This window comes from Tinamus guttatus, unplaced genomic scaffold (assembly GCF_059628265.1).
Source record: "Tinamus guttatus ecotype Peru unplaced genomic scaffold, ASM5962826v1 Tinamus_guttatus_pri_ptg000142l, whole genome shotgun sequence".
NCBI lineage: Eukaryota > Metazoa > Chordata > Aves > Tinamiformes > Tinamidae > Tinamus > Tinamus guttatus.
Genome location: NW_028288676.1, coordinates 723,150 through 867,328, shown reverse-complemented (window position 1 = coordinate 867,328; position 144,179 = coordinate 723,150). Strand labels below are relative to the sequence as shown.

Below are 144,179 nucleotides of genomic sequence, written 5' to 3'. Positions count from 1 at the left end.
TATGGAAAGGTGTATCTGTGGGTACACTTGTGAAAGATTTACGGCTAGCTGTCTGACAGATTATGCAGCAGCTCAACTGTGGGAAAGACAGCATTACTTGAATCTCTGCCCACAAAGCAAACTCAGCCCACACAGACGACACTCACAGCAACCAGTGCACATCTTTATAGAAAGGAAGTGGGTTTCTTCCCCCCCACCCACCGCTTCTCTCCTGTGTGCTTAAGAGATAAGCAGTGGAGTAGTTAGCGGTACCATTTCAAGATTATCTCGGGGCTGCTGAGTGAACATGTCCTCGATGAAATGTGAGTCAACGCGCGCTCCTGGTGAGAGCCGCGGTGTTGGGTGTGTGCAGAGCAAAGCACGCAGCCCTGCGCGCGCAGCCCGTTGGCGTGCCCAGCACCGACAGCTGACCTAGTTTAATGAGCCATGCGCATATTATTTATCTTTCAGTTTGTTTTCCTGTGTACTTCTGCGGCTGCCAATGAAAATACCTTTTGCAGAGGCCAAGCTGAATTAGGCATTGACTAAACTGCTGCTTCTGCGCTCCAAGAAAGCTGAACTCCAGCTCCGAGGGAGCGAGTGAGCTGGCAAGCTGCATCCTGCACATGTCTCCTCACACACCTCTGGCACTGAGCAAGCAACGGCCAGCATGGCCATGATGAGCATCGGCTCACAGACTGAAGCGTCGCTCCCCAAGCCCTGGTGTGCGTGGCATGAGGAGGTTGCAGACCACTTATAAGCTCTCCACAGAAAGCTGGCGAGCCTTGCAATGCTGGCTCTGTTTCACTGCTTCCAACTGCTGCCACAGATGTCCAAACTTTATTACGGAGATGAGCTTGGACGCCTGCAAAAACAGCTGGAAACAGGGAGCCAGAGCCAGCCTAATTGGCTCCAGTACAGGCTGCTGCTATGTCAAAAGAGGAAGCAAGAGGAAAGAGAGAGAGGCGTCTTCAGAGAATGCAGCCATCACTAAAACAGTTAAAATGATTAAGTGTTTTCCTAGTTGCGCTTTTCCACTTCAACAACTACGCTAGGTGCGCCACAAGAATAGCACTAGACTGTGTCTGTGAGTTCTCTGAGCAATCAGAAGCAGAGAGGCCCAAAGGCACTTTGCAAATATGGTCTGTTCTTATGAAAAAATGAGACATTTCAGGTTAAAAGTTGCATCAGACGTTAACATGCCAAGTAGGAGAAATGCCCTACCAAGTTTCAGGCACAGCCAGAACATAATCAACAAGTTTATTTAGGAATATATTGTGTCATCCAGTATATTTTAAATGCATAACTTTATTTATAATTTTTCCAAGGAGATCCTAAAAAAAAATAAAACCAGAGACTATTTTGTTTACCATTATAGTAATAAGACAATATAAGTAAACAGGACAGTAATAATTATAAGTAATAAAATGCAAGTGTTTATAAAAAAGGGTGGGGTGTTCTATAGTTCTCTCACTTCTGTAATACATATCCTTCTCTGAAGTAAACAACTGTGTAAAATTATTTTACAATATCTTTAAGTTTTGGTCAATTTATCAATATTGGAGTTGTGCAAGTCTGCACACTGATTAAGAAAAAAAAATAATAAAAGGAAAAAAAAAGTCTCATGTATCACTGCCATCATAATAGGACACTTAAAGCCCTGGAAACATACTAGAATGTATCTTCTGCAGTGACTAAAATACATGGCATAGTATTAGAAGCATATTGTATCAACTGTGCTAGAAGTATAACACAATTTCATAATATGAAAAATGTGCATAATTTAAAACCCATCACTTCCACATCACGGCTCATGATTTTACTAGTCTTCTGAGCAAGTATCTCCAAAATGATTTCTAATGACCCAAAGTAGAGGAATTACAGTCTCATTTTTGGTTAGTCTTGACATAATAATTTTTGTAGCTATGAAAGTTTAAATTCCATGTCTACTGTCTGTAAAACATTTCACAGCCTCTGTCAGGTAACTCCCAAAACTGCCACCAGCTGAAGATTATAATTTCCTAGTAACATAAAAAGTAGTGTCCAATATTTCTTTGTCTTTGCCACTAATAATAGTACCCACTTGTTACTCAGAATGCAAATTACCAGATGTTTGAGATCAAAATTGTCAGAAAACTGAAATTTTTTGAAAAGAAAACTAATGAAGCAACACAGACATCTAGAAGAACATGACTTGACTATACTGCTCTCATCAGTTCCTTCTTGTATAAGGCAATTCTTTATCAAAAATAAAAGGGGGAGACAAAAGCAAAAGCAGATATAGACTACCAATCTATAAATTAAGAAGAAATAATAATTAAATAACTAGTATTTTCCAAGATGGGTAATAAATCAAGTGCAGATCATTATGCAGCTGTACAACTTGTAACTTGCTTGACTGGATCATTCTCATTTTTCTCTAAAGAAGCAGGAGATGAGTCCATCTCATCTCTGAGAGTTACTCTTAGTACCATGGGAAGTAAAATATGGAGTAAGCAGGATAAGGTCAACACATTAACATTTACATGAATTCAGATCCCGTATAAGTTTAATCCTCTTCAGTGACGGGCAAACCATCAGAAGGGTGGAAATTAGACTTCAACATTAATTCAAAATGCCTGGTTTAACCTTTAGAAATAATTCAATTTTCTCCTTTTTTTTTTCCCTATCCTTTTTCCCCTGTTCCTGTATACCAAGAAGACACTTTTCTATTTCTCTAAAATTATCTATGTCTTTTTCAAGCTTTCAATTAAAATTGAGAAACTATCCATGTACACTTTGTATGATTGAAGTGCAAATGTGGAATTAAACACCTTTCACACTATACCTGCCTCTTTCCTGTAGGTCTAACTGAGTTAAGGGGGAAGACTGAGTCAAGTTTAGTTAGCTTCTCCCTACACCAAAATACTTCTGCACAAATGTTAGCAACTGCTACCTGGAAGTTCCAGGGGAACTTTTTGGCAGTAAATCCCCTGACAACTGATAAATGGCACCTAAGATACAAAGAAGGGTGCTCACCCAACACTTCAGAAAGAGGAGTGAAGACTTCATGTTCCAGTGGAGGAGTGCACAGCAGGTGGATAAGCAGGAGACTCCAAATCTTAAGTAAATTTGACTTGAAAATAATTAATAGCAGCTAGAAGATTAAAACTTTACCCAGTATTTTAATTTATGTAGCTCTAGTAAACTATCATAGAATCATAGAATGCTTAAGGTTGGAAGGGACCTCTAGAGGTCATCTAGTCCAACCACCCTGCACATGCAGCGTCACCTAGAGCACGTGGCACAGGACTGTGTCCAAGCGGGTTTGGAAGATCTCCAGAGAAGGAGACTCCACAACCTCTATGGGCAGCCTGTTCCAGTGCTCTATCATCACCCTCACTGTTAAGAATCTGGTGCAATAACCAGCTCTTCTCAACGAAAACCTTCACATTACCCCTGGGCAGGAGAGTTGCAACTTGCAGTGCTTACAAAACCTCAGATCTGGACAGGATCTGTTTACGAGGTCTGCCTGTCCTAGATCAGTAGGACCAGGAGGGGATAAGCCATTGTCTTGGCCTCAGACAATGACGAAAAGCATAAGATATACAACCCTTAATGACTACGCACACTCAGGCCCAGACGCAAGCAGGTAGGAACCAGCTTGCACTGCCAAACAGGTCACAAATGTGGAATATTTGCCAGTAATATGATATTCCTATGATATCATACCAGGAGAGGTACATTTTGTTTTCTAGAAAGCCTTTGCACTTGCTTTCACAGAAGAGTTAAACCAGCATAGCTGGAGCCCTCCTACCCACATGCAGTGCTGATCCACATATGAAACAAAATAAACTTAAATGTTGGATGGTAAGAGTCAGAAGTACCGAGTGTTAAAGATTATACTCAGGTCTTCCTCAGCCTCACTCCAATATAGCAGTCACTTATCTGTGCAGGCAGTCAAGCACTACTTTCAGTTAAACCAGGATGGAGACAGAGCATTACATTCCGTGGAGAGCTGCTATTTCAGTGCTTCATAGAGTTGCCATACAAACTATGTGGAGCAACTCTAACATCCGCAGAGACTGATATGAGGATCATAATGTGCCCAAACTTGGAAAGCAGGGAATTGGAAAGCTCACTTTGCACCATTTTGGGAAAAACAGAACAGTTTGACTAAAGGGAGACACCAACCATTGCAACCTTTTCATAAACATAAAATACCTTAATTATCTCCAAAACAGCATGACTTTTATTAAAGACAGTGTCTGCTGATTACTCTAGGCAATGCACTGCATTTGCATGTGGAGGCAAAAAATAAGGATAGCTTATAGGATAGGACAAGTTGTGGATGCATTACTGAATGCAGATTCATGCAGAATTGTGGGCATGCTCCCTGGATACACTAAACACTTTACGTGAGAACTTTGGAGAACAGTTTTTCCCTCTCGGGAAAGTGGAAATATCTGGACAGAGAGGCCCCAGTGGTCACAAATGACAGTGAACTCCAAATTAGCATCTGGAAGAACAACAGCCATCAGTTACTTTATATTTCCACCCACCTGACTTCCCCTTCATGAGGATGTGCTGTGAAGCAGGACAATACTAAAGAAGTCACCCTTCTACCTGAGAACAAGTTATAAAAAAAAAAGATTGCACATTGCAGTTCTTGAAAAATAGAGAAGACTATCTGTTTATTCCACCTCTCATTTCTGGGAAAAAAAAGAAAAAAGAAAAAAGAAAAAGAAAACCAGAAAAATCTGAATCAGAGCAATCTTTCTTATTTTTTTTTACTTCTATCAGCACTATGGTCAAAGAAATTCCATTCTATTTCTTGTCTGTCATTGGCTTTCTTTATTTAAAATACAAACCATTAGAATACTCAGTTGCCAAATTGCTGCATTTTTAAACATTCTAAACAGAGCATTAGTTCATAGCACGAATGTTTTGAAATCTGATCAACAAGCCGTTTCTCAATACATTAAGCAAAGCAAGCAAAATTAGGCTGTTTTATGTCAGGTACTTAGCACAAATCCCTTAATAATGTGTTTGAGTGCAGAAACCATTAATAAATGCATAATTCCCTAAGACAGGCTTGATTAATTAAGTCATATGTGTATCCTTCTAATTAAAAAAAGAACATTAGGCAGATGAGAAGAATTTCTGAGTACAGAATTCAAAGGCAGTTTTGCTTTTATTTGAACAAGGAAAGAAAAGCTGCTCGTTACTGTAGCTGCCAAATAGCAGCTAGAGTGCTGACACAAAGCTCTCAAACTCTGACTTATTAAAAACAATTCAGTATTTATTTGCCAGTTTGCAGTCCAATTTTTAATCAGGTAGCTGCTTGATTAATCCAGGCAGTTCAGATTAGGAGGGCAGCTGGCGGTAATATATACATAAGCAGATGATAAGTTGCTTGCATTTCTTCTCAAGCAAGTGGTCTAAAACCAAAGCCTTGTTGGTTTTGAACTCTCAAGACAGAAATATTTTTTGAAAAAACAACATACATAGTTGGATAATCCACTCCAAACTCTTCCCAAACATTTCCCCTACAGTTGTGCAGACTGCAGCTTTTGATATTATACCATAATTTGCAGCAACACCAAAATAATAGCTGTTTTTACATGCATACACTCTTCTGTTTAAACAATTAACTTTTAGAGTTTCTTTCCTAAAGTAAATATACAAAAATGGACAGAAAAAAAAAGTTCTGAGACATAACAGGAACATAACTAAGCATAAATCTACTTAACTAACAGACATTCTTAAGTGATAATAATATTGCCAAAGATATTTTAGTGGATAAATGGGGCAGCACAGTTTGGAATTACAGTGCTTGTCAACGGGCCCCATATGTCAGTCATGAGTCTCAGAAACAGAAACATGCTTAGGCCAAGTGGGTAACAAAAGTTAGTGGTCCGCAGGCAGGCAAGCCTGGTGCCCATCAACAACAGTGGTAACTAAGCTGTGGGGTAAGTCCTAGCTAAGAAAAAGACTCTGCTGGGCTTTGACGAGATGATCGTCAGAGATCCCTTACAACCTAAGCTATCCTGTGGTGTGTGCACCCTTAAGGCACTGACCTGTTTACAGGAACAGCATGTCCTATGGCTGTTCTTTAATTTGGATGAGAAACTACCAAAGCATGCGAAAGTAAGAATGAAAACAATAGACAATAATGAGTCAGCAGCAGCAACTGATAGACTTGATAGATGTGAGAAAACATACTGCGTCGATGCGGATAGGGAGAGGAGAAGCATAGCATTGATTTGACTAGAACAGACTTGACTAAGATTTATTAGTATCCCAAGAAACATCATTTGGTCTTAGAATGGCTGACAAAAAGATAGCCTGAAATTGCTGATCTAAAAGTCAGGAACTGGATCAAGCCCCAGAATTTTTTGTCTGTTTGTTTGGTTTGCTTTTCCCCAAATCAGATGATATTTTGAAGGAATTTATATTTTAATTCTTCAGCAGCTATATCCTAGACCATCAAACCCTGCAACTCTGCTCTGTAACAGAAAATCCATCTCAACATAAAACCTGCTAGAAAAGTGCCAGGTATTATGATCAGATTTGCAGGCCTTATAAACCAGTCCAAGAAAATATGACAAGAGTGAAAGAAGGCACAGCACGACTGCTAGTCTTCACTGGGTCTTCAGCTAGAAGAGAGTTAGTTGCAAGTGAAGATCAAATTGGCTGTAAGTGCAGGTATGAAGAAGGCTATTCATTATTCTCATCTCAACTAGGACAAAATGTCTTGTTGCAGAGGATAAGAAGAGAAAAAGAGCAACTTTAGGGAAGTCAGGAACATGAAAACAAATTAAGCAGCAAACACCTGTACTAGACAAGCAAGAGCTGCATTCAGCTCATGATATGTTGTTAGTTATTTCAGTTCCAGCTTCTAAATTTGGCTTACAAGCCCTCCTGGAGACACACACAAGGAGACAAAAAAAATCTTATTTATTGTTCCTCTTGGTGTTTATTGGAGCACACAATACTTTCCAGGACAATTCACACACCCTCACATAGCAAATTCCCAGACAACACAACTGTCATCAGTGGTGTCCTTGATTCAGATGAAAGGCTGACAGATCCACATAAAGAGACACACTATGTATTTTTATCCATTCAGACCTGCAACACTTCAACCAATCTTTTTCTTTTTTTTTTTTTTTCTTTTGCAATAACGTATATAGTGGTATTTTCCAGACTTTCCTCTTTTTTAATTAGTACAAAGCTACCATTCCTCAAAAATTCAGCCTGAAGCCTGAAGCCAATGAAATGTTGAGCATGGGGAAAAAAATCTTATGCATTACAGGCTTGAGAAATATGGAAAATCTACTGTGGCAAGATGCCAGAAGGGACCAAAAATAAACCATGATTATGACTTAAAGTGATAAACAAAACGAATACTATAAGTTATGCAAATAAGGATTTAATAGCAAAACCTAAAAAGGCTCCAGTATGGCCCCAGTAGGAGATAAGAAAGAGAGACAAGGTCTCCATATACTTGAGGGCCCTGTATAGGAGGGCTCCTATTTGGAGCATGGAAGAAAGACACATCCATCTTATGAATTAGCCAGCTTTTCAGAAATTGCTTTCCACCAGAACTTTCAGAGGATTGATATCAATGCCATACCATCTTCTTGCTTTTAGGAAACCTGGCCTTTTTCTGCCAGGTTATGAGTGTAGGGGAAAACATCACATCTGTTCTGTCCAGCTACATCCTGTGCTGTCCTGCCACTCCTGCCCCAGCTCTGCTGCCCTCTATCCAGCCACCAGCAGACACACTAGGTTTAGTATCCTTTGAGGGAGAAGCATCCTTTGAGGGTTTAGTATATCCTTGAGGGAGAAAACACTCTCCCTCAATCCCCACTCACCAAAATCCTTTCTACTATCTATCCACAATCTTTCCAAAAGCTTACATGTTTTGTTTTGTTTTGATAGTCTTTTTTTTTTTTTTTGAGAATGAAAAAATCAGTTTTGCCATGTATCATATGGATGAAGATGAAGAACTATAATTCTCTGGAATGGGACTATTGAACCAGTGAGACTATTCTTGATTTTAATGTTTTCAGAATAAGTTACAGTGATATATAAGAGAAAATTAGAATCAGGCCTTGCTCTGCAAATAAGTATTGCAAAATCTCTAGTAGGTAGATTTTGTCAATTCAGGCAGTTACCTCTGAACAGTTGTTTTCTGTTAGTGTATGTCCTTGGCTCTTAGCCACCAGTACCCTGGAGTGCACATTTATTCCCTGAAGAGCAGCATTATATCACAGCTCATCTCTCTGGGATTCAATTCAGATCGACATCTAGATCTGTAGAGTTTAATCTTAAGGTTAAATGTCATATGACACTTGATAAAAATACATTACAATTCATTGATATATATCAAGAAGTTTTTCTCTCATTCAAAATCTTCTCTCCACTGTTTATCTCTCTCTGTTTTGCACCAAAAAGCGAAGAAATTGGGACAATTTGAGAATACACATTACAAGAAACCACCGCTGTTCCTTTTTTTATCTTCTCTCTCTGCCTGGCAGAAAGTCACTCACAGACCAAATGTAAACTCCAGGAGACTAAGACTTTTGCTGTTTCTCCCTTTTCCTAAGCCTATAGTAACAACAGCATTTAGACTATGCTGTTGTAGACTGTATTTGAAGTACCGACATACTTCAAAACAAGGGAAGAGGAGTATATCTGGCAGTTTTAAACTTCAGTCTTAAAATAAAAACTTCTCCATTTCTGACAGGCCCTCCAGTAGAAAAAAACACAACAATGATTACATTTTCTTTCCTCGTGTACAACCCCAGCATTATTAAATGCTTGTAAGATCACGCACCGCCGCGACTAAGGCAGAACGGACACAGTCAATTTAGACCAAAGCCTAGAACTGGGGAAAACACCAAAAATCTGGAACCCCCTCATGGCCAAGGCCTGGAGGCAGAGCCAGGATACAAGCTGAAGTCAAAGACAGGAATGGAGCAAGCTGCCAGCGGGTGGGAACCAGCGCCGGGATACAATCCAAGGGTCAGGAGCCAAGCCAGGAGGCAAGCCAGAGGTCAGCAGCAGCTGCCAGGGGCTTGGAGCCACAAGAGCCTTCAAACGTTGTGCAGCTGAGGAGCAAAGGCAGACGCTGCCTCAACGCCCAGCAGCTAATTACACACGACACGTGCGTGATCCATCACACTGCTGAAGGATAAATCAGCAGAGCTCCCTCACCCAGGCATTTCTAACACTCACCGCTAGTGCTGGGTCCAGGTCCAAACCCATTTGCCCCAGCCCAATGAAACTGCAAACGAGTACTTCACAGCTAAGTGCTCATACGGTAACATGAGGAAAGTGCTACAAGTAGCATCACTTTTTTTGTTTTTTTTTTCCTCCTATAGGTCTGAATCAGTTTGCTGACATGGTTCATTGCATTTAAAGTGTGCCTGTGGCTTTGCTTCCTTCTGTCTTTGGCAAGGAGAACTGTAGCATCCACTGCTACAGCTATATATCAGGAAATGGGATGGCTAGATGACCAACACAGAGACCAAGCAGAAAAAAGTTATAAGCTCAAAACTACTTTGGGAGTTAGTTTCATCAACAAACTTGTGTCTGTGAAAGCAGATATTCCAGCACAGCTATTTGGAAAGCTGGGCCTTTTATCAATAATTTGACTGTCATACTTACTACAACAAAATTTAGCGGAAAAGCCAATGTGTAAATACATCTTTGTGGACAGTGACAGCCAAACAGCCATCATAACAGCATAATTAACTTGCTCTCTTCTAGAAAGTCTATGAACTAAGAACTACAAATGTCAGAAATCAGGGCCGAAGAACAGAACATGTTATCTTATCACAATCTCTGGTTAGCCAACAGAAAGAAAAACTATTAATTGCATCCAAGCTATAGACGTTACAAGAGTGCTTATCTAACAAGTAGGTTAATAAACTCAAGCAGTGGAGGAATGACCCAAAAGAGATAATTAGAGTCCATTGCACTAATGTGTCCAAAGCTCATTCAACTATAATTAAAAGCGCAGATAAAAGAGAGCTATCTAATTTGCTCTGCTACCTGGCGTTTTCCAGAATTTCACCGTCCCTGTATCAGCTTTGAAACAGATTTTAGTAAGATGCATTGTTTTTTAATAATGGTCTTGAGCTTTCATTTCCTGGCATTGTCAAACTGCAGGCTGCTCAGCAAGAAACAAGTTTTACACTATCAGTCGTCACAGTCATTGAGAGCCAGTGTCTACACACAGTTCCACATTTGCTGTTTGCAGCTACTGACCCAGGTCAGGTGCATGTTTGCATATGAAGAGATAGGTGATCTTTCCACTCCTTTGTCTTTGGAAAGAGCCTGTCAGTGTGCACAAGGCTGAATTAAGTCTGAGTTAGAGTTTATAGTAGCTTCTAATCTACAAACATATATGCATACAGGTGTGAAAAAGGTAGAGGACTCAGAGGAGAGGAAAGGACTCCTTGGGTAAGAAGGTGGAATGGTTCAGCTGTTTAACAGGACTCATAATCAAGACGAGTATAACAAATCAACACGAATCTTTGTGTGGCACTTTATGCGGTCCTGCTTTGTCTTGTACAATGTATGTTAGGCATGACATTTGATTTCATCAAAATGATACAGAAACTCATCTACAGATTTTCTTTTAGAGTGGGTTAGTTGTAAGTGTGCAGGGGTGCACATACTCGTGTTTGTGTTTGATATTTGGGAGAGAAAAGGGAAATGGATAAGAGGTGTCAAAAATAAAGAGGAAAGATATCTTACCTAATTTTGCTTTTAAAGATCCACACTATTAAAACCTAAATGAATTTCCTTTCCAGACAGAATAAATTTATGGCATTAACATCTTTCTTTGCCAGAATCTCTAGAGGTACATGTATTTCCAGCTAAATTCCAAAGACTGAACATTATTTTTTAAGTAAAAAGCATTTTGAGAAAGCATCAGCCGTTCTGCCATTTTACAAAAGGATTTTGAGCCCAGCTATTTTCCTCTTGCACAGGAAAAGTGGAACATGAGTCAGTGATGCCAATGGACTGTGTACTGGAGTTACAGCCTAAGAGAAAGCATAACCAAAGCACAGGCTCACAGAACCACAACATACATCTCTGGGTTGGACTAGGGATCTTCCACCACCAGCACAGTGAGATCAAAGAAGAGCAGACTTTAATACCCTAGTGACTGCCCAGCATCGTCTTGAGTTTTTAAGTTTACCACAATGTCAGAGATGATAGGATGAGAAAAAAAAATAATACATATACATGGCTTCCAATTGTTTTAAAATACACTAGGAGTTGAAAGTGATAGCTTATCCAAACCTCTCAAGTAATGGCTATTTCTGTAGCCAGTAAAAGAAACCAATAGTCAGGCTTCAGGAAGGCTAAGGCCTTAGGCTTTTATGTGACAGTCCTTACTAAGGACAGCACAGGCTGTAAGATAAACTTTTCTCAGTGAAAGAGGCTGTGAAAAGACAGCAGAGAGACCTCCAGAAAAAGGAAAAGAATGGAAGGCAAGGGAAGGGAAAAGAAAAAATATAAAAAAGTAATATACTTTAAAATATCTAGAAATGGTTTACTTAGACCACCTCTGAAGTCTGGAAGAATAAAAATAGCTTTCAATCTGTTATTTAGCTTGAGGTCTAAAAATACTTTGTGACAAGTTTTTGACATATGTCCTACAAGTAGAAGCTAACTTCTCTACTGAAGAAGAATCTGACTGCCATTAAAGCTGGATTGGTTGTTAACAACGCAGGTGTCCCCCTAATTTCACAGCTGCCTGGAGGGTTCATCAGGTAACTCCTCACTTAAACATCAGCAAGTGCTTGGAGGCAAAACCATCTGGGATGAAAAGGACTCTCCCAGTCAAGTAATTCCTTGCTTGTAAATCCTACTAATTTATGACCCTATGTTAATGCCTAAAGCTCTTTGAAGAACTATTACATAAATCTTTTTTAACTGCATTATCATCTCTCGCACACAAACCATAATTTATTCTGAGGACTTCAAAGGTCATCAGTTATCCTGGCTGCAGCTCCAGACTGACACAGCAATCTATTAGAAACAGAGACACTTTTCCCAACAAAGTTTTTCACTTTAAATTACCAGATGACTGAAACTATTAAGTGCTCAATCTCAGACAAATACACATCACATTTTTAGCATCTTTTAACGCTTCTGTTTGGCTTCTGCACTGTATTAAGACATCAACAATAGTCCTCATGGCCTGTGTTTTTCAAGGATTAAACAATAATGGCGTTATGATATGTTAATGTGTATTTTGACCTTGCAAAGTCATTCCAAACAAACACGGAGAACAGAACACACACCAGGACTGAGCTGCTTCTGCTTTGTAAATATATTTAGAAGAAAGGCAGACTTTTCCAAGTATTTTATGCAAGTTTTCTTTGGTGTTCAATAGAGATCTGCTGGCTTTACAGCCTGTTTACATCCTCAGTTTGAATAGCCTCTCTGTATCAAAAGCATAAAACTTTCCTAAAAATATTTTGAATGTTTCTCATGGAAAGTTCAAAAAAAATTCTCCAGAGGAACTAGAAAAGTACACAACTGAAAGAGAAAACAAATAAAAAAGGCTTGAAAGCAACTCAAGCAAAGAGGGATTTACCAAATGAAAAAGGTGGCTCTAATGGCTGAACTCTCGTTATCAGTAATCTAACAAATAACATCTCTTGTGCTTTAAATATTTAATGTAAAATCCATGGATTTATATAGCTTACAAAATGCCACAGGCTTATTATCTTTACAGATTGCATGACAGAAATATTCATATCATTTGATTCCAGTGTCTAAGACAACAGGAATTCCTCCAGGTGCTAATGGCAGATAACTTGTGTGCTGCTTCAATAATCTGCTAATTATATAATCCCTCAGGTAAAACAATGCCATTAATCTGATTAAATCATTTATATTTTTGGAAAGCAAAATCTTATTAGGTCCTTAGCATTTGACATAGTATATTATGCAGCCAAGCTAGAAAAGGATAGGAATGTCTCCTATCCTAACTTGTTGTGCCATTTATACACCCCAGGTCATTCCTTTCCATGCATAGGATGTCCATGAAGAACACTGTAATACTCCATATATTGACAGTTAGTTGTGAAGCATTTATTCCATATCTCATCTTCATAGGAAGCAATTTATCCGCAAACTTGTGGATGGATTCAGTCTCACCCACAGTGGTCTAACCTATAGTTCACCTGTGAACTATATGTCCCAGTGTAAGATCACAATCAGAGTCACTGCTAAATTAAAGTGACGGTTGTCTTCGATTAAACACAGCAGGAAAAACACAAACGCACTGTACATTTGCAAAAAGCACAGTCAGATCCCAGTCAGCACCTATGGTTTCCAAATGGGAGCGAGCACATAAGAATGAGAACTGGTGTCCACTTCAACTTGTAACTTAGAAGTGGCACCAAAACCATGCGCTAACTTAAGATATCAAAATTAGATTTTTTGCTAAATATTTGTATCCCAGAAGATATTTTCTGAGACAAGCACCCACCTTCTTCTTACCATAGGTAAGATATTATGTGTTTATAAATTTTAGCTAAAGATTCCACTATCATCTCTGTACACTCTTGCAGAGAGTACCTCACATAAGTGCTGCTATACAGCTCCATTTGCTGCTTACCTTCCTGAATTTGAACTATAGCTACTGCGATTTTATAAACATAAAGATGTTCCTCTAGTAAAGAAACACAGTCAGCACTGCAGTTGTAGCTATTTAAATATTAAGGCATTTAAAGAACTCTTAAGAATATGATTTCATATTGCACCTGTTCTGCCTGATCATAGGTAGAATAATTTACCACATAATATTGAGCTGACTCAGTAAGCCATGGCTCTGTAACCCGTGCAAACATTTATTTATGGACAAATTTAATGCAATGGGAATTCCTGCCTGCTTAGGGTTAGGAGCAAGTTTAAGTATCAGTTACACCCTTTCAAGCAAAGGATTGAGTATCTTGCTTTTATAAATCAACTAGCATTATCACTTACATTTTCCCATTCATAAAAATTAAAACATTCAAGTAGAAAACGAACAGAATAGAAAATGCTAAGATTGCCAGTGTCCCATTGTATACAAAGAAAATATAGTATAACAATCCCTTCCTTCTCTAAAAACCTGTATCTTTTACATCATAGATCTTGCAATGAAATTCAGTTTTGATAGCAGAAGTAACTCATACAGTACCTATGATATCAAATCAGCCAATCCAAATATTACAAAAACATGCCCATACTTTACTGCTGATTTTATTTAAAAAAAGAAAAGCCACATAGCTTTATTCTTTCACTTCATTTATCAAAGCCTTTTCCCAGTGCTGTAATAGGTATCTATCAAACGCAAAGGATATCTGGAAAGAAATTAGAAGCAGCACTTTCAAATATTCAGCTGATTCTTATAACAAGCAATAATTTGGGTTTGTGAGCAATCTTACTTTCTGGGAACAACAAGAAAGAATGTAATAACAGACTTACTTCTGTCCTACACAAATTTGGTCATATAAAATGTACGATTTTCATTACAGTGAAAGCAAGAAAAAATGATCTTTTTCATGCTCCAGTAACAGCTTCTCTAGTGAGTCACAGCAAAAAGTAGCCTTGCACAGAACACAGTATATCTCTCTCACAGGCCAAACTCCCTGCTTGCTGATCTGGCACAGTATCACTGAAATTAATTAACCAACAATCATTTGTACCATAAGAAAGTTTGGCACTCTCTCCATCAACAGGCTTCTGATGCGCTTCTTGGGAACAGATTTTCCTAAGGAAGCTCAGTGTGGATGGCACAGATCTGAAGAGCAGCATATACCTGCTAATATCACGATGTCAGTAGACTTCCACAAAGCCTCTTAAGTGAGAAAAATCTCTGTTCTCTCAGAGACACTGACTTGAAGCATTGCCAGAGGAGATTTGTAGGCCATCTTGGAGTTGTGAAAGTGATGATGCTTCCATCTGCCTTAAATCAGAGAGGTACCAAGCAAGCTTCCACAATCAAAATTCATTGGTCAGTTGGACAATATGCTCTGGGTTAGACATCTGAGCCCAGAATTGTTACATTCAGCTGCCCAGTCTTCTAAAATTGTGCTAGAGAAACTAACAACCCAGCACTTTTTCTTATCAAAGTGTTTTTCTTTCTTTCTAATGGCATTGCTTTTCTGTACTTACAAAAATTGGCCTTGTGTTGGCCTCACAAGCCATGAGCACAAGCACGACAACGTGGCCTCACCTGCAGAGTGCAGAAAACAGAAGATCAGAGGGAAGAATGCTGATAGAGCTCAGACCAGACTGCCAAACTGAATAATTTAGTGTGATTTATAGTCCAAAAATTCCTGGCAATCCTAGCCCCACCAAAAAAAAATATATTCAGGAGTTTCGACATCTCATGCTTATGAAAATCCTGTGTGCAGAACAACAGATGCACAGAAGCCAGCAGACATTTCCTGGGATCACCCTCACTGTTGCTCAGGCAAGGGAGGCCTGATGTTTTTTTGCATGTACAGTAAGCATCTACTAATTACCCAAGTTTAGAGAAGAGGGAAAAAAAACAAAACAAAACAAAAACTTACCTCAAGATTTAAAGAACTCTTATTTTCTGCCTAATCTCTATATATGTGTATAGATACACAACACAAGGCATTATCCAGCACAGACAATCTCTTTGCAAAGTCCACTATAAGTGAAAGAAAGTCAAACACTGTAAGTGAATAGAGAAAGGCCATTATTAGGTGCTAAATAAGTACTAAAGGATCGTGGCCCTTTTTTTGCTTCCTTTCTTTTTCTTTTTTAGCAGACTCTTGATTTCTTTTTCTATGTCCACTAACCAACAAATCTCAGAACCATGAATTTTACTCACCTGTAAAATGCTACATCACACATCAAAAAAACACAAAACTCACAAGCATAAAATGCACTACTGATTATTATACTTATCAGGTTCAATGAGAACAGAAACAAAAAGCAAAGAAACAGCTTTTAATGCTGCCGTCGTATTCATAATGCTCAGCAGCCAAATAGTTAATTCCTGCATATGCTCAGGGTACATTATGCTCTGCACAAGGATACAAGGGATAGGAAGTAACTTAAAACTATAGTGTCATCATGTCTTACATATCTTATGTGCTACAGCTCTCTTCCACTCTTTTGCAGGTGAGATAATGAATTCTAGTTGTTGCAAAAGGATGGGAACGTGAAAATGTTATTCCTTTCAAAACGCTTTTACACCTTCAATTTCAAAATTATACAAAGAAAGGTTCCTATATATATCCACCCGAAACAAAAACCAGAAAACAAACAAAAAAATCAGAAATTTAGTCATAGAAGTTGTTAAAAATATAATTCCTAAATATTTTTTTGAGTGCAAGCACACCCCTTCGATGCCTCAAGTCAAATTGCACAGGCAGACAAAATATTCCTTGAACTGCTCGCAAGTAGAAAGATTTGGAGAACAGAGAGAGCAGAGGGCAAGAAGGAACTAAGAGAACACAAGACAGAACAGTAAAGGGCAGATTAACAGTTGTAAATTGCCAGAATTTTCTTGGCACCAACAGGACTAAGACAGTTGACATACATGAGAGCTGCCCTAAAATGAGAGAGAGACTGAACAGAACAACATTATCATTTCATAAAGCTTAGTCTAAATCGAATCTTAGCTGAAATTAACTGAAATTTAGGTGTTTAGGTGTATTAAGAGATCTTACCTCTCCAAGATCTCCAAGATGGGAGTGAATTAGGGAGGGAATTTCTGTTCATAATCTGGTAAAAACATCTGTCAAGCCAGAAACACCCCTCTGCAATTTGCACTACCTTTACTGGCAACAGTCGCTACAGATACAGTCTGTCAAGAGGTTGGCTTGAGTTTTTTTCTACATGGCTGCTTACTTGAATCTTGTTTTGCATTTACTATTATTTTTGGCATATGAAATAATCCTCTGTGTGTGCAAATAGAGAATATATATAACTGTACATTCAAAAACATAACTGTGATCTTATGCATCAGCAACAGGCATGTAGTGCTTGTCTCGCTCATTCAAAATTAAATAACCCCAGGTAAAAAATAATTCACATATCAGTCACTGAAAAAAAAAATTAAAAATCCAGTTCTCAAAATTGGAATATGCTCAGGCAGCTCTGTTGCCTCTAGCAAGATGACACCTGATATTCTTTATAGGATTTAACAGCAAATATCTGCAAGCATGATTGAACTCATTAGATATCTGACTGTGTTCTTTTCTCCTATATCATTCTTTGGTCTGATTTTCCACCCAGAAAACATTGATATTAGTATCACTCATGCTCACTCTTGTTTTTTTAATCCACAAGGTATATTTTCCTTCAGTCTACTTGATTGTTTCTTCAGATTAAATTGGTATGAGATGTAGTAGGACAAACACTGGTAAGCCCTACTAAAGAAAGTTGTCATCTCAGATAGCCATGGCCCATTCCCTTAAAAGATTATAAATTCAAAGACCCTTTATAATAAAACCATCATATCACACAGATACAGGAGCATAAACTAATATAAATTGGAAAAGATTCTACCTAAGTATAAACTGCTATTATACACACTTGTATATGGTAATAAAGGTAAGGACTCTCACCTCAGTTCAACATCCGTCTGTGCAACCTCAAAGCAGTTTCCTTGTGATAGCTTATAAATCATGACAGCATTGCTAGCAATCGACCTTGTACAGGAAAATTTTGAAACTTTTATAACCACTATAATAAAAAGCATCGCCCTGCATTACACTTCCCTTCAGTTTACATACTTACCTATTTCACCTTCAGAATCAAAGTGCATTATTTAATAGAGAGCAGAAGAGCAGACTCTACTTCAGGTTCTTGCTGAACCTGAACCTAAACTTGCACACCAACACCGACACACCAACAAATAAACATACCATTCCAAAAACATACAGAGCTATAAAGGTGTGCGGGCAAATGTAGTCCTTATGTTTTTATTGCTTGGTTTAGTTATTGCACGCAAGCTGAACAGAGCCTTTAGCAAGCTTGGGGAAAAGGGAGAAATGAGTCTGCCCATTCTCACAGAGAAGGAAAACAGTTCTGAAGCAACAGGAATGTGCTTGTCTCTTCTTTTTATATTTTCTGTCTCTAATTTTCATGGTGGGATGACCAACTATTTACAACTAGTTTCTTTCTCCTTAGCTGTCTATAAACATCCTTTCAGTGTCTTCTTGATACTTCAGATTATTCTGCAATACTCCTTTGTCCTCAGCTTCTACCAGATGATTTCAGTATATATGTGGCACACTGTAGAAATTCTGAACTCCCTATACCACTTCCAAGCCTAAACAACCCAGCCCACTGGACTATTTTCTAGTGTTCCAACTGAGTCAAAATCATAACTAAGGATGGTAAGTAAAGCTGAGACGAACGCTGAGGTCTAATTCGCTAATATTAAAGCTCCCCAAGGGTGCACTATCAGCATTTAAAATATGTGTAATTAATTCTAATTCTAATCCTGTTCAGAATTTGCATATCATGAACCGGCCTAATTTCCTTTGGAAAAATATAACTTGCCAAAATGCCTGTTGGTCACTATATGTATAACACTCCTCGTGTTTACTGAAAGGCCTTTTTTCACGAGTAGATAGGTTCTGAAGCTGTTTGGAATTGTTACTGAACTTGTTTACCAAATTGTAAAGCTCCACACAGAAGACAGAGTTGAAGAATTTTCTAATTAATTTTCTGATTAACCAGAAAATTTCATAATTGAAATAATATCTAAAAATTCTCTTGAAAGTTTGCTAAAACTGATATTCACCCAAAGCCTGCTTTCGAGCCCAAGCCTGAAGAACTCACTTCTCTAGCACAGTCACAGTATGAAGGAGGTCTTAGACTTGGGGCTTTAGGTCTTCAAGCCCTTTGGCCTTCTCGCAACTACTGAGCAAGAAACAAAACCATCCATGTTGCAGATTTCCCACTTGATCTGCCAAGCCTACGGTGACCGTCGGCATCCTCATAGTTCGACAACGGACAAAAGCACTGAGTAAAACAGAGAGAATCCCCAAAACTCAAAGACTGTGGAGGAGCTGAAGGCTTGTAAGCATGGTGGCCAAGAGGACAACTTAGAGTTTGGGCTCAGCCACTCAATTTCATTCCGAAAATTTCTAAGAAAAATCTTTATTTATTTTCTAAAGTCTTTATATATTTTTTTTCTTACATAGCAAATTTTGATATTTATACTTCTCATTTGGGAAAGTCAGGATTTCTGACTTGCTGATCAGCTGCATCTTGTCCCCCATTAAAGGAGTTAAATTGTTATCATGAGAAAAGAAGCACTTTTTCTGCAAATACCACCTGTGCAGACTGCTTTTGCCTTTTATTCTCTCATGGGTCCATTCAGTGTTTTTAAAATAAGAGGTAAACTGAGCGGGCTAGGGGTTACCCTGGAGATTTTTATGCCTTCAAAAGGCTACAGGACTGGTAAAGCAGCTCAATACCTGAACAGGCTTCAGATATGCATGTGGTTTGGGACATGTTTACCTCCCACTCAATCCAAGTGTGAGGGAACAGGCAGATTTTCTGCAACTGAGCCAGGTTTACCACTTGCACAATGAGACCAATGGGGACCTTCAAGCAGCTCAGGTCTAAGCAAAAGGAAACATTTAGCTGATCATGCTGATTCCCTGCAACAACTCTGGGAAAAGTTGGCATCCCTCGTTCATGCCTTCCACCACATTATAGGGAGCATTTTAGGTAGCAAGCACCTCACTCCTCAATATGTAGTGGCACGGGCTCAGAGACACTCAGTCTCATGCTTTTCTCACAGTTTATTTTCCCAAACAAGTTCCTTATTCTACTCTGCTGCCACCATCCATTGCACATCTTAGAGGAGATATGAGAGAGCTGCCAGCTGGCACTGAGCTGACCCATGACCAGTTGTGGCCACATGGGGAGATGAGGAGATCCAAGGCTAGCTGGATTTAGTCATAGGATAATTCTGGTGTTTATGACCACATGTCTGTGACAGGCATTACTCAGAGATGCAGGCCGTGCCAGGAGGAAAGAGATCAAGTTTATAACAAAGCCCAAAACAATAAAAATAAATCCAAGTTTGGGGAGGGAGATGTACACATTTCATTCTCACCTAGACATGACTCATCAGGACTTTCCTTGCTGTGCAGCCCAAGAAGTCACTCCAGCACGTCCCTATCTATCTTCTGCAGTCCTCTCCAAGCTTTTTCCTCTGTCTTATGAAGCCATGGCAAGCAAGGACTTCACAGCTATGTTACTCCTGATGCATCCAGCTGGAAATATCACAAATAAGAAAGTATTTTCAAGGACTGCCATTGTGCGGCTGCTAAATAACTTTTTGTCTGCTAATCAGATCAGTTTTCACTCCACACTGTACTTCCTGACTACTTACTTGCAAACATGGCTTCGTTTTGTCACAACCCTGACGCAATGAGGAAGTATTACCACCATTTACAGAGGTGCAGACAGATCAAGCCATTTGCTCAAGGTCAGAGTCAGCAGTGGAGTCCACAGCTGAAGTCATAAAACCTGAAATCCTACAACTTGAAAAAACACAGAGTCACATGCCGTCTCTCTGATAACTCTGATGGTACATGGGAGAGCTTCCAGGATGGTCATCTTACACCTCTTCTCTCTGACCTTAATAGAGGTTTCCCAGGCTTGTAAATATCAGAACAAGCAGAGGGAGTATTATAAAACAAGTCTATCCTTAAGGCTAAGAAAAACCTGCAGACTAACTACACACTAAGACCTCAGGGGATTATACAAACAAGTACTGCACTGTATACATTGAAGCTGAAGGAAAATAGTTTGTCTACAAAGGAAGAATACTTCAGAAGTATAGCAATGACCAAAGAACTACTGATGAATTTCTTTAAAATAAAAAGGAGGCAAAAGTCTAAGCTCAGGAAAAGGTCAAACCAAAAGGTCAAAAATTATAAAAAAGAAAAAATGCACAAGATTCCCAAACACAAAATATACAAAGATGGGCAAAAATGGAGATAATTAGATGCAAAACCTAAAATAACTAAGCCGATGACCTTTTTAATGGAAAATTTATTCTAACGGGAGATTGAAAGTATAAGTTTCTTTTGTGAGTTTTTCTTTTTTAATTATTTGGTAGTCCAAAGGCTTGACTTTAATTTTTCACTCAAGCAAAATTTGAGTGTCTAGCAATTTACACCTACATTTTAAAATTCTCAACTGCAATTTCACTTTTGATTCTTGCATTTCCCTTCAGACTTTTTTAGTCCACAAAAGCTTCTTCCTGGCAGTAGAGGCTGGAAAAGCCAGGTGTCATCCCAAGAGAGCTGAGATGCTTAAACTAGACCCAGAATCTGGAAAGCAATCATAATCTGTGCAGTATAGTTAGGGCCTTGGTTTCTAAGGCATATGTACAGCAGTGTAGCCAGTGTTTTAAAATGCTTCAAGAATAAGTATGCAGAACACACTGCATCAAAAATAAGAACTGGAATATTCACTAGTGACACGTTGGTCCTTTGATATCTCTACATTTACTGCAAAGTAAACCTTTCCGTAACAGTATTCAGTTGCTATGGAAATACTTAATATGGAAATATGGAAATACTTAAATGCTACTGTGAAAAATATTTTACATTCATTAGCATAGGTTACAGCCTAATAGGACATTTAAACATTAATTATAACACATGCTGCCAAAAGTCTAAGCTCAGACCATTTCTTGCTGATTTGCCCGAAGTTTCTCTTACCTCCTGGACATTTTTATCTACAAAGTTATCGTGGAGTTTAAATGAACCTGAAATTTCAAAGAAACTTAGGGAAGCAAACATGTATGATTGGATCAGCAGCCACTGAGGACATACTTTGTTCATAAAGCCACATCCTCTTACACATGAGAATATTAAGTTCAGGAGACAAGACTGTACTTATCTGTATGGAAGAGGTAGATGATTTCTCTTGTTGCAACAAACAGCAATCAGGGCCTCTATTATTTTGGCATATCCAGTGATGAGTAGATTTTGTTTGGAATTTATCTTGAAGGTGCTCTCAACAAGTGCATGACTCAGTTTTTAAACAGTGTCTGTCACACCTACAGCTGCTTTGACCAGTGGCCTCCCTGCCCTCTTAACCTAATTCCAACCAAGGGGCTAAGAAAGGGCATTGCTGCCCCTTGCATCTCATGAAGACACAGTCTTTGCTGGACTCTGTGATCCCACACACCATCCCAACACAATGCAGCACATAAATAAAGCAGTGGTGTCATGCAGGTATGATAGTTCTCTGTTTTATAATGTAATGCCATTAATTATTGAGGTGCTCAAAACAGACTGGTTATTGCAGGACTTGACTTGTTTGGTTGCTGTTAGCAGTAATGCTAAACATGATAGACACTACTCGATGGCTTCTGAGGCTGTGGTTATACTTGTTATATATACATAGTTTAATATATATGTATATATATACATACTTGTTACATACATATACATACTTGTTAACTTATATTGGTTATACTGCTTAGTATACTGCAGAGTGAGCATGGGGACCAAGGACTGATCAGTGGCAACAACTAATGTAATTTTTCTTTGCAAGTCTGGCAAAGAACCATAGAAGAACTTACTTAGGTTGGAAAGGACCTGTGATGGTCTCCCGCTGATGAAAGGAGGGCTAACTTCAAAGCACCTGGGTGCACCATGGTCAGGGAGAAGAATTTTGACACCACATGAGAAGTGGCATTTTCCAAGCTGGGCACATCATTGCCTGTTGTCCTTCAGGAGAAGTCTGGCTCAATCTTCTCTAATACCTCCAGGGATTGCACCATGGATACCTAGGTACCAACCTGTGAGCCAGAGTTGGTTCAGCCGTGACATAAAAGTTGCACTTCAGCAAAGAAGCAGAACATATTAGTCTGAGATCTGCAAAGCTTGGGTCCCAGTACACCAAAACCCAAGCCCAACATTGGTCTCATATTGAGGCTGTGGCCCTGTAGTGAGTGCAAGAGCGGAGCTACAGTCCCAAGGGGGCTCTAGGATTAGATTTTAGCTTGGAAAGGCCTTACCCCTTCAGTGGTGAGAAGTGTCTGCAACCCTGCATGCCCATCTGAGCAACCCTCCAGCCCAAGGGAACAAAGTCACCAAAGGAGCCCAGGAGCTTGGGCAACCGGTAACAGCTCCATTGCAGCAGGCATTGCCACTTACGCTGTACACAAAGTAGAAATGACATGACCACAGCTTAAATGAGATAAATGTATTATGATTTATTGATCATCATTAGCAAAACCAAACTGAAAAGAAACATTCCACTGCAAAGTAGAGACACCTCTTTAACAGAGAGCACGCAGAACACTGCCATATCTTGCAGCACGGCCAAGACGCTGCTCCCCCGTGGTGAGACGTTAGGTTTTTTCACTTCCCTTGGGGTGTTCTTTATTTCCTTCAAAAACCATGAGCTGTCTGCAGTTCTGCTAAACACTTGCACACACCTTCCTTCCCCCCTCTTTTAAAAACAATCATTTGTCTTTTAGTCTTGAATCTTTAATGTAACATTTTCATTCTTCAGGTAAAAGCAGCCTGAGATGCTGCAAGTGTAGACCTCAGCTGTCCTCAGGAAATTCAAAGTGCCTAAGCTAAGCTGTTCTCAGTTTCAATAACGTGGGTGTTTGGAATTAACACTTGTCACATTTATCTTATGTTAGAGTATTACAAACGTATCACTGAAACCATGACAATCTAACAAGCTGCCAACATAGATTAGTCCTACCTACCTTTCACACAGCATTTTAGCTGCATATCTCAAAGCACGTTACAGAGGGCCATAAGAAAACTCACATTTAGCAAGCAGGGACAACAGTGCCCGGTGTCACAGGCAGCAAGCCTGCTTGGGAGGGCAGCTCCCAGCCACCAAATGCAGACGGTCACATCCTTCCTCAGCAACAGAGGGTTCCCTGCAGGAACCCATTTCCACAGATTGGCCTTCTCCTTTTGATTTTTTTCTGTTGATTTTTCTCTGGGTCTTCTTTCCAGCTTAAGCACACTATTACCATATTTTGAGTCCCAAATCAAACCCAATCTTGCTGTTGAAACTGGTGGAAATCTTCCCAGGTTATACCTGAAAAAGCCAGGTATGACTCTAATCCACGATGCGCTCCATATGAAAATGACAGTAACCATTTCAGATCACAGAATGATTCCTTAGAAGTCAATTGCCACCAGACTGGCTTTTAGCCAGTCATTCTAGTCTGATGTTCTGCAGTATATTTTCTTTCACTAGAGCATATCAAAGCTTCTTCAGCAATCATCTACAACTGATGAAAGAAAGGTTAAGCAGATCAAAAAAAAATCTTTTTTAAAGCAGATTTAAAGATCCTTTGGACAGAAGACTATGAATGAGGTTTATGCCAGTGTAGAGATGAGATGGCAAAGTGAGCAGAACCATTCAGTTTTAAGGGTTTATTTCAGAACTTCCTGGTCAGAAAGCTAGTGGCTTGAACAAGCAAAATTCTGCATCAAGGTTTTCTTGTAAGGGTTTTTGTTAGCAGACCTAGAGATTCAAAACAGAAATTGTTTCCCACCTATACATATCCTAATTATAACAAGGGCTATATATATAGCATGTATATAGAACTATCATCAACAGCTTTGAAATCCTACGTACCTGGTATGCTTGAAGAATAGCCTAAGAGCATCCCTGAGAGGATGACAGAACTATCTGGCATCTCCACACTCAGCACTGCTTCTTTGGTCCCAGCAACATTTAAATATTTGCTCAGGCTGAAGAAGGGATCTATGCAATAGCCTGTGTTGCCTGTTCCTCATGAAACTTTTCAATATTCACTTGGTTTAAAACTAGCCGGAGTGGGAATCAAAAATCTAACCTAGGTGCCTAGTCTAAAGCACTCAACAATAATATAAAACACATTACAATCTGCTTTTGAATGGACTTTTGTAGCTTCATGTCAATGACAGGGTTTAAAACAGAAATTGCACTTCCTTTTCAAAACTACTCAGTATCTTGGGGCAAAATGGCAAAATGAAAAGGGAGGAGAGAGACTTTTAAGGGAGAAATGAAAATACAAATATTTCACCAGGGCATTACAGGGGCTCTAGTTTGAAGAGCTCAAACTCATGTTCTCCTTTGCAGATCAGATATCCTAGTTAGACCACATTCTCCTGTGCTGCATCACTTGCCGCTCACAGCAAGTGAAGCCCAGGCCAGACCTGTGAGCTGTTCGAAGCACAGGGGCCTGAGAGCCCAAAAGGCTGCAGCGTTTGAGACCAAAAAGAAATATATTTTGCATTACAGAATTAAATTTCATATGGAGAAAAAAACACTCACCGTTTTTCAAAGATGAAGATTTTTTAGCTAACCCTAGTTACAACCGGACTCCTTTTTATTGGTAGAGAACTAGTAGCTACTCAAATGAATTTCTTCATTTAATCACTGCAACAATTAACAAATTATCTAGTTTGATATTGATGTGGAGGTAAAATACACTTCTGGAGGAATTAATTTGCAAATTAGCAGGTTGATAACTGTCTTGTACTACAATTTTAAGTTTGCCAACCTGACATATAATGCACATAAAGACAGAGAAAGAATTACGAATTTTGGCTTCTACCTCATAATTTTTTCCCCTTGAGATTTGTATGTAACACAACAAATGCATGGAAGAATTGGGAGTATTCAGTAAATTACACTTTAACTTCACAGCCAGGGTACCTAGAATTTCATGTTAAGTACTAGCTATCAAAGAAGAAGTGAAGATGACTATCCATATGTGTATATGTATTTGCCACTAGGTAGATTTACAGTATGCAATTCATATTTTTCAAACAATTGAGAAATTGACAGTAATACTACAGTTTCTGGCTAAGAAAGGAATTCATTATTGTCCATGGGAAAAGTAAAAAGGAAGAATGTGATATACAAAGAATTTAAAGGCATATGAGATAGTACCTTAAAAACATGCCAGACTGAACTTTGTCAAAAGAAAAGAGAATGGGAAAAACTCAATAAAAATAACCCCAAAGACTGTGTATGGTTATTTATATCAGCAAACAGAAGCACAGTCCTCTTATTCCCTGAGCTAATATTTGGAAAACACTGCATTCTAGAAGCAATTTCTGAAGTCCTCCATGTCTTCTTAGGAGAGAGAGAGAGAGGGAAAGTAAAATCCAGCCAGCATCATAAACTGTATAAAAATATAGGAACTAAAATTACCAAAAAGGATATTAATCACTATAGTGAATAGATGTTTATATAACATACACAGATTTTTTTTTCTTTAGTGGTAAAAAAAAAAAAGCTCAAAATTCACAGGGTCAAATTGCTCTCCAAGTTACAAGCTCCATTCTCCTTTCCATGCAACAAAATCTTCTCTGTGGAGATCATGCTGCTCAAACTTTTGTCCCTAGTGTTTCTTCTTCCTATTCTCAGGATAGCTATCCTTCTTTTCACACACCTTTTTACTTTTCAGTTTCTCCAAATCCTACTAGAGAAGGCCAAGAAGCAGTCGTTTTCACTCAGCTAAGTTACACAAACTCACACAAATTGAAGCATTTTTTTCATGGAAAAACGGCAAAATTTTCTTCTTTTCAGAAGAAAACAAACAAAAGCAATTCTCGGATGCAATTAGGTGCTCTTTGGCTACCAAAAATAGCTTTTTTTTTCCCTTTCTGTGCTTTCTTTAATAAAATAAAGCACATACTTTTCACAAAAGTATAAGCTTTCAGATGAAAAATTTAATCCTACCAATCTCAAAAACTCTCAGTGAATAAGAGACAGTCCATACTTCAGTCCTGCAAGATCTCCAAAATCTTCTAGATGTTGGGAGTGCCACCTTCCGGGCTTGCATTCAGATCTCAAGACATATAACCCTTCAGACCTTATTTGCAATAGACTGTATTGTTCATCCACCTCAGTACGTGAAGGTGTACTTGAAAGTGTACTTTGATTTTGATGACCAAATGAGAAATAGGCTTTTCTATTTAATGAACAGCTATGCAAGGTAAAGATAAGTTCTTTGAGCTGACTCCAACTCAACTGCAGATATAACTCCCCCCAAAAAACAAAAAAAACCCAAAACAAACAAACAAAACAAACAAAAAAAAAAACAAAAAGAAAACCCACATATCAGAACTAGTTATTTAACATTTTTAAATGCTGCAGCTAGTAATGCTTTCCACTAGGAACAAGCAAATTTTAATATATTCTAGCATATGTTTTTCAAATACAGCTAAAATAGCATCCACAATCACTCTTAGCATCCGTATTCCCAAATTATTATATATTTATTTGACAGTAACAATCTTTGCCTTTTGCATTCTGTTATCTTCCATGAGGCACACGATTGCAATTAGCAACAGCTTGTGAAAGCATAGTCATACCCATAACCTCTGAAAAACAAAACTAACTAGCACTGATGAGATTCAGCTTGCCTTCCAGAGGCTGGAAGCTGTGCAGATGCCTTTCACTGCAGCTAGGAAAAGTATTTCCCCTCCTTGCTTGCACTGAGTAACCTGGAGATATAATTTATGATGGATTCACAAACAAAATGGTCAATGGTTCAGTACAAACCAAACATAAGCAGACACATTTCTAAACCCGTCCGTCATGCTGCTTACACAATCTGTTGATCCATTGAACAAATATATGTTGAAAGATTAGACGGGAGTTGACTGCCATTCAGGAAGATAAATGTAGACTAGACTCATTTTCTGCCTGACTTAACACTTAAGGATTTGTATCAAAGGGGAGGGGGAGGGAATTCCAACCACCTAGATCTTTGGAATGAGATTATCCTGCCAAGGACCGCACACAAAGGTTCCTACCAGCCCTCTTTCACATATTGAACCATCTGTTTTCTGAATAAAATCACTAGGCAAGTGAACTGGTACTCAAGGAGCACTAATTCTGGCTATTCAGATTTTTTTTTGTCTTGGCAGAAGAGGAAAAAGGCAGCAGGATGAAGTTGTATGTGGTCCAGGTCTAAGTGAAAAGCGCTAGCTGTGCTGTCACAGTCTTTGTTATGCTGCCATTTCAAAAAAGAGTTGCAAGCTAACAAGCTAGCCAGAAGGAAAACCGAAGACCATTAAGTGGAGGGAAAGCATTTACGCTGCCCAGGGCCATCCCTTGGTGTATAATGGCCCTGGCCTTTACTCAGCTGCTCTTTGCCAACACTCCTCTGGTTAGAGGAGGTGACAGGTTTCCTAGAAAAGTCCCTACATTACCAGAAAACATCTTTCACCAAAAACGATACTGCCTTTCAGAACTCGTGTCCAGTAAGACTTTGAATAAAATGTGGTTTGCTGGGATTAGAAGAAGCAACCAGTGGGAAAACAGCTTTTTTTTTTTTTTTTTTTTTTTTTTAATGCCTCTGTCATGAGATCTGGCAAGCCCTGCCATCCCCAGCAAAGAGTCACTAAAAATTTAGGATGCAAGCTGACAAGCGATCAGACAGATTTAAACCATCTCAGGTCTTCATCATCATGGAGACTTTACATTTCTGAAAAACAAAAACACTTCTAATAAATTTAGAACGTTTCTCATCAGGTCTATTTATAGGCTCCTGAGGTCCAGTCCTGAATATCTGAGGCATGCAGGAAATACAGTCCTGGGGAGGCTCTGAATAGACAGGAGGCACAGACATACTGTCAGATTTCTAGAAACATGGCAGTTTGAGGTAAAATGTAAGTAAAATCCAGGGCTTACTGTAGTCAGTGGCTACATTTCCACAGGTTGTTTACAGGCAGAAATATCTCCTTCAGGTGTCCAGTGTCTGAATCTCACATGCTTCTGGGAGTACATTTCTTATAATGACTCCAGCAACAGAAGCATCTCTCTCTTGCTCCTAGCTTATTTTTTAAGCTAGCTGCCAAGAAATAAAATCATTGTTTACTGGCAGAGAGAACTTACTTAGCATCTCAAATCCTTCCATTCCTTGAGCATATGAAACACACTTGAAAAGGTACTGGGACAAACGACAGTTTTGTAAACATCTTGATTATATCCTCTAACTCTCATGCATTTCTCACATAGGAAAAGCTTTTCAGAAGCAGGCTAAATAGGGATATTGTTACTTGTGCTGACTACTTGTGCAACCTTCCAGTCTCTTCCTTGTTTTGCACCAGCAACACTCTCTTTGAGCAGCTCTTGCACGCATGTTCCTAGCTGGGCATTTCGATGCAACACAAACATGTATGCATCACTTGCAAGCACCAGTGTCCTTTTCCTTGTGCTTCCCTACTACTGCTACTCCTGTAGAGTTTGTTTTCTTATAAATAAGCTCTCAAAATACTAAAGCATGCCTAACCTGTCCCACCTCTCCCTATGTTGTTTAGTTTATCCTTTCTAAAGCAGACCAAACAGTCTCTGAAGTAGGATGTCTTTTTATTTGCTTATTTCCACAAGTTCCACTCCACTAATGGAGTGCTGATCCCTCTTCCAGGACTGCCCTAATGGTAGATGGTAACACCTTAGAAAAACAAACAGACCCCATTGTACCAGTTACAGCAACACAGCATTAATGCTGCTACAGCTAATTACATCTCACTGTCTGATATGCAAACCTAGTCTCTGCGTATCTGAACCTACATTCACTGCAGAGCTACAAGTGTTTCCTGAAACAGAGAGGTTTTGGCTTAAAATCACCGCACGCATACGGTAACAAACACAACTGTACTCCTCTTCTAATACATTTGATATTACTGCAGTTCTGCTATCCCACTCGTAATCTGTTCCTCCTTTGATCTTTGGCTCTCTATTGTGGTCCCATGTACATGACAGATGGTTTATGTGGTCCTGGATACTAACGTGCTTTATTTTCCAGCTGTATTCCAACCACCACACAATGTGGCTCCAACAACAGAAATACACCCAGCTTTGGCCTATTACTGGGCTGTGAACAATCTTGAGATGATGCTCTGCTGCATGACTATTGTGATGCATATGGGGCACCGCAACTTTGCACCTGGCATATTGAGGGGCATTCAGTGTGAAAAAATAGCAGACAGTGGCCCATGAAAAGGAGTCTGAACTAGATTGACAGATACCTTCAACAAGGACGTGTTATACAGCTGCTGCATTTGCTGTGTTTTACGGAGGGAAGTGGTTTGGCAGCTTTTGTCAGAATTCAATCCATGCAAAGCAAGTGAATAGCAACTTTATCCAAGGATTTCTGCTTTATATATATATAGACACTGTTTTGTCAAAGACCTAGGACTCCAATCAGACAGTTTATAGGACATACTCAATTCAAATGCCATGCCCCTCTCTAGAATTACTTGCTCATAACTAAACAAAGATCAAGATAAACAATTAAACAATCTATTTCTTTCAGTTCCTTGTCATGCTGCATTTGACAACCTCAGCTGGCTTATTCATTCCACTACCTCTCCTGTGACACTATTTACTGTAAGCAACTGCCTAGAACTGCTCCTAAAAGAAATGCAGGAAAGGTGGTAGGTTGATGATGAAAACTGCACATTGGAGCACTGCAAATGGAGAGAGCTCAGCATCATCTTTCACCTGACAGAAAACTGAAACCAGTTTTATTTAAAAACTGGCAAAAGATAATACCCACCAGTATGTTTCCTGCTGTGTTCTTTCCCCAGGTTTAAATTCGACACTGTCACTTTATAGATTAGTCAGCGGGCATCCTATAGTTGTCTCAGCATATGCTTTTTCTGTTTGGTTTCTCAGTAACTTCTCTATCAGAAAGGATCAGTAAATTACACTTAGTACTCCTGCACGAAGTAAAGTACTGATGGTTTTCTGTTCGGTTGGTTTTCACTTAAAGGGAATCTTCAACATTGCTAGTGGTTGGTATTAGAGTTTAGGGACCTAATTTTATTAAAATCATTTTTTTACAAAAGCATATTATTAAAATTCCCAAAGTTGCTTCAGCTTTAGCCTGTTTTAGTTAAATAACTACATAAGACCACCTATCCTAAGTTTTAGGTCCTCATGTCAAATCCTTAAAATGAATTAATGAAAAAAAAAATCCCACAAAATTCAGAATAATGAAAGGGAGACTGGACAAAGCAGTCTTGAACCACACTCATACAACATGAGGATGTACTTGAGACAGTACATCCTCAGACCAGTGTTTCTAATTCAGTAGGAGACACATCCACAATATGGAGGAGGCAGGTGCCCTAGCTGAACACATTACAACTTCAATTTCATGTTGTTCAAATGTTCAGATCACTCCCAGACAAAAGCAGCACATTGCCTCTCTCTAGACAGTATAAGCCAAAAATTCACAGAGCTGTACACAGTTTGAAATAAAAAAAAAAAGGCAAAAGAAGAGGAAAAAGAAGTAGAAGAAGAAAAAGAATTGTTAAACAATTTAAACCCCTCAGAGAAAATGAGCAGGCACTCAAGACTAGTTTGGCAGTCTCAGGCTTTTTAACCTAGCTTCTAAAATTATACTAAAAAAGAAAGCTTCAATATGGTTCTAATGAATTCACTGGAGACAGTTTGCATTTTAAAGAAAACATAAACTTGACCATCTGGATTAAGTTAGAGCAGATTGCTGGGTATTTTTCTTCCGTCAGTCCCACGTATGTGTCTAGCAACATCATATTTGGCACAGCAGTAACCTGTGATAGGCTCCACGGCTCTTTTGAAAGCCTGTGGGTACCTGCTCCAGACCTGGGAAGTCAAATGGTAATCATAATGATAAATGACACTCAAAGAAAGCCTCACTTTGTATTTTCTTCTGCTTAAGATAGTCACTACTATTAATCTTTCTCTTCGTGATGCCACAACATATGTTCAGAAAGTAGCCTCTTCAGAGAGCCAGGTCAGTATATCAGACCTGCTAGTGTCTGGAAAAGAATAATAAAAAAAGCAAGACTCAAGTACCTGCCTATAGAAGCAATGTTATTCATGAGCTCCTAGGAAAGCAGAATAAGTGTAGCACCTCAGGTAAAGACCGTAGCAACTTATTTGAATTCCTCACAGCTTATCCCTTTTCCTCAAGACATAAACACACTCTTTCTTTCAGCCCTACTCAGCTGAGAGGTAGAACATAAAAGATGCAATTTTTTAATCAGAACTAAAAGCAAAAGCACAAAGAAACCAACAAATGAAAATACACAGGAAAGCAGAAATGCTGAGGGGTAAACACAAGATCCCTCAGCTACAGAAGCAGCTCTGGTCTTTTTTTCAGCAAAAAGTACCTGATCCCCATTAAACTCAACAAAATTTTGTGTGACTAACAGCCATTCCAGATCAGGCTGAATTGTCTAGAAATCATTTAATTTTTCCTCCTGGAATTAGCAGCTGGATTGCCAGCTGCCAGAAGCAGAAATTTTGCAGACAGATACTTACACTGTACTACGTAAGGACTTTGAAGCTCCAAACACACTTAAATGCAACTTCTTCAGGGATAACGAGAAGTCTTGCTTTAAATATAGGAAGTTAAAGGTTTTTTTTTTTTTTTTTTTCCTCCCCCCACCTCCTCCCTGGAAAGGAATCCCACAGTGTTTTAAAATACCTGACTCAGCAGAGGGCAAGCAGCAGCACGAAGAATGTATTTGTTATGTCTTGAGAATGCAGCACAGGTCACCCCTGTTTTGTGTTTGCATTGCAGTGACCCTTTAAGCTTCTGGAGTAATTTGTTCAGCTGTGTCTACAAGCCACATTATGTGCTGCATTTCATCTGGTGGGCCATGTTTCATCTTGCTGGCAATATACACACAGGGTTTTGTGTACGTGGCCATTACAGTGCAAAAACAGGGCTTCTGCCTCACAGGAACATTGCCTCACGGTAAGTAATAAATATAATTTGTGCAACTCAATACCCTGGTGGAATACACAGGGTATCCTTGGACGGTAACAAGGCAAGACTTTTAAAGCAAGTGGAGCTGCAAGTGGCTGAATCTGCAGTGGGAAGACAGAAGGTCTCTTGGCATCTTCTTGGCCCATCGCACCATGTCTGGATACACGCTCACCTCAGACGATGCCAGTGAAGAGCTAGAACCCTCCTAGTTTTTCCCCACTAAGTCTTCCCGGTAGAAGATGGTCATGTGAGAACAGTTCTCCCTTTAGATCCATGTTTTGCATCACTGCCGCTAGGCAGGCTCATTCCAGCTCACAGAACCTTCACGTAGCTGGTCAGGGTAACCACGGGGCAGTCAGGACACCTCAGGCACAGCAGGAGCCCATCACAGCTCTCTAGGGCTTTTGCAGTTCACCTCAGAACAGGTCCTTGCCCACACAGGCAGCGCTGGGTGCGATGCTTGCAGAGGGGGAGAAGCCGTCACAGCTACTGCCTGTGAGAGGTGATTTATGCAGCAGAGCTTTAGCAGTTCTCAAAGATGGAAACCACAGCAGTATTTTTAAGGTATAAATTTCTTCTTCATATAGTGTGTAGGGAAAAACATGACAGGATTTTACAGCCCACTCAGGATTGAGTCATACTCATGGAGGAGTTAAAATTGCCATTTACTTTTTCCCTGTGGAAGATCGTCTTTTCCAGCTCCTCTCACACAGGCTGGTTATCACCTTCATTGATGTTTTTGCTTTCCCACCTAGTTTCCCCGCCTCCTCCTCACCCTATTTCTCTCCTGACACTCATGGGGTTAGGTGATATACCTTGCCATCATTCGTGAATGCAAATTGCCATTTGTCTCACCCTATTAGATAAGAAACCCATAGTAAAAATTGAACCAGAATTATGAGTGGAAGAATGAAGTGGAGGAAGAGGACAGTTTTTCCTCTCAAAGGGAAGACAGCCCTAGGGTGGAAGGTCTACAAACCATTGCCTCCTCTCAAAACATTACTACCCTGTACCAGGACTGTGCTCTGCTATGAGCATTGCACAGCCAAAGGACAAGGGGCAACGATTCTCATCGTGACTGGATATAACAAATAAATAAATCATAATGAGAAAGATTAAGCAGATATTAGTGCAGGCTGGTGTACGGGTAAAACCAAAGAGATGGTAGACGTCCACATGTGCCTTTGCTAAAGTAGATGGATCAGGTACCCCAGGAGAAAGGCTTTCTTACAGTTCATTATTTTTTTCCAATAGATTTCCCTGTGGATGCCTGAATTGGCAGTTACAAGATGACTTCTCTCCACCCCGGCAGGAAATCAAGCACATATTGATCGTGCAATGTGATATTGATCGCACTGCTATCAAAAATAACAAAACTGCTCCTTCTTCCAGTACAACAAGATGTCAGCCACCGCAGCTTCCTGAGCTCCCAAAGCCCAGCAGGCTGGGATTTAATACCACCTTTAACTGGTTTCATTTAAAGAGGTCAATTTTGACTTATTTATTCATACTGAATAGTATGAATAGCAGCCCAACCCACTTATCACACTGTGTGTGGTTTCTTAGGACTGGATAAGAGAGGGATGAGTATTGTGCTTATGTGCTATCCCAAAACAAACAAAAATCAAAGAGAAAAAAAAACAGCAGAAGAGTTACAGATGTTAAGCAGCCTTTCAAATACAGCCCACATCTGACTAGAGACAGGGCACATCTTTAAAAAGAAAACTCTTCCTTTAAAAAGCTGGAAACTGCAACAGCAAATAAATCAGTGAAAGTAACATCAAATTAAAACTCCTTTTCTAGAAGGAGAAACTTGATTGCTATGGGATACTCAGACAATTGCTCAGAGCCAAAGCTGTTCTTATTGTTTAATTTCTGTTTTCTTTCATTTTGCTTTTGTAACATGAGTTTCTTCACACTGGCGTAGCAGAAAGCTACCTCCCAAGGAGCTGGAGAGACAGCCAAATAACTGGCAACGTTTTACTTTTGATTGAATGTGTTGCTTGAGGCATATTTTCAGGCTTTGGATGAAAGCATGGGAAATTGCTATGATAAGCCTCAGACTTTAAAGTTGTAGTGTAGTGGGGAAGACACTTGCTACAACACATATTGTGGAACATTTCAAAGCAACGCAGCAGAACACTGGTCCACTCCTTACAGAAGATGGTTCTCTCACTATATATGAGATTAATAGAACGCACACAAATATAAAACCCACTTTTAGGAACTTCTATAGTGACAGCCCTAGAAAAGCAAACTTTTCCAATGAGCAATACCTTCAATTTTCCATACTATTTGTAAGTCTGGAGCACACAGGGAGCAAAGAAATTGCAGTAGAACTGCCTCCATTTTTCTTGGACAAAATTGTCATAAAACATTCACCAGTTTCCAACACTGACCTTTATTAGTTCCAAAACATAAGCTATTAATGCCAGGAACTAACATCCTCATTCAGCTCTGATCAGAACAGCAATAGATCCAAAATACTGCAGTTCTCTCCCACTGAGCAAAGGGTTTCTGATGTTATACCTCCTCATGCTGGAAAAGACAAGGGCTTCCTCTAGGCAAACTCTTCAAACATTTCCTGCCCTGTATGAGACTTCATCTATGTTACAAAGTCTCCAGAATGACTGATCAAGAGTTAATCATCAACACATTTGAACTGGGAATTTTCATCTTTTTCTATTTTTTTTTCTCTAATTTTCATGTTTTCTCAAACACGAAGAGAGAACTCAGGCAGCTGCCTTCCTCAGAAAGGAGGAGGACATATAGCCAATACAGCCTATATAACCACATAGCCTTTGTAAAAGCTATTTTCAGTAGAACAAACTGGCTCACAACTTCATTTTATAGGTCTTTGCCAAAAGTGCATTGCCCTTTAAGCACTATGGTTAACCGTCGCCTGGGTGGATAAGACAATTTCTCAGGAACTTAGCAAACATTTGCTTAGACATTTGCTCTTCTATTGCCTTTTTTTCCCAGAGGGTACTGAGAAAAATTCAGAACTGTCCACAGTGTCTCTTGCTGGCATTGGTTAGATTACGTCAAAATGATGTTTCACCCCGTTATCTCCAGCTGAGGAGAAAGGCTGGACTTCCCCTTCCGACGCGGCATCCTCCCTGCGTGGGGCCGCGAGGGCGCCGACCCCGCCGAGAGGAGCCCATCCCGGACGGATGGGGACAACGAGGCTCCTTGCCGCCCGGCAATGCCGCCGGCCCCCGCTGCGCCGAGGGCAGAGGGCCCTCGACAAGCAAAAAGCCACTTCTTTATGAGGTATTTCGTGGAGAAATAAGCTGCCCTTCTCTCTGAAACTCTACTGGATTTTTATCCTGTAATGGTTTTGAGGAGCAAACAACAGGGACCGAGTTGGTGTATTTCCGTCTGGAGCATCATATATGGCAGCGACCAAGAAAGGGTGCTTTGGCAAGCTGAGAAATACTCATGTTAATGACGTCATAAAATTAAAAAAAAAAAAAAAAGGCAATGGATGCTGTTAATGTGAACGTGGAAAGAATCCTGGATTGGTTCAATGAATGAGAGCGAACCTAATCCTTGATATAACGAGCACTCAGAGTTAAAATATAATGTTGGGCTAGGAAAAAAAATGAGGCCAGTTAAATGTTGATATTCAACAGGATACTGCAAGTAAATTAGAACCATTAATATTGGAAACTTGAACAAGGTTTGGCATAAAAAAGCTGCATTTTCCTATTATGGTAAGCTGCAAAAGATGGCACCGTTTAAAAAAAAATTGAATCCGTCTGATTAAAGAATTTGGCTTTTGTTTCTCCGATTTCATCATTGGCTGTATTTGAGCAATATGGAAAAAAAAATAACCCGACCAAACACAGACTGACCAGAACTTCGATTTACAATGAACTTGCTCTGAACTAATTACAAAAACACAAAGTCCAGCTGAGTGTCAGGCCCTTCCCCAGAGATGTATAAGCTGTTAGAGCATGAGAGATGCCACTTAGGGCCTGCAAAACTTTTCCACTCATTAAGTGCTGGCTGAGGACTGGTTTGTCTGAGCTGTTTTTTCCCCACCAGCCCTCTCTCAAATCATCCAACTATCCAGAGAAACAATCGGCGTTCTCCAAATCCTTCACAGTCTGGTCTGCGTTTTTGCTCTTTCCATAACAGAGCAAAAGCCTACAACGACAAATTTGTGACAAGAAGCTGTGCTTTTCACACAAGAATGACTTCTTACCTCCTCATCCTGCACAGAAAAACGGGCTCAGCCTCATTAAAGCAGGGTAACAGCATTCATAAACCCATAAGGCAGGGGAAATAATAGATTTCTTTCTGGACACTGTGTCGCAGAACTTTGTTTGTTACAAGCAAAAGCAACCTCAATATTAGCCAGGGCAGACTTGTAGAGCCTCATCCGAATCTCCTCTGCTCTTTCCAATATAGGCACTGTAGTATACAAAAAAACACCCTCACATTTGTTCCTGAATGGCAAGGTATATTTTGCGAATGCAACTGATTTACAATACCTTAGAAGGTAAACAACTGTTTTAAGTTTAGGATAAAGGCTCAAACAACATAGCTCTTTTATTCCTCTATTTTTGCTTTAAAAGCCCAACTCCAAGCTCATAACTGCTATAAAAGGTGCTCAAATTAATTAATAAAGGCAATGCCTGAGCAACTAGCATCTCCACCAACACACATGTGCACGCATGATGACAAGAATGAGAAGGGGCTGAGCAAGCTCTGTAATGTGCTGCTCCCTCCATCCCCCTCCGCTGTGCATTGCACACAAGCTGCACCTGTGCTTCCCTATCCTGTGCCCCAACTCACTGCTGCCTTTCCCAAAACAGTTGTGTGACTCCTTGCAACCCATTTCAGCCCAACTTATGTCAGTGGACACTAACGCAACAGGGAACCAATGTATTGATTTCGCTCAGTCCCCAGGCAGCAACCAGCCACCAAGCCATTGCAGCTGACCTTGAAAAGAGCAGCACTTTGGATTGCGCCACGGCTTTGCCCCCCGGCCGCCCTGCAGCCCGTTCACTGCTCCCGATCGATACGCCTGGCTCACCCGCGCGGCCGCCTCAGCGGGCTTCGAACCGCCCACGCGCAGGGCCCTGCTCGAAGAGAACGCCGGCGTCAACAATTTGTGTTGCATGTGGCCTTCCCTGGGGGTCACAGAGAAGTCGACGCCTTTACTGGAAGGCCTTATAAAACTGACCTGAAGCATAATACTAAAAAGCTCGCAGAAATGATATGGGATGTAAACTCGTTACATGTCATGCTGTAAGGAACACATGGGAATTTATTTAAAGCAGAGTGGTGAGTTTCTTGGCCCAACAGAAAGCAGCAGAGTTAGCGCTTGTCCTGTGACTTCCACGCTCAGCAGTTATGGTATAAATCAGCTCCATCTCATTACCCTGCCCCAGAATCAGATACAAACCAATGGCATAAAACCGACTAGCCAAAGTAGCTCCTACTTTGACAAAAGCTAGGCCAAGCAGAGGCCGCTTTAATCCTCTCTGAGAGGCTCCTAAAGTCTCTTTCAGTTTTGTCATTAAACTTTTGAATTACGAGGGCATCAACATCATTTAAATACATGTTGGCTTACGCCCATCTTTACAGTGAAATTTTTAAATAAACCTGTAATCTCTCTTCTCCCAGCTTCCAAGAGGAAGGGTATGGGGCAGCAAAAACCTATCACTAATATTTAAGCGTCGTGGAGCAGGCTGACTACAAGCATAGCCAGGATAATAATTTGTACCCTCCTTCTACCACACATAATACAGTCTTTATTCAGCAAAGTCGTTTTACTCCAAGCCAAAGGTCAGCTTTTGCTGTATTAATAGCTGCTCTGGGAGGGTCAGTGTTGTGCTATCCTACATTTTTTCCAGGGCCTGGAGATGCAATTTCCTACAATCTGCAGGCAATTTCCCACCAATTTTCTTGGGGAGCTAATAGTCTGTGACAGGAGATGGAGCTAGCAAGCAGCAGGGGGCTTCAGAAAAGACAAATTGCATCTCTGCCACCTAACTGGGCAATCTAGAAAGACAGAGTTTATAGCTTTGTAGTGTTATTGGGCCCCATGCTAACAGCAAATCATTCAAGCTGCTATCTGAATTTCATATTCTTTCCCTCCTGAATTTGTTATCACCACATATCACTTTGTACCACTTTTTCTGGGAACCACAGTTAAAAATGGATCACGTATGATTACTGGTTTAACTGTCTTTTAAATAGGTAAGTTTTGCTAAATGTTATTCACACTCAGAGAAATAAACAATCTCATTCTTAAGCACTCAGATTTTTTTTTTTGTATGCATGTGTGATTATTTTAATACCTGTCACAATACAAAGCAGATGCCTTCAGAAAGCGGTTGATTGTTAGCTAAATTCAAATGCATCACTCAGGGCAAACAGAAGGAACACATTTAAAAAAAAGAAAAAAACCTCCAAAGTGTGTATACCTGCAGTGCTAAAAAAAGCCACTGAACATTCACAGCATAAAATTAAAGCATGAAAAAGCCAAATATTGCTGACAAGGTTTCTCTACCTGAGCACTGCTTGAAACATAAGAAGCAAAACCAAGCAGTCTGTAATTGGTTCAAAACCATCCATACACCCAAACCATGTAACCTGCAGATTAAAAGGATTTAGGGAGTCTAGCAAAGATCTAAGAATGTATCACCATATCTACTTTAATAGAAGTGAGACTGATTTGAAGCTTCTACTATAAACTAGGATAAAAAAAATAATGATTTTTTAAAAAATGATTCAAAGGCACACACGATTGGCAACTATTGCAATAGTTAAGCATTGTATTTCCCATTTCTATTACAGCAAATTCAGGGAATAAGTACTGTAAACACATTTTATTACAGTGCCCTCTGTATCTGGATTTTTTTTCCTCCAGAATATAAAAGAATGAACTTCTGAAGGCAGGGAGATTATTAGAACAGCCAACAATATTCATGAAATTATGATAATTAGCAGAATTGCAAGGTTAATATTTCTCCCCTCCCTTCCCCCAATAAAAATAAATTAGGTAGAGTAAAAAAAAAATCCATCTAAATTAATGCTGTCCATTGGGAAAGGAAATTAGTTTGTGCAGAGTACTGAGATGTATAAAATTTTGCCATAATTCAACCCTAAGGATTTTTTTAATTACTTAAGTAATGAAAAAATGTAAAATTACAGTGAACAAAGTATTGAAATATTCTAACATGCATTTTGAAACTCTCAAATTTAAGCCACTTGCCATTAATATCCCCATTTCATATTTGTATTTTTTAATAAGCTGCAGCTCCATAAAACGGAGTAGAGAACAGGTCAGTGACTTGCACTCTGTAAAGAAGAGTGTCTAGATAAACCAATCACAAATGTTAATCAGAACTGTGCAAAACCCAGAAAAATGCAAGAGACTACCAGCATGTAAGAATCTCAGTTTAACAAATAAAAATTAATGATTTCTTGATACAAGTCTATAAAACTTTCAAAGTACACATCCAAAAACTTGATTATATCCTAGAGCAGCAAATATTCACTCAACTGCTGTCAGAAATACACATCTCATAGTTAACAATCAGAAAGACAGGAAAAGGCAGAAACAATATGTACGTACAATGCATTTAAAACATTCCCAGAGGACCAATACATATTCAGGGAGAGACACAGGAGAACACAACAGTGAACTAGTCGTGGTATGAACAGCAAACCTGTTGCTTGTGGCCACGAAAGCTGGATTATTGAGCTGAAATCTCTGTAGCACACATGGCATGCCAGGCAAATACCAAACTCACATTCAGGTCATTAACATATTTAGCAGCAGTGTTTGGCTGATTCATCAACCCTCAAAAATATTTTGAATTTGTACAGCAATCAGATGGTACGAATCAGATGATATGAAATCTAATTAACAAAATATTTAGATACAACTGCAAAAAAAAATGACAATAGCTGGATTATTCTTAAGAATAGAGAGAAGCTTGGTTATTCTCCAAAATATCCTGCTACAGCAAACCACGAAGTAGGAGTTATTAGCTTATCATAATTGCAGCCAATTTTTAAAGTAATGGAGTAATCCACTGTGGATTGTTGCAAGGAAGTGGAACGAAGAGTGTGAAATGAACATATGGATTTTATTTTAAACAAATTAGGCTCACTACCAGGGAAGTAACAAGTGATTTCTTAGTTTTCCAATGCTACAGGCTAACTTCCATTTATGACCTTTTCATTCTGCTTGTTAACTTTTCTAAACCGCCATTAGAATCAGTCCTTGAAGGAAGACCAGTGTTGATCATTTATAAGCTATCATCTCCACTCTCTGTACTAATGTCAGAGTACACAAAAGAAATAAGGATAACAATATATTTGATTACTTAATCTCCAGGCTTTGTTTATCTTTTTTTCTTACTCATAGTTGGCAGAAACCATAGCTAGAAAAGAGCTTTGCAAGATATCATACCTCTGTGCTGTGAGCATAACGAAGGCAAAACTTGCCAAGCCCTGTTCAATAGCAACTGCCTATGGTTTGCACTATCTCTCTTATGAGTCAACATCACCTTACTGTGGGCAAAACTGCATGTGAAATGTTAAGAGAGGAATGATCTCAAGCTGACACTTTACCTCAGGAGCCACCACAGAGTTCTTCTGTGGTGAGTCAGCTACACTGATCAGCCGTTCCACAAATAACATGAGTAGCAATGATGCTATCTTATCATTGGGTGCTTGCTTCAGTAAGGAAAATTGGTCATAGACTGTTTTATATGATCTATGCAGGTAGCCACTAAAAGACACAATTAGATTTTTCTGTAAGCTGCCTATCACCAACAGCCTTGTTTGCTACAAAATCTTTACTGATGCAGGAGCCAGAAAAGACACAGCCTGATTTTTAGCTTCCAGGAGGGAGCTGGGATTAATGAGAATAGGTGGTGAGACAGAGAGTAGGGGTATGTGTGTGTGCATGTGTGTGGTGGTTGTGGGCTAACAAAAAGTGCTCAGATTTGAAAAAGAAGTCACAAAAAAAAACAACATAGGTACCGCAACATCAACTTTTGCTGTTCTCTTCCTAGAGAAGAGCACTTTAGCTCCAAGGAAACACAAATTCTTCCAGCTCTGTGAAGCTGGAATATATTTTGCAGAAGCAATAGATTCTTTTTGTTTCAAAAAAAGCATATAGCATCCTTAAGAACATTCTGTCCTCTGAAAACAAAGCACTCTGCTTATTCCTGCTTCCCTTTGTGTTTAGTAGTGATTCTACTATGTTCTAGAGAATAAATGTATTTTTAAGTGAGAGTTCTCTGCACAGTTCATCAGAAATTCTGAGTGAACTCAGAAAGGTCAGTAAACTAGATCCACAACGCAGATTTTAAAGTACGCTACATGTGTGGTTTCCTTGGCAAAATTCACTTTGCCACAGTAAACACTTATGCTTCTTTGGGACATCTGGAAGCATGTTGCTCAAAATGGGATTATCAATTGCTGGAAAGCTGAGCTCACACTACAAAAAAAAAAAAAAAAGGTAATGGGAAATGCTGAGAACTGGCTGTGATTGATCACTTTCCTCTTGGAAAGTAGATTACTACTTATGAACACTAGGGAGAAACCCACTTTCAATTCTAATTCACAGTTCAAGTGTCCTTGATTACTGTTCAGAAACATCTGGACAACCTCATATGGGACAGAGTAATGGGTGAAAGTGCATACTGGAGTTTCCTAAATTACAGATTATACTAACACCAAAAAGGTATGTCACCACTCTCGCCTCCCTCCTCTTCGTACCCTCTGCCATGCACACTTGCTTCCATTCCGGTGTTCATCAGATGCTCCACAGAGCTGCTTCAGCGCTCTGGTTCTGCAAAAATGTACCACCCTGATGTTTATAGTATGAAAAAATATATATTTTAACAGGCCCTGGACTTGATAAGTCCTTTTTGAACTTCTCCTTCCCTTTGAAAAGGAAAGCTTTTGAAATGTGAAAAGGGTTTAGAAGAATCAATTCAGATGAAAACGTTCTCCTGATAAGGACTAGAGACTGGTGGCTTGGTGTGGGGAAATACCTTTGTTTTGAACTATAATCTAAAAGATGCGGTGTGGCACTCCAGCAAATGCATTGTGGGGAATAATATGATTTTATGCACAATTGATCTATAAAAGGTTATGCCTAGTACACATAAACAAAATATATATAATACAACTGGGAACAGTTTTTCTTCAGTTGACTTGTTATTACCACAAATCTCTTCCTCATCAGTTATTGTTTGTACTGACATCCAAAGTCTTTTACAAAGACTCCCTGCCTATGGTGTCAGAGTTTGGCAGAGTGACATCCAAATGATTCTGAATACAGAAGTTGGACTGCCCGTAAATGGGTCTTTTAGGATTACAATTAAACTGTCAGAAAATAATTATTAGCTACCTTCTAGCTAGTGCTTCATCCTTTTCTTTCCATGTACTTTTTACAGTGCCCTTTCTGCTATTGTGAGTCTGATTTGGAGTGTTGCTTCATTCAGCATGCACTTTTTTCCTTCCACTACTTTACAGAGGGCTAGTAAAAAGTTTAAAAAAGTTCAAGGCATTCAAGTTTTAAATATTGTAGAAAAGATGTAGAGACAGTCTTGCCAAGATTTCACCAAATGAAACACACCATTTCTTCATTAAAAAAAAAAATGTTGGTGTAGTAAAAAGCAGAACATGTAAAACCAGAAATAGAGAGGGCTGTTACATGTTGAGTCTCTACGTTTTCAAAACGAAGGCTTAATGCAGAACCCTAAGTTTGAAGGAGGCCGGGACAGTAATTTTTTGATTCCAACTAAAGCATAAGTATGATTAAATTTATTCACAGGCATAAAGAATGTCCAGTTCCATAGCTGCTCAGACTCACTGCACAGTCTAAAAGCTAATGCGTTCTCCATCCTATAAAATATGATGGATATAAGAGGGAAAGACAGAGATACTTCATAATTTTTCTTGACCTGATCATACTGAACCTCTTGAATAGTAAGAATTTAGTCTTAGTTATTAATAACTACCAAAGTGCAGTTTACTGTGGAATTATTATATACACATATCCTTTTTCCAAAGTTATATTATATAAGTATGTGACTTTTTTAAAAAAAAATCCTTCAAAATCAGATAAGAAAGCCAAAATAAAAGCTAACGTGGGTGCAGTTTGGAACAAATCCAGATGTTCCGAGCCACATCAAATGCTTTCCTTGGACTTTGCTACTGTTGCTAACCAAAGTCACTGATCATCGGTAATACAGTCAGGTGTCTGGAATATTCTTCAATATGAAAACAGGGACAGTCTAAAAATGAGGAAATCTAGTGTATACATTTTTAAAACTTTCATTCAAAATGGCATACCACTTTACAGTATTTCAGTGTAACAAATATGATTATTTCTTCTGAAAAGCCAGATGGTTCTGCTTTTTGTTTCAGTACTTGAGGAAGAGGCATGCCCACATACCATGGTGGTAGGTCATTTTCATACAGATGCACATTCAGGATGCAGCAACAAAGATACATACGAACAGACACTAAATGTAGAATCTACGAAACTAGATCATCTGGAACGGTTAACATTCCACATTCCAAATGTAAAGTTATGTATACTTATAGGCTACTACAATTCTACCTAGAGTGCTATAAGATGGTTTCTGTAGAATAAATACTCATGTAAAGTGAAAAAATAAAGTCATTCAGGCAGAAAAAACAGAGAGAAAATTTGTCCCTAACTGGAAAATTGCCATAGCAAGTCAGTGAATCTGTTGGTCACATTGGCTTCTACATGGTTACATGTCTTTGAAAGGTCAAGGATGTAGCTCACTGTCAAAAACTAAGGGAAATGAGAGCGCAGTTCTTTACAGATAATCTTAACCTGTCTGCCAGTTTGTGTAATCTGAACTCTTTGTTCAAAGATTTCTTTCCACGCAGCTGTACTCTCCACTGTCAACAAAAATGCTAGTTCAGTTGCAGAATCTAGGAAATGTATGGTCTCCACTAGGATAATAGCTAGACTTGTCTAGTACACTGTGGTAGAACCCATTAATTGGAAAAACAAAAAAACAACATAACTAGAATAAATGCACATATTCTATCCCCATCCACTCCTCTTAAATACATCAAAAAATGATTTGCAGGCTTCTAGTTTTGCTAACTGGCTGCTTGGTTTAGTTTCTCAGTGATGTCCCACACTGGTGCCATAGAAAAAGGGACACAACACTGCCTGTCTACATGGAGACACTCAGTACAATTAAATTAATAAATTTGAAGAGTGGATTAGTTTAAAAAAAAAAAAAAGAAACCTTTGTCTATATTCTCACAAGAAATTAAGAATCAAGTTTAATAAGTTTAATGCAGTTTAGGTTAATTCACTTCTGAATGAATTCTGAATGAAAGCAGTCACACAAGTACTTAACATTAAATGATCCTCTGTAAAACGCACACTGCTAGTGATTTAGCCAAATTTACTTGAGACAAGTGTGTAGACAAGGCATTAGAAAGGAAACGGTCTTTAACTACTGATTAGATTCTCTAAAACATGAAGGACACAAGTTATCTAGCCTTGTTTAATCATAGGAATCTTCTCTTAATTAATAAAACCTCTGATGTACTTAGTTGAAATGCAGTCCTGCATGAATTCTGCTCAGTGTGTGTGTGTGTGTGTGTGTGTGCAATTACCTCTTCTTTTGAGAGATGAGCAAATGAATTATGATCAAGCACATATATTACTATATCTACCAATGAAAATATATAATGGACAGAGTAAACTTATAAACTGCACAATTTTATGAAATGTTCATTTTTTGTATGTACACTAAAATTAGTACAAAATTGCTTCTTAAGTTTTCTGCAGCACAAGACAATACCTACTGGATTTTATACTCTAATATACCAATTGACTACTTTGAAGTACAGTAAGGAAGTCTAAGAAGAGCTATAAAGAATAAGACACCATTTTCAAACTATACATAGTGTTTGCTTTTGCTTATAAAAAGGTAATTTTTTATCCCCAAAGGTTTTTAAATAGATCACTTAATAAGCAGGGAGTGGCAGGGGAAGGAAAGACTGGTTGTTGATACTAAAGCCTTTACCGTAATAAACTAAATATATTTACAATTTATACAAATGTTTGACCTTCAACAAAATACAAAAACATATCACAAGATGCAAAACCAGGAAACAAGTTAATTCGCGACACCACTGCTCTACATAAGACAGAATGCAAATTGAACTGCAAGGAACAGAATGTAATCCCACAAATTCAGGCAATGAGAAGGATTTGCATGAGGTCACAAAGAAAAAGAAAAATAAAAGGCTCCATCATTCTTCAGCAGATTCATTTTTTAAAAACTATGTCAAAAATCTAGGCTACATCTGTCCTGCTCGCCTTTGTGTTGTTTGGTCCACGTAGCCAAGATTTAGTTGCTGGATGTTGCCTTCTATTTTTGAATAATCGGAGTAGTTTCATGGCAAGGTCTGTATCCCCAATTTTTCGCTCCTTTTTACAAGGCAAAACCTTTCTACTTCTACAATTAAGAGCAATTTTGGCCCAGTTCAACTTTTAAAAGTTATATCCCCATTAAATTTTTCAGTAGATAACTTCATAGACTGTAGCTTTTTTGTCTCCAGAGCCAGTGACTATGTATTTATCATCCACAGAGATGTCACAGCTAAGTACTGATGAAGATTCTTTGGACTAGAAGAAAAATAGAAATAAATGACATCATTAAAAAAAAGTTTGTTAACCTCATCTCTGCATCCCATTTTAGGTAACCACACAGATGAAGGGACAAGGCCACTTTTTGTACTCTCAATCTAGATTTTTCTTAAAAAGCATTATCATCCTTACCTGGAAGATACTAGCTCCATAAGGAGTTCTCCACGCATTAAGGAGGTTATCTTTCCCAGTACTCACAAACCATTTACCTATAATATAAAACATATGAAAACATATGAAGTGGACACCTGGCAGATTTGGGGTTTTCAACACACTGTGTTAGTGGCTAATCACCACTATACAAAGCACTCGCCACTAATCAGCACAGTGTTCTTGCTTACAGTCAGGGTGGGTACCTGATGCTGCTGCTGTCTGTTACAAACTAAAGTACCCCCATACTCACTACATGAAAATAGCTTTTTGCATAGCACTCAACCCTCCCAGCAGCCTTAAAATAATCAGATGGTCGTTTGTAGATAAGCATTTGTATTCATAAAGCAGACAGATATTTATTTGTAAATGAAGAAGCATTTATTAAATAAGTTTTGACCATTAAATAATTTATAATGACATAATAATTAACTAGGGAAGCACGAATTAAAGGATTGATTTCCCAGCTTACTTTTGGGGTAACTTACCACAGTAAGCAAACTTGAGGGACAATACACAGCTCTCGTGAAGGTGCAGTTGATACTTGTCTGGTTTATTTACATGCAGCACTTCTACATTACTGCTCTCCATTCCCACAGCTAGCCATTCACCAGTAGGACAATAACCAAGGGAAAATATCTGTGAAAATCAAACAGTGTTAAATTATTTTTCTTACAATAGTTAAATGAATTGGCAGAGGCAAAGAGGGAAGAACTAAATAAAATTTACGTAGTTCAATAGCAAGACTGCTGTACAGAATTCAAGTGATTAAATAACCTCTGTTTTTACTTATTAACTTCTGAAAAGCTAGGGAAAGAGAGCAATGTCACTCAAGCTATCATATCGTTCCAGAAAATAAATACATGAAAGCTCAAAAATATTGTGTTACGCACAGCCAAAACAAACAGAAGGGACAGTTTCCCAGTTGTACTGTGCTCAGTTCTCAACTAGCATCTTAAACAAATATATTTTTTTCTTTTTCCTTCAAGTTGTAGCAAAATGCAGTTACCTGTGATGTGAAGTCATGCTGTTGTAGCTGTCTCCCCTCTCTCAAGTCCCAGGATCTGACAGTGTTGTCCAAACCTCCCGTCCAGAGCTTGGTACCGTCATTAGAAATGTCAATACAGCTGGCTCCATCTGTGTGGCCCTGGAATTGCCTGATAAAACAAACCAGATTGAATAATGATTTCCTGCCAGAGCTCAAGGTAAACACTGTTGTAGTGTTAGTTTTGGGCTTTCTCTGTGTCATCTCTTCTGTGACTGCTGATGGGGAAAAATCAGCCCCTCCCTCTGACTGGGTATGAAATACAACAGTATTACAAAAACATGTTCCAGGTGCTAGAAGTGAATTGCATCACACCTAGCCAGACAAACTCAAACACTTCCTATCAGATCTAAAAAAGAAGCATACCTTCTATACTTGAAAGTACTGGTAAACAACTCTAAAATAAAAGAAGTGCTGAGGGAAAAAATAAATCCTCCAATTTTAAAAAAGTGTTTCTGGATTTTTCTTTAGCTATGAGTTAAGATGATTAAATAACTAGCAGGAGAAGGGATTCGTGTATTTAAGAGCAAGCACTATTGGATAAGGAAAGTTTCATTCTCTTTGGCAGGAGATGAACAAAATAGCTAAACAGTGCCTTTTGTTTTAAAACCTTCTCATTAGGAATTCCTCGCTTTCAGAAATGAAAAGGTTAACTCAAACTTTCCTTCATCCTTTGTCAGAAGACTTTTCATGCACATGAATATGAATCTCACTACATATATTTAGGCTAGTTATTGATATACAGGAGATCCAACTGAAACACAGCAGACAAAGCAGTCTATATATTTGAAGCTTTCTAATAAAAACACAGCCTTTCCCAATTCAGATCTTCCTTTCTCATATTATTCTAAATAATCACAACTTTGGTAAGCATAAATCAAAATATATCTTTCAGGTATATTGCATCTTTTAGAATTAGTTGCTGTGAGGCACTTCACACATAGCCCAATCTTTCTTCCTCATTCATAATACTATCACTGAATATTGCCCAGCCAGACATTTCAATCTTATTTTAAGATATTTGTTAATCAAAGGTTTAACCAAAGAGATTTCAAAAGTAATCTTAATGCTAGACATCGATCACACTCTCTGCGACCCATTTTGTAACATTTAAAGACTGAATTCTCTGAAAATGAAAAAGCAAATATGTTTCCCATGAATAATGAAATATCAGTCCCTTATGCTTTCCTAAAGAATTGGAAGAATCTGCGCTCTCAGTTACTTTTTGCGGGTTATTATTTATCATCACTAAACAAGTACTGAAAACTTTCTTACTGAAGAAGGTTTAAGACGAGACAAAAGAAGAAATGGCATTTTCCTACCAATTTCTACAATGATTTCAACAGATTACAGAACAGCCCTTTATGTTCTGGAAAATGGACTAGACTGAAGCTACTAAATCTAGCTGCTACCCAATTCAGGTTCAAACTGCATTCTTTGCATAAGAAATACTATTTACTTTGCTGTCATGAACCATTATACAGGGAAATAAATATTTATCTAGCCGTCCAAAGAGTAACTTTTATTAAAGTATTGTGTAAACAAGTAATGACTCACCTGACCAATGTCTGATTGTGCAGATCCCACACTGCTATGTTCCCATCACTGCAGCAGGAAAAGCACACCTTGGAGTCAGGGCTGATAGCCAGAGCATAGCAGGCAGGGGCTGAAGATGTCAGTTCTGCTTTTATACGAGGAGTTGGTGCTGCCAGGTCCCATATGGACAATGTGCTGGCTTCCCCACCAACTATGAGGGTGCATCCATCAGGCAGCAATTTACAAGAGCGGATGTAGTTATCTCTGTTCTGTACAACACAAATCAACACTTAACACATGCCTGCTGGTACTGACCACTCATATAACTCTGACTTCATCCAAATTTTAAATAGTAGACTACTTTTCCAGTACTAAAATACAGAAAAGAAACTAGCAGACCCTAAAGGGTTTCAAGCGACTGTCTCATCACCAACCAGAGACTGTAGCTGCAGAAATTATGCTACGGATTTATATTGCCACAGCCTGCTCTGTTTTGAACCTGATGAAAGGCAATGCCTCCTTGTTGTTACAGAAGACAGAGCCAAAGTAAACCTACATTTGTGCATGTATGCACTTCGTCAGCCAGAATCACCTACACCACAGGGGTATTTTCAAAAAAGCAAAAGAACTCTCAATTTGGTATTTAAGAAACCACTTACGAAAAAACTGCAAGTCTCATGCTTTTGAGGTTTTGGAGCTTTTCTTTAAACACCATTTTACATTCAGAATTGAGTAAAAATATTGGGTTTTTTTTTGATTTTGCTTTTTGTCTTAACAAGGAATTTTACTGAACCTTTATTGTTGAGCATGTTGAGCATTGTATTCATGTTAATATTTTCACATTTATGATACAATCGCTGAAATAGAAGTACTATAGGGATTTGAAGGTGGAAAAAAATTCAGCCTTCACTCATTACACACTTGACTCCATAAGTGTACTGGATGTCAATTTCTTTATATGAGCTGCCAAATTAATATGGGAGAGTTCTTCAGAAGATAGAAGAATAAGATCTGTAACTCAAAACAAAAAAATACTGTAAAAGTTCAAAACTTGTTTTACATTTTCTTATTACGCTGAAGGAACAATAACCTGTGGTAGAAATGCTGCTGAGTAACTGACAGCCACAAAGCTTCATGGCTTAAATGAAAGCAGCTAAGACTATTGCATCCAGACAAATGCATGTTCCACAAAAACAGAATACATATTCAGCCATACTTTTACTACTAGACAGCTGACCCAGGCACAACAGCAAAGAAAGAGCAAAGACTTAGAAAACACATTTATTTTGATTAATATTTTAACTAATATTATTTCATTCAAAATAGATATTGCTGGGCTTTTATGATATTAATTCTTCTCAGTTAATATTTCACATATTGGGTTCATTCCAAATACTAGTTCTAGTTCCAGAAGAAACCTTTATTAAGGATCAGTGAATTCTCAGCTGACTAGCCTACTACTCCATTCTGTTTGGTAACCAACAGAGGTGAAAACAAACAAAATGCCTAATATTCACAAGAGCAATGAAAATGTTGGACTCAAATATCTTGAAGGTCTTTTCCAACCATAATGATTCTATGAGATTCTATGATTCTAAAACTTGAAGTGATCTTGATACTCGACATATTATTTCCTTATATAATTGCTATCTCCTTAAAAAGGCACTTCTCACGAGTTAAAAACCTTGAAGTGTTTTGTGCAGTTCTGTATTAGCTTGGCTATATTCCTTTTAAACTTATGCAGTAGGAAAAACATGAACATGACTAAAGAGGCAAAAAGATATCCCCTACACACACAACACATGTACCCACACATCCCACATACCCACAAACATACACACAGGAACATTGTTTGCTCAGAAGTCCTAACTAACATATAATTTGACCTTTAATGACAATATTTATCCCTAAACAAATCAGGATTCTTCCACTGTAACACCACCTGTTTAGTAAAAAGAAAATGATGGATAAAGCAGGAAACAGAACCGCCTGCTATTTCCTTGAATAAAATCCAGACAAGGACAGCTATTTCCTTATTGATCTCCAAGGAGAAGTTACCCTTGTGAATAAGTTCCTATTCACTTACCAGGCAGTCCAGCTGAGAGACAGGGCTCTTGTTGCCAGGCTGGCTGATATCCCAGACTTTGACGCACCCCTTCCCACCCGTGTACACGTGTCTCGTGGGGTTGCTGATAGTAACTGCACACACGACTTCCCCGTGGTTCAGAGTGTTGATCTGACGGGCATGGCGAGGGATTCCTGGACCGATGAGGGCATCAGGAGGGAAGGGTACAGGCTGCATCTGACCATCTGCGGTAACGTGAAAGGAGTATGCTCTTTTGTGGGGAAGAAAATAAGAGAGAGGAAAAGAAAAGAAATATCAAGCAGTTAGGCTGCTAAAATGCATAACAACAACATAGTATTTTGCAATTGCTTTCTTTACCAATCTTTTTTTCCACATAAAAATCAAAGCTACAGCATGAAGTAGTGCAGGCTCAACCCTAAACAGCCACTGCATTTGCGGACTTCTTCCATGGGACTTGCATCTATTGGCTACCAGTAGAACTAACTCCTGTGCACAGAAAAAATTAAACTTGCGCTCAACCTGTTTCTGCACCTTGCCTTTATTATCAGCATTAGCTATGCTCACATGTATCTCCTTTGAGTTGGGAACTAGCACTTCAAACAGAAAACATAAACAGGTAGAATGTGTGCACACACCCACCCCTTTCATTAGAAGACTGATACCATCTTCTCTTAACTATGGTTTCCTGAATAAGGATTTTGGAAAAACTGAAAGACTCAGTTTCCCAAGTATTTTTAGCACTTGTGTAACAACTTATTCTGTACAACTTATTCTGTACTCATGCTGTGATCACAAGTATATGGAAACTAAGGGTTAAGAAGATGAATGCCAGCACTAAATAAAATAACAATATAAACTGAGCTCTCCTCAAGGACTATGGCACAAATAGCAACTAATGAAGGTTTCAAGTTTAGGGATTTTAAATAATGAAAATATACTCCAAAAACCCTGTTGTTTCTTACAACAGCAAGATTTGCTTATTACTTTTTAGTGCATACCTGGTTCATATTTTTAAGCAATGCTGTTACTTTTGCAGCATTGTTCAAAAGCAAAAAGTAAATAAAACGGGCAAGATGTGAACTCTTTTGCCGCTAAGCTACGCTTTGATTTTCTAATACTTTGGACTTTAATTTTCTAATATATTCTTCTGTTCAGAATTATTTTTTTCCCCAAGTGCACCTTCCCTAGCAATCTTAAGTTGTTGTTACTCAAGTCAAAATCTAGCAATGCATCAGTCTCCCCTAGACCCAACAGGAGATGGTTCAACTTCACTCTTTCTGAATATTTTCGAAGTATTTTATTGCACATTCACAGATATTGCACATTTTGGAAGAACAGAATGAGCACGGATCCCCAGTCTGTAGCAGACATCACAATGTACACCTGGGGTGCTTTCCAGCTGAATGTACCCAGAAGCAGAGCTGAACAGAAGATGTTCCTTAAAGTCCTTAAAAGGACTTAGAAGAAAGCAGAGAGGGCTTACTCTACTCTTTTTTCATATGAAAGAAAAAAGAGACAGTTGCTCCACGCAGTATCACTGTTCTGTCAGTAGAGAAGGAGAAAAGGCTGAGGATGAAAAGTCACTGCTATTAACGACAGAGAAGAAAAGAAGAGTGCTTGCACACGCAATTCCTGAACATCATTTCTGTTTCATGGTGGGACATGTGAACTGAAAACATGCTCAGAGAGCATTCAGAATGGAGGATGAGTAAGAGTAAAGGATGACAAATAAAAGGAAAAGGAAATGCAAGATAAGAAAGGAAGCACAAAATTCACTCCCTCGTGATCTTTGCAGCATATCAAATGTATTTCTTCCCATGGGATCCTTTCCTTTCTTTAGGATACAGAATTACTGTAATGATAAAAGCTACACTAGAAATCTGTATCATTCTCATGAAGAAGGGTAGAAATAAAACTGTCTCAAAGCAGTTATTCATTAAATAGATGAGACAAAGGATGGGAGAGGAGGCAGAAGAAGAGTGGCAATGAGATTGCTCAAGGCTGAATAGCTCTGGTCCAGGTACAGAATCCAACTACAAAGGCACTGCACGCAAGAAGCTGGAAACCATCAGCCCATCCAGACTTCAGATCAAAGCCAGCTGCAGAATATTTGCTAGCAATAGCAGTATACAGAACCACACAACTTTGAAGTCTCACCATGTCTTTAATTACTGGCAGATGAAAAAAAATTAAGCAAGGATTAAGCAATTTTTCCCATCATAATAGATAATTCACCTGCACACTTTTTTTTTTAAATAACGTATTATAAAAGGTTATACCTTAAAGGTGCTTTCAATTCACAATATTTTAAGAAATCTTAATATATTCAAGAGTTAATATTAAATAGTTTGAAAAACTTCTCTGTGTATACATGAGTAGCTTCTCAGTTCTTAGCTGGAATGGGAGGAAGAAAATGAAGTATTTTTCAAGTACTTCATGATATGTAAAATTATGAGAACTTTTCTGCTCTGTAGCACCAGTAATTCAACCCAATGTATTTTAAGCATGTATATGCTTGTTAGGTATGCGCTATTCAACGTGTGATTATATATAATTACTCCTGTTTGCTTGAAGGTAAGTGGCATGGTAGGCTAACACAAACCCTGTTAACATGTGCCACTTTCACCTTTTTCTTTGAAAAATCTTGTATTACTTGCCACTGCTTAGATAGCTTCCATCTTCAGAAGAATGCAGTACTTGCGGCAGCAGTGCAAACAATTATTTGTAGCTCCATCACTCTCTGTCACTCTAGGCTACCCCCTCCATCAGATCACCACACCAGACTGTCTGGCCCTCAGCTTCTGAAGAGAACAATATTTCCAGAATCATACTAAAGTATATTAAGGTGCATATGTATGACTGAGAAATGATTCAATTTTTAATGCACTAAAGACATTCATAGGCTCAACACTTTCACACCAATGCATGTATTTTTTTTTGGTTGTCCGATCTAAAGGGGCCAATATTTAGTTAAATTTAATATGTTCTTGAGTACTCTGGAGCCTAACTTGAAGATTTCTCATCAGTCACCCCTTGACCTCACAGCCTTCCTCCTCCTCAAACTGCTATGCACATTTTAATTTCTTAACACCACAAAACTATATCATATTTTTGTCCTTTTAAGAGGATCTTATAGGACTGACAGTTTATGCCAAAAAATGTTTTTTTGTCCACAGTACTCTGTCAGTAGCAGATGACCATAATTCTCTACCTTTGGTTAAATGGTTTCTAATATATTAACATAGTCCCTCCTCATGTTGGGGGAGGGACTATGTTAACATAGTAGAAACCATTAACAAACACAGCAAACAGAGAGTCCTTATGCAATGTCATTTGAAGCTCATGTGAAAGGCACTAAATATATATTACCCAGTGATTATATTAACACTTGTAACAAACTGTATATATTGAGAATATTTAAATAATGCCTAAGAACTGCACCTTAAGAACAAACAAAGGATAAGAAAGTTCAGACCAGAACAGAATAAGTACAAGACAAATTTACATGTCTCTTATTTTGGGGGATGCTGAGAAATATATTCTCTGTATATTGTCTCCTCTACATCCCCTCCGAATAAAGGCAGGCTTTATGATCCATTCTTCTTTTGCTCTATTGCATCCCAACTTATTTTTCTTCTTCTGTATCACAGAAGCACCGAAAAGTGGCAAAGTTTCTACAACAACGTAGTAGGTTGTAAAACTAGAAACATTTTGTAAGACTAGAAAGCAACTCCATTTACTAGCTTAAATCTGGTAATATGATTCTTCAACTCTCAAATTCAAACGCATGACATCTGAGGCAAAAGTAAGACATCTGAGAAAAGTTCAGAATAGCTTTCTCCTCTTTAAGGAGAAACAAAACAGTCTTCCACATGAATTTATTCCTCAAGAATACAGTAAATTGACCAACCTACCTACCTTTTAGCTTCCCTGAGTGCAATATATTGCATAGTGATGCAATATATGCAGTTCTTAAAGCACCATGTGATCAAAACAAACAAACAAAAAATTCCAGCTTCCACATCATCCCTTCAATTCAAACAAAATTCCTATGTTAGCACAGAAATATCCAAACTGTAAAACATAAAAGCAGACGGTTCCTTCTGTTGATGACTACATTTTACTTTCAGGTCAGTTTATTTTTGGTTAGAGTTATCACAACAAACATTGCATATCCTTGAATATTCGAATATGCAGTTTTACTGTATAGAGCAGAATGTCAACAGTTAGTGAACAAAGTATTTATACAGGACTAACAAATCTATGTAACTTCATAAACGGCATACGATCATGCTATCCAGGGACAGGGGAAGGGGAAAAATATGTTACTCTGAACTGAACTGGAATACGTGAACTGAATGGGAATTTTAGCTGGTGGTTTGTATCATAGAGAAATCCACAAGAACATTACTCTAGCATAAGATATTAATTAAAACACACTTTATGCATATTCATGCAGACATATATAGAGTCCCTGTCCACCGAAGCTACTCCTGAACAATAGATGAGAGGAAAGGGTAAGACCACACAGCATCTTCAAAAGAGAGCTGTCCATGACCCGAAATATGAACCCAAGCATGCCAACCAAGACTGTTAAAGAATTAGTGATAATCAAGAAGAGATTTATCAAACAGCAACAGGCATTAACAGCAACTGAAGACAGAAAACTAGATTGTGTGTACACAAAGCTATCAAAGTAATATCGAAATCCTGAATAGCCTCAAGGAAAATCCTTACAAAAATGCCAAGGTTAGCTCATTTGTACAAACAAGAACTGGTTTAGCTTTTTAAATTGCTGCATGATTGCTCAACTCCCTCTGTACTACTAAGGACTAACAAGGTTAGGGTCCCAAGAGAGAAAAGTTGTCAGAATCACATTTAGAAACTTAACATTAGTTAAGTTCCAAACAAAGAAAGTGACAGACAAGCTTTTCAGACAAAATTCCCATGATAAGAAGCAATACATAAGCAAAAACAGGTCCAACAGACTACTCGTTTTTCTAACAATCTACTCATTTACAAAGATCTTGGAATATAGAGGGATTAAAGAAAACTGTGTGCTATCAGAAACGCCATTTCTTTGGAAACGGGGAACCTTAAGGTCTTAGAAGCAATTCTGAGTGAAAAAACATAACAACTTGCAGCAATCAGAAGGCACATACTGCCAGCATTCAATAGTTTAATCACAGAATCACACAGAATCACAGCATGGTTAAGACCTCTACAGATCATCTAGTCCAACCCCCCTGCTCCAGCAGGGACACCTAGGGCATGTGGCACAGGGGTGGCATTGAGGCAGGTTTTGAAGATATCTAGATTAAACTTTTTTTTTTTTCCCAAAAAAATAATCCCCAAAACGTCCGTTTCTTTCTTGCAGGTGTCTTCAAGTTCTTTCACAACAGGTACTGCCTAAGAAAAGATGCTGTCACTGCCAGCCTTCCAAAAAACTGAGAAAATCTTGGAGTGGTCTCAGGGCCAGGAGCAGCTCAACCTCTACCAAAAACTTCTCTTTATACTACCACAAGACTCAAACCAAAACTCCAAATCTCAGTAACAACAAATTCAATGTAGCAAATTAACTGGTGTTTAGGATAATAATATTTTGGAAGTAAAACAAGAATTCCCCTTTAGTGTGCCTGACCTTAACAGATGTAAATTGCATGGCTAATAAAGGAGACTTTCTTTATGTGAGTAAGAGACACTTTCAAAGATGCTGCAAGTAGTATACATCATCCAGGAAACTGCAGTCAAACAGAACTAAAATAAAGGCACTTCCAAAATTGCCAACAGGAAGGTAAGAGATCAGCATCTGGCATTTTAGGTTTATCTCATAGCTAAGCCATGCAAGGAAGTGGTTTCATAAAGAAAAGACTGAGTGAATCCAAGTAACATGACTATGAATTACTTAAGATATCAAATCAAGTAAAGAGTAGGGAAACACCAAAGTAAATGATCTAAAAAGCAGTATGAATACAGACTACTTAAACAAAACAGACAAAATTAGATATGAAATATCAGAATACAAAATATAACCATAGGAATTCACTGCTATTGTGCCTTCAATAGCTCAACAGCTAAAGCTCCTCCTCCTTCCTCAGGAGTTCTGACTGAACAAAAATAGGTTTTGCTTTTAAAATATCTTATTGCTGGTATTACTAATGAAATAAAAAATATTGAAGGTTTGTGAATACACTGCTTTAAAAGTAAAAAAAAAATTACAGGCAAGGGATATTTTCATCTCCAGAAATATTTTAAATAAGCATTCCAAATCAAGAAGGTGCTTGACCCTTAATAGAGAGAACCTGTATTCAGGACAATGCAGGTTCCTTGGTGTACTAAATTTACACATATCACCATCTGATACCTACCACCAAGTCACAGACCCTTCACTTCAGTAACCCCATCAACATAGTACCAGCTTTTAAGTAAATTTAGATTTAACAGGTTTCCCACACTGCTAACAGAGCGCTAAGTCTGTTCTCAGAATCATGGTGGATAACAGTGAGAACACATTTAGGATGGCTTTTCCAATGTGAGAAGCCTGCTGCTTCCTCCTTAGTACCATGCAAAAAGAGTAGGAGAAAAGCACATGCTCTACTGTCTGTAATCTGATGTACACTTTCCAGTATGTTGGAATGATTGACATCATCACTAGGCATCAATGGGAGGTCAAAAAACAGATAGGCTGAAATTTGTGTTGCATTTAACTTTCACGACAATAAGTGTTTCTTACAAATTTACACAGTATCCTAAAAATAAGTTTCTGAATTTTTCTCAAACTGCAAAAGGAAAAGTGAAATCAAAGCCTCACACAGGTTAGGTATAAAAGACAGCATATATCAGGAAAACCCAACCTGGGAGCACAAAATAAAGTAGAGTTCAAAATCAGAGGAATATCTGTATTCCTGCTACTTCCCGTTGAAAGAAAAGTCTGGATGTCAAGCATGAAGGGACAAAGATGTATGTTCTCCTATAATTCTCTCTGCCTTTCCCATCCTATGGAAACGTTCTGTTTAGACTTGTGTAATCAGTTATCCATAAGAGACTGTGTGTTTATATACATATATACATACATACACACACATGTATATATATACCTCTCTCCCTATATATATATATGCATCTCTGTGACTTTGCTATGTATGGGTATACTTGGTCTCAGTCTATCATAGCCAAATTATGGAAGACCTCAACATATGCTACTTTCGTGCAAGTATTTTATTTTAACATCAGTAAGCCTTAGTATCACAAAATTTATTTGAGCACCCTTTCAGCAACAGTTAAAGATTTTCAGTAAAAAGAAACTACTGTAAAAGTCATCTTACATCTATGCACCAGCCACTGCACAACTGTTTCCTTATCCTTTTCCTTTCCAGATGCATAATTCCACAATGTTTTTAAGTGCTTATTCTGTTATGTAGGGTGTGCATCAGCTGCCAAACTAACTGCTTCAGATACCACTGTGATCAGCAGTTTCAGACTCTCACGCCTGTTAAAACAGCTGCCAGACAAGGAGTCTGTGAATTTGCATTGCACGTTTATGCTCACTATAGTATTAATTTTAGTTTCGATCTCTTCTTACTCTTTTTTTCCACTGTCTACTAGCTTACAATTCCCTTAGCCTCTTCTAGAAAGGAAGAAGTTTAAAAGAATACCCACTCTCAAAGGTGTACATACACCATCAACATCTTTTCTCTAGAAATGAGCAAACACACCTGTTTCAGAAGACAATAGCTATCACTTGAGAATTTACATGCTACATTCCTTATCAGAAGTCTAAGGCAATCTCTTGGGAATGACTAAGACACTACTCCCTTTGGAATTCTTGTTCACTGACACAAGATAACTTTATACTCTCTAAATGTGGCAGACATTAACCAAAGTGTTACTTACGGTTTTCCCCCAGGAATCCCTGCTAGATTTGGAGGGATTCCAGGTACTCTCATGTGAGGAGGTGGATCAAACCCAACCTGACAATGAAAAATCAATTAATCTCACACTTGCAATTTCTCAATTAAAAATTTCTTTTTCCATACACCCCAAATGCTATACATTTAAACAAAAAAAAATAATTAATGGCAGAATTAAAGGGAAAAGGGAGCAGTGGGACAATTAAAAACAAAAGATTACTTCTGATAAAAGTATTCATATCCAAGTAGAAAAACAGTGACCTGTACCAAGTACATAAAGCACACCATAAAGAAAGCATGATACAAAGATCTTTGAGCTCACAATGAGTTTAGCCCTCCCTCTGGAAGTCATGTAGTGCTGGCATGTGGCCAAATCAATGCTCTTTAGCTTGCAACAACCAGCGCCTGTGCATGTAGACACAGCACAGCACTCAAAAGCAGCTTCAAGCCCCAGCCAGAATCTCTGTTTTCATATGGCACCGCACTGTGCGGGCACATCAGCTAACAGATCTCTCACTGAGCTACACTGCAGATACACACCAATGCATCTACAGCTTAAACATACTACATAGACTCTCTTCGCATGCCACAGTTCCATTAAACTTGTATCCTGAATAAATGTGTACGTCAAATAATCGAAACAGGGATTCTGGACTAAATATACTTATTTTTTTTTACTTCTGATAGAGTATACTTGAATTACATTTCTTCTGGCTTTACAAGAAGAATTTAGAATGTCCACTTTTTCAAATAAAAAAGTATGTTTTCCAGGTTGAAAAAAAGCAGCTTTACCCTGAAATAATGAGAAGATGACAGTTTCTTGCAAATTTCCAAGTAAGTCTGTGCATACATAAATCTGCCTTCAAGGTCATATATTTTCAGAATAAGGCCCTAAGGCTATTCTGCTCAATAGCAGCAATGATACCATGTTCCATGGTATTTATTACACCCACAATAGCAACAGGACTATTCTTAACACACCTTATCACAGAACTTCAAGACATGTACAGACTAACTTCTCAGACTGATTTCAATTAAAAGAAAAAAAAAAACAACAAAAAATGCAGAAGTAGATAAAAAGACTTCTATGTGCTTCAAGATTAATTGAGGACATCTGTACAGCACACAAATATGATTCAGTAAAAGAGATGTCCTGAGCACCAATGAAGTGCTTTGTAGCTTCCAACACTACCTTTTCATTTAAAGCATAAACAAACAGTTTGGCATTTACTAATGATTCAAAGGCACTGATGAAGGTTAAGGAAAAAAGGAGGCACACATCAGTACACTGAGTTTTTCTGTCTTCAAGGTACAAGTTTGTTTCTCCAGGCATGCAGCAAAGTAAAAGGCACAGTGAGGCAGTGAAGCCTTCGGTGTTGTTATAACTTGGGAATCTGACAATGTTAAATGACGCATACAGCTCTTTTCACTGAACCACAACCCACAGGACTGAGATTGCAAACAATGTATGGCCTACCATAGGAGATCTTCCATAAGCAACCACAGCAGCTGCAGCTGCAGCAGCACTCATCTGGGGGGACATATTGTGCAGGCTGGCATAGGCTGCCCCTGGACTGGTTAGCTCTCCATTCATGCCAGCATGAGGTACCATTCCAAACGGAGCAGGGTAGGGTCCGGGAACTGCCAAAGGTGTCCGCAAACCTGCAGCTGCAGAAGAATTAAGTGATTGTATTTTAATTTCCCTGCACACAGAGAGGAAAGTGGTCTTTTTCTCTACAGTACCTGACCTTCCCCTCCCTTCCTCTACACCCACTGCCAAGAAACACTGCCTATTTCACCACAACCACCTCTTATTACTCAGTGTAAATAAGACCTACTGAAGTCTGAACTTGCTGATTACCTCTAACAATCTCTACTATCATTGTCTATTTCCATCTCTGTAATATTTCCTTGTTTACATTAATCGCTCCTTTGCCAAATTAAGCAGTAAAGCTGACAGACATGGTTTACACAGCTCATGTCTGAAGCAACTGTGCCGTACCAGCCTGAACAGCAAAAGTAAACTTCATTCTGCATTTATCAAGATTTACACTGCAGCAAATATTAGTAGTCCCAGACAAATACTGTAGTAGATTGCATTCAGAATAAGCACCAGAAAATTCTGAGAAGTCTTCCTCAGTATTGCATGCAGTCTCCGGATTATTTGTAAAAAAGACAGAGACAAAGTAAACAAAAGAAGAACATAAGCCTAGAAGATATTTGAACTCTTGATAATCCAAACAGCTGCTTCTCATCAAGGCTTCTCTTAATATCAAGAATAAAGCAACACATTTACTTAACATCCACATAGGACTCCATATGTAAAAAAAGATAAATGCTGGAGCCATAAACACAAGAGGTAAGCCATTACCAGCTTGGTTGACCAGAGGGTCCATTGCTGGAGGCTTGCCGAGGCCTGGACGAAGTCCTGGAGTTGCACTAGTGCCCGGGGTTGGCACATCACTTCTAGGAGTTGGTGTGCTGGATTTCAGAACAGGCGTGCTGGCTTTTTCATGCTGGTATCATTAAACAAATTAAATGAGTATTATTTTTAATCCAGGCCATATTACACAATTTATCACAACAGCAGCTGGGATGCTGGGCACCTACTACCTACTCCCTCAGCCAATTTTCATAAATCCACGCAATGTTGACAGCATTAACTTGCGAGAGAGAAATGCTGACCTTTTCAATTACTGCCAAAATTAAAATAAGCAAAGAGATGTAGAAAGTTATTTTTCCTTCTGCCACTGGCAATAAAAAATGCATTAACTATTTTTTCTTCAGGGCAATACTGTATGAAGCATCAATTTACTTCATTCTGCAAAAATTATTGTCTTAATTATTGGACACAAAAAAATGTACTATAAAACCAAAGAAGAATCACAACTGATGATATTAAAAAAAAAAAAAAAGAAATTTGAAGGATTACACAGAATCTAATCAAATTATTAATGACACCTCAGTGGAAAAAAATATAAAGACAGTTTTTAAGAGTTTATTAACAGTTTATTTAGCAGAATGTAAGAGTAGTCTGAAAAACTTCTTAGTGGCTTTGTGCAGATCTACATAGGAATTAGAGCATACACTATTGCTCTAAAAGAAAGCAATACTTAAGCAATGTTGTGTGTTATGTAATAACTTTAAAGTTTGTTTGATATAAATGTAAGAAACATAAGAAATCAGCATGAAGCTAAAGTTATTGCTGAGGTGGAAGATTGAACATACTGTAAAGACTGGGAACAATAATCAATTTCAGCTTCCAGAACTTAAAATCATAGGCTTTCTGCCAAAAATATTTCAGGACAAGGAAGAATTAGACTTGCAAAAATAACATTTCTCAATACTCACCAAACTCATTTCTTTGGATTTCAAAGAAGTGGAACTTCCTGAAGAGGCTGTAGATGCTGGACTGCTAGAGGCATCCTTCTTCATGAGGCGGTTTTTATCTATACCATTTTCGCGTGGCGAATGAGCAGGACTTGCCCGTGGAGAGGATGGATCCTAAACAGCAGGAAAGGAATAATGGCATAAAAGCATGTTATAGCTTGGTACACAAAGAGCACTAAGGAGCTAGGGGAAGGAGGGAGGAGAATGTAGAAGAATTCAGAGAGTAAGTTCAAATGAAGAGACTTTTTGTTGTATCTATGACTAAAAACCTTTTGTTAGTTTAGTATAGACATATAAATTTGTCCAGTGAGCAATCTGGATTTATTTTACATTACATGTAACTGTAAATTGTTTACATGCATAGGGCTTGCTATCTAGTTAAACATAAGTACAATCTAAACAAAGCATGTATGACAAGAAGAGCGAGACAGAACAAGAGTAATAGTAGTAAGTTCACACTGCTTCTGTATGTCCTCCATGTACTGCTAGTGCACAATAAAATTTTCAGTGAAAATCTTCTTTAGGTGATACACAATTTTATCATCTCTACCTTCAGAGAAAGTGGTATAGGCATGTGCTTTATAGGCCATAAGATCTATCTGCTACTTCTTACTAAATACCACTTGGAATTGCATCACTGCTTGCATCTTCAGGAAAAAAAAAAAAAAAACTCTCAGGTAATTATCTTATAATCTTCCTGAGACGCTCTTTGCTTTTACTTTATCCCGAAATAGCCTACCAAGAAAGCTACAAAGCCATCAAAGCTCTGCTGGTTCTCTATGCTCTTTCTGCTCATGAGAATATTAGCAGCGACGCAGGGAAGGCCCTACAAGAGAGGAGCAAGTCTATCAGTTGATTATGGAGCAGTACCATAATAACCGGGACTTTCGAGATCATTCCTGAATTTCTAGTTGGATATCCATTTTTCTACTTGTCTGAAATCATTTGGGCATTTGGAACTTCTGGATGCACTTCCTCTCTGTCAGCCTCTGGACATGTCTTTTTTTTAAACAGCATAAGAATCTGTTCTGGCATGCTCAGGCTTTTTAAATTTTTCAGCTGTCTTGAGATAAAAGATAAAGGGGCAGGTGAATCCTTTCACCCTGATGTCACTGCCAAACTTCTATTCTAGAAAGAGAGAGAGAAAAAAAAAAAACTTTTCTAAGTGCCTCTGATTTGGGGAAAAAAAACGCAAATAAAAATTTGGGAGAGTTGAGCTGACTTCACTCTAAATAGATAAACGTTTGTAGCCAAACTTGTCTTTAAAGCAAGAAATTAAAGTATTTGCAATTTTTAAGCCACTAGAAGTGTTATTAATACTACTAATGCTAATATGGTCATCAAATATTATCTTTGCTTTTCATTTAAAGACAGCATTTTAAAAACCTCATCCCTCCACCTGCATTTCGCCAAAACTTCCTCCGCTATAGAACAACTGTGTGTTAGAACATAACTGCTAAGAGAACAGATATGGATAAAGCAGCACCAGAAAAAGCAGAGAGGGCAACCAAATAAAGGAAGGAGGCAACTGTGGTATTAACAAGAAAGTTGTAAATATTTTATTATATCCACACAAAGTGTTTCTTTCATTTAACTGAATGCACTTGAAATGAAACATTAAGACTAAAAAATGAAAAAAGTTACCTCATTGGATACATCTACAACCAAGTTATCGTCACTCTTGTCCCCATCACTGTCCTATTAAAAATAAATTAATAAATAAATTGTTCAGTTCATTGCATACCTTAAGAGCATAGAGGAAAAAAAAAAAAAAACCCTAAGCATCTACTCTGACACTTTGCCTTTTGTTTAAGAAGAAAGAGTCTTTCTTTACTTATTAGCATTAGGGAAAACAAGATATAAAAGAGGAATACAACAACTCCCTAGCTTTAACAATAAAACCTAAATGAGGCAGGACTAGTTTAGTGCCAGTCTTGCCCTCAGTCAGAGATGGTCTGAAAACCCTCCTCATCATCATTATAATAAGCATTACCACCACTATTAAAAAAGAAACTAACTCTATTCATTTGCTATTTAATCGTAGGAGAACTACAGCCTAATGCATGTAACCAAAATCCACACTTGTCTCAGAAAATTCCATCAATTTGACATTTTGTTTTTGAATCCGCTCCTCCAAAGTGATAGGACAATTTTTCTCCGTCTCCGAAAAGTAAAGCTTTGAAAACAGGAAGTTTTGGGGAAAAGTCCAAAAATGACAACAGACTTCAGCATTACTGCCTAGCAAAACCAAAACAGTTTGACATTCTCAAATTGAAATGTTTTACTATGGCTCGTCATACTGAATTTTGACTCAATTTCATTCTAAACACTCTTTATGTGGGCTGCCCTAGTGCCTCCTGGAAGCTGCTATTCAAGCGCCTTTCTGTACCCTGTCTCAAAAGTGTGCTGGAATCTCCACTGGACATATCCACATGATATCCACTGTGGTGCAGTGATTTCAACCACCATAGTGATTCAACTAGAGGAGACACTTGACAGAAAGATCAAGACTAAACTTAAGCTTTCCCACGGGAAGATTAGACATTTCCAAGAACCGTATTTTTAGTTAAAAAGTTTCTAGAAAAAAAAGTCAGACACACAAGAGAGTGCTCAAATTGTCTTGAATTAAATCTGCAACGCTTTCTAAGTTTCTGGACTATCACACTTAACTCTGGAAAGTTAAAGCAGGAAAGCAGGAAAGAAAAGCATCCGTTCTTTCCTTTCAATTCCAGGAAACAACTGCTAAACCACAAGTGAAAGTGGTTTTACCTCTTCCCTTTTGTTTTAGCACTAGTGTTTTTAAGAAGTACTGCAAGCACAAAAGGGCCTAAAGAGTGCCACTGGAGGCAGAAGCAGAATGGTAGCTCTGTTTGGTCACTTGGGAAACTGCTCATCCAAAGGGTGCAACAGAAGAAGGAACAGGAAAACTCCAGTTCAGGTATTTGCCACCACCTGAAGAGTATGAAGGAAACATGTCGAGAACAGGTGTAACTGAGCATGTGGGAGACCCTCCTTAGCCCATTAGGGGTGTGTTTGGGGGGCATTCATTCATTCACCAGAAAAATTGCCTTGATGAGTCCAAAAATAATTACCATGTAATTATTAAATGCACTCAGCTAATTTTTAAGTGTTGTCCACTATCCAAAGCACATTAAAATTTGACTACATATGTAAAACGTGGGTTAAAAAAATTACAACAAAAATTATTTCTACATCGCAATATCCTTTCCCTTCATTTCCAATAGAAATGAAAAAAAAAAAGCAAGATTAAAGTTTTTATATAGTCTGGGCCTGCTTAACCTTTAACTATTTAAGATGAAAAACAACCTTAGAAACTTAGAATTTCAAGGCCTCAAAGCTGAAGAGGTAGCATAGGGAAGAGTTTGCCAGAAGCTTCTGAAATCAGAACCAGGTTCTTGGGAAATGGTGGAAAGAAGACTCAAAGCTGCAACAGTAATACAGCACTACAATGTGCATAAAGGAGACAGCAACCCAATCCGTTGTCAGTGGCTGTACTGCTCAAGTGCTATTGACAGCAGGCCTTCTCCCCCATGGATATTGTGGGTTCAAATGGAAGAAAAATTCTCTTCCAGATATTGATGAAATATAGTAGCATCTCATTTTCTCAGGGGTTTCAGTTTCCAGCAAGTAATTAGTGATTAAAGTTATCTACAGCAGGCATGTCAAATCACACTATGTCAAAGAATAACTTCATTTTTAAAATATAAGTTCTACTTCTCAGTACTTTTAAAATTTATATTAGTTTATGCTAAGGTCTGTTGAAATCCACCTGCAAAGTTCACGTGGACCACTGTACTAGTGAAGTGTCCCTTTGAAACTGAGAAATAAGCAGTATTCATCAAAACGCAGAACTCAAAACTGAATTTTTTCCTTTAGCTTGATTTCTACTGAATTTGACACATCAACAGAAAAAAAAAAACTTAAAGAAGTTGGTACAGCCCTCAAAACATATGGAATTTGAAATAATAATTATTAATCAACATGGTAATAGTTAATATCAGAAATCTACTTGTTTCTCCCTCTTCTCCCCGCCCCAATCAATGGGAAACTCCCACTTCCAACAAAACCAGCAGCACTGTAGCAGCTTTACAGCAACCCAGAAAGGATCTTTTGCTGAAACTTTGAAATGGATCCTTAGAACACTCACGAATCAAAACCAGGTACTCCTGGGTTCTTCTGTCTCTCTATTGAGCATAACTTGGCCTGAAGAGCCTGAACTATTGAGTCACTGCTGTTTCCACAGAATGAATAATGGTTTCTCTGGCACATATATTCATATACTATTGCCTTTTTATTCACAGCTCTTTCACTCTTCATACACACTCTTTATCCACAAACAAATTAATCATTTCTTTGACATAGATTTGCTTACATAGTGGCTGGAATCCTTATCATCCACCTTTCTCTTTTTGATGTCATTGGCATATTCAGGCCCATTTCTGCGTTTATCTGTGTTCCGCAGGCTGTCTGGGACCAACAGAGAATTACTCTGTAAAGACAAAAATATCTCAAGGTCAATCAAAAAAAAAAAAAACTTTCAAGATTCCTTTGTATATGTCTAAAACCATAGATTGGGTGCAATAAATGCTTTAGAAATGTGATACCTACATAGCCTTTCATTCTATTTAAAATAAATCAAAGTACTCCAGGCAAATGTATATAGCTCCATGCATTCTAAAGGGCAAGCTTGGCTTTTCGTTGCTCAACTTACCAAAAGTTGATTTCACTTGTCAGTCACCAGTTATTTATGCATTGCTTAAGAGAAATAGACTTGATGTCTATTCATGAGCAGATAAGAATGATTTTTTTTTTTTTGGTATTACAGAGACACCATAAACAAACACGGCTTTACTATGTCTATACCTCCAGTAATGGAGGGAAAGATAGCAGTAAGACCTTTAGCTCTTAAATAAGAAGTAAATACTAAGCAAGATTATCCCAGACTCATTTGTTAGCTGTGGTAAACTCAATTGGATGGCTTCAGCAAATTTGCTGCAAACAAAGATCAAGTATCTTTACTGCTAACATAGCCCTCACCACTAGTGCGAAACTGAGGTTAAAATATTTAATCAGATTTGGTTGGAAAAACAGAGGCCAATAGGACACACAAAAGACAAGAGCAAAGACTAATCTTTTCCCCAAAAAACATGGGTTACCTTCATTCAGATATGCAAAGTACAAACTATTGACCCAAAAAGAAAGGCATTTTAGATATTTTTCAGTCACATGACAATTTGACATGCCTGCATTCCCACCTCTATTCCAGCTAAAGCATTAAAACATGTTACAATGAGTTCTTTTAAGTGCAGGATTAGCATATGCAAGAGGGCAATTTGTTCAGTGATGTGTTAATGCTGTGAACAATGCTGAAAGAGTTGAGGAGAAAAAGAATCCTTTTACAAAGACCTGATAAACCTGGTTTCTAAAAGCCAAGCACAAGCTTACATAAATAAATATATGTTCATATAAATACCAAGTAAATATATATTTACATGTACACACATGTATCTCACAAGAAGAAAGCCTAATACCAACATACACACTATCATACACATGTAAGGCACAAAGGAAACATCTGTGCCTACCCAAGAGCCAGAGAGGTATTTACTTTTGACATATGATGAACATATATAAATAGCCTGGGAGCTAAGCACTGAATAGTTCCCCCCTTTAAAACCTGAAAACACCACCATGGTAGTTTTGAAGCATTCAAGTATTAGTGTTCAGTCCCAAGGAAAAGGAAAACAAAATGGGGTATATAAAGCTATCTGAATCTGCTTTCTCCTATTTCAGAAGCTGCACTTTAAAGCTAACTCTTAAGTTCTTTTATTCATGACTATTCAAGCTACACAAATGCCAAGAGGCTTAAAAAACGCATGCAGGAGGATCTAATGAAATTCAGTATAAAAAAACTCAAAATAATGTCTTTACTGTGATGTTTTGTAGCTAAAGGGTGGGCTTGTTGGATCACTGAGCTAATTGCATCAATAAATACAATCTGAATTTAACCCCTCATCTCCTCCCAAATGTACAAACCCAGGGATTCAGTGTCCTGGATGCTTACACCAATCTCAAAGAAAAAATCTCAGTACTTAGTATTAAAATCCTGTCCTGTAGAACCTGGTAAAAAAGCATGCTGTCAAATTAAACTTGACCACAGACATGAATATTGCAAATGCCTTTTATAAAGAGAAAGTCATAAAAAAAGCTTCCTTTAACAAAAATCATATGGAGACTATTTCACTGCTAAAGTATTTAGAATAAAACAAATTCAAATAATTGAATGACAATAACGAAATGGTGGCAAAGGAGCAGCATCTGAGCAGAAGTTAGTAACTATACTTTTAAAGTCATTACATAAAAGCTATAGGTAGCAGCTTGAAAACTTTGGCATAAAGTACATGTAGTTAATAAGAACTGTTTTGCTGTTTGTTTGTTTGTTAAAGTTATGTTCCTTTCATGCAAATACCTTAGACAAGAGTAAACATGTCTACCTAGACAATGCCAACAGCATCCTGGATATTTGTTAGCTACAACTGAAATATTGAGGAAGATAGCTAAGCACACAGAACTCAGATCTTATTTATATAAAAATGCAACAGGTAAGCATTCACACACTATCGGTTCCTGCAATACTGATTTATTAGATCTAAAATCAGCAGTTACATTTAGAAAAAGCAAGAATATGAAATACCCTTTGGGATGTTCTAAGGACTGACTGACCAACAACACCCAGCAGCTGCAGCACGCCGAACACTTTCTACATATTCTACTATCTTCCAAAGGCCAAGTAAAGACTCTCAGGTTTGATTTTTTCCTTAAAAGCTTGAGGGTTAACCTGTTATATAAATATCATAAGCCCAACAAAAATTGCTGACAAGTCTATTCTGCAACATTTCCCCTTGTGGACATATTTACGCTGGAATAACGCTTTTTCTCTAACTTATCAGATCTACATACGGCACTGTTCTTTGGAATCACAGTATACATGCTAGAAGCTGTTTTTCAACAATTTACTTCACAATAGCTGTATTGTTCTGTATCTGCTCCATAAACATTGTTATTTGGGCAAAATAGATCATTAAACTAGATAATTAAACAGGCATTTGTTTTGTTTTGTTTAAAGACTTTTGCTTGTTTAAAGGAAGCTTTAAAAGCTATGACCAAGATCAGACAAACTACAGTTTTGATTAAAAATAACTTACTCCTGGAAATTACTATTGTTATTGAAATAATCAACTGTTTAAGATTCTATACAACACTACGAAGCTATACATTCTTGTAAGCAGTGCTTCTAGTATATCCAATACTTTCAGTTGGACTCGGCATCTTTGATACCGATTTGTCTGAAAGATGCACAACAATGTACATATATACATAAAGTCCATTTCCTCAAGAGAAACTTCATAACTGTTTTTTTTTCTTCTTGTTTTGTGTTGTTTTCCACTGACTAGACTTGCAATTGAGGATAATCCTTGCTCTTATATTCAGCACCTAATTTATTAGGGATTACGAATGTCTGTAGAACACTCAGATCACAACAAACAATTAAAATCCATTTTAAGTATATGTTTTATTCTTCCTCCAATGATTTAAAAGTTATTCACATGAATCCCCACCTTCAGGTAAGCCTTTAAGGAAGAAAAAAGCTTAGTGTACTTGATTCCTGTCAGTGTTACCGGACTGCAAACAAGCTATATATACCACAGGTAAATCAGGAGCAAAAAGTGACTTTGCTGACAACACAATTCAAACACTGAAACCACTAACAGCAAATGGGAAAGGAAAATTTTGTCATGGATACACAGAGGAAAAGCAGGTTCTCTAATGTGCATTATTTAAATGCACTTCTTTGGTTGCCGTGCTGATTTCCCTGAAGAACTATTTCCAAACCACAAATTTGCGTGTCAGAACTAGATGCTGGGAAGCCACAACACCCCATTTAGTACCAATTACAATACAGCACAGATAACTCACTAGCATGTACAGCACTTACAACTAACTTTATGCTGACCACTACAGCATAAATAACAGAATTTACATCACATCTCTGATAAACTCCACCTGATCCCAATTAAGACTTCTCTAATGCTGGATTCCCCTTAGCCCTACTTACCTCAAACACATAGCCTTACAGTTGCTCTGTCCTTTGTCACTCACTGACTTCTTGTACATCTATACCAACTGCAACCACCAGTCACTACAGCCAGGTACAACAGCTGACTCAACTTGCACTTGTCTGCATCATCAAGTGGGTTATTACAGTCACTCAATTACCACATGGGAGCTGAGCTACTACTGTACTATCTACCAATATCCATATGTACACAGAAATAAATGTAAGCCTTTGCTGAGTAGAAAAAGCAGAATCCTATCTACCATGAACAACCAAAACAGCAGATCCCAGCTGTCCTGCTGGGAATCAGAACTCTCCATGATATAAAGAGTGTATAAGTAGAAGGAAGCCATAAAAAGTTTGTACTCGGGGGGAAGATTATTCGATTCCAGAATCAATAGTCTTCTCTGCTGAATATGCTTTTTGTAAAATGAAACTCCACACATGACAGTAAAACAATTCACCTATAAAGTGAATTGCTTTTGTTTTAAATGACTAGTGATGTAAAATTAACTTCTCCTCCTTTTTAGTCATCTCCTGTAAGTTATTTAACTTTGTAATTATGTAACTTATGTTAGTTAGTTAACTATGTAACTTTAGTTATTTTTAGACTAGTATCTTTATTTTATGCATATGAAAAATCTAGAAGCTTAAATGGATTTCAGTCACCTTCCATCTTGATTCAATACTTCAAAGATGTCAATAGGAAACAAGTAAGACTTATTCTGAATTCAGTACTTCCCAGATAATGTTTGTCAAAATGGGGGTCAGAAATTATCCATAAACACTTAAACTGGACCACGTCAATCCCCTCACCTTGTTCTTTAACTTTTGTCACCAGTCCTCAACTCATGCTGCTTTATATTAGTTACAAGGTAAACTGCAACATAGCATGCTTAATTCCTCTCATTGCTTGCATACAAGTCTATAAGTCTATAAAATTATACTTTTTTCCAACTTTTTGCATCTTCCTTGCAGCCATTTAAAAGAGTTAAAATATAAGACTTATAAAAATGGCTTTTACATGATACCAACAAAAAAATGATTTCAATTGTCCATGCCACCGGCCCCCAAGATTGTAAGGAAAGAATGGGATGGAGACCTAAAGACTCAGAATATTTTTCTGCTGCCAAGGAAAGAGCATCTGCTTTGCAAAACAAAAGCAGCATTTACACAAAACAATCCAGGCAGAAACAGACCTCTTTCAAATTTTATGAGTACTTCCTAAGTCTTTAAAAACACAAGCTCAGTGTTTTTCAGGAGGAGGAACAGCAACCCTAAACACAAATCCCAAACACACAAAAAGGTTACAATTCACTGTCTACAAATTTTTACTAATACAATAGAGCACTTGACAACATTTGCATTTCTATGCTGTCCAGGCAGGACACTAGAAGGGTGGGAGGAGGAGTGATAAATGAATACCTGAGATGAGTCTGACAGATGTTGCTACCATGCTCTGTGTAAAGCATAGAAAGAAAGCACTGATGTCTCCTAAAACTTTATTAAAGTTCACTTGCAAAACTCCCTTGCTTTGCTGAACTTTATTAGCTATAGTCAAATTATGTCACAATAGTAGGAATGATGGCATTCCCACAATAACATGGCTAAATTTTGGATGGTTAGTTACACCTGCCAAAAACCACCTGCCATTAACCACACTTCTATGCTTTCATTTTGACCACACAATTTTAGCATTTAATGTGTAGAACATACTACTGTTAACTGAAATATCATGCAAATATTTCATAAGCGTGCATTTATGAATATTTTCGGTTTCAGCAAGTAAAATGAAAGGTGAAGATGAAATAAAGAAAAACCTAGTCTTTGACATTTAAATACAGCAAAAGTAGGCAAAATGGACACTCATCATGCATTCCAAAGCAATAATGAAATCCCTTAAGTATCTTTATATTCCACTTTATATTCAGTTATGAATATCGAAGTTTCACTGCAGTATTTAGAAATATATATATAAAGACTCTTGACTGTTTAGTTACCTGAAGAGCCTTGAAAAAGACCAAAAACAGTTCTCTTTTTAAAAGAAGCCAAAACATACATTTGATGAAATTTTCTAGTTAAATATAAGTAGTCCAAGTGTGGGATAGGAAACAATAAAACAACCAATCCAGATACGAAAATCATCATACACATACAATGCAAGCCTTTCTCAGCTCCTGAAAAAATAAGTAGGTGAGAATTGTGCCTTTGATCAACACCACTCCAGGACAAATGTACTTGTAACTCTGAGGCTTCACAGAAACACAACTTTAAATTGCTTCCACAAGTATACTGACAATTAATAATACTCCTACATTAAGCAAGCTGAAATAAATGCTTCTTGCTTTGCAATCTGGAAACAAAGACTGCCTCAAAAAGATATTCAGAAAGATTCCAAACAGGTAATTCTCAAGTCTACTACCAAAATAGCCAACACTTACAAGCATTAAAGCTTGTAAACTTATCAATTAATATCTGCTCGTATTTCTTCTCTTTTCTAATTGAGGATAAGAACTACATGAGAGATCAAACTGACATATTGCATCAACAAGCAGAATAAATTTTTGCATATGGCCAGCAGGTTAAAATGATAATAGTACTCAAAACACAACAGAGTATATATACATACAAACGTAACAAATTAGTTCTTTGGCTGATTTCTGGAAAAAAATGCTCTCAGACCAATTGTATTACAACTTCTATCTAAAGTATTTCTAGAATAGTTACAACAAGTGTACAAATTAAACAGCAAAGACATTTGTATGAATTAAACAGATTCTGGCAACAAAAATCTATTCACAGCCATAACATACAAATTTAAAATCTCTCACCAACATTTCTCCACAACTTTAAAAAAATCTATTCACAGCCATAACACACAAATTTAAAATCTCTCACCAACATTTCTCCACAACTTTAAAAAAAATCTATTCACAGCCATAACACACAAATTTAAAATTTCTCACCAACATTTCTCTGCAACTTTAACATGTGAAAATCCTAATGGAAACATCTCCAACTACAAATTATACAAACTTTGCATTGGGGTCACAAAGTTCTGTTAGATTTGTAGTCTCTTTTAAAAGCAACGAAGTCTAATTAAAATTCAAGCAAACCCTAAACCAATCTGCTCAAACAAATCTATCACATTCATACAATTCTCCACCCAGAAAATGTTAATATTCTACATGAGCTAAGAAATATCTTAAGAGAAAACGCATATGCTTATTATCACAAAAATGTAACTAAACAAAAACAAAACAGAAGGACAAACAGAGCAAATTATGCTTATAACAAAATGTAGAAGTAGAAATATTAGCAGGAGTATTGGTACTTACTGTGCCTGGCTCTCTCTCTGCTCCCGTAGTAACCAAGAAATGCACAGACATGCCCGTTCAGACACAGAGGCAAGAACAGAAATAAAAAAGGGGGGAAAAAAATTAGAACACAAGCCGCGAACAGTTTTAAAATGGCTTTTATTTATATAAGTCATTGCACATTCCTAATACAGTGATTTCCTGAAAATTACAGTATTTTGTAAACATGATTTACAGTTTAACCATACACAAAGCCTACGTTTATTTCATGACAGAATAAATTATTTTCTTTTCAAAAATTAGTCAAGTGCAATTTTGCCCAATATTTAATTATCTACTAGAATTTAAGCCTATGAAACTAAAGTAACAGATGCAGTTATCTAAACTTTTTGTCCGAACACATTCACTTCAAAAATTTAACTTTTCATTCCCGCTACCTTCCCACCCACCCTTTTAACAACATTACTTTCTCTGAAAAAGTCACCCAGTTCAACATTTTTCCACAATATGGTGCAGGCCACTAAGTATTTACCAGGATGTCAAAATGCCCTGCAAACTATAGAGCATAAGACACTTAGCAATCCCCAATTTCAAATACTGAAAACTTCCAAGCTGAATTTTGTTTCAGTGGTATATATGCAGACATTTTAATGTTTGCCAACAGTTTGTTCTCATTCTATATAACTCGATTTCTTATAGATGTGCACAATTTGCAGCAATGCGCAAATCTGACAATGTCCTAATCAGGCCTGCCATGCCTCTCACCTCTGTGGTGTTCTGCATCGTGATGCTTCTTGTCATCTTTTATTGCCAAGTGAGACTGCCCACCCAAAGCACTAGAAAGGGCAAGAAGACCAGCACTGCTTCCAAGCGGAGGGATTCCAGGAGGCTGAAGACCTGATGGATGCGGTGTTAGAGGCACTGGAGGTCCATGGCCATGGGAGAGATGTTGAGCCTGCAACTGCTGCTGCTGTTCCCAGTGGCACCATCATCCCCAGGACAACAATGCACATAGTTTGGGAAGGAAAAAGGAGAAAGAATTTGGTTAGTTTTTGAAAATCAACACGTTCTTTTTTCTTAAGCTCTACCTTTTTTGTTTGTTTGTAGATCTAGCTCCTTCCCTCTTTGTCCCACCACATTATATATCCTACACTGTACTACATTGTAGAAATACTGCTTGCGGAAGTCTGTGCCCATGTCCCACCAACCATAAAAAGAGCAGCTTGATACTCATTCCGCAGCCTGAAAAAAAAAAAAAAAAAGTTTTACTACAGTAAATTGTTTAATTTTGGGCAGCCATATACTGTCACAACTTTACTGGTAGCAAACAGCAGCAGCAAAATTCTTAAGAGGGAAGAAAAAAAAAGTTTGATAAGACTGGTAATTATTAGTAAGACGGATAGCTTTGTTCCATATCCCACCATTTGGAAACAGCAGGTTTGCTTTTATTTTGAATAAAAAAGAACATCTAAAAGACACTGTTCCATTTCATATTTAATTGGTGTAGTTAGATGCAGATTTTATTCTAGCTAAACTTTTGGAAAAAGAGTGTTTACAAAACGGGTTTGGGAACCAACTTTGGGCTTAAAATACAGATATTCCAGATAGTGTCAATAAGCTCATGGAACTCCCCACGAGGAATGGCACTAATGAAGTAAAACATCTCATGTTCCAAAGGCAGTTTGCAAGAACAATTCCATCATGAGTGGGCATAAAACACAATAACAAAACCAGCAAACTAACTTTCAAAAATTTTGGAAATAGAGTTTTTTTTATAATAGAGTGACTTTTCCAAAGCATATATTTTAGGTATTTTCTAACTAAAGCTGTTATGATCTTGTTTTCTTTTTATTAGTATTTTCCACATTCTAATTTGTTCAGTATGCTCAGCTCAGCACAGATGTCTTAGATTCTTTAGAAGGTGGGGCTCCAAAATGATGTTTAGCTTGGATATAGACCTCCTTCAAGTTGCTACAGGAAAATAGACACTGCTGTCACATACTCAGGCTGCTGGGCATGGGAACACAAGACAGAGCATGCCTCTTTCCCTCAGCCATGTTCTGCCATCCATCTCTGAAGGTGGCCACCATGAGAAAATATCAAAGCAAGACAAGCAAACATCTGAACAGTATGTTCTCAGCTGGACACCAGAGGAAAAGGAAGGAAGCTAAGACTTTGAGCAAAGCACCGTTAGGAAATGTCCAAGGCACAGATCAGAAGAAAAAAAAGCTTCCCTTGAACAGTTAAGAAAACAAAATTGTATCAGATCTTAAATTGAAATACCTACTACAGTCACTGTATAAGAAAAAATGAACTGTTGCAGCCACGTCCAGATGGATACAAATAACTGCTTTACAAACAGCTCTTTGCAAAGGTATCCTCTAATTTAACCTACCACATTTCCTCTATTAAGAGGTAATGTGGAGGTCTACTTATGTTCTGAAAATGTCCAAGCAAGAGGGAAGAAACTTACACAGAATACATCCAAAGAAGCCAACAATCTGGCCTTACTGAAGGACATGGCAAGAGCAGGCAAATTTAATCCTGAACTACTGATAGTTGCTCAATGCCTACAAAAAAGCTCACAATATTTCACAAATTATTCCAAAATACTCAAAATAATCCAAAACAATTTTTCATCTTCTGTAGACTAAAAATCTCTCTAAAACAACACCAGCAAAATACTATCCACAATATTAATGACTGATTTTTATTACTTAGATAACTATGGTACTCTTTCACTTACACTTCTTATACTTTTCATTTCTTTTCTCATCCCAAAACATGCTTTGAATTGTTTATAAATTCCTCTACTTTTCCAATGTTCACAACTGTAAAGCAGCCATCTTTTATTTATTTTTCCTAAAGGAATCTTTGGCAAATCTCAATTTGCCAAAGGCTCTCCAGACAGTTTTAAACAGTTAAAGAGTTCACCAAAGCTTTGGCTTCTCAAACCAAGTTTTAGCAATTCCTTTTCAAATGTAGCATAAAAAAGAACACTAGTCTTCAATTCAAGATATGTGTTCATCACTATTGATGCCAACTCTTAACAGAAACTTATATATCATTTAAAAGCAATGTAAGCAGGTTTTTATTATTTTAAGTACTTGATTTACACAAAGCCTATCATTTTGAAGAAAGTATTAAGAGGATGTCTCTCCTCCTAACAGACTTTATCAAGACTCCAGTGACATGACTTCTTGGATGGTTCTTCCAGACAGGTGGCATCCTACCATTCCACTCTTCTTTGACTTGGCCAAAGTCACTGAGGTCTGTCATTGGTACTTGAGCCGCCAGACCGCGTGCGTCAGCAGTACTGTGACTGCACTGTGACCATAGTCTTGGTCTTGTCCCCATTTGCAGTGCCACATTGCATTACCCAGCTGTGACAAGCAAATAGCTAAGAAGAAAAAAGTGATGACTTCGTCTCCAGATTGCCATCTTGGAAGGAAACCTGCTCTTTCCTTCACAGAGTGTTTAGATTAGCTTGCTTGGGTGGGCATAGGAAGGCCAAACAATCAAACAAAATTAAAATGGTTTAGTTCTTGCTCTCATCACTCCATAAAGCCCGTGAAGATTACTTTTTCATGTCTCTCTTGCCTACTTTAATTGGCAATTGTCATAGCCAACATGATTTCAAGAAGTGTAGTCTTTATAAATCAAACTGTTGCAGACGTTACCTACAGTTACCTTGGTTTTGCCTTGTAGCCTACACACATTTAATATATTTCAAATGTCTCAGAAAAGAGGCAAACAGGTTCTGAAATTGAAAGCACAAGACAAAAAGGCCAGATTCTTCATCTTTGAAAGTACTGAATGTGAATACTAGGAAGAAAGGCCTGCAATGCTCAGCTTAAAATGCAGAGAAAAAAACAACAGCCATAAGAGAAAATGCATTGTTCTACACAATAAGAAACATCTTGGAATCTTAACAAAATGGTGCTGAAAAAAAAGAGGGAAAAAAAAACCCTATCCTGAAAGATGCCTTAGATCCTGGAAAGATAAATTAAACTGACTTAAGAGTGAAAACCTGATCATGGTCTTACATGCCAATAAGAATATGTTGTGGTTTACCATTTATAATCTAAGGCTTGCTGCTCTTTAACACTTACTGATTTGTTGCGTGTATGTTTATAAAAGGCTGCAAGTTCTTCCAACACAAAGACAACCCTTCCCAGGAAATTCTCTTATTCTCTTTTAACTTACATCATTAGAATTGTTTTAAGCATATTTCATTCTCCTTTTAGAAAGGAGAAAAGTAGTATGTGCTACACACAAAGGGATAAGACTGAGAAGACAGATAACAGCAGCGCTTACCAGATCTATTTAGTAACTAGACATTTGCCATATTAGATCCTAGAAACAATTATGTTATGCATATAATCACTTCCCTGTCACTTCAAAGACACTAATGCCTGCTCTGTCACCTTTTAAGAGCTCAGCAGCAGTGAGATATAAAACTGAAGAAGTTAGCAGCAGTATCACGGTCCACTAAGCATGTTCATTAGCACTTAATTAAAAACTAGACACCTGCCACGAGAAATGTGTTCAGAAAAGGATGAGTAACAGGTCTGTCTTACCACCAATTATTATCATTACTTGCAGAGCAAGGGCTGTGTCCAGTTTTGGAGGTAAGTGTGAAGGTGGAGAAGAGTGCAATGATGCATACATAAGAAACTGCACTGAAATAATGAACCATAGAATTGGTTTTAAAAGCATCTCTAATTCACCCACTGTTTTATTACAAAAACACAGATTCTTCACTTTTGCAAGGGGAGAAAGAGAGGCAAACCCAGTTAATTGTCTGTGCACAGTTTTTATTGCCTGTTTTTTCCCAGCATTTTTATAACCAAGCTGCAAAGGCTGCATGTGGAAAACACAAAACTCTTAGCAACTTTAGAGGGAGAACAGTTCATTTTCAAATATCCTAGGGAAGTTCTAGCTAGATAAAAAGAACTAGGACTCAAAATTTGGACCTTGTTTTTCATCTATCACAGATTTCCTAAAGCAGAATGAGTAAACCTTTGATATAGGCTTCCTATTTATAAGCAGTGACATTTGTCTTCTTTTTGTTCCTTGTCTATTCAGTGCAAATTCTTCAGTCCAATTCTCCTTCCAGCCACTTTTAAGCAGCTCTGCTGGGATTATTAATACTTATGGACTAGTTAAATTCTAGTTCTGAAGAAACATGACTCTGTGACAAGCATGCAAACAGAAAAAAAAAAGACAAAGAAAAAAAACCCCACACATTTACTACTGTGATCACCCTTCCCAAGGTGACATCCTCAGGTTTTTGTTTGCTCGCTTAAAAGAGTTAAAGAAAGTGAGAATTACAGCCAAACATTTATAGCCAATAACATCCTTACACACTTGAGCAACCTTGATATTTCCAAACACCTGAACACCAGTAATCAGCATCACCTCTACATCTCCAGCTTCAAGACACGGTAACTACCTGAGCATTCACAGTCAGCTGACTAAACAACGGCCTCTACCCTTACTGTTTAGAGACTCTTAAAACCACTATTGCAATTTTATCCTTCTCCAAAAGGAAACAACCCAACATCATGCTTCTTCCAGATTCCTCCCACTTGAAAAACAAAAAAAAAAACACCTGAACTCATAATACACATTAGCAATACTCAAGTCGAGCAGAAGTAAACTCAGAGTAAACTAGCAGCTTATTCCCACTACAGTTTGCAGCATGTACTTTTATAAAGACTGTTTTGTCCACAAGTAAAATTTCAGAGGATGTCAGGCAACCTCCCTTAGGAACGTACCTATTTCTCCTTACACACACGAAGACATGCTTGTATCCTCACATATGCAGGTCACACTACCCACTTTTCTGCTTTGGTAGTGGAAGCAGTGTTCCTCTCCATTTCTGTTAGGCGTCCCTTTCTTTTTTCTCCCCTCTTGACATATTCACTTCAGACTTACTAATTGCAAAGTATGTCATCAGTCACTGCAAGACATTTCCTTCTGACCTATCTGAAGCAGTATTCTTCAGTACCATATCAACTATTTGCAAAACTAAGTGGTATTGCTTACTCTTTTCTCCTTGTTTATAAATACGTTTTAGAAAAATGAAAGCCAGGTACTACTTTTTTTTTTTTTTCTAATTAATTCATTTGAAACATCTGTGTTTATTTTCATTCACTAGGTTTCCTTACTTCTTTTAAAGGCTCAAATTTTTTTCTGACAGATAAGAAGCTATATTCTACAGTTTGTAAATAAGTTTGTAAACAAACTTGAAAGTGCCCACCGCTGCATCTTTCGCTAGTGCGCAGAGAATGGAGTCTTTGTACAAGTTATTTGCAAACTATCCGTTATGTGAACAAGCCACAGTGCCTTGGGTGCAGGATGAGAGTATCTCTTCAGAACAAAGAAATAGTGTCTTCAGCAAATTTCTTCCTTTTACAAATTAAACAAAAAAGTTACCTATTAAGGAGAGATTTAACTCTACAGAAAGACAGTGTAAGCAAAAGCTATCTAAAGCCTACAAGTTTCATACACATAAAATGTATGTGCAATAATTATTTAAAGACCTAACTATCTCAAGGGAAAAATTCTCTTCCTTTTTCATGCTTTATTATAGACAGATGCACAAAGTTCAAGTGTCTTTGGATTTCGACATTTATTTTGCACTCTCACAGTAATCGAACTTCTTACTGGGGAGATGATGGATGTCAGAAAACAGATATCAAATTCAGCAGGAAGATACAAAAAAAGTTATTTTAAGTTTGTGGATTTTTGGTTGTTATTGTTTTCTACTACTAGGAGAATTTGCTTTAATCTGATATTAACAAACCAATTTCTAAGCTGAAGACCCTTCAAAAATTTTCAGTTCCTGCCTCCACTTGTTCAAACAAATCAAATCACACCAATAATCTCAGCTGCACCTTTTTTTTTTTTTTTTTTCCCCCGCTAAGGGGGAAAGTGTTGTTTACAGATTGCTACAAAATTTAACTGTAAAACTGATGATATACTAAGATAAGTAAGGTATCTTATACAACGATAAGTAAGCAAAGTAACTTGCTATGCATCAAAAGCTCTGTTCTCAGAAAGGAAATTCTCTTACAAAGGAAACCAATTTCCTTTCTAAGATAGGTGAAATGAGGCTGAGGCTTTATTTCAGTTCTGCCAACACAGAGCAGTGAAATAAGACACATTAGCAAACTAAGTCCCCTTCTATCACTTTTATCTATGAAACCGAGGATAAAAGACACTCAGCATGCCTCAGCTACTCCAAAAGGTCATGAAGCATATGGTTCCAAATTATAGCCATTTTTGTTTTCCTCTCTTCAAATCCTTTTCCACCTCTTCATATGACTCCTTCTCCTCACTGACTTTTTTCTCTCGTTTTCAAACTTCACTCTCAGCTATCCACATTCCTGCAGCAGAGTCTACCAGACATCCCATCTCTGTTCTTCATAAAACTGAGAACAAGAAAAGCAATACCAATTTCAACTGACTCATGAAGATTTTAAAGAGCACCCTTATGCACTGGCAGCCTAACCATACTTTTATTCTGATGTACACCTGTTTCACTAAATCCGGACAGCTCTGGAGTTCATAGAATCATAGAATGCTTAAGGTTGGAAGGGACCTCTAGAGGTTATCCAGTCCAACCCCCCTGCACACGCAGGGTCACCTGCGTGAGACAGGATCACTGATATATATATATTCTGCACTATCTATATATCTATATATCCTCTGCACTGGTATATATCACCCTGCTGATAAATGCAAGAGAGTTCCCTTCTTGCATTGCAGATCACAGCATATTTTTCATCTCACTGAAGAGATGTTATCATAAACATTAGAAACATAAATGTCCCCAAACACTTGCTCTATATACTAAAGTTGATTCTTTTTAATAGAGGGAAAACAAAACCCTTTTGCACCCTGACACTAATATGAATCTGCAAAATTAACTCCCATGAATTAATGTTATGTTGAATTTATGTACGTTATGTTAGTTTATATCGAGTTTACTCCAGGGGAAAAAGCACTCCACAATAAATAAATAAATAAATAAAGAGTCATTAGATTTTAACTGGGGGCCAATAAACTACTAGGGTACATGGATTGCTTTCAAGGAACTGCAGAAAATAAGTGAGTGTGCAGTTGTCAATAAGGCTGTTACAATCTGCAACTAGCGAGCAAAAAATCTTAAACTCACTTTTCCATAACTGAAAGAGTTCCAGCAAGCTCTTTAAAATTTTTATGCAAGATGTATGAATACTAAATATATTATTAGTGTGAATTTTCTGATATGCTCTGTATTTCATGAGTAACCCGGACATTTACTTACAAAGAAAATAAAATGTTTCATCATGAAAAAGACTTGGGTTGTTGTGAATTCAATTTATGGGGGCAGCTGCAGCCTACCTACAAATATACACAGTACACTTGTAGAGTCATCAGATTCAATTTTCAAATTTTAATAATAAAGTTAGCTTAACACCTGTGTAACTGACAAATCTGCCTTCAGTGTCCCTCAATATAATGCAATAAGCAAAAGATTTTCAAAGGGTAGTTTATTAACCTATTAACCAGTGCTTAATTCCTCCAACACAATTATTAACCACAGGGCATAAGAGATAAAAATATTTTTGCCTTTTTTTTTTTTAGGTCTAAGATGAACAATTACTTTATTTTTTGCTTTGCCTTTCTGTCTCACTTTAGAACAGTGAGGTTTCTCTGCCTCTCCTTTAGCCATTCTGGAGGACAAGCCCAGGCATCAGAATTAGAAAGATAAAGAGATATTACACTGCAGGGCTCTTCAGAAAGATCACTATTGTTAACAGTAATGACAGATGTGGGGGATCCCACCAAAACGAATTTGTTACCACACCCAGTAAATAAGCACATTAGTTGTTTTTTTTCCGCTAAAATGATCAGTAATTAACTATTTAATAAAGTTTAGTGATAACTGTTAAATGGCAAGATTTTTAACATCTCATTGACATAGAGGGAATAATTATATAGCATTGCCAGCATGACTGGCACTGTTGCAAGAGCAGATCTACACCAGAAGTCTAGCTGCGCTATGGAGCCTCAGCAGTTCCTTCCATGCCAGCAGAGCCCTGCAGCGAGGATGTGGGATATTGCCAGCAGATGGAATTCTTCCAGTTCAGCGACATCTTCTTCTCCCCAAGGTGCATTAGCACTCCACGGGTGTAGCTGCAGCCACACAAGGGCCTCTGCCAACAGGAGAGGGCTTTTCTTCCCTCCTCCGTGCTTTCAGGCATGGTAAGTCAGCCTAAAACTTGATAACTTACAGCAAACACAGATCCACTAAATGACGGCTAGTGCTTATATCTGCAGCTAAGCTGGCAGCATTGCTCAGCCACACCGTTTAAGCTAGCTCCATAAACAGAAGAAACCCTCTTGCTATCATAATTACATTTTTTATACATATGTGCCTGCATGCATACTCTTCAGCTAACAGCTGTTCTTCTAGAAGTGTTCAGCACAGACCTGACAGTTCCCATCTCAAGAAGTATTTTAAAATAATCATAAAATGGAAACAAATAATGAAACAGCAAGATCTAGCTGTGTGCTGCTTCTTGTATTAGTAAGTGTGCTTTTTTTCTCCTCTTGAGACAAATTTCAAAGAATTACAAAATAAACAGGGCAAGAGTGAAGCCAACACTGGAGGAAACAAACACTGTGATGTTGCAGTAACTAGAAAAGCCTTCACAATGGACAGATGACACAGAGCTGGAGGGAGTGGAGGATAGAATCAGAATGAAAATGGAAAGAATGATCACTGTGCAGGAAAACATGTCTTTACCAAAGGACTTCCCCAGACTAAAGGTGAGCCAGAAATTCAAAACCACAACCTAAAAAACACACAGGAAGATCTTCTCTATATCTTGGTTCAGACTAGACAAAGGCTCATTTTCTGAAAGCAGTTTTACTGTTCTGACCATAGCCAGGGGAGAAATCACTTGGAGAACAAAGCTTTTATTATTATTATTATTATTATTATTTTATACACATATTGCTTGATCCAAAGATTCAGATGAAAGTCTTAAATCTCTAGAATGAATCTGTTAGCACACATTGCTTGTGGCTGGCAGAATTTGCAAACACACATTAAGCTTTTCTGGGACAACCATAAATTCCTTCTATTATTTACCTTCTAATCCAAAATCTACATATTGCCTTTTTTGTTGTTGTTATTGTTACCATGCTGCTACCATCCAAGACATGCTTCAAGAGAATGTTCCTGATGCCACAGCAGCCAGAAATAACCAGTTCAAGCATGCATCAGCCCCACTTTGAAAATGAGGTATTACTCTTCTGTGTGGGATTTCTGAGGCTACATTCTGGGATTTATTTTTATTAACAACTTCAGATATGAAGACTTATGAAGAAGCATTTCTTTCCCTCAGATTCCTTTATACCCCAGAAATTCAAATCTTGTTGCATATAAAGATATCAATGATAAGATAGAAGACCTTTTTGGTAAATTAAACTCTAAAATTTAATCCAAATGCAGTAATTTAACTGATGACTATCACCATTTATATTAAATCCTTTTGTCCAAGTTGCTACTAGAAATGCATTTTAGAGCTTCCAAAAGAAGGAAAAAATGACATGTATGAGAAAACTATTACCTTCATTTTTCATTTATTGTTTCCAGGCACACACTGGCTTTTTGAAAAGTCCCTGTAAGTTCTGCAGGGACTGCCTCCTCCCAGGTATCTATCATTTCTAAACATGCATTACAGCAATCTATTTTTGCCGATTTTTTTTTCCTGCTATCTCGATGCTACCACATATGATCATGCTTGATGTAAAGAGCTAGCCAGCACCTTTAAAAATAGTACTGTTCATTTCCAGGAGTTAAGTACCTACAGGACAGTGGCCTCAGTAACTCAGGACAGTGACCTTAATTCAGCATTCGGCAAAGACTCTGGGGGGCAGAGGAGAGGAGGACAGGGGCAGAAAGACCAGGAACCCTGAGTAGTCGGTGCAAGTTCTTTCTCAGTCTAATGAGGCACAGTAAGCTGCTGTACAAACCGGCTCTTTGCCTTGCCTTTTATGATTTCTTAAAGCTATCTTCCAGGACTCATGCTCAGTTTTGAGCTCTACATGACCACAATTCTGGCCCCTGCTGCCCCACAATTATCTCCTTTTCCTTCCTTCCTTCCAAGTTGCTCATCTTCCTATGTACATAGTCTCACTTCTGACTTAGAGCTTGAAAAGTAGCTCTGAGAGAGACACCCACCTAAAAAATCTTGCAGACCTTTTTGGATAAGATTTGGATACGGCTTGTTTTATTCAACCACATAGCAAAATTTGCAAATTAAGGGGAGTCTGACCTGTACCTCCAGCTCAGACATTTAGACACGGCCACCATTCCCTCTACTGCTGCTCCAACATCCTCTATTTCTCTGTCTTTACAAGAGGAGGAGGAAAAGATATATATATATACATACACAAATAGTGAGTGTGTATAGCTAGGTTTCATTGCCTGTTCATTCCTTAAAAAAAGACTGACCATTCTTTGGGAACTAGCGTTTTGGGAATACCAATTGTCATGATCTCTATTCACTTGTATTAAAAATTGCTTACAAGTCTTAAAGCTAATGGCAACTAACATGACAGTACTTGCTTGTAATTAAGGGAAGGAAGGAAGCAGCCAGGAAATCCTCTCACATAACATAGTTCCTACCGTAAGAATTTAACACTTGAGCTTACCAAGTCGGTATGCTAAAAGTGAGGACAGCATCTTGTGTTTATTCAATTTCATTTATTTGGAAGAACTAAGTCAGTTTTCCTCCTTTCCCCCACATATTCTTTGCTTGGCACATAATGCAGATCATGGATGAGGAGGATCTCAAGTAATGCTACAGCTGCTTAGCTCTTCTCCAGCACTAAATTCTGCATTCATTTCTGTTCTAGTCTGTATTTCTATTTTATAATGAAGCATACCGCCTAGTTATTTATAGGCTTTCCAAGGATTAACTACATACTCATAAGAATAAACCCTCAAGAGGTTAACCTCATCCTCTTAAGCTTCACACACTACAATCCCAAAGATAGCTGGCAACCGCCGTCAAGGAGAGAAAAAAAATTAGTAATCCCACATTTTGCTAATCCTTTAGCCAATCACCACATGCAACACTGGAGGGCCCTCTCAGAGGGCTACAGCTCAATCTGTCTCAGAAGCACTGTCCATGCAAAACAGGGCATTTCACAGAACCATTAACAACTCACCTCAAAAGGCAAAATAAGACATACTTCAGCACTCAGCAATGCACCACTAAAAATATGGTGCTAGAAAGATTCCAGCTTGCTGCTCATGTTTTTCTTTCAGATAGCTGTTTGCTCTATACATGGAATTGCCTAGTAGTTTATTAAATTCAAAGTAAAGATGCTTTATAAAAAATGAATAGCTGACATCTGCATAGACCAGTAACAAGGGTCTTTCCTAGCATGACCTCTGAGTACCTTTGATTTTCAAGCTGTTCAATCCCACCTCAAACAAAAGCAAAAACAAAGACCACACATACAAATATACTCCTCTTGCCTCAAAATACTCCTTCAAGTTAGAACATGATGATTTACTTAATCCTCTCATATCAGGATATGTATTCTTCCTCAAGCCCAAATGTAGACACTGCCTCCAGCTGCAACCTTGAGAAGTGCCAAGGAGTTAACAGATACATGTATCTTTTACTGTCAAAGGTTTTTGCTTTGTTTCTTAATTTAAGTGTTTAATAAATCTTGTACTTCATTCAAATTTAATATACATATGAATGATATCTACGCCCCTCCTCCCCCAAGAAAGCATGTTGTTTAGCCACACTGCTACCCAAGAGGTGAAAGGTTAAAGCCCTCAGAAACATGCAGGAATAATACAGAACAGAGGTACAACTGTCAGTAGCTGATCCTCATTCATGGTTCCTTCCTTTCATACAAGAAGTTCTAACTAACACAAAGGATTAGCACTATTTACAAGCTCATTGAGCCTAATCATACTACTCCTTTTTTTTTAATTAAAAAAAAAACAGACAAACTACTGAATATGTTAATTCATCATTTATGTGTAATATACACTAACTTCAAAATTCAGCCTGTCTGGATGGCAGGTATAAATTTCTAAATTCCTCAGTTCCATAAAACCCAAAATCTGCAGGTCCCTATCCTCAGCCTCACATTTAGCAGACTAACTTTTTCAGATAAAAATAGAAAATATTTTTGAATTCTCTTTATTTTATACTTGTATTATTTCTAAAAACTGTGCCCACCGATTCAAGGCTTTGTTTTCTTCCAGATTTCATATATGGTCCAGTAGCAACAAGAATTGCTGTTTTGCTCTAACTCAGTCAAGCCAACTGGGAAACTTTTGACTCATGAAGATTTAAAAAACAGTGGCCCTTAAAGATCAATGAAGAAGGAAGAGAGTCAGCTCTCAAAAAGTAACACCCAAAAATGCAGGTTTTATGTAGTAAAGCAAAAGCATCTGAATGAACCCAGTCTAGAAAGAGAGTTATTGAAGTTTCTTATCCTAAAATTTACTGTACATAGATAGTCCCTGGTTCCACACTACTAAAAAATAATTTGATTTCATCTTCCACTATTACAGTTTGCTCCAATCTGCTTGCATTCTGCAAGGAAGTTTCATGATCTTTCATGCTCATAATAGATTTCTAACCCTCTAAATTGCTATTTTTTTTTCTTATCTAGAAAGACACTGAACTTTAAGAGCACGGCCTTTCTATTGTTCTTTAAACTAAGTTGGGTCCCTGAACAATACTGGCAGCTGCTATCAAACTGGGCCGTGCTTGCTTTCAGTGCAGCTGCTCCTTGTATGAACAGACAGGCTTCTGATGTCTCCTCCCCTCTGGGGAGAGAGCTCAACACACTGCATGCTCAGTGAAGGGGAGCAAAGGTCCACTGAATCGTCAACCCGATTTTATGCTACTCAGATTTTTCAGGATGAACACAATCCCTTTCAAACAAAATTAAGGATATGTCAGAGCATGAAACTTATTGTGCGGCACAAGATATTTATTGATCATGTAAAGACTGTAAAAGATCATTGTAACATACATCTAATTTTGATATTATGCATATGCATGCATCTACATGGCCAAAGATCATTTGGGCCCACTGTGCTCACTTTCTCATTTTGGATTTGTATTGTATTGTTCAGAAGTCTTTATAAAGACACATTGAAGTATTTCATCTGAAGAACATTGGACAATTTGAAATTGAGAGGGGAAAAAAAAAAAAAAAAAAAAAATCTATTCCTGCTTCCAAAGGGCTTTCCCACAAAACAAGCTGTAATGTGGTACTTGTAGATCTTATTGCTTTTCAGAGATTATGTTATATTGATTAAGAGATTAATGATTTACACACAGGACAACACTACCATTACAACTTTGACAAACCAAATTTTGTTAATCCTAAAGAGATTTTAAAATGTATTTTAAAACATTTTTCTTTTTACTGCAAAAAATATTCACTAAGAACTGAGGTTTTCCATTTCAGAGTACCCCTAAGGAAATAATTCATTAAAAAAAAAAATCTCTAATCTTTGCCAACCAAATGTATGTCCTGTATGAATACCTGATTTGATCTCTGAAATAATGTAATTCATTACAAGAGCAAAGTGTAGAGGAGATTGTGACAGATACAGATGTAATTGTGTGGGTTTTTCAAGTGTGATTAGCAAATCAACTAAACAGTCAGAAATTTATATGAAGAAAAAAAAACAGCTCAGATTTGAAGGGGGTATGTTTATGCAAAGCTAATCTGTCAAGTGTAATAAAGCAGCTTGAATAAAATTTAAGCTGAAAATCCACTGAAGCTCCTCATTTCAGGGAGGAAAAAAGCTATTAAAAGGAAATGAAGGTCACTCTCCCAGTTTATTTCACCTAATTGACTGCCAATAGCTTACCACAGGCAAACCAACTGCAGATCTGCAATTGAGAAACTGATGAAAGGAGAGTTTTCAAGCTGAGGCTCATTCTTTTAATCCTCCCTTGCTCTTATTTTTTTTCCCATCTCCAGTTGGGATGTAATTTTAAGCACAGATGGATTAACTGGTTCCATTGTCTGTAGACGTCATTGGACTATGGCACTGTTAATCCGTACAGCAGCATGTCTAATTATCATTACAAAGTGTCTGAGGGAACTATAAAGACCAGCAGGGCATCTTCTCACAAGCAATTAACATAAATTGATAAATGAGTAATTTGAATCCGCTCAAAGCGCTCACATATGAATAAAATCAGAAAGGGTGCCTTCTTATTTCAGCTACTTCTTTCACTTAGTCTGGAAGGGCAGAAAACATGAGAAATATTCTAGACTTAGTGGCAGGGGGAAATGAACTCATGCAGTGGAAGGAATGTATAGTTCACAAAGTTCATTAATACATAACAAATGACTTGTGATTGACAACCAGTCACAAGAAAGTAGTATTAACTTATTTCAGTATATTTAGAAGCACAAACTTGGTGAAAGGCTGCTAGAACATTGTGACAGACAATTAATACTACTTCAAAGTAAGTGAAGTCTCCTTTCATTAGCTTGCTGTTTTAAAATTCTTGAAAGATTCACAAGAAATGGGGAAAAAGAATCTACAGTTGTACAGCCTCCAAGAACTCAGGTGTCACAAAAAGCAAGAGGCAAAGATAACTAGATCAACTGACATACAATAGGTACAAATAAACAAGTAATTGTCCTAACCATTATCTTTCTTGTTGGGAAAGTTTTGTTATGCATTGTGTTACTTAACAAAATAATGTTTTCACATAGGTAACTGCTGTTAACTTAATCCTTGCTAAAAATCTGTGCAAATCAAGCCAAACATGTTTGAGCAGTATTAGGCATCAAAACAGTGTTAGATATCAAAACATTTATCTTATTTTAAAAACAGCAAATCAGAAAGGTATGAAAGCAGGTTATACACACTGTAGGAGGTAGACCTGGAAGGCCACGTACCCCGATGATGGCATTCAGCTCAGCCATGGTCACTTGTTTGGCACGTTCTACAGCTTGGGCCACTTGCTGCTGATGCTATTAAAATAAGAAGGGTGGTGGAGGACAAATTTTTGTTAGAGCATTTACTGCATCAAATTGTACTAGAGCAAAAACAGGATCACAAGCATCAGTTAAACGTGTTTCCCTGTAGAAATCCAGTCTATTTATTATAAGGCACATGCTAGACAAGTAGGAAGCAACAGTGCCCTATTTCTCACCTGCTCATCAAAAGCAAGTGAGAACCCTGAAGGCAGTCAGTTATGTCACCTCTCTTCCCATGCCATTTCAGTATTAACTTTCTGGGAAATGAATAGATTGACTTGACAGAACAATAATGTCAACTACAAAGTAGTGTCAGTTTTAACATTTATATACTCTGTGCCTACACAGCAAAACCTACTTGAGGACTACTCCTACTAAGAGGACTAAGTGTTTCACCAATCTCACAAAGAGTTAGATATGTTCTTTGCAAACTGTGGAATTTGAAAATGCACATCCAAAATAACAGGCTTCAAAATATAACAGCAGCTGCCTGCAATATGCTAAAATCATAGTAATTCAGGCAAGATTTGTTATGCAGGTTTGGAACCTTAAACAACAGTTTTACATCTGAGGTCAGGTACTGGTGTAAAAGGCAAGAATTGCGTAGACAAGACCAGCATTCTTATTTCACTAGACTTATATTTGATAACTGAATACCAGGCAAGCAATTAACACAACTGGAAGTGAAATAATTATGTTATATTGATAACATTTTACAGATTCTCCCTCTCCTCAGAGCTACTGTCACTAGTTTGAACTCAGATTTGTTAGACCAAATTAGCAGTGGGGTTGCACACTTCAACTGTAACAGATGTTCCTTACATTTGTGCATTGTGATAAAATTAACATCTTAAAACTAGCTAATTTGCAAACAGAAAAGCAACATAATTGCACTTTAACAGCTGAACAGTTTTACTTACTTCCTGAGACAAAAATGGGATGACTTGTGCACAAATTGTATTTAATCTCTTGGCGATTTCTGTCTATAGAAAAAAAAAAAAAAAACATTTTGATTAAAACTGTGTTTTAGGCTTGCTCACATATATCAACTTGTCTGCAGGATCATATTAACTTCACACACTGGGAACAATAAGAAAAATCTATGCCTTCATACTACTGCAAATACAAATATTTGGTATACAAGCTTAGCTCAGAACACAAATTTAGTTAGCTACTTTAGACATCAGCCATGCCTCAAGTATGTAATCCTTATACACATTTAAGCACAAATCTGCTCCTTTTACATACCTTGTTAACAAGTAGAGCATTTTTTAAAATCCATTACATACAAGGTGAAACTTTTAAAAAGATAGATTTACTATGATTCAAATTATCAACCAGCATAATGTGAAGGCAGTGGGCACAGAGAAAGTGCCTTTCACAATCTATTTTGCAATTGTAAATTTGTATCTAACTTTAAAGTTTAGAAAACAATTAAAAATTAAAATAATTAAAATAAATGTATTATCAAAAAGAGACAAACAGCACACATAATAGAAGTTTGAAACAAGATGCAATGTGAAAGATTCCTGGAAGATACATTTAAAGAAACACAGAGACTAAAGAGATGATTAAAAAAGAGAAGAATCAGAAGGCGAAATTAGTTTTACAGAAGGAAAAACAGAATTGAGGCAGTATCGAGACATAGTAGATATAGACTTCCAAGGCATCCATACTGAGAATTAAAATAATTCAGAGAGAAAAAGAATGGAACCTGATTAGAAAATATTATAGTCAATACTACCAAACTAGTAAAGCCATGAGTAACAAAAGAACAATAAGCCTAGAAACTACTAGAGTGATAATCCTTCACTGAAAGTGATACAGAGCAAGCAGCATGAAATGCTCAAGGCCCACTTGTCATCAAGTTAATCCATCTACTGCTCCTAGTTCTCCATTCTCAAAACAGACTTAAGAACAGGACTTCTGGTGTGGCACAGAGTTGTCAGTAGCTGGCCTTATTTTTTACATTTATAGCTTTTCATACCTACATGTAGGCCTGCTATTAAAAATTACCATAATTAACCCTCAGGTCTTAAAGAATACTTAAAAAAACATACTAAACTTCTTTTTTTTAAAAAAAAAAAAAAAAAAAGTTATCTTTTTAATTATCAAACATTGTAACACTCACACACACACTGTACACACAAACAATATTAGTATCTAGACTGAACCTAACCCATACCCTGGGTACCCTGGACAGTTCTTGCCAGCCTCTCTCATATAACTAAGTCAGCTGAAGTTATTTATTTTAAAGACACAGGAAATAAGCTATCACATTTGAGAATTGCGAGGCTTATCCTGAAACAATATTCCACAAAAATTAACTTCCTCAAAAGAAGTCAGATGAAAACATTATTAATTCATGTAAGCTTTTCTCCAAACCTTCCCCTCATCCCACATTCCTTACTAACATTTTTTTTGTACGCATTGAACTTTAAGTGTCAATCAAGCAACAATTAAGAAGCAAATGTCACATTTGTCTTTTGTATCTCAGCAGGCAAGTGATTTGCAGTCTAAATAGAGTAGATGAGGTTTAACACTCCCTTTCCTACCTCAGGAATAAGAGACTTGCAACACACCATCTCTCTTTGATGCAGGCTGATGCGCTCCACATTATTAAAATCAAGTATTTGACAAATATCCACACCACAATCTTACAGAGACAAGTATCTTGCACTCAGGCCTGGGATTAATTTTTCCCAGGATAAAAAGGCCCCATCTCTAAAGGCAACAAAGAGACAGCTGCTTTTCAGCAACATTTCTTTGGAGATCTTCCAAGCCCGCCTGGATGCGACCCCGTGCCACATGCTCTAAGAGTCCCTTCTTGAGGGGGTTGGACTGGATACTCTCTAGAGGTCCCTTCCAACCTCAACCATTCCATGATTCTGTGATTTCTTCCCTGCATCCCTACAACAGGGACAGAGGGTAACCATCTTAGTGTAAACATCTGTCATCTCACACAAACAGTTCGGTTGGACCACAAGCATACATCGACAAACTTCAACTTGGGTTTCCAGTGAAAAGTTGTTTCAGTTTCTATAGCTTAAAGGAAAAAAAATAAAATAAAATAAAATAACTCCCTATATTCAGTAATCCTGATGGAAGTAACCTGCCCATATCTGTGGAAGAATTTATCTTGAACAGTCTTTAAAATATGCAACTAGTCTACATTTCTGCGTTTTTCCAAACAGACCCAAATATTTGCAGTAACAGAGTAAAACAAAAAAGCGTAAAATTCCTTACTAATGATCAGTCCCACTATATGGGCAATAGATTTTTAATTATTATTTCTTTTCTATAAAAACTTTATTTAAAAGGGCAAAAAATTAGGAGGAAGGAAAAAAAAATGAAGTTCTTCCCTTCTTTTCAAAATATGCAGGACAAGTAGCATTGGTCTTTTCCTAGTTCTTTATTCTAGCACTAACAGAAAACTGATTTATACAAAAAAAAAAAAAAAAAAAAAAAGAGAGAGAGAGAGAGATGCTCTTGAAACAGGTACAAAATCTGTAATATGCATCTAAAGAGTTGCATTTGCCATTGGTATTCATTCCAATATTCAGCAGAGATCCCCTCTGCACACTGAAAAGCTGAATGCTTAACTGGGTACCAGAGAATATAATCAACTATCCCCCAGTCAATCTATATTCAAAGCAATCTTGTCTGTAGAAAAAATACCTGAACTTAGATCAGAACTGGAAAGAGGTGATATGCACTGCTTATCAGATACAAACAACATCCCTACTCCTCATGTCTGTTTCCAAATACATTTGTATGTATATATATATATTTTTATATATATATATATTTTATATTTTATTTTATATATTTTTTTAAGATTCCTTGCTGCTGTTACAAGTGCCTACTGATAGGCATTCACACTGAAAGGAAGAAAAGTGAAACTTTTCTGGACCTCAAAACAAAGCACATTTTATCTAAAATTTTCCATCAGATATTGTAAGAAGTTGTTTTCAATATTTAGACTAAGCAATTATTACGATGACTTTAATCTAGCTCTTCAAAAGACAATGAATTTGTACCTTGCAAGGTACAATAACTTTGGAACAAGTGAAAAATTACACCTTAGGGCAATCCTCCACATAATCCATTTATGGAATAATTTATTTCCCACTCACAAACAGTGCTACCAATACTCAAATCTCAGGTTTTCAAAGCACATTACACACAATAACACTGTATTTAAACAAACCCTAATACTCATTTCACTGAAATATTCTAGCACAGTTACAACTGAGAAGAGTTAAATCTGTCTTTTATGACCTAAAAAATATGACATACTAGATCTACAATGTTCTTCTATACCCAAACATTGTCAGGATTTTGAAGACCAGACGTTTAGTCAGAATTACATGGAATGCTTTATTCCCTAACCCTTCCCCACTTCTTAAAGTTTTCTAAACGTTTCACTCCACATATACAATGGTATACAAAGCTGAAAGTATTGCTGTTAATAAGTGTAGATTTCAGAATTAATGACAGTCTCTGCCATGCAAATGTTAGGTTTTTTTTATTTGTGAGTTTGGAAAGAAATGTTCTTCAACCACATACAGATGTTGAACATTTTAAATTGACAGAGAGGATTAGTGTTACTGAAACATTACTCAGTCTCTATCAATTTAAAAAAAAAATGCAGGACAACTCCCCTAAAAGTGAGTGAGTTTCATTCTTGAAAGCAAAATCTTTTCTAAAAGTGCCCAGGAGAGCTTGGTTAATCCGGATTTACACCGTCTATTACTGATTATGTTTAAAATAACATACATTATTCAGATTTAGATCTTACGTGTTTGGTAGCCAATAAATAAAAATTATTAGTTACTTCCAGACATCCTCCTATTTAACATAACTATTATCTAACTGCTGATCTTAAGGCATGTAGGGCAATCAGAAGAATGAGTAAACAAAGAATTCTGCAGAAAGCTGCTTGAGCAGAGACAAACATGACTAATTGCCCATACTCTCCAGCTCCCTGGTAAAAGGGAGTGTAGTCTGCCTCTCTCATGAAAGCTCTTGTAGCTCTATGGAACATCTCAAGTGCCCTTAATTGTTTGTGCTCTTAATGCAGAGCCTCTTGAATATATTCATTTTTAATAGAGGACTTGAGCATGGGGCCTATCAAAGAATGACAAAACTACTTAATTCGTTGGTGTGGAAGAAGTGTTTGTGGAAGAATTGTTTGAAAGCAGGAACTGAGAGGAAAACTAGGGCCTAACACAGCTCTGGCATTACAGAGGCCTGCTTGGGGTGCTACACAGTTGCCACTTCCAGGATGGTTGGTATGCACGGACTCTGCTCCTCCACGGTTCCCTGGGCAACGCAATCTGCCCTCCTCGCAGCTGCAAAAGGGAGTAACGGAGGATGGAGCGGGGTGAAGGCTCCGCGGCCAAACTCTGTTGCACTCCCTGTGCTGGGCTGCTGATAAGCCGCACAGTGGCTGTCTAATGGGAGATATACGATAACATGTCCGGTGCTGAGCCAGCAAAGGTGGCAAATGATGAACTTTGCTTGAACTTTGCTCATTATAATGTGAAAACCATACTTCCATCCCAAAAGTTACCCGCCTCCGAGGTACGACCACCCCTCACTGAGCATGCGCTCTAGATTTTCGGTGGACTGTACCTTTAAATGAAAGCGAGAAACTTTTTCACCAATCAATAACAATATTAAGTATGACTCTAGTCACTCAAGCTCCACCTGAATGTAAAGAAAAGTATAAAAGGTGAACTAAGGATGAAAGTCTGGAGGGAAGAAACCATCGTAACTCCTGGCTCAGTCGACAGGCTGATCCCCCTTCCCTCCCCTCACGCTGGGATGCCGCCTGAGGAGACTCGAGACTGAGAGCCCTCTCCCATCTTCTGGGGTGAGTGATGATTGCACATTTGTACATCAGAGCTAGCTAAAAATCCCACACTCTAGTAGAGAATTTCCTGTACTGACATCCGAAACCTGCTTTGTAAATGTTGCATTTGAATAAATCATACTGTTTGTGAACTCGACTACTTGTTTGGGGGGAGGCGATCGGACCTACAGTTGACAGACTGTTCGTGAATCCGATACTGCCAGAGTCGAGCTTATAGTTGGTGACACTATTTGGGAACTCGATTCGCTCTTAGGAAGGCGATCGGACCTACGGTCCACGGACTGTTCGTGAATCCGATACTGCCAGGATCGAGCTTATAGTGGATCACACTATTTGGGAACTCGATTCGCTCCTAGGAAGGCGATCGGACCTACGGTCCACGGACTGTTCGTGAATCCGATACTGCCAGGGTCGAGCTTATAGTGGATCACACTATTTGGGAACTCGATTCGCTCCTAGGAAGGCGATCGGACCTACAGTCCACAGACTGTTTGTGAATCCGATACTTTTTTTTGATATCTCCTTCCCCCCCCCACCACCACTACCACTGCGGCTTTCAAACTGCAACATTTTCAACACAAAATTGGCGTAGTCGGCAGGATGTCGATAAAGGAATTCCTACGGAGACAGAAATGTGGTCCCTCAGAAGGTGGGGAAGATTGGGCCAGAGATAATTGGTCAGATCCTGAAAAGGTTTTGCAAAGAATGGAGGAATGCCATGCTAAGTTTAAGGACGGCAGAGGCAAGGGTGTTATTTGTGCTATTCTGGGCGGTTGCTTAATTCAGGCGCAGAAGGACTATAAAATATTTCAGAAATTGAAATTAGATTATCAAAGTAAGAATTCAGAAATTCAACATTTGCAGTATGAATTAGAGAAGGAAAAGAGACGTACCCAGTTACTGGAGCAGCGAATTGAAACAATGCTGATGCAGGCACCCCGACCCCCTAATATGCGGCAAATCAGAAAGTTAATTACTAACACTGAGCCTGAGGACTGGGACGGGGACATATGGGGAGATCCAGATAAAGAGATACAAGAAGAATCCTCAGAATTAGTGGCTGTTCGGCCGCTGATAAAGACCGAAACATCTGAAGGTCCCCGAGGTCGGAATCCCCGCACCACAGTTCGGACTACTCCTTATTCAGGTTCAGAATTAGGAGAACTGCAGACTAAATTTTCAAGAAAGCCTGGGGAAACCGAAACTGAATACTTGTGGAGAGTTTCCCTTTCAGGTGGCGACAGAATATTGTTAGACAGAGAAGAATCTTTAGGCTTCTGGGGACCAGGAGTGTTTCTAGATGAGGGGTTCCCAGATGATAATCGATCTATTACTGCTCGAGTTGCTTACTGGGCAGGGGGAATAGACCCCAGAGAAAGAGGCGAGCCACTAATAATCAAAGTTAGGGGACTGTCTGACTTATCAGAGGCGATGCAGAAAGCTGCTTGTATTCAGGCAATGTATGACCGAGGACGCTTTGATGTTCCGTTAATGGCTCCGGTAGACCCAGTCCACCTAAGGCCCCTTATTAAGGGTCTGCCTGACACAGCAAAGATATATATGCAAAATTTAAAGGAAAGGGTCATTCGGGCCCAACAGCATAATGATCAGAACCTTCACGCCCCCCCAGCACACGTTCCTACTTGGGCAGAGCTGTTACATGACATGGTGAGTTATGGACGAGAGATGGCATGGTCAGACCTTGAGCCTCTATCAGAACGATCAGGGAGAGGTAGGAAGGTATTTCACACGAGAAAATTGGAGGGTCGACCATACCCAAAACATGAACTGGAACCCTTTCAGGGTCTGCCGGCATCAGTAAATCAAATTAACAGCCCTCTGCGTAACGATTTATGGCGACAAGCATTAGCTTTAGGAGTGCCCCGCGCTATGCTGCAGGGGCAATCCACTAGCTGCATCAGAAAATTGGTTGAAATCCTGGAACGCAGAGCAACTGAATCTCCTCCTCCAAGCAGACAAGACAAGAACTCCCCCTCTGCCCCCGCCTCTGACAGAACAAACAATCCCTTTGCTCCTCTAAGTGAAGAGTTTAGGAGATCAAAAAACTAAGCAATGCGGATTGGGATTCGGGCCACCCAACCCGCATGATACATATTTTTCAATGGTCCAAAAACAAAGAACCCTATATATCAATTCCTGTTGGTCCAAAAAAACTTAGTCTAGAATTTTTGATTGATACTGGAGCACAAATTAGTGTTCTGAACAAGTTGCAAGCAGAATCATTAGGAATTAAACCCTCTCAAAAATATATTGTAATTAGTGGAGTAACAGGTGCTAAAGAAAAATGCCCACTTGCTAGGACACAATTATGGTTGCCTGGGGAAAAGAGGATGACAGCTGTGGATGTGGTACTAAGTTCACACCCTGGGAACATTCTAGGATACGATGTGCTTAGAGGAAAGCGATGGTATCTGCCTAATGGTAGTGTTTGGAATTTTGGAGGAAAGGAGCAGGAAAGCATAACGGTAGGAGTGCTGGAAGTAACCCATGCCCTGCCCCCATCTCATGTGACCAATGTTCCCCAGTACCCTTTGCCTGCAGCTGCAAAGAAGGGAATAACTGAAGTAATTGTGGACTTAGAAAAGCGAGGCATAATTGGCCGAACACATTCTCCGTATAACTCCCCGGTGTGGCCTGTCAAGAAGCCAGATGGCAAGTGGAGAATGACAATTGATTATCGAAAACTTAATCATAACACCGGCCCACTAACAGCGGCAGTCCCTAGCATAGCTGAGATTGTCATGGCTATACGATCAGCTGCACACCCCTGGATGGCCACCCTAGATATCAAAGATATGTTCTTTATGGTACCCTTAGAAGATAAAGATAAGCCACAGTTTGCATTTACATGGGATGGTGTACAATACACCTTTAATCGATTGCCACAGGGATATAAACACTCACCCACTATTGCACATAATGCGCTCGCAAAGCTTCTAGCCACAGTAAAGAAACCCCCTGAAATATGCATTTATCAATATATAGATGATATACTAATAGGTGGAAACAACAAAGAATGTGTACGAGAAACTGCTCAAACTGTTTGGCAACTATTAACAGACCATGACATGGAGGTACCACCATCCAAATGTCAAGGTCCAGCACAAGAAGTTAAATTCCTGGGGGCTTTGTGGGTATCAGGAGCTGTAGCTGTGCCCAACGATACATTAACAGAGATCGAAAAGGGACGCCTACCCCAAAACAAGAAGGAACTACAACAACTAATGGGAACACTAGGATATTGGAGGAAACATGTTCCTGGGTTCTCTGTAATTGCCCGTCCTCTGTATGATTTGCTGAGAAAGAACAAACCGTGGGATTGGACTCCGATCCATGCAGAAGCTATTAAAACCCTAAAGGATGAATTAGTTATCAATCAAAGGTTAGGCCCCCTAAATCCAGTGGACCCTTTTCGGGCTGAATGGGGTTTCTCTGAACATGCCTCCTATTGCGGCATCTTTCAAAAAGGAGCTTCAGGTCCTTCACGACCCCTGCTTTTCTCGTCTACCTCCTTTAAAGAGACTGAGCAGCGTTATTCTGAGTGGGAAAAGGGACTTCTCTCCTTAGTTCGTGCAGTGAAAGAGGCAGAAAAACTACGAACCTCACAGGATATCATCGTTCAGGGGCCTTTTCCATTGTTAAGTCCTATTCTTAAAGGCGCCCCCCCTCCTGAAGGTGTTGCACAGAAGGGAACGATCCGCAAATGGTATGCTTATCTAGAAGGAATAAGCCACTTGCTAGCACTAAAAGAAGGACCAACTAAGACCTCCAAATTACAACAGCCAGTAAGCTCAGACATTACAACATTATGTCTTCCTTATAAGCCTTCACCTATTAAGGTAGCTCCAGAATTCACTGTATCCTCTAAAAAGGATGGAGTGTGGTTTACTGATGCCTCTGCCCGAAGAACAAGCACGGGGTGGAATTATAAGGCAGCAGCCCTGGAAATAAGCTCAGGACAGTCAGTAACTGAGGAGGGTGACGGTAGCGCCCAAGTCGGGGAACTCCGAGCCCTGCTATTGGCTGTGGAAAATGGAGCTGAGGTAATTTATACTGATTCCTATGCCACATTTAAGGGAGCAACAGAATGGATATGTCAATGGGAAGCAAATAATTGGGAGGTAAATCGTGTACCAGTGTGGAGGACAAGTGACTGGCAGAGACTTTTGGAAGTAAGCAGACACCGACCTTTAGAAATAGGATGGGTAAAGGCACATGCAAAAACTAGTGCACCCGCAACTAAGTGGAATGAGGAAGTCGATAGGTTAGCGCAAGTGCAAACAGTAGCTGCTGAAGGAGATGAGTGGCAAAGGCTAATCGAATGGTTGCATGTAAAAAGGGGACATTCGGGGAAAAATGATCTATATCACGAATGTGTGGCACGGGGATGGCCTGTGTCAGTAGCATTAGTTAGTGAAATCATATCAGCTTGCCCTCAATGCCAACTCCGACTGAAAATGAATCATCCTAATCAAGCTCCCCCTCAGCACATTCAAAGAAACAAAGTCTTATGGAGCACCTGGCAAATCGATTATGTAGGACCATTACGACCTGCTCGTGGTCGAAAATATATCCTGCTAGGTGTGGAAGTAGTATCCAGACTAACCATGGCTACGGCAGTAAGTGCAGCCACTGGTGAGAATACTGTGAAAACCCTGCAGGACTGGTTTAGTAGCCTCCCAGCACCAGAGTGCATACAAAGTGATAATGGCAGTCACTTCACTGCTACTGTAGTGCAAGATTGGGCAAAACAAGAAGGAATAAAATGGGTGTTTCACACTCCCTATTATCCCCAAGCTAATGGTATAGTGGAAAGAGTCAATGGCATGATTAAGAAACATGCAAAAGTGTCACAGCCTAACTGGGATCTGCGGCTATCCCAAGCAGTCTACACAGTAAATAACAGATGGGGAACTTATGGAAGCCCCAAAATACAAGCTTTCTGTCCCACAGGACCACCTGCTCCCACCTTATCAGAGCCCTCAGAGTCACAAAAGCATACACCTATTCAAATGCAGGTGGGACAGCCCGTGATGGCAAAATTGCCCTCTATTGGGGTTGTTCCTTTAATTTTGGCTAAACCTCGAGGCAGAACCGGATGGCACTGGACTTGATGCTGTTACGCCAAAATGGACTTTGTGGCTACCTAAACCTCTCCAGTACCGACTGCTGCATTTATATCCCTAATGTTACACAGGACCTTGATATCCAATTAGAGAAGATACGACAGGTGGCGAAAGACACCCATGAACTCCGGGAATCAATGAACACTACCTGGCTGGCGAAGGTGTTTAGTTGGTTTGGCTTTGGTGTCACTCGTTGGATCCAAAGTTTGATAGAATATGTGGTGATGTTCATTGTGATGATAATTATCCTAAGTATAGCAATATCCTGTGTAAAATCTACTATAATGAAAGCTATTAACATAAAGATGATTCAGTTCACCGCTTATACCCCTTTACAGGTGGATGACCCTATTGATGTCCCAAGTACTAAGACTCTAATTTGAGACTAAATTTCAATATACAATGGTAACTGGAGTCACGGGGTGGATACAAAGTTTGTTATAAGCATTACTTACTATTGTAACTGCAATATTTTCTGTATATATATATATTCCTGTAGAACTAGACTCCCTGCCTTTCCTGTAACTTCCCACGTCTAATGTACCAATGTGCAATCACTCGCTTAACTGCATCAAGTTTAGGGCATGTAATATTAACACCTAAACAACTTCATGTGAAGCTTGAGTGACTATAGTCACGGGGTGGATAGTGTGGAAGAAGTGTTTGTGGAAGAATTGTTTGAAAGCAGGAACTGAGAGGAAAACTAGGGCCTAACACAGCTCTGGCATTACAGAGGCCTGCTTGGGGTGCTACACAGTTGCCACTTCCAGGATGGTTGGTATGCACGGACTCTGCTCCTCCACGGTTCCCTGGGCAACGCAATCTGCCCTCCTCGCAGCTGCAAAAGGGAGTAACGGAGGATGGAGCGGGGTGAAGGCTCCGCGGCCAAACTCTGTTGCACTCCCTGTGCTGGGCTGCTGATAAGCCGCACAGTGGCTGTCTAATGGGAGATATACGATAACATGTCCGGTGCTGAGCCAGCAAAGGTGGCAAATGATGAACTTTGCTTGAACTTTGCTCATTATAATGTGAAAACCATACTTCCATCCCAAAAGTTACCCGCCTCCGAGGTACGACCACCCCTCACTGAGCATGCGCTCTAGATTTTCGGTGGACTGTACCTTTAAATGAAAGCGAGAAACTTTTTCACCAATCAATAACAATATTAAGTATGACTCTAGTCACTCAAGCTCCACCTGAATGTAAAGAAAAGTATAAAAGGTGAACTAAGGATGAAAGTCTGGAGGGAAGAAACCATCGTAACTCCTGGCTCAGTCGACAGGCTGATCCCCCTTCCCTCCCCTCACGCTGGGATGCCGCCTGAGGAGACTCGAGACTGAGAGCCCTCTCCCATCTTCTGGGGTGAGTGATGATTGCACATTTGTACATCAGAGCTAGCTAAAAATCCCACACTCTAGTAGAGAATTTCCTGTACTGACATCCGAAACCTGCTTTGTAAATGTTGCATTTGAATAAATCATACTGTTTGTGAACTCGACTACTTGTTTGGGGGGAGGCGATCGGACCTACAGTTGACAGACTGTTCGTGAATCCGATACTGCCAGAGTCGAGCTTATAGTTGGTGACACTATTTGGGAACTCGATTCGCTCTTAGGAAGGCGATCGGACCTACGGTCCACGGACTGTTCGTGAATCCGATACTGCCAGGATCGAGCTTATAGTGGATCACACTATTTGGGAACTCGATTCGCTCCTAGGAAGGCGATCGGACCTACGGTCCACGGACTGTTCGTGAATCCGATACTGCCAGGGTCGAGCTTATAGTGGATCACACTATTTGGGAACTCGATTCGCTCCTAGGAAGGCGATCGGACCTACAGTCCACAGACTGTTTGTGAATCCGATACTTTTTTTTGATATCTCCTTCCCCCCCCCACCACCACTACCACTGCGGCTTTCAAACTGCAACATTTTCAACACAAGAATCCCAGACTCTAAGAGGAAGTAACGAATTATTTGATCAAAATACACACAAAGAAACTGAGAGAACAGATTATCAGATGAAATTACCTGATGGCTTGGACAAAAACCTAACCAAGTCAAAATCTGAATGGCTACTGGTTAAAAAGGTAGTTATGTCAGACTTCATATTCGCAAAATTTGTGTTCACAAAACTTTGAGGCCTCTGAGATTTTAGAGATGTAACCATCATTCAGGGAAGTTTAATAGGGCATGAAATCTGCAGAAAAGCAATCTCTTTTTTGAACACCACATTACCTTTTTTATGACCCAAAAAGTGCACTAATGGACAGAAAGAAAAAAAAAAGTTTTTCAAAATGTCCTCAGAAAACAGCCACTATGTTACCATCTGAATAAGAGCAACTCCACAACTGTAGGGCTTTTCATTGCATTCATTACAAGATAAATAAAAATTAGGAGAGAGAATTTCAGTGCCATACGCAATTGCTGCAGACCTGCCCTGTTTGTATGTAAAACAGTACATAATTCGGCCACACTTGATCAGAGTAGCAGCCTAACAAGGCTAATGCCCTGTCTTTAGAAATTGCCTATGCCTTACGCTTTAAAAATGGTGAAGGAAGAAACTAATTTGCCTGGACAATTTGGCAGCATGGAGCAAAGAAAAAGAATAGGGACAATGCCTTCCATACCTTACAGCCATCAGCTTGCAAGTTTCAGCATTAAATCTCTCTATTACTATTTAGCACGTCAGGTTGGAAACATAAACATTAGTTATAAAACCATTTAGCTCACAGTAGCTACATTCCTTTATTTTTCATAAAGTTTTGGGTGCATTAAGTCAGAGCACTCTGGACATCAATTTAAGCTTGCACCAACAAGGAAAAAGTTTTGCTTGTGTGTGTGTTTTGTTTGGTTGGTTGGTTGGTTTTTTTTTTTTCCAAATATATGTTACAATTGTAAGCTTTTCAGGACAACTTGTTTCAGTACAACTCCGAGGGCTTTTTTCTTTTTTTTTCTTTCTTTTTTTTTTTTTAAGGTTACAAAGACTTGTGGTTGCAATATAATAAGGTGCTCAAATTTCAAGTAAGTTTCTCGTTTTATCCAGCAAAATGCCGTGGACATGATGCAGTCCTCAAAAGGAAAAAGCATCATAAGTGGCAATGAGCCTGTTATCTTCACAGTATAAAAATCTCTGTCTTCGAAAACAGCTTAAAGGTCTCTCTTAGTTTATTAAACATAAAATCACACCTCTTATTCATCACATAAGAATACGTTTTCAAGTTCAGGACGCTACTTCAGTAGATTCTCCTGGTGTTATGTCTTTGGCATGGTCTAACAAAATCTCAGTGTTTCAGTTATTATGATTTTGGAAGGATTTCAAGACATAAAAAGCAACAGAAGAGCCATACTGACTTTCCTAACTGAGTCTTTTATAGTTAAAGTCTAATTTAAACCAGCTCTAACAACCTTCATATAAATTACTATTTAATGTAAAACACGTGTACTCAAATAAAGATCCAAGCTATATGGCCTTTGAAAATATCAAGACAAAAATAAGAAGGGAACAAAAAAAAAAGTGAATATTTATCTGTATCAAGATTAAAAGGAGCTTGAGGATGTCCCAAGTACAGAGCAGTGACTGCAAATGCCAGGGCGCCATGTGTGGGTCCTATGCTTTTGGGTATTTTTGTGAAAACCCCCGGGGCTGTGTTCAAGGGCAAAGGCAGGAAAATTCTAGCAGTGCTGGTATTCCACAAAACAAAGGTTGCACGTGCACTACACGTCCAAGTAGTTCCTTTCTGCAAAAGAAAACAGGCTACAAAAAACTTTTTTTTTTTTTGTTGCAATACAGCTTTCCTTATCATTCTTTCATCAGTATCTCAGAGCTTATTTCCTCTTTTGGTTTAGGCACTGAAGGAGGTAGCACAAACCCTGCACTCCCACAGCGAGGCAAGTGGGCTCCACCACCCTGCCAAAGGCACTAGGTGCTCTGCGCAGCTCTTACTGCAGGTTTCAGCTTTGTGGGTACGTTTCCTGTTTTTACTTCTCATCCAATGATCTTCTGATTTGTTTTATTGCCCCTTTTCTGTTTTGCAGCACCCCTGCTCTCTGGTAGGTTAATGTTATACAAAATAAAAAGTTCAAACTCATAAAAGAGGAAATTTATTTATAGGAGTTCCTTTTAGAAAATGTCTCTTAGGGGGTTCATAAATCATCAGACAGTTTACAAGGCATTTAAAAATGCAGAACAGATAAATGCACATGTAGTATAATGAAGTTTTCCCTTAAGACTAAGCTAGGTAAATAGCAGGTAAATGTGCACACACCATTTTAAATGGCAGCAGAACCAACTGTACATTTGCTTCAAACTAGTACTGAAGTTAGTAGCTGTAACAAACTTATACTTCGGCCTTACTCTGCCAAATGGGCTGATCTGATAATCAGATTAAGCAGCTTTCTGTTTTATTTTCAAGTTTATTTATTTATTTGTAGGGAATATTAATTATTAACTCAGACACATTTAAATTTAAGAGGAGCTTTGGCTTGCCAATTTCTCGTACTCCCCTAGCATTCCATTTGAAATATAAACCAAATCTTAGAGATATTCAAATCTCCAAAGAGATTATATTCTTTCCCTAAATTTAATTTTATTTTAACACAAACCTCATTATGATGTGCTGGCATTTTAAGTCTGCCTTCTAAGACAATTCATTTCAAATGTTTTATATCTAATTGTATCATTGCTAAATTTGACTCCTGAAGCCATATTCACTTTGTGCATCACGCTTTGCTGCTCAGGAGCTGGACCAAAGATGAACTTGGCTTCTAACTCTGGACTTCTTGCCGCATTCTTATTCAGGTACAAAACAAGCAGTGCTGATCACGTGCTGATGAAGATAACAAGGAAGATAAGGTTCAGCGCTGAAGCCTCAAGACACCCTCAAACTTTGAGAGGGGATTCAAGAGCCCAGCAAATCTGAACCACTGCATCATATGATATTGCAATTGCCATGAATTGCAATTGCTATTGCTCACTAATCGTACAGCAATTTTGATGGCAGCTTTCTTTCAGAGAGGCAACACAGGTGACCAATCTTCCCTTAAGATTGTCTTCCTTTAAGAGGCCATAAAGGAACCTCCAGTTGGCCAAGTAAAAGACTGCACATCCTGAATTATTGCTCATGTGGACAATGTTGGCTAGATTTAGCAGATGGAAATGAGAGCACCACTTTGTAAACTGAAAGTGAACTTATATCTTTTGATTTACACACACTTGTGAAAATAACCGCACCTCTCTGTGTGCTTTAGGCACTTTAAATACTTGAAAATTTCAAAACATTGAAAACCCAGAATTTAATGATAGTTATGTCAAACTGAATAACTAAGCAACCTTCTACCAGCAAACAGAATAACTCGTTTCCAATTTAAAATAAATAAACAAATAAAAAATCCAAAAGGGCCAAGTGCTTTTCCTCTGGTGCTAGAGGTATATTATATGTACATCACAACAGTTGAATTATTTTGGCCGCAGCAGAGGACAGCATATTCAAAAGACCTACTATCTTCAAAAACAATGCATTTTTAGATTTTATTTTTTATCTACTCTACTGGGGCATGAGTTGTACCAATCATTCTCTCTCTGCTAATGTAAAAAACAATCTTTCAGACGTGATTTTTCAGATTATCATCATTAATGGTTGTACAAGTCAATGCCAATACTTGAAAGCATCCCCCCACAAGCAGAGAGCACAATCCAGGAAACACAAGCAGAATGTGTTCAAACTATGGTAATTCATTTAATACATATCGCACTACTACCACCCTCCAAGGATTTTCTGGACCTATATGCTCTAGCCTTGGAGCAACAACATCATGGAAAGCCATCTGTTGATCATGTTCAATTATAGAGTTGAAAAAAAGGGCTCCTTGCTAAGCACAGCTAGATGTTTTTAAAAACAACTGGCTACATGAATGCTTTCAGTGACCTCTCTTATTTTTTGAGCTGTCTAAGCATCTGACCAAATTCAAAAGGAGACACAGTGCTTTGAAGTCCTGGCCATTTTGGGAAGGAGGTCAGTATTTTCAGATCTGCCAAATCTCTTTATTGTTCACAAAGTTCTTACACCCCTTTGCTTTCTAAATTTATTTATTTTTATCTCCATAGTCTTGCCCCAAAGAAGCTACGTAGCACTTTCATTGTCCCCTGATGTGCTAAGACTCCCACGTAAGCTCTGAATTCAGTCTGTTTTCTCACCAGTTTTTCATTATAATAGCAATAAAAACATTTTGTACATAAAAGGGGAAGCGAAAAGTTATAGTGCTAATGCATTCCAGTTGTTTGCTTTAGAGCAGGCTAAAAGAGTGGACGACATTTATTACCAAACAAATTTACTTCATCATAAATGCAATCCATTACGACAAGAATGGAAATACCATTACCCCTTTTAACATTATGCTAGGGCTTCTTTCTGTCTGCTAGGAAGTCTCATTATATGAGTCTCATAGTGCCAAGGACAGACCAGTCTTTTCCAGACACTTACCCTCTGACAGCATGAATAAGTCTCAGTGATGGATAGGCGGTTCGCACTTTCAATTTATTCTTAAGGATTAATGCATTAACCCACTCCACATGCTTCTCTCCGCCTTTGACCATGAAAGCAGGAATCCAAAGGACACTGTCATTCAGCATAGATAGTCTATGCACAAATTTTTCTCTGTCACTCTCATTCCGAAAGCCTCCAAACGCTCTTTGTACAACTGATGGGTTCATGGTAATAAAATCAGATTTAGCTCCCACATCTGCAGCAAACTCCACCACGGGAGCTAGATTGCACCTGAAGAGGAAGAAATTAATGGGAAAAAATGAAAATAAATATGAAACATTAAATCAGAAAAATGTATGCATGAAAGAAAAGCTGAAAAATGAACGTGCAAGCCCATTTCATACTATGTGAGAAAAAAATACCAATGACAATAGGTGTGGTATCACAGAACATTTTATCTTACTTGGACGTTCGCAGGAAAAATTTTAAAAATTATTACATGTAAATAACTCTGTGAGAAAAACACTTTGCTGTACATTTGAAAATCATGTTTTTGTGCTTTAACAAATGCAATGCATCAGTAGCTAGATAAGCACTTATAAGTGAGAGTCTGCCTTCTAACATCTATTATCTTTCATTAGGGCTCATTTGTCATCACCGTGTTACCATTTCCTGGGAACAGCTCACGTTCTTAAAGCCATGCCAGTCAAATAAGGTATAATTTATACAGCTTACTCATTGCTTTTTTTAATTGATTTTACAATACAGTATTTAAATTTGATTTACATACCTCCTTAAGCCAATCTTAAATGTAATTTGGCATTTTAGATTATCCGTACATCTCAGTAGATGTTTTGACATTTAGTATCTTCATTCCATTTTGAAATTAAACTTCTGGGAAAACTATTCAATTTCTTCTTTTTTTCCTCACTTTTAAACCTTGTTTAATTGGCAGAAACATTGTGCAGTTTTCTAAGCTTGAGAAAAAAAGCCCTTTCAGGCTTTTTCACCAAAGTTTTTTTCTCAATTATATAAATAGACAAATATATATATATATATTAAATCATACGTCAAGATAAAAGGATATAGTTATTTAAAATTCTAGTTTACACAACCTTTTTGCCATTAAGGAAACCTTTCCTAACATAACCATATATCCTACAGTTGGTAATACTGAAATTCTGTTCAGGAATATAAAATTTAAAATTGTAAATGTAAGATTTAAATTTTTTATAACAAATTTTCCAACTTCATTCAGCACAAATATGCACACATGGCATATTCAAACTATCACATAACCCAGGAATTTCTTGTTAACATTTTAAAAACAGACTTAAAAATCAACCAAACTCAGCATGTTACAGTTGCTTTGGAAAATACCCCTTTTAAAGACAAACATCTCAGAATAAAGAAGGATTTCTGTACAGCAGGAATTTTCAGTAGAAACACACACGTATGCAGATGGTGGCATCTATTGCTTAAATACAGGAGACAGGGGTTGGCATTGCAAACCCTGCCCTCCCTGCAACCTGTAAAGCACCTACTCATACAAATTATTGTGTTTAAAGAGCTGCATGCCATATGCAAGTGTGTATATACCATAGACCATATGGTTCTAACATGATTCTATATGTCTTTTGACAGCCCATTCTTGATCTGCATCAATGCCCGATACTTTTTTCAGTTTAAAAGTTTATGCATTTAGGAAGCAGCATCTAAAAGCAATTTCCTTAAGAACACAAGAAAGAATCATCACCGGCAAACTAAAAACAAGGACAGTTTACCTTGAGTATCATTACGATTTGATCAGTAATGTACTGAATATTGAAGGCTGCACCTGTAAAGGTTTACCACATAAGGCAGTAGATATTTTCAGCATGTGGCATTTTCAGATTTCTAAAGTATTATTTAAGAGTAACGAGCAATCCAAATGCCCTCAGTGACAATGGAGTTGTACATGAAGAGTTATTAAAAAGTTTCATCATATTTTGCACACTTTAATGCCACAAATTAAATGCCAGATTATAATATTATGGGCAGGAAGAGCATTTTCCTTTGCAAATGCTGAGCACCTCTTAGCATTTGATCCTTTAAAAACCCCAAGCATATAAATATGTATTCCTAGCAGTACTCAGGTTTGAAACAATGTATTGATAAAGCGCATTTGAAAGGCTCTGTTTTCAAAGAAACTAACTTTACGGTGGAGCACTTGCTATGTGACACATGGCTATAATAATACCCAGTTCTGTTACGGGCACAAACAATACTGTTTTAGTTGTAGTTAGCCAAGTTAAAAGAATAATTACCCTGGTTACAGTCACTTCTCGCTTTCCTAGAAGTTCCTTCCTTCAAGGATCGACTCCAACGCTCATTAAACCAACAATGTCCAAAATGACCTTTTACTTTATTCTTATCCCTAAGAAGTTGGCAAAAGCAACTGCTAAAATCTGCCAATTAAAGTTAGCACATTCTTCAGCAGGGGATAAACGGGCCAGTTATTTCTGAAGTGCTTGCCTATCCTTTAAGGCTGACCCACCCTAACACTTACCCTGCACTCCTAATAGTGGATTATGTTTTATTTTCAGAGGAGGGCTAGAAAGTTTTATATAAAAGTATCTTTCAGGGTATCCTCTCTTATTTTTGGAAGACATACAGATAATATAATGGCAAAGAGAGTAACAGAGTGATCAGTTATCGATACTGTCCGAAGCTTTCAGGAAAAAATAATAATGAGCACCTTGAGTAAATTACACATATACACATATACACATATACAATTGCATTCAACATCTCCATGTATTTGTATAAGCTTGAATATCTTTGTTCAAACAGACCCTCTGGATCCTCAGCTCCATGGAAGAAGCTTTCTTCCCAGAATCGAGCACTGAGCTTATTAACAAACATATGCTAAAACTGCATGCATTCTTGTTATTATTTCATTTGTCTGTATATATCATGGACCTTCTGATGTTCTCCCCTAATCATAAACCAGCTCAAAGATTCATGATTCCATCATTTCTCAGAAAAATCCAGATTCTAACCCTTGTAGTGGTCATTTTCATGGAGATGTTACTTTTGTTCCCAGCTACTTACATCAGAAAACTAGCTATTGTATTTTTTGCATTTAACCTGAGTATGTGTAAATAGCTTTCGGTACCATGATAAAAGCTTCATCATAATCTCTAATGCTTCTTCATGCTGTGCCATTGCTTCATAGAATCATAGAACCATTAGGTTTGGAAAAGGCCTTCAAGATCATCTGTTGCTGGAGCTGCAGGTCCAATTTGAGCAGGACAGACTTTACTCTAAGAACACACAAACGGGTTGGGAGGAACAGTTGCATATAGCTGTGAAGATGATTGACTTGGGCATGTTAGTAAATAGTTGTAAATATGAGCACTGAGAACAAACCATCAAGTTATATGAAGATTGTAAAATACTCTCTACTGAGCCCATGCTATTGACTGTTTACAGAGGAACTAATGAAATATGGATTTCCCCAGCAAGATAAATTTTGCAAAGATTTTGTTTCTTTTTTTTTGTTCTTTAAGAAAATCCATAAGTATATTCTTTAAATCTAAAATCTAATCTTTTTTTTTTTTTTTAATCAGAGGCTCAGTTCTTTTTCCCCCTCCTTGTTACAACAGTTAACAGATTCAGTTCTTACCCCCTCGCTACTCCCAAGCACTCTGTCTACAGCAGAAGTGGTCAGAAACTGCTCTCATGGTGCAAAACATTTGGTGAAGCTGGAGCAGACCGCTGGGACAAAGTCTAAATAAGTGGGTAGGTTCATAATCTATGTGACCAGGAGTTACCATGGGCGAGACTATGCTAACAATGTTACGTGCAGAGCACAGGCTGGTCTCCTTATCCAGCTCAAGGAGAAGTGCTGGCTCCAGAGGCAGTGAGATAAAGGCACTGCAAGAAGGACTTATACCCATGTGCTATCATGAAAATGAGCACCAAAACTAAGTAACTGCTATGTACAGCAAACAACTACTACATATGCAGTCAGAGCAGAAACTGAGCTCATGTTTGAAATATTGCCTGGCATCTGGATGTTTGCAGAGCACCTGAAATACCAGACCAAAACATCAGAGTGGCTAAAGGCATCAGCTCCTCCCAAATCTGTCCATGGTGTCTACTGACTGCAATGGGATAAAATGGCTGGAAGTCTAAAGAAGGTCAATCAGACTAGGGCTGGAGTTGCAAGCCAGGAGAAAAACCAAAGTCAACAACCTGGCTTGGATATGAAGCTTTCATGGCCCTCCATATATATGCCATTTTTTATAGAGCAAAGCTCTCTGGAAAGTCAAGAAATCATGTTCTTCAAAGTATATTCAAATGGGAATCCACATACCTCACAGAGAGGCAGCTAGACTTGCCAGATTACTTGTAAATATACAACTCATGTATATGCACACACATGTTTAAGAGGAAATATATATGCGCCATACTTGGTCATCAACTTCAAGTTAATTTTAAATAAAGCAATAGAAACTTGCCCGAGTAAAAGTGATTACTCTGTTCCATTTTATTTAATATTAGGAACTGAAAAAATATTCTTCATGCAGTAACAATACAGAAATTGCCCTACAAATCTGTACACTTGTTAATCCTTTAGCAAGCTGTGTACTTGAGGGTTACCAGTTGAAATAAATGTTTGGAAACCAAGACAAAGCCCAGACCACATAAAAATGCCATAAAAGTGTATTCTTTTTCATTAATGTCTCCTTGTAGAGCAAAGCCAAAAATATCCATCACACAATATTGAACATATATGCTCTGAGAAACCAATAAACGAAGATTAGTTTGTTGCTGGAAGACTTAACGCTATTAAACGAATCTGAAAGTGAGGAACAAACATAACTAGTATCAGGTACATAAACTCTTGTCCTGAATAGCCTGCAGACTTAAGTTTAGATTCACATCCAGACTCCTGTAGGAATCAAAATCTGAACCATGATTTCCAATTTCCAAAAGATTTTTCCAAAGTATCTGGGTGGGGACCTGAAATTCTAGGCTTAAGCACAGAAGATATCTCTAGCTGGAGCAACCTCTATCCAGATTATAGACACCCTGTCCTTCAAATGAAGGTGTGCAACAGCAGCATGACTATTTTCACGTTCATGTACCTCCATCCAAAATGGAGATCTGCTATGGGAAATGAACAAATTCCAGGAGGCATGAAAAAAAAAAACTATGTATTCTAGAATGCTCTGTAAACTCCTTTGGCTCTGGGTAAAACAAGAATTGCTTCAATTTAACTACATGAGTGGGGATTAGTCCCCTGACATACTCCACTGTTAACAGCTCAAGAGAAAGTTTCTCGTGACAGCCATAAGCAGCATCCGCACTACAAGCTGGCAGGACCATGCAGGAACAACACCCATGCTCCCAGATGTGCCAGTTCACACACCCCACCATGTCTCCAGGCCCATTTTTCTAACACCTGCCGACAAGAATCCTCAATTGGCGACCAAATTCATTTCAATAAGATGACACATTTTTGTGACATTACCTGCTAACAAGCTTTCTTACTTGTTAACTCCCCAAACTAGAACTTCTTCCCATAACCATCAAATTCCTTCTTCTTGGCATCTTAACACCATTGACTGACAGGCCACCTCTCCTCCATCGAGGCAGCACAGCCAAGTGACAGAGAAGGTCTAAGTGGTGTTAAATACTTGCAGACAGTAGCACCACACATGATTTACCTCCTTATTGGGAGTTCTTGCTGCACCATTACCCATGAATTACTGAGTTGTTACTCTTATTTCCAATGCTGTTACTTTGACACCCTAATAAAGGAGGGAATTTATGTCTCTGAAAGTTTGCTGCATATTAGATGGAAAAAACCTACAGCTATGAAATATTAAAATTGAGATTTTAATCATAGAAAAACAGAAAAATGGAAAGAAGCCATCTCTGGAATACCACTATCTTTGCCTTTTCATGCTCGTGTACCTTTAGACGTTACTCTCTATAAAGGGCTTATTATACATGGTAATTCTTACAGCACTGTAAAAGTAGAGCACAATTCTGCAATTTCCTGATGGCAGGGGAAACTAAATATTTCAAATGGATCTTCATTAAATTCATGCCATTTTTATTATTTTGGATAAGTCCAGTCTGTGAGTCCAGAATGTGAAAAAAATAAAAGGAACATGCAAAAAAAGTGCAAAAAGGGCAGCCTTTTGACTGAGACTGTCCAAAACAGTAAGTCATACTTCCTACCACACAATGCAGTTAATGAAGAAGTGGATTAGTGAAGTCAGTTTGCTACAGAAGCAGTAACTTCTGGGAGAAGAGGTTGCAGTTTTTGGTCTCTTATGTCTGTGAAGGTTTTGCTCCATGGGGCAATCATGCCTGCTGTGTAATCCAGAGTCCTGGCAGGTTTATAACTGTCTACCCGGAAAAAAAAAAAAAAAAAAAAATTAACTGTTTCCATTAGAAACTGTTTCGGAAATTACTAGATTGAAATATCTATATTGTGAGAAGTAAGCAATTAGGCACTTAAGAATGAAATTGTCCTACACTTCCTTTTTTTCCCTGCAGGATAATTTCAAAATGAGTCAGGCTAATTCTTTGTGCTCTAGAGTTCCTTCGTCTTGTGAACTTAGTTTGGACCAGTTCTGAGAGGGACACTGTCTAACCTCATTGGCAACACCCAACCCTGAGACCCTGCTTTCTCAAGTAAAACAAATCAGAGATCGAGGCTGACTGGAGATAGGAGCCTTGGGGCTATGTTTTTTGTTCTCATATAGTGTAACATTTTGTTGGAAGAAAAGGTGAGGAAAAAAAAAAAAAAAAAAAGTGTGCTACCAGTTTGTGACCAAGTCAAAAACTAAAGTCAAAGGACCCCAGAAAAATAAGAGCTGCATCTGACTAGTAATTTTTTTGTTTTGATTAGTGATGACTTACAAGGCTATTCAGCAAGATTCCCAGCTGTTGGCTGAGGTAGCAGGAAAACAGACTGCTGGGAGAAAGAAGCAATTGAACAACAACCTCTCATGGCTTTCTTCGTCAGGGCAGGTCTCTGCCAGACAGAGCTTCACTTAACACACGTCAGCTACTTCAGGTCTGCTCTCCGTATAGGTCAACTGAAATGAATGGGATTTTTGCAGAAGTAATGATACTGTGAGCAAAAATAAGTACTGGATTCTTGTAGTTATTTTTATTACCAAAAATCTCCAAAACTCTATTTGATACCCTGCTTTTGAAGAGTTCCCCGCATATATACTAAGTTCTATTAAAAATAATCAAGATGATTTCCATGGTTTTTCAGCAGCTTTCAAATTCTGAACCTAAAACTGAACTGAATTCTCTCTGGCACATAATGGCAAGCCAAGAATCCTAAACTCATTACTTAGCAATTTTTACTATTTTACAGTACATCTCACATACATCATATACATTTCTCAGGAAACCCTATGTAGTTAGTGCAATGCAAAAATTACAACTTTCTCTAACTTGTACATTTGTTCTCTGATATATGCAAGATTGCTAACACAGCCCTGGCATAAGAAAGTGTAGGCAAAGGAGAATAAGACCTATTGCTACTAGATCTTAGCTGGAAGGAACACAGAAGAGAAGCACCGTGTTGGAACAGCTCCTGTTCTAGAGCCGGGCGATTTACAGGTCTTGTGTGTAATCAACTTGCTCATATTTTACTCTTCTCATTTATGTTATGGAAGGGCAGATTTTGGAATGCTACAGGATACCTTTTCTGGGTATAGTGGTAAAACATGGCTCCCTGCCACAGAAGTAATCCAGAGGCCAGGATCACTTAAAAGGGTGTAAAACTTCCAAAGGAGAAAAGGAAAGCAATAGGAGAAAAAGAAAGTTTACAGACAGCACTTTTTAAATATATATATATATATATATTTATATATATTTTTATATATATATATTTATATATATATATATTTATATATATATATATATATATAATAAAAAAGAGATTCTCTTTGTTTCCCAGTTTAACTAGACTGGGTCAGACTTTCCACTGGAAGAAAAAGAAGCATGATTTCACTAAATTCGTGGAACTAATCCATTTTATCCTAGCAAAAGACATATCCCTCGACTCTTGATTTCTGATCCGCAAGAACAAAATAAGGTCCTGCGTGATTAAGTAATTAAAAAAACCTACTTTAATATTCAGTAAATACTGTAAATCTGGTTAAGCTGACAAAACATTACCTCATTTGCAAAAAATGACTCCTATAAGCACTCTCGGTGTTGTCTAAAAGAGAGAAATTGCCTTCTTTTCCCTATAAAATTTGCTGACACAGTTATACATTGACTTGTTTATTATGCGTGTCTATTTTGGGTGCCTATTTTAAAATATTATTCTTAATAGAAGCATTCCAATTATTTTCTGTTCTCGGTAGATCAGTGGTCCAGGAGAGGCACTGAATAGGCCAAAAGGCCAGTTATTAGTAGCTTTGGATGACTTTCAAAGAGACTGCCAGAAATTGACAGGTTTAAATCAATTAAAGTGCCAGGTACTGACCATCTCCTTGTATCCTTAGCAAAGCATATATTCCGGGTCTTTATCAGTTACTGCTAACATGCTCAGACCACCTTTAGAAGAGCTTCATAATTCAGGATATTTGATTTATTGTAGTATAATGCAAATAGTGGCGGTTGTCTATCATATTCTCTTCACTGTAAGAGATCTTCACTATCAGCTTTATTATGAAACTAATTATATGTTTGGTGTTATATCTAGCATGCACAGGATGCTCCTGTTCCAAGAAATCTCTCTCAAACATGCACACTTTTGTTTCAGTTTTCGTAAGAGAAAAAGAACATATAGTACTATCAAAATCAACACAATTATATATCTAACCAAAATAGCATGACAAATGTGTCACAGCACTGAAGAAAAATGCATGCATTCAGAATCATAAAAGTTTTGGGCATCAGCGGCACTTGAGATTTAATTTATTTCCAGAAACATGTTCGGTGTTAAGTAGAATAAGCACATTTTACTCATCCAGATTTCAGGGTGGTTACCAAGTGCACCAATACAACTACACTGGGCAACTGCCTACTGTGTTGCATGCTGTTTTTTTGTTTTAATAAGCATGAGAGATGGGAAGATGAGTGGGAACATGGAAGATAGGAAAGAGTAGCTCTCAAGAATGCCTGGTCTTCTCATTCAACTTGAAATATAAAAGAGTTCCTTGCTATTTACTGTAGCAGAAGTGTTACATCCACATGCACGCCTCCGCCTGCCCAAAACATAAGTACTACATTGTCTAGCCATGCAGAATCTGTGAACTTCGTATAAAGTTTGATTTGTAAATTCAAAACTTTCGCTCTAAACTGTCCATATACACTGTAGGGTCCTGTACTCTTATTTCTTGAACCTCATTAAAAATGTGCTTTTATGCAGACAAGAACTAATTGCTATACTGATTTTTATAAGCATCCCTGCACCATAAGACATGTTTCTGCAGTCTGAACAGATGATAAGCAGGATACTTCCTGATTATACTTCCCATTACATCACTTACCTCTTATTTTTACACAAGTCTTTAAGAAAGCTATCATGGCTGAACACACGTGGTTTGAGTGAAAATGGGTGTGTTGCTTCATTGGGCTTTTCTGAATGGCAATTGTGACTTTACCTTCTTAAAGGAAAATTTCACCTATAAAATCTACTGTCTAGATTTTTATATGTCCTGTTAAGTGGAACATATTTAATCTTTGAGAAAAGAAGAAAGCATTCCCATAGAGTAAATGTGGTCGAAACATGCAGTATTTATTTTGGACTCCTTTTGCAATAGTGATGCTAATTTAAGAGACTGGCCATGGCACAAGCAGCAAAAGAAAGAGGAAGGAGATGCGTGTTACTGACACAGAGGCCAGTTTCTGGTATGCCTTTCAAATAACATGCAGCTGGCAAGTGTACATCCTCTTTTGATTTATGAATTGAAGGGCCATAATTTTCCTTTTACATATCCTTTTGACTTTTTTTCCCACCACCATCACCCCTCCAAGCAAAAAAAGCAAGAAAACTGCAATGATGTCTAATTCTATATTGTTTCCTACCACCACGGCTTCACTCATCTCAAACCAAACCAATTGCAACTTCTGCTTCAAAAGAATCTTTTGTCTAACATTCACTCTCTCCATATAATGCCAGCCTGTCAAATGAGCCAACTACTTCTTTTTATTTCCTATTGATCTGTGAAGCCCAAACATACTATACTGTGCACGTTTGAGTGAAGAATGAATAAAAGGTGAAGCATATGAACGCTTCTACCCAAACTGCAGGGATACAGTTTTAGAGCAGTGTGAAGGGATTTAGATGTGTGACTTCCAATTACCTTAATGGCAGCCATCTGGTTCAATTGCAATGCATCACTCTGAAATCCTACCCCATACTGCATGTAAGTAATCTAGTAATTTGCAACAGGCCATCTCTATTGGCCAAGAGCTAAGAAGGGATATTTTGGAAAAAGACGTTGCATTTATCCTACCACCAGGAGAATGATTGTGCCTGGAACAAAAACAAACAGAAAAAGAAAGTAGCACCAATCTTTCTGCTCTCTCTCCTTATTTTACTTTCACTGCAAAAAAAGACTCTTCTTGTCAGCCACCTGGGAACATATTTAATTTGGCCAGTTTTGCAGGGAAAGGTACTATTTCAGATAAGTTACTCAGTAATTTCAAATAATCCCTGAAAGTTTTTCTCACAGCATTTTTCCAAGAAACACAGAGCAAACTACACTTGTCAGCAGCAAATGTGAGCTCACCTTATTACAAAGTCATGGCTATCAATCTCCTTTCCACATCCGCTCTCCAGAAGGATGCCAGAATTCCCAACAACCGCACAGGTTTTAAATCGCCGATTCTTCATGGGGGAAACCTCGGGGAGGAGGCTGTGCAAGTCCTGCGAGATGTTCAGCGTGCGACGCCTGTCCAGCACGTAATGGATTACATCTCCTGGCTTGAAGCTGCTTTTGACCACTGAGACATCCCTTTCAGCATCCAAGAACCGAAGGATGTTCTTCCTGTTAGTCAACAGAAAGGCAGAGATAAAACTCAGCACTCAGCCCCTACATGGAGCTTATACGGCAGTAGCACCAGCACAAAGTTGAGGGCAGACAGCTTCAGCTGGAACAAGGTCATCTCCCATGCTCTGCTAGGGTAGAAATCAAAGGCTCAATTACAGTATTACCTGTAAAAATGACAGTGCATAGAGTTTATCCACTTCATACACACTGACAGACCAATGGACAATGACTCTAGAACTTAGAGGGAGCACTATTTTTGATTAATATTTTACAAAGCTTCGCACAGAGCCAAACCTAAATGCATATATTAAAAAAAAAAATAAAGACAAAATCAGAGCAACTGGTTTTCCTAAAAAATACATTAGTTAAAAGATTGAGTTCTATGAGCTAGAGAATACATACTTCACCTTACTCTCCTCTCTCAAAAGCCAGTTTGGTTCAGCAATGACCATGTTTTCCTTTAGATTGCTATTTCACTACAAGAATAATGTATTTAGCTCAGCTTAAACTTGCTTCTAATTAACTGAAGGCTCAGCCAAAGTTATCCCAATCAACTTGAAATAAGAACACCCTCAATCTTTTGCACCCATTTAACAAAATCAGCTTAAAACTGCACTGCAGCTTAGCATGCAGCTTGGCTGTTAGCTCAGTGCAGAGCAGGGCTTCTTGGGAACTGTTATCATCACTTTAAATCAGTTTACTCCAATCCCTTAGCTTAGTCTCTGCAATTAAGCATTTAAACAGCTAACCAGGGTTTAGCTGCTCATCATCAAGCTATCAGATAGCACAGGTCCAGGGGATGGGGTAATTAAGTAATTCCCAGTCCACAGCAAACAGCAGGTGAAGTATGTCTGCTTAAATGTCAACTGAGGATGCTAAGTCACAGCAATTTGTACCTGCTTGTGAGGTTTAGAAGGGAGGATTAAAGAAAAAAAAAATAAGGCTCTTTAAATTCACCAGCTCAGAATAGACATCTTTAAGACAGTGGTTCAGCATGGACCAGTGCCTGCACCGGCTCCCTCGTGTATTTAGTCCTTGCAGCTATAAGCTGGAAAGGACCTCGGCTGCCACCACAGACCTCTTTGACTGAAAACTGCGAATGACCCGGACTTGCAGAGCACATTAATATTTTCCACTGGTGTCAGCAGGTGGAAGATCATTTAAAGCATAGTGTTTCGTTGAGTAAGAGGATGCTATTTTTATGTAATCAGTTTTTTGAGCAGAACTTCCTTAGATAGGACCAAAACAGGAAGAAGTGGTGACTAGACACAGCGCTGTGGCGGGGAACCATCCCAGCCAGCGGCGGAGAGGGACAAGTGGTGGGGAACCATCCCAGCTGGCATCAGACTGGGATGAGCAGCAGACGCCTCCGGAGCCCAGCCAGCTGCCGGGGCTGCATTCGGGACCAGCCACTTGCAGCTCCTCACGCTAAGCGCTTGCCCTGGGACCAACCCTGCCTGCTGCAGGGGAAGTGAAACACAATAAAAACTTTGTTTTCAAGTATTTCCTCTCTCTTCTTAAGCCACGAAGGGGAAAAGAATAAGAGAAGAGCATTTAAGGCTCCTTTCTGCAGCTATTGCACGGATAAAGCGGCACTACAGCAAGGACACTGGTGCCAAGGCTGGCAAAGGTCTTCCAGGAGAGAAGCAGGGGGTGGGGGATATTCAAACCTCAAGTGCTTAAAGCTTTTATCGAGTGGCATACAAGACCAGGAAAAACATTTCTGTAAAGCACAATAAAGCTTCTTCCTCAACCGGCAAGTTCAAGTGGACTTGAAAGCCCTGTGGGCTTGATAAGCCTCGTTTTGTGGGCACCCTTTAATAGATAAATATGTAAACAGCTATAGAATGAAAAAGAGATGGAAAAAAGAAATCGACTGATCCCGCAGCATTAAAAACAACTGAAATTATTAAATACCAAGACCAGAGCCATTGCATGCAGAGATAGGCAGATGCACCAGGCCCCGATGGCAGTAGGGAGCTCTTTGGGGCTCCCCCTCACAGCTGCCATTTGCTGAGATGCAAAAAGACAGAAAAGTTACCTGCAATGTGGAGAGACCTGTTATTTTTACTTGTTATTATGTGTGGTAGCAAAGGGGCAATGCTGGTGTAGACAGAGCAGCTCACATGTTATTTTAAAACACAAGAAACTGCCATGCATTAGGGAAACAGTGATGAAAAATAAAAGCCTTGGCTTCCTGTATTAAACCGAGGAGAGTAACATGCAGGCAGCATATGCTACACACCTGCTTAGGCTCAGAAAAGTCTTCCACTGAGTTTCAAATGGAGATGGATTAAATTTAGGTAACTGAGAAATCATTAAGAGAGCTGAAATTTCAAAATGCCTAAGGAATTTATTTTTCCTTAAAACTTTGAGATGGCCAGAAGTCACTGAATCTTAGTATGGTCTCACATATCTAAGAGCACATTTTTAGCTGAAGCTGTGAGGTTTACACACAGGTAAACACAGGACCAGGTGTTGGAGGATGTGTGAGGATCCATGTGTCCGTGTGAGATGTGCAATAACTGTTGCATTAAAATATTCTTAATTGATCTACTTGACTGTGTCCAAATATTTTTAATCCGGAAGAACCGTGATTCAGTGTGCAAATGTTTGTGCCATTGTTTTAAGTTCCTCTCTTCCCCTGACTCATCTGTAGCGCAGGGATGGTGGCACTTGCCCTTTCCACCTAATGCTAAGAGGAAAATTACACTAATAGATACGACAAAAATTAAGGGCAGAGCATACGTGGGTTTCTTGGTCAGTCTTGATGTTGGTTAGGAATAAAGAAGTGCTAATTCAGAAATTTCATGGCTCAGATAAAGAAGGGAGGGGACAACATGATTTTCAGTGAAACTTGAAGCAAAGATGCTGTATGGAAGGGACCTCTGAAAGCACAAGCCACACTATAAAATAAACTGTTTTTCTGAGGCAGGGTTGAAGTTTTCTTTTGATGAACAAAACCGTCCCAGGGTGCGGCTGGAGCCTGATGTGGGCAGGTGACCACAGGGGCTAGTGGGGCTGACTGGAGCCCAGCAGCTGTTTGCAGCCTGCTCTGCGACTCTCAGAAACACAGTGCCCCAAGTTGTGGTTGACCTGAGCTTGTTTTGATAAACAGAAACAGATGTTCAAACTGCTCAAGCGCCGAGTGCAACGCCTGGTTATCTGATGAAGCGTATTTAACTGATACCACCGCCTTTGCATAGCTCTCCAAAAGATATAAAGATGTCACCACATAGCCCCAGAAAAATACATGTTTTCTATTTATGTGCACAAAAGTCTTTGCAGTACACAACACTATCATCCTGCAGCAATCTCTCCCACAACTGCCACAGAATCGCTTGCATTAAGGAGAAAAAATAAACAAACAAAAAGAAACACATAAGTATTTGACTTCTAGGAACTAACTTTTTTATGCAAATGTCCAAGCAAGGCAGTGCTGAAAGATTCCTCTCACCCATCTGCAATCTCTGTCTCCCCGTCCTCCCCAATGCAAACTGAGATTGGTCCCGCAGTACCTGAAGCCCTTCCCGTTCCATGCACCGTGCACATGGAGAACTGATAATCATCAGGCAATAAAGCCTTGCTCTGCAGCAAGAGTCTTCAGACACTTGAGGCTAATAAACCTTCATTTTTTTTAATCTAATGCATGTTTTTTAAGACCTCTGAACCTTTCTGCTGCTCTCCTGTGGACTCTCCCCAAGGGGTTCACACAGGCCCTCCCATGCCCCGATTTGCCGGACATTCACCCCACACTCCACAGAACCCTGCTGCTGCCGGCTGGTCTGCAGGAGAATCGAGGAAGATGGCTTGGGTGAACACACGGCCAGTTAGAAGCCCCTTTCCTTGAAGAAGCACTCCAGAAACTACCTTTGGACTGGAGGAAATGGAAGCAGGGGTCAAGGTTGGCCCCGTGTAAAACCACTCGCCTGTGGCTCTGAGACAGCTCCAAGGATGGATTTCAGCTCTATGCTCCTGCATGCCGCAGGCTCACCTTGTCGATTTTACACAGACACACTAAAAATATCCCGTCTCAAAGCCGCTGTGCTTTGCAACTCTGTTCACCCTCAGCACCTGAGGAGCAACATGTAGTTAAAAGCCAAGCCGCGTCCACAGGCTTGAGCAAGAGAGAAGCGCACAGCTTGGTGTGATTAACCATCCTTCCTTCCCAGTATTTCCTTCCTATGTGCTCTCTATACATATTGATCACATGGAGGCTTTTAATAAATTGACACCAGTTAGGACTTGTAAGCACAGTTTTAGCACTTTCAGCTCTGTTCTCATGAATATGCCCTTTATGTGATGACGGGGAGGACTTTTCACATGCTGTCAAAACAAGAGACCAATGGCTTGTTTCTCTAAAGAACCGCTGAATACTGGAAGGCCGAGGGTTACTCACATCCCAATATTTTTATTTGCTCTATAATATATATAACCAGCCCAATATATAACCAGCCAGTTTTTTTACTGAGCACTCCTCCAGACCAATCTGAAGGAGATACTTTGCAACTTTCGTGAACATTGCACACAGGTTTCCACTTGCCACTCTAGCAAGATCAGCAAACATATATTTTTCCTCACTCTGGCTGTGCCACAGATCTCGAGTGGCATCACAACAGGGAAAGGAGGGCTTGGAAACCCAGCATGCATGGCCACTGCTTAGCACTTGAGGACATATCATAGATGCTTCATATCATCTTGCAGGACAAATAACAACAAAAATCTGAGCCCTTCTGTGAGGGAAGTCTTTTTTTCCTCCTCTAAAAGAAGTTCTCACACTTCTCTGACAGGAAATCTCCACTCAACAAGTTCTCAGACACATCACAAACAGATAAGCACATCCTAGACACGCACGAGGATTTTTTTTTTTTAGTTCATTTTGCCTTCCTGCGATTCAAAACCTTTATCTGTTTCTTCCAATGCAAATACATGACCCCACTTACTCAAAAGAAGAGGAAAATCATGTGCTCGAGCTTTCATGGCTGCGTTTCATTTCACAGAGACCACAGAGGTGTTGGCTTGGCACTAGCCCTGCCCAAGCCGCACGCAGGTTTGCACCACCTCAGCCACATCTCTGTTCTGAAAGCAAAGTCTTGAATGGAACTGAAAATTCCCAATTTCCACAACTGGAAAACCTTCACATTGCCACAAACAATGAAGAATTTAGGCACAAAACCCCACAGAATGTGGATCCTCTTGCTCCTGGTCCCACATGACTGAATCATTCAGTCAAGGATCAAGCAAGCAGTCTTCTTTCCTTGGGCAGCAGAATTACTAATTATCCTTAAAAGGAATTGTCAGCAATAAGAAGGTACCATACATTCCAAACAAATCACTTACTTTCCCACTGGTATGGTCAAAATTGGCAAGGCAGCAGATTTGCTGCAGGCTCTAGTAATGAGCTAACAATACTCACCATCCCCATCTCGGTCATGCAAAGCCTAGCTCTTTCTTCCAAGCAGGCACCTCCAAAGGGCCTGCTATACCCACTTGACTGGGTCTTCTGCTCTGCTTCTGCAGAGCATCTTGAGAGCCCAGATACCCTATAGAAGTTCTTCCTCCTTCCAAGGGGTCCTGCTTGTGGAACTGCTTCACTCATTGATTTCTACAACCTGGTCAAAAATTCATTTCCAATAGCAAACAGAAGAGACCTCTGCAGTTGATAGAAAACAATCATTAGCCCAAGCAAATATAAAATGGCAAGAGTGGACACACAGCCAACAGGGCAAACAGCTAAGCACAGTGCCCTAGCTGCCAAAATGCTAGTCTAGACACAGCACAAATCACGCTATCCTTGCAAATAGCAAAACTGACTATCACATTTTCTCTACATTTTAAGTTTTTTATTGTGGATGCCAAGCTGATGTAAGATACAACAGTACCTGCCATTTTAGGATGATTATAAGTTTTATGAAATGCCTGTGTGCTGTACATTAATGGGTTCACAAATTGTTTCTCCACTGCTAAGAAGTGACAAGTTTTTATACATTATTCAAAAGGTGCTAGTTTGTTTTTTTATTATGTTTTCCTCTTGTTAGTATTTGCTATGGCAAACCTCACACCACAATTCAAACACTATTCACATTAACAGTTGCAATGATAGAGTATGAATCATCTTCATGGTCTACACAGTGCAGGCAATGTACTCTGGAGGACCCAACCGTTAGTCTCAACATGAGAACACTGCAGGAGGTTGCTACACACATTTAAAGTTAGTCTTGATAGCTCTACAGGTGTAAAAATATTTACAGCTAAGACGTTTCTCACTGCTGTGACAAGAAAGAAAGTTGTACAGCAAACCTCCTGCAAAAGTGAAAGAAGAGTGCATGTTGTTTAGTCAGCAGGAGCGGGACACACAGGCTTGTTTGTGGTTTCTGCAAGCAAAGCAAACGTGCCCAGCTCCCCTCCCTCACGGCTGAGGAGCATATTCGAGTGTGCCATGCATGGAGAGGACCTGCACCGGCTGCTACAGCTGGTTCTCTGGTCAAATTTTGGCCCTATGTCACATTAATCCAAAATCCTGTATCAGATCAGTGAAAACACCTTCTTCTCTCAGCCGCTGTCCATGAGGATAGCTATTTCACCCCAAAAAGATGCTAAAGCAGGCACTTAAGTAACCTCAACCTTACGCACTCTACTCTCCAGAAAATCTCTGTGCTGACCAATTGGGATCTTTACTGACAAAACTAGTGCACAGGATTCACATTTTTCTTCATTGAAACAAAAAAATATCCTTTACTGTGAAGTTTCAAGAACGGCCAATTAATTACATCTCGGTGTTTCTTATGAGCACATTTATAGAGTGAAAGAACTTTCTGATCCCCCAACAGTAAGAAGAAAAATGGTTTGTTTTTGAAATTCAGGTTTTTGGTAGAACGAGGTGATATGAATGTAGTAAGAAGCTTAAAAAAAAAAAAAAAAAGTACCCTGTGTTTGACTTGAAATGATACTGTTTGCTTTTGAAACGGGCAAAAATGAGCATCTCAGAAGTATCCCAGACTCCCATTTCTCTTTTAACTTTACCTAAAGAATGTCTGCAATATTAGCATTTGTTTATTGTTTGGCCTGAGCAGGCCAACAAAATATATTGTTTTTAAATGGTTCTGAAATATATGATACTTAATTCATCACCAAAATGCGATGACTAAGATGAGTTATTATAGGTTTCCGCTTCTCCGAACAACTTCCAAAACAAATCAATTTACATCAAAAGCAAAGTGGTACAGTTTTATTCTCCTGTCAGAACTATACCTTACGATTTGAATTTCTGACACTTCTCAAGTTACTATATGTCCACCTTAAACTGTCAGTTATAGCGACCTAAATCTTAAATATTGTTATTGATGTCAGAATTCTGCTTCTTTTCCCTAAATTATCTTGGGGAAGAAATTAGCTTTTCTACAACAACCACATGCCAGTCAGAAAGGCCACATCTGCGCCAGGGCCTTGGGAGCAACAGCAGCCCCGGTGTGCTCCTCAGCTGCATTCTAGGGCAAGAGGCAGGGGTGCCCTGACACAAAGCCCAGGTGCTGGGGGCACCGCTGAACCCCAGGGTCCCTCATCCCAGGGCACGCAGGTGTTTGAGACCACGCGGAACACCTTGAGCTTGCCCGGTTTCCGGGACAGAGCCCCTGGCTCCAGAGCATCAGTTGTAGAAATTATTGCTGCTACCCAAAACCTGCTGCTCTTTTCCTTCCCAATGGCAGAGGGTCTGTGCTGCCTCTGCCCTTGCTCAAGAAATCCAAGAATTTCAAGAATTGCCTCTGCTCCACAGATTACTTTCACTACAGCTTTTTAATACACAAGTCATTCCCCCACTACCAATATCTTCTCCTTGCCTGGGAAGGAAGAACATAAAAGAGGAGGTGTAAACCCCTTTTTCAGAGAGGCCATGCCTATTGCACACAGAAGCATCACCTTTTAAAGGATTTCATAAACTGCCCTCTAATTGATACAACATCAAAGATAATCAAAATCAGAGTGACATAAAAAACACATTAGATCAAATTCCTACCCAGCTCTAAAACAGTGCTAAGATTCAGAAGATCAAAAATTCACCCTGCTATGCCTTTGCTGCTGGAAAATAACCACTTTTATATCTCCTTGTACAGGGCACAAGGGGCTCAGCCCTCTGTCCCACTAATCTGAGCTCCACAGCCTGCATGCCCCAGATATCCTCCTCTGATAGGGATGACAAGTGCCCAGTGATGGTTGTCCTGATGCAATGGTTAGGAAACACCAAAACAAAATTTTGATGTCACTCCTCTGAACTCTTGCTTTTGTGTCTGCCACCACGAGGACCTGAGACTCCTCCTGTCCTCCACAGTCAAGAGACAGAGAACTGCACCTGGTGGAAGTGGCACCAGCACCATGTAGAATAGTCATGGATGTCCAGGGTAGAGACCATACACCCAATGGCCCCTCTCTTGGCCTCTAGATCTAGGCCATCTCTCTAGGCTCTCTTTTCAGAGAACAGAGAAATACAGGTACTTTCAAGATATTTACATCTGTCCTATTTTAGGCAGCTAGGAGATGAGATCTGTCCTAAAAGCACCAATTCTTCATCACCAGCTGGAGAAAACATGAGATAACCAGCTCAAGGCAGACACACATAACGTAGACATTGTCCTCGAGAGACAGACTGACATAACGTGATGAAAAGATGTTATTTATTCTTGGGAAGGGCAACCTTACTTCAGATCTTGAGGTCATTCGGTTGCATTTAACACTGCACCTAGGCCAGTGCAAAATTATAAAACATTTAACCTGCAAGCATGAATCAAATGACAAAGTTTTCTAGACCAGAAGAAATATAGGCAATAGTAGCATGGAAGGAACTTTAAGGCACTCACCTTATCTCCAGTACCAATGAGGAATTGATTTTCCAACCTTCTGCAGAGTGCTGGAAGATTGAGGAGCCACCCTTTCGAGTTATTTTATCAGAGCTATTGATCATTGATCTACTCAAACTCAGCTCACCATCTCTGCAATGCAACACAGAAAAGACACAGTTATGTTAAGGCTGGTTCTAGTTTGAAGTAATTCAGATTGCAAGCACCGGGAACACTGTCTTTTCATCCACAGCAAAATGTAGCAATTAGTTCCCTTCTCACCCACTCCATTCACCAAATGAAATAAACTAAACCCATGAAAAATTTATGGGAGATTTGTATCTAATAATTTAATCTATTTTCTTTCTATAATTTTATTACAATAAACTCCAAACTGCAGGTAATTTAACTCCAAGTTGTAAAAAAGCACGTCAGACCAGGTTTGCCTCAGTATATGTGTGAGACAGACTGTGCACTCCTATGTTCCAAACTTCAAGGGCTAAGAATTAAGCCTTAACTCTCACTCTTTCCTCCAGCAGTTTCTCACATTATATAGAACTGCTCTCATTAACTTTTGTTGCTTCCTAATAGTACTAGGAGGCTTCCACACCAGGAATTTTGGAGTTTCAGGGTATATGAAACACAGAATTTCCCCAGGGCTTCCTGAAACACTAGAACACGGCCAGACAGACTTGGCTGTCTACTATTCACCAACCTCATCATATCCATACATTTTGGTAGGGTAACCTTAAAACATGAAAATTGCAGTAAGCAGTGGCTGATGATCACTGAATATCTGGTAAAGAGCCATGAAGTTACCAGCCAAAACCCTCTCAACACACAGGGCCACACAAGTCTTAACAAGAACGCCAAAACTCAGCAAGCAGGTCTCATGTCTTAGGTCTAAAGTCTGTTCTATCTCCATATGTGCAACCATACTGTTTCCATTTATACACCAGAGCACCATTCAGCTCTCTGAGTTCAAACATAGCTGTTTAATCCATAATTGTTTAATATATCACATTCCTTGGGTATAGCATCAGAGATGCACAGCACAGTAATAGTGAGAAATCTCTTTGTTAAGAAAGAGAAGCTTCCCTAGAAATTATTCTACTACCTCCACTTGACTTGCAAATAGGATTTTTGACCAGCAGACATTTGACCACCAAAATGGAGCATGAAAGCTGTTTCGTTACAGTCTCCACAAAAGACCACAGGCTTTCTAGGGAAATGCTGATTTTGGTTTCCCCGTCTCTCTAAGTGCTTAGAGCACAACATGATCCCGCTCCATTGCAAGTGTTACCACAATGTTATTACAGTAGATAAAAGTGTTAGTGTTCGGTCAATTATGCAGCAGATTAAACTAGAACTAAGCTGCAAAGGGACATTAACAAGCTTAAATTAACAAAACTGGTACCTGGTGTCGCTCTGCAAAGAACGCCGTGATTGCAAAAACTCCTGCAAGTAGCAAGTTGTCTTACTCGAGAATTCTATCAAGGTTTTTACACTTCATTCAGCAAAACAACAATAATAAATAGAAATGCACGCACACACACACAACCACCAACCCCGCCATGTCCCTCTGTCACCCCCAGGCAGCCCGTCACTGCAGTGGGGACCCGTTTGCAGCTGACTCAGAGCTACGAGTGCCACCTACTGAACAGCCAGCGCCGCCAGGCAGCGCGGTGCCGGGTCACGCAGGATGGTGCAGGGTTCGTGCATGATCCCCACCACTCCTGCTCCCGCCAGCTCTGCCACCAGATGGGCACGAGCTGCCAGACCCACCACACTTCAAAACTAACAGGTATTTGATAGTTGCTTTTCAAGGTGCTTACTTTCCTATTCAGTGAGCAAGTTCACTACTGTTTTCGTAGGCACAACTGTTAGGAATAGGTTTCTTGCCTGTAATCTTCTGCAAGAGCACAGACCATAGGCATCCAAAGGAAAATTGCCCAAGGGCATCAAGGGAAGCTCACAGGGAAAGGGAGCTTCGGAGGTGGCTCCAGTGGAGGCTGAGCAAAAAGTTACCTACCCTTTGGACACTTTAAAAGGAAAGCAGGTGACAAAATTTAGCAACAAATTACATTCCAAGAGGCTAAAGTAAAAAACCATTTGAAATGTGGGTGTCTCGAGTATTCACAATTTACATCTGCTACAAACTTTGCATAAGGTAGGGAAAATCCTAAGTTATCGTCTCATGAGCTGAAAGAAGGTCCTAAGCACTTTGTGTTAAAGCTCTCCTATCGACATGATGGTGTTTGCTTACATGCCCCTTTCACTTTTAGTATTAGTTTAATTTTCATCTAAAATAATGTTAAGTGATGCAGAGAAAAGTTCCATTTACCCCATATATATACATATATATATATATATATATACATATATATATATATACACACATACATGTATGTGTGTGTTCTTCAAGGGTAAAATCAACTGGGAGCACTTCGCATCTTCTAGAACTGCAGCAAATCTCGCCAATATCTATAAAACAACTGCTGCTGCTAAAAGTGATGGCAACTTGTGGTTTATGGCGCCAACCTCAACTCTGAACTACCTTGCTTTGGTGACCAACCAGACCACCACAGCAAGACCATCTCTTACCCTGAATACAGCTCATTAGGAATAAAAAAAGAAGGTCTCAGAGCTTTAGAAAGCATACTTTCTATCAGCAGGATATAATGCAGTTTAAGATCATATTCTGTGTAACGCATGTGCTTTGTCTATTGAACAATCATGGATGGGACAGCACAGCTCAGTTAAAGAAGCACATGCTTTTACAGTCTGAGAGATTTTGTCATAAAAAGCATACTTAAGGTGCGCAAGTTGCAACAACATGAAACAAAGTGACTTTGTTTCCCCAAGCATCCTATCAAAACCCCCCAAGGCTCCGAGTCCTTTCACTGGAAGCATCACTGGCACCGCACACAAAGTTTCACAGACGTCCAGACATAACTAACCAGCCCGGCTGGAGCAGCACTATCAGCACGTGCAGTTATGCCTAGACCTGCTTATTTTGCTTCAGCTAACGCTAAAGCCCCGGTTCTTTTCATACCTTGTAGATATTGGCAAATACAACATACTATAACCATAAGATGGAGAGATCGTTTGGATTTTTTTTTTTCAGATATCTACCATTAATTTCTGAATCATTTTAGCGATGTTCGAGATGCAGGACGGCGTAGTACGAAACACGAGTGCCTACACCTAATACTACCACTAACGCTAATCCCGCCGCGCCACCCCGCGCTCCCGGCACAACAGCAGCCCCGTCCCTGCGCGCGGAGCCCGGCGTGGCTGGACACCCAACTTCTTCCCGGGATAGCTGCGAGTTCGGGCGAGGAAAGCAGGAAGAGCAGCGCACGGAGAGGCTCCGCGTCCGCTCAAAGGGAAGGGAAGGGGAAAACCCCCCGGCCGCCCACACCGCCCCGTGGGGCGCGCAACTTGGCGGCGCCTCCGGGGCACAACTTGCGCGGCGGCTTCGCGCCGGCACCCGAGGGGGGTGTGTTCGGGTGGGCGCGGGTGTCGCGCCCCGCGTGCGCGCAGCCGGGCGCGCCGCCGCGCCGCGCGCTCACCCGGGCAGCGGGGCCTCCTGGCGCTCCTCGGGGCGCGCGATCTCCTTTGTCTTGTAGACGATGAGGAGGATGCTGATGGTGCACGCCGTCCACCGCTTCCGCACCGCGCGCATGGCGCCCGCCGCCGCCCCTCGCCTTTGTCTGCCGCCCGCGCCGCGCGCGCGGAGGAGCGGTGAGGGTTTAGGGAGGAAAAAGGGGGGAAAAAAGAAAATAAAAGAGAGGAGCGGCAGAGCGGCGGCGGTGTCGAGTTTGTCTCTCTTTGCGCGCGCCTCTCCTGCGGGACGCGCCGCTCCGTGCCCGCCGCGGGGCCCCGGCCGTCGCTGCGCGCCCGCGCTCCGTGCGCCCGCGCTCCCTGCGCCGCTGCCGCTCCCGGCTCCGGCTGCGGCCCCGGCCCCGCTGCGAGCGCGGCGGCGGCGCTGGCTCCGCCCACCCGCTGCGGGGCGGGGCTTCGGGGCGCGGCGCGGCCAATGGGCGCGGCAAGGGGCGGGGCATCAGCGGCGCGGCCACGCCCCCTGGGCCGCGCCCGCGGGAGATGCGCGTGCCAGCCTCACCGCAGAGCGCAGAGGGAAACCGGGGGTAGTTCTGGTGCAACGCGAAATAGTCCCGATGCAGCCCGAAATTGATCAAGTGCAACCCCAAAAAGTCCTGATGCAAATTTAAATCGATCTGCAAGCTGAAATATTCCCAGTGCAGCTTTATAAAGAGGTCCCAGACTCAGCCCCCTTGGCTCAGCCGCCCTCGGTGCGCCCCAGTCTGGCTCTCCCCACCACTGGATCTCCTGGTGCCGTCGCAGTCTCAACATCCCCCTGCTGCCACAGGGAGCCAGGAGCCTCGGTGACAAAGGCCACACGAGGCCGGTGCCCCCAGCCTCGGGGAGAGTGCCCGGGCACCTGGGTCTCAGCGCGAGCCCCTTCTGCACCGCTCAGCGTCAGGCGCTTCACAGCAACATGCAGGAAAACCTGGAGCTGGGAGGGGATTTTTCTTGCTCAGGAGAAGGTCAAGAAAAGAAAGACACAAAAAGAAAGGAAAGGTCAGAGAACTCCTTGAGCACATCATGGAAAGCTTTAACGCAGCCGCAGTGGAGAGGAACAGAAACTATTTTAATACCGTCATACCATGCTGCCAGCCCTGCTGAATACCCAGAAACTTTTCATTTTACGTTTTTCTTGTTCAGGGTACTTAACAACAGGAGATGACCAAAATGGGTACAGAGGCTCCATATATGGAGTCCCCCCATATATGACCTTATTCCCTGACTCCAAGGTATCCGACCAACAGGCAGAATACATAGCATAATTAAACCAGGTGGTGTATTTCATTTGTAAAGACAAAGTTTATTACAACTCAAAATGAGCTTATTGCGTAAATAATTTAAACATTCGTATCTAGTACTTCACTAATTCCTTTAATTACCTTTCTTTAATGTATCATCAACAGCACTTCATAACTCTAACAAGCTATCCAAATTATGCCTTGAAATGATTTCTTTTTTTCTTACACAATCTGATGATTTTTAAACAACAAACAGAGTTTATATCAAATAATATGGTTTATTTTATATGAATTAAAGATATAGTTTAGCTCTGACAACCCAGAAATACAATCAGTAAATCGTATTTCATGGCAGCTGGTGATGACAGTAGAATTTCTTTCATAAAGGAGTGGTGGAGGAGCACAAATGTGAATAATACAAATAACCATGCATTTAAGCAGTTCAAATTTCAGAGCGCTAATTAGTTCCTACGGCAAAGTGTTCTTGAAAGGGCTGCATTTCATGCTGATGGAAGTAGCTAGAGATTGGAAACATTTACATTTGCTAAAACGTATCACCATATAAGTCTGGCGTTAAATATATTTCATGTTATGGAGGGGTGCCCAGAAAGCATCTTCTGACTTAATTCTGTTCTCGTTATCACTGGAGGTAGAGAAACCCTGGCCGAGATTGCCTGGGGAAGCCTTTAGGAACACGCTATACAAATCTTTCTATTCTTAACTCAAGGTGGAACTCTTCAGGTCCCTTCTAAATCAGTTGGTTTTCCAATTATTTTAATTTTAATTTATTCTACTTACAGTTAAATACAGGTCTCTGCTTCTTACATACTAGCTTTTAACAGGAGACTCAATATTATGAGAAGGTCACATATTTGTACGTGCTTCTCCTTCAGGAATAGGTTTGGATAGTGCTTTATTCTTGCACTTTCTTATCACTTAGCGTTCAATGCAACATGTTTAATAGCATTAGCTGTTCTAGTTTGGTTACATAAAAGAAACCAGTTAAAACAACGAATGATTCTTCAGGAAGTTTTTGAGTACTCAGATCTGTTTTCACAGAGACACTGATACTTTTCAATATTTTCATTGATGACTCAAGCAAAGATATCAGACATGCCCATTGTTTGCTTAATGTCAGTGCTCACAAAACACTAGTACTTGGCAAAAGAAATAATCTTACAGCCCAAACTTGAATATCTTCTGTGCTGCTATTTGGCATTATCTATACATACTTTAGTTAAAATAGCTTTCTCTTTGATATGTAATTCACTTGTTACTGTAGAAGAAGCATAGTCCTGTATTATATTTTTAGCATTAGCAGCATTTCAAATAGCAGCATCGCCAATACATCAGCACTATAATGCAACAGCTCTGCTCTACGCAGCAGAATTAAAGATGAGGCAGTAAACTGCATTTTTTGTGTGTGTGTGTGTAGTTATGGCACTGTATAGGGCTCAAGGTTTGGGCAGCTGATGCTTAAATTTATCTTGATGCTCAGAGGCACAGAAAGCAGGTCAGAATCTGTACTCAGATTGCACGCCCACTTCCCTTTCCTTTTTCTTTCTTTTTTTTTTTCAACTATCATGCAATGATGAGTTATTGTTTGCAATTGCCTCACAGAACAGCCACAGGATCAATAATGTGGAGACAATTGCAATAAGCTTACACAAATCTCTCAGCAGTTTATTTCTGTGTGTGATGGGTAGAGAACTTTTTTTTTCTCTAAAAGAAATGCTACTGTAATTCCTCAGAAAGTGTTAGGACTAAATCCCAACGAAGCCATGTGCTCTTTTTTACCTTCTTTTGTGCAGTCATGTGGTTATCCAGTGCCGAAGTCCCCAGATGAAGTTGCAGTGTAGCAGAAAGGAAGGAGGCTTAATTTAGGGACACGCACTATTGTGGTTATTGCTTTCCAGGTTTCCCTGATCCAGGCACATTTTTATATGGCAGTAAAATATAAACCAGATTAACATTTCAAGCACAATGATCATGCAGAGAGAGGCCAACCTAAAAGAAGGATAAAAGAGCAGACATGGTCAGTTGTTATGATTTTATCCTTATTTCTGTGACATAGGTTACTGCAAATGTCCCAAAAACCTTGGTGATAAAACGTGCAGATTTTCTGCTAACTCAAAAATGGCTATCAGCTATTATGCCTTTCAGGAAGGCTAAAACCACAGTGCTCTAAATCAAAATGGCTATCATATTCCTAGAGGCTGCATGCATGAAATCCAATAATGATGAGCACTACTTCCCATATTTTGTTTTCAGTGAAACTCAAGACAGTCTGCCTTCAGGGAAAATTTTATAATTGAGATGAACAGAAAAAAAGGAAACAGAAATAAGAATGAGAGAACACTGGGGACAGAGAGATAGAGAGAGGGAGAGGGAAGAAAGGAAAGGAAGGGAAAGGAAGGGAAAAGGAAGGGAAGGGAAGGGAAGGGAAGGGAAGGGAAGGGAAGGGAAGGGAAGGGAAGGGAAGGGAAGGGAAGGGAAGGGAAGGGAAGGGAAGGGAAGGGAAGGGAAGGGAAGGGAAAGGAGGGGAAAGAGAAGGGAAAAGTGAAAGAAAGAAAATGAAAATAGAGAAGAAAGATTTGTGTGGAGAGATTAAGGGGATTGGGAATTGGTAGGGAGGGAAACAGTTATATATCAGGTCCAGTAAAATTAGTGGTAGGAAAACTGAGTCAAGAATGGGACATGAGACCACTTGCATGGAAGAGTGTGACTTATTCAGACCACATGAAAAGCTGATGTTGTGAAATACACACAGTCATATTTGTTTATTTGTCTAGATTTGTTCCTAGCCAAATTAAAAAATATATTTTTAAAGGAAGAGGAGAATAGTTGCCTTAAATTGCTGTTAAACCTATGTTTCCCATTGTGTTGTGGATACAGCTCTCTTCTGGAGTCTGTACTGCTGCAGACCATATACCATTGCTCAGCTAGGAGCCTGCTCTTTATTTACAAGTTTCTTATTTGGTCAAATGAATAAAACTCAAGAGAATTCCTGGCTCATTTCCAACCTTGCGGTTCAGCAGCATGTAAATTACAAACACAAATAAAGCATAACTACATCAAAGTGTAACTAGATCAATGATTACATCTCCAGAAAATCCTCCTCCCTCAGATCCCACCACACCTCTGGCTCCTCACTTGGTAACAGGAACAACAACACCTTAAGCAAGCTGGTGCTTGCAGCTCAGGAAAGCATTCCTGATTAACTGCTGGAGCTAATCAAGAAAACTTTCGTCTAGTCCGTGAGATTCTCCTCATGAGTCATGAGAATATATGGAGAGTTTAAGAGGCCTGTGCATACCTTCTCAGGACAGTAAGGAGCTGTCCGCATTGTAGGTGGCAAGGTGAAGAAGGACCACTGCCATGCTGGGATAATCCTGATGTTCCATGTTTGCAGTGAAGCCCAGCTCCAAAGTGCAGCTGTATGTCCTGGGATATCTGTAACTTGTTTTCCATGAATCTGCTCCATCATGAAGATAGCTTCAGACTGATGGTCCCAGCAGGAACTTCCATCATCCTGGCCTGAAGTTTCACCTCCTGTTTCATGACCAGAGGCAGTAGGTGAACACAAGATAGGAAATCGCCTTCCTTACTGGAGCCAAGTCATGTTGTCAGCACAACAGCTACTGCACCACTTCTCCAGTTCTTAGTGCAGGTGGAAAGTTAAAGGAAGAAGCTGAAGACAGGCAATCATACTGGCCTTGCACATATTAATATGGACCTTGCATGGTGGAATTTTTTTTGTCAAGTGAGTAATCACAGTTACAAAAGCAAGGGAGATGCAATATTAAATGACTTTTTCATTTATTTGAAAGGCTATACTTTAGTGTCATTTATTTATAACACTTCATAATTCACTACCGCATGCAGAGAAATATATTTTCTAAACACATTACAGTGAAAAGAAAATACAGAACATTACAGCAGGAATTTTCCATGTCTGAGAACTGGAAAGAGATTTTCTTTTGTTCATAAGTATAGTACATGGATTTGGGAGATTATACTATATTTTAATAACTGTGAATGGTCTCTCAGTGAGAACCATCATTTTATTAATAGCTCCCAACAGGACACGCACCTAGGCACTATATATTTGGACCTAGGGAAAGAAGCTTTTTGTCTGATTTCATGACTGCAACAGGAGCCACTCGATCTTTGGAAACCAGCTCCCATTTTTATTATTACTATTTTCAATTTTGCTTAATTTAATGGTGGTTAAACTGTATATAGATACATATGACAAAATTGCCTGACTTTCATTGTTTTGTGATTAAAAAATGCATAAAAGAGCTTCCCACCTGCCTTCAGCTACATTTTGTTACTTATCTCTGTTTGACAGTAACACTTAGAGGCATTTAGTGAGATCAAGACTAGAGATGCTCATGAATTTTTTTGACAAATGCTTTCTTTTTTCTCATCAGAATATTGTAATTCAGCAACACTTTTACAGAAGTTTCAACAAAAGGAATCGTTCTCCATGTCCAAAAGTGAATTTGTGGTCTGAGGGAAAGGTCAGACTTAGCAAGAATTAGTCTGTTCCATGCTCACCTGATGTACACAGGATTTGGACTCAAACACCTGTCAGAGAAGATTCTTTGGCTTCATCAGCGCTGTCTTCATCAGCAGCTTGTAGACTCTGCATGGGCAGATGAGCAAGCAAACCCTCCTTGCTGTCAGCTGGGCTAGCTTGCACTAATCTGGTATTTGCTTCAGATAGGAGCAGGCGGGCAAGCTGGGACTGTGTAATTGCTGATAGACATACTAAGTTTGCAGCACACTTTCTGCCACAGAAAACTGCTTGGGAAGCTTGTGTTGTTTTGATCATATTCAGTTTTAATTGCTGTGTTCAGTGGTAGTCTCGCTGTATGATTAAAAAAAAAAAAAGGCTGATTCCATAGCCTAGTGCTGCAGACAGGGCAAAACCCCTGATCTACCACATTGCAAACAAGTGCTAATAAGGTCTTTAGGCACTGAATTCTTCAGGGCAAGTCATTCCCTCTAAAGGGCAATAATCTCCTTGGTGCATAATACCCAAATGTCACGCAGGCCAGTGGGCAGACATATGAAGCAGAGCTAAGATTGAATATCTGACTCCATTAAAGGAACTACTCAAATTTTGATTGACTTCTGTAGGATAGGAGAACACTCCATCTCTCTTGCCTCCCAGTCCAAAACTCTACTCAAAATAGAAAGCCACTAATTGCAGCAAGAATATATTAAGCCACGTAAGTAATTTTACTGAAGTAGATTGAATTAAATATCACGTCTTAGGCTAAGAAGTTCAAAAATGACAAAATGTATAAATGTATTCTATGGAAATTGCAGTAATAATCTAATCCTATTAGTTGTAGTCTGCTCAAAAAACATATACTGTGAAAGATTTTTTTTTCTATATTTTGATGACTCAGGAAAAGCATACAAAACTAACTGGTCACAGTTATAGAAGTCCTTTAGAAGCTTTTCAATGTTAAGGCTTATTCATCTGAGGAAATGTAAGTACTGTATCAACTTCAGAGACTTTTTTTTGGCTCTTAAAAATACAATTTACATTAAATAAAAGCCAAATAAGTTTTTATTTTTGTGGAGAATACCGTAGCTTTTTGAGTTCTTTAAAGCACATTATGTCCCAAAATCAAACAGAGGTATTTTTGATGGAAAGAAATAACACAATAAATATTTTTTATAGTTCCGAGGAAGGCTGTGAAAAGCAAATTTGATTTACCAAGCTTATAATACACTGTGAGCTTTAACATTTAAGCTAAAAGAATGCTTGATTTTGAAATCATTGTTTTAGCTTTGCCTGAAATAATACGCTATTTTAAGGAAAAATATGTATATACACATGTAAAATGCAATATGTTAAAAGATGTAAATATGCTCTAATTACTCACAAAGGATAAATGTGAGAATGAAGTGCTTGAACAGGAAAGTGCCACCTACTTGGGCAGAAAACTCACAACAGATTTTTACGAGGCTCTTTTGGACAACTAGAGAGTGGGAAGAGAGTCTATCTTGGAGCTAGGCTGGACAAAAGCAAAACATAATTAATCTAGATCCACTCTCATAAACAGGTTATTCGAAATGATTGTGCTCAGCTGCGAGGATTGCTGTACCCTGGTTGTGTGCTCCCAGTGAAGGGTTTCACAGTGCAAAGCACAGATGTGCCAGCTCTAGCTCTGTGCTTCCTCTCCACCTCCTATCCTCCAAATAAAAACATGCCAAGGAGATGGAAGAGGAGATGCACAAGAGAGGTCATCAATCCTCCCCAGCAGCAACTGGAAATTGCTCCGGGGTTGGGTCCAATGAGCCCGAGTGCTGATGCCAGATACAGAAATATTCTGTGCTCTCAGGAGCAAGGGCTTGCTGAGCCCTTTGGCAATGATATCGCACCACTTATGGTGAGCTCCAGTGGGCACCGGCTTCCCAAACAAATAACTTAAAATTTTATAGTGTAATACAAAAGAGTCTTTCTCAATCTGAGTGTACTGACATTCAGGTGTTGTAAAAAGTTCTCCCTACAAAGTGGGCTTTAGCTGCTCCTTTCTCAGAGTCTTTCTCCGGACAGTTTAGTGCTTAATGTATCTCAGATCTAGGACTTCTCTCTGTGTTTCTGTTAACATCTCAAATTATGAAGATTTGAACTGTACATCTTGCAAGATAGCATTCTTTTGGGTCTCCTCTTGCAATTCAAGTTAATGATTCTCAAGAAAAGATGTGTTTATTTGCAGGAAACTGTAGTTTTCCAGACTGGAGGAGGAAGCGAGCTGACGATGAATAAGCCCAGGCTTGCTGCAAGCCATCCGTACTCCTTGCTAGGTTAACTTTTCTCCCACGTGCACTCTTCTGTTGTATTTTCCCACAAAACTGTATGGGGCAGCCCAAAAAGCAATCTGAGGAGGTGGACTCTGTTGCATGTTCGCATGTGTGCATATGTGCATATCTGCCTGCACACAAACACCTCCTTTTTGTCCTCGGCAGATACTGCCTTTTCCTGAACATAATGCTTTTGGTTTTGTGTGCAGAGTTTGTTTGTTTTTGTTTTTCTCAAATCTAAGGACTTACCCACTGCACTGTTTATTTATTTATTTATGAATTCTGCTTTATGGCAAAGTAAGTTATTCTAATGATTTGCTGAATGTCACTTGGTCACTTTCATCTTTACATTTTGTCTTACTGAAGGCTCCCTACATGCTGGAAAATGTCTTCAAACTTCAAACTTTTGCCAAATTAATTTGATCCCTTACTGTTCAAGCGAGAGTAGCTTTTTCATGAGATGAAGCTTTTGCAACCATGCTGAGCAATACGTCTCAATAGCTTTCTTTTTCAATCCTGCATTTAAGCATACTACTCATTCTGAAACGCCATCATGGAGATGAAAGCAGAAATGAAAAAGCTTGCATTTTGGGTTGCTGTGCAATTGTCATTCCTTTTACCTACACTGCAGATATTCTACAGGGACTAGCCACCAGCTAGCCAGCTACCAAATTCAGCTTTTCTTGCCTTTTTTCTTCATGGGATGGGCATTACCCTAGCTTCCACTGGTTGCTGCAGCCTGTGCAGCTTCATCTTCTGTCTCTTCTGGCATTTACATTTTTCTACTGGGTTTTATTATTTATGGCAATTTGGTTGTGCAGTCTCTGTCTTAAAGTGCTATTCATTCTTTTCTTCAAGTTTCTTCTTGGGCTTGTAGGTTTAGCAGTGGGGTGTTTGTTTTGTCCATTTGTTTTTAAATGGCTTGTTCCATAGTCCAACTCCCATCATGTCTCAAGGAAGGACTCATTTTAATCAAGACTGCAGGACTTCCTCTTCTGCAGTTTCACTCCTTTTGCACTTCCCAGTTAAAAACTGTGACTTTTGTATGTTTTATTTTCAATAAACTTCAAAAAAATACAGCTGCCCCCCAGTTTCTGTGTCAGGCCTCGAGCACACGTAACCCGAAGTCTCCACTTCAATCCATCCCCTACAGGTATCAGAAGACTTTTGCTGAGCTGGCCTGACTGCCTGTCCTCTCCTCCCTGAGGGAACACCCAGCACTTACTGTCAGCCCAGAGCAGCATTGACTTTCTTCATGCGGTGCCAGAAACCCCACAGTCTCTCTGCAGTGAAACTGGTGCCTGGTGATACATCCTTCCTCACAGCAGCAGCCACCAAAGTGAATATCCAGGCCACCTCTCTCCTTCTAACTGAGAAATGGAGGAGACATAAGGAAACATAGCTCCTTGACCTTTGAAACTGTCTTCTTTGACCTTTGAAACTTATCCTTCAGTGACATCCTCAAGTGCCCAAAGAAGGCCATCCCTTAATTGTCTTTCTCACTGAGTTGCTGGTGAGGAGCTTTCCAAGAGAAGATGTTTAAGTCAGTAGTTTCATAAGTAACAGGGGTAACACCTTGCCATGAGGCGTTTGACAAAGTTCAGGAAATTCAAATTTTCCCTCCTGCCATCCTCTGTATATGCCACACTTCCATTCCATGACTTGAGAAACAGAATAAATACTTAGCAAAACCAAAATAAATAAAGCCAAAAAGTTCCTCCTACTTCTGTCAGTCTGAGTCTCTGCAGAGCTTTTGTTTTCTTCTCAAAGAAAATCACAGGGTAGAAAATTCAGATGTGTAAAATTCTCCATATCTGAAAGCCTCAAAAATCTATGATGTTTTCCCCTGTGAGTAGGAAAAAATGCTAGCCTAATTTATTCAAAATTTAAAGAATTCTTAATATGTTAAGGAGAAAATTACCAGATGTCCTGCGTAACCACAGACGCATCTTTTTCCAGGCCTGAAACAAAGCTAAGTCCTATGAATTCGGATATGCAAGTCAGAAATGAATCTGCAACTACATCTCGTGGAACAGAAAGACCACGTGCAAAGTTAGCAGGAGGAAGGAGCTAGTAAAGTCACTCTGCGAAGCCTGGGGAACATCTCTGGGGCCAGGGAAAACTGGGCTTACCAAAGTGTTTTTATTAGAGAGCAGAAGCAGCAGAGCACTCCACCTCATTAAAATTAGATACCATAGAAAGAAAAATAGAAGGATTTGCAAACCATTAAAACAGATTTGTCAAGTTCTCCTTAATTCCAAGCATATGTGTTGCGCTAAGATGATGTATATGCCTGCAGATGAGCTCATCTCTAAGTACTTCTGGACTGAGGAGTGCTCTGGATTAAACAGAGCCATTGCTTAAAGTTCTCTTTTTCCTGAACACATTTTGTTTTTTGGTAGTAGGCTTAGCTATTTTATCACCCAATACTTCAAAATGTTATAACATTTTAAGAGAAAATTCAAAAGAATACAGTCCATTCAAGTACTTTTTTGATATAAATCAAGTACTTACAGATATAAATCAACTCACTACACAAAAGACTGGGGACAAAATGTGATTGGAAAAGAGATCCTGTTTTGAGAAGTATCCTATGTTGAGTTACCTTCGGTACATGCAAAAAATTAAACCCATTCTCTTGATATGTAAGATTTTTACATATATTACAGCACAGATTTGTTTTTGTTTTACTATTGATCAAGATCAAAGTTTAATCCAAGTTTAACTGTAACAGCAGATATGGTTGGACCTCTGACTCTGGACCACTCTGACCACTTCCATTTTCTCCTCTTTTGCGTTAGCCTTCTCAGGGACAAATCTTAAAGCTTTATTGGTAGGAGCTGAGGTAGGAGCAGTAGGACAGCTACAGTAGCCTCTTGCAGTTCAATAAGTGATGCACAAGACACTTCTTTAGAGAAGACTTTACCACACTTTATAGTCAGCAGAGAAAACATCAGACCATTTTCACCTTCAGGATGAGATACCTAATATGTGAATCTCTCAGGAGAAAAATAGCAAGGATATAAAGAGAGACAACCGCAAGCACAACACTGCAGTACAGTGTGGACTACATTTCCTCTGCATTACTTTAGAAATTGCATTCATTATAATTTGCCTGTATTTTGGATAGGATTTTTTTTTAATCACACAAAGGTTGGAAGGATTTCAGATTAAAGCACCCTTTTAGGATACTGCCTAATTCTTACAGTTATTATTTGTATATTTTCATATGTTTTCTTCAGCCTCATTCTATTTTTTGGATACACTTAAGAACAGATGGGGATATATTTAAAAATGCACAATTTATTCATGATCACAAATTACTAACAGGGTACATATGTGGTCTTACATTTATAGAAATAAATATAGATTAAAATGAAGTGCCAAATTTAGGAGAATTCTGGAGTCTGCTAAAAGCTATGCTCAAGGCAGTGTGTCTGAGAAGAGTAATACATCTAATGCATAGCCTAAAACAGACAGGAGATTGCCGTCATCTCGTATTATTTTCAAAGGCTGTATTTATTAAAGGAAGGAATTAAGGACAGAGAGGATTCACTCTTATAGCGCAGACAAGTAAACAGCTTGCTATATTAGTTGTATGGAAAAGTTTTGCCAAGATGTTGGGTTCATCCAGTCAATATACTGAAGCAGAAGGAGACTGGCTTACTCTGTGCCCTCTCCTAGCACAACATCCACAACTGGTAGGACCAATCCATATCCCAGTTGAATTTGATCCTAGTGCTGTCACTAATCAATCAGTCAGTCATAGCTGCCTTGTTGAGCTGTGCTGTGGAGTTTGAGCCTGGATTAAAGGCTGAAGGCTGGAGAATGCTCTAAATCTATACTGGTAGCAGAATTTCTAATCTTGTGTCAATCCCATGACCTAATTATAGTGTCAAAAGGGAAAACCACAAAACTACATTGGGTATGTTGGTAGTGCAGCAATGGGATATTTACAAGTACAAGTCCTATAGAGCTGCATCCTACTTCAGCAGCTGTCAATCACAAAAGCAGACGTAGGCTGGGAAAGCCAGGGCTTTCATCCTTTAGAAACTCTAGCAAATCACCAGTTGACAGTCTACTACAAACTCTACCACTATTACTGAAGAGCTACGAGGCAGCAAGAAACTGGTATCCTCCCTGAAACCCACAGCAAAACTCGCCACCCAGCATTTTGTTTGAATATTTTCCATGAAAACATCCTCTGAAAATATCTACATTTAAAGTGTCAGGCCTAGAAAAAAAAAAAAAAGAAGAAGAAGAAGAAGAAGAAGAAGAGACAAATAGTTCTTTTTCCTAGTAGAAGAACAAACCATAAAACATGAAAACATACATCTGAGTGAATTTTAAGGTTTAGAGATGGCTAGCATGAAGATTCTAAATAAAATGCTTAAACATTTGGAAGTTTGGATGGTGCTGATGAAAGTAAATCCTTTTGTATATCTATCGTGCACTTTTCTCAATGTATTCATTAAGTGTTTTGCATTCTTGTTAGATTGTATATTGCTGCTTTTTATTTTGAATGTGTTAAATTGATTATTTTCACAAACTTCTGCTTTTGTCCTCAATGATCTAATTCAAAGAATCATTTGCATGAAGGCTTCTGAACAAACATGCTCTTTTGAGTCAGGACCAGGAACAAGAGAAAATAAAAATGTACTTAGTGAATAGCTGAATCCTTTGATATCCTATTCCTCCCAGTTTTCCGTAATCCATAAATTAATATTATTAATTGTAGGCTGACAACAATGAATTGACATATATAGCAATTTTACATTAATACACAAAAAGATACACACTCCTGCACGTGTTTATTTTCAGAATTCTGAAGTAGTAAAACAGGCAAGAGGGGTGTCTCACACCATTCGCCTGCTTTAACTGTCTAATAATTTAAAAAAAAAAAAAGAAAAAAGAAATTCCCCTTTATTTTTCGAAGAGTCACTGAGCTGACGAGATCTCTGCTAGATCACCTCATCCAGACACTACCTTAGTTTTGATGCTTGAAAAGAGAAGAAAAAGAAAAAAAAAGAAAAAATAATAATAATTAAAAAATACAGCAGAAACCTT

At 38.9% G+C, this 144,179-nt stretch overlaps 3 protein-coding genes across 4 annotated transcripts; 1 reads left to right on the top strand and 2 right to left on the bottom strand.

Moving 5' to 3' along the window:
* Positions 1-45,225: 45,225 nt before the first annotated feature.
* On the bottom strand, positions 45,226-91,045 carry TLE1 (TLE family member 1, transcriptional corepressor). The gene is made up of 16 exons (XM_088522006.1): positions 90,987-91,045; positions 89,986-90,060; positions 74,779-74,983; positions 74,035-74,051; positions 66,953-67,069; positions 64,204-64,257; positions 62,521-62,673; positions 61,541-61,685; positions 60,647-60,837; positions 59,153-59,229; positions 51,260-51,509; positions 49,195-49,442; positions 47,602-47,749; positions 47,081-47,231; positions 46,575-46,651; positions 45,226-46,421 (listed from the first exon to the last, which is right to left on the bottom strand). Exons 2-16 carry the CDS (start codon positions 90,010-90,012, stop codon positions 46,314-46,316), a joined length of 1,968 nt encoding a protein of 655 aa, XP_088378132.1. The 5' UTR covers positions 90,013-90,060; positions 90,987-91,045; the 3' UTR covers positions 45,226-46,313.
* Positions 91,046-96,865: 5,820 nt separating this feature from the next.
* On the top strand, positions 96,866-104,196 carry LOC148595211 (uncharacterized). The gene is made up of 2 exons (XM_088522007.1): positions 96,866-97,676; positions 104,069-104,196. Exons 1-2 carry the CDS (start codon positions 96,866-96,868, stop codon positions 104,194-104,196), a joined length of 939 nt encoding a protein of 312 aa, XP_088378133.1.
* A 2,994-nt stretch (positions 104,197-107,190) lies between these two features.
* On the bottom strand, positions 107,191-131,210 carry ST8SIA4 (ST8 alpha-N-acetyl-neuraminide alpha-2,8-sialyltransferase 4). Of its 2 annotated transcripts, XM_088522004.1 has the most exons (4): positions 131,013-131,210; positions 127,459-127,590; positions 118,346-118,603; positions 107,191-107,867 (listed from the first exon to the last, which is right to left on the bottom strand). In XM_088522004.1, the coding sequence occupies exons 1-4, from the start codon at positions 131,123-131,125 to the stop codon at positions 107,570-107,572; spliced, it is 801 nt and encodes a 266-aa protein (XP_088378130.1). In that variant the 5' UTR covers positions 131,126-131,210; the 3' UTR covers positions 107,191-107,569. The 2 variants fall into 2 exon arrangements, with proteins under 2 accessions (XP_088378130.1, XP_088378131.1); XM_088522005.1 differs by lacking the exon at positions 107,191-107,867 and having other exon boundaries at positions 118,342-118,603.
* Positions 131,211-144,179: the final 12,969 nt, after the last annotated feature.

Coding starts and splice junctions, on each gene's coding strand:
- TLE1 (XM_088522006.1), bottom strand. CDS start 90,012: ATGGCTGAGCTGAATGCCATCATCGGG. Junction 47,750..49,194: donor CACAATCAGACATTGGTCAG/GTGAGTCATTAC, acceptor TTGTTTTATCAG/GCAATTCCAGGGCCACACAG. Junction 46,652..47,080: donor CCTCAAGTTTGCTTACTGTG/GTAAGTTACCCC, acceptor TTTATATTATAG/GTAAATGGTTTGTGAGTACT.
- ST8SIA4 (XM_088522004.1), bottom strand. CDS start 131,125: ATGCGCGCGGTGCGGAAGCGGTGGACGGCGTGCACCATCAGCATCCTC. Junction 127,591..131,012: donor CAGGAGGCCCCGCTGCCCGG/GTGAGCGCGCGG, acceptor GTTGCATTGCAG/AGATGGTGAGCTGAGTTTGA. Junction 118,604..127,458: donor TCATTGGTACTGGAGATAAG/GTGAGTGCCTTA, acceptor GTTGACTAACAG/GAAGAACATCCTTCGGTTCT.
- LOC148595211 (XM_088522007.1), top strand. CDS start 96,866: ATGCTGATGCAGGCACCCCGACCCCCTAATATGCGGCAAATCAGAAAG. Junction 97,677..104,068: donor ATCAGAACGATCAGGGAGAG/GTAGGAAGGTAT, acceptor TTTTTTTTTAAG/GTTACAAAGACTTGTGGTTG.